Source organism: Prionailurus viverrinus, chromosome C1, assembly GCF_022837055.1.
Source record: "Prionailurus viverrinus isolate Anna chromosome C1, UM_Priviv_1.0, whole genome shotgun sequence".
Lineage (NCBI taxonomy): Eukaryota > Metazoa > Chordata > Mammalia > Carnivora > Felidae > Prionailurus > Prionailurus viverrinus.
In genome coordinates, this window is record NC_062568.1 from 105,496,303 (window position 1) to 105,624,232 (window position 127,930).

The 127,930-nt window shown below is 50.0% G+C and overlaps 1 protein-coding gene and 1 long non-coding RNA gene across 16 annotated transcripts; one reads left to right on the plus strand and one right to left on the minus strand.

Moving 5' to 3' along the window:
- Nucleotides 1-19,388: 19,388 nt before the first annotated feature.
- On the minus strand, nucleotides 19,389-75,037 carry BIN1 (bridging integrator 1). Of its 12 annotated transcripts, XM_047870203.1 has the most exons (19): nucleotides 74,817-75,037; nucleotides 48,059-48,139; nucleotides 42,046-42,100; nucleotides 41,718-41,812; nucleotides 41,244-41,339; nucleotides 40,046-40,153; nucleotides 39,092-39,184; nucleotides 34,345-34,430; nucleotides 34,071-34,146; nucleotides 32,654-32,736; nucleotides 29,411-29,555; nucleotides 27,952-28,080; nucleotides 25,006-25,113; nucleotides 24,480-24,503; nucleotides 23,409-23,516; nucleotides 22,398-22,487; nucleotides 22,034-22,144; nucleotides 21,630-21,731; nucleotides 19,389-20,075 (listed from the first exon to the last, which is right to left on the minus strand). In XM_047870203.1, exons 1-19 carry the CDS (start codon nucleotides 74,898-74,900, stop codon nucleotides 19,968-19,970), a joined length of 1,782 nt encoding a protein of 593 aa, XP_047726159.1. In that variant the 5' UTR covers nucleotides 74,901-75,037; the 3' UTR covers nucleotides 19,389-19,967. The 12 variants fall into 12 exon arrangements, with proteins under 12 accessions (XP_047726159.1, XP_047726160.1, XP_047726151.1 ...); XM_047870204.1 differs by lacking the exon at nucleotides 39,092-39,184; XM_047870195.1 differs by lacking the exons at nucleotides 24,480-24,503; nucleotides 25,006-25,113; nucleotides 39,092-39,184.
- Nucleotides 73,613-78,101, plus strand: LOC125172323 (uncharacterized). 4 transcript variants are annotated; one of them, XR_007154688.1, is made up of 5 exons: nucleotides 73,613-74,204; nucleotides 75,176-75,340; nucleotides 75,687-75,723; nucleotides 75,963-76,116; nucleotides 76,380-78,101. It is a non-coding gene; the product is annotated as an uncharacterized LOC125172323 (long non-coding RNA). The 4 variants fall into 4 exon arrangements; XR_007154687.1 differs by lacking the exon at nucleotides 73,613-74,204 and adding an exon at nucleotides 74,599-74,725; XR_007154685.1 differs by lacking the exon at nucleotides 73,613-74,204 and having other exon boundaries at nucleotides 75,152-75,340.
- The last annotated feature ends 49,829 nt before the right edge of the window (nucleotides 78,102-127,930 follow it).

Below are 127,930 nucleotides of genomic sequence, written 5' to 3' on the forward strand. Positions count from 1 at the left end.
AAATCTTCAGTCATAATGGGAATTTGTTAGGACATCAACTCATTACTCTGAGAATTGATAAATTGATAAAGGGACAAAATCAAGCATTCATTCCACCTTTCCCTTATAAACTATATTTCAGAGGAACCAAAGAATCTATTAGGTGAAATTTTGCTGGAGAGCTTTATAACAGAGGAAACAGGTTGACCCAACTTGAACCTATGATCAATCTTATCGTCATTAAAAGTCCAAAAGATATGATGAGTCTCCCCCCCAACACCACCACAGTGGGCTGCAATAGGAAGCCACTGCACCATCTATGAAGGGTTTTTGCCTTAAAAAGGAAACCTGAATTTAATCAAATCGCTGGGATCCAACCACCACTTTATAAGAAATATAGGAGACAGAGGAAGAAGTTAAAGAGGCCCTCTGTGCAACAATCAGCCAAATTTAGGGTACAGGACATTCTAGAAATCCGATGAGCTAGCTTCTGTGAGCAACCAATGGCATTTTCCATAGTAATAGTAATAATGATAAAATAATAATAATAATAATAAGTGAAAAGAACAAAGGATATTTAAGATATATCCCAAAAGGATGTGCCAGTCTTCTTTGCATCCTGATCCAGACAAATAAACTTTAAGAGACAATTTTGGGGAATTTGACCATGAACTATGTACTGCATGATATTAAGGAACTATGGTTTATTTAATTTGGTGGGTGAGATAATACGCGGTGTTTGTGTTTTTTAAATGTTCCTGTTAGTCCCAGATGCATAGTGTAGTATTTATAGGTAAAATTACATGCTGTCTGGGATTTGCTTTAAAGGACTCCAGCTTTGAAAAATAATGTGAGAGAAGTTGTAGCTCAAATAGAGATGGTAAAATACTGACAATTATTGAAATTGAGGAATGGATACATAAGAACACTTCATTACATCCTCTTTAACTTTTGTATATGTTTAAAATTTCCAAGTAAGTATCTATGGTTTGTGTAAGTTAAAGACGGTCAATAAATTCAAAAGGCGGATAAGAAACCAGGGCAAATATTTGCAATTTATATGATAGTCAAAAGCTTAATATACATTCTAGGTAAACAGTTCTTATAACATGTTAAAATAAAAGTGAGCACTCTAACAAAAGGATAGGTTGAGGACAATGAAAAGGTAACTTACCTAATTACAAATGGCTAGTAAACTTACAAAAATTAAAGAAAGTCACTAATTACCAAAGGAATCAAATTAAAAGTGATTAAAATTATTTTTAAATATTTTTTAAAAATTTTAATGTTTATTTATTTTTGAGAGAGAGAGAGAAAGACAGAATGTGAGCTGCGGGGGTGGGGGGCAGAGAGAGAGAGGGAGACACAAAATCTGAAGCAGAGTCTAGGCTCTGAGCCGTCAGCACAGAGACCAATGCAGGGATCGAACTCATGAGCTGTGAGATCACGACCTGAACCAAAGTCAGCCACCCAACCGACTGAGTCACCTAGACACCCCTGTTTTTAAGTATTTTTTTTAAATCATTGCAGTGTGATGAGAAATAGACACACATATACTGATGGCTAGATTATAAATTGTGTAAACTTTCTGGCAGGTAATTTAGCAACTTGTATTAAAGACCCTTAAAAACGAGTACCCTGGGCATCTTGGAGAAATGGCTGCTTCTTGCACTGGGAAGGGAAAAATTCAAGATGAGCCTGGAGCATCTTGTTGTGCCAGAAAGTAATGAAGGAAAAAACAAAAGAACACACAATAATGGGGTTATGTCAAAGGGACCCAGGAGTCAATTGAAAGAGCTCCAAATGACCAAAACTGGAACCATTTGAGCAGACAAAATAAAGTAGCATTGGATAATAACCCAAGGTATAAAATCAATAGCCATGAGTCCATTCTGATATAAATGAACAATTGAATGAATAAGTAATTCAATAAATGAGGAGAATAGGCAAATCACCCATGCATTCCAAATAATTTGTGTAACACTCCTCCCTCAAGGAAGTAGAGCATAATTTCTCATCTCTTAAGTGTAGATTGTGCATAATGACTTCCTTCCAGGGACATGAAAAGAAGGGGGAAAAGAGAGCAACTTTACAGTGGAGAAACCTAACAAACACCACCTTACCTCGGCCAAGTGATCAAGGTCAATCCCTACAGTGAAGGTATATCAATAATATGTGCCCCTGATACAGCATAATTAAAATGGCACCTTACCTCTGTGGTCTTCAACCCCAAAACACATAACCCCAATCTAATCATGAGGAAAGCATCAGACATACCCCAACTGAGGGACATTCTACAAAACACTTCAACACTTCAACACTGTCATGGTCCTCAAAACCAAGGAAAACCTGACTACCTGTCACAGCCAAGAGGAGGCTAAGGAGACATGACAAATATAACGTGGGATCCTACATAGGATTCTGGAACAGAAAAGGGACATTAGGGAAAAATTGAGGAAATGTGAATAAAGTATGAATATCAGTTAATAATAATGGGCTCATGCATCATAACAAATGCATCACACTCAAGTAAGATGTTAATAAGGGGAAACTGGGTGCAGGTTAGATAGGAAATCTATACTATCTTTACAACTTCTCTGTAAATCTATAACTGCTAAAATAAAGAGTGTTTTTTTTTTAATGCATGACCTTTGACCCAGAAATTCCATTTAGGGAAATGTATCCTGAGGAAATAAATAAGGATGTAAACAGAGAACAAGTTATGGATGTGAAGTCTGTAATACTAACATTAGAAATAGCATAAGAATTCAGCAGAAGACATTGGTCAACAGTATATCCACATGGCCTACAGACAGTTATCAGACTTACAAAGGGTGTTTCAGATATAGCCAATTTTCTCCATATTTCATTTTAATTGCAAAATAGCAGATAGTGTTAATCCATATTTGAAAGTAGAGATGTAGTGAAACACAGATAAATAGAAAACCTCAAAATATAAGCACAAAATATTAATTGAGGCTGTATTCCTTTAGAGCATTTTCCAATTTTTCTGGGATGAGCAAGCTGAAATTTCCAGGAAGGAACAGATGACCAAAATGAACTAGTGTGTCTGCAGCCCACATCCATTCTCATTGGTCAGTGTGGGGACTTAATTGTCACTGTCTGTACCATTTTGGTTGTTAAAAACTTTTTAAGTCACTTCTGTAATAAGAAAAATGTTGTATTTATTTTTTAACTATTATACTGTTCACTTCTGTGTAAATTCCAGTGCATTCAAAATAAATGTTTGTTTGTGAAGAATGTGCAACTTTCCAGAGAAACTGGGGGAATAGGGAAACAACTCTATGTTCCCACAGGAAGCCAGCAAACCCACGTCCTTAGCAGGTATCTCCCTATTTGACCCTACCCTCAGGAGTTCTCTTTCTCTCCCCTATTTGACCCTACCCTCAGGAGTTCTTCTCTTTCCCAGGAAAACAGAAGTCAACTCAGAGAAGTCAGGGCATGAGCCAGGTCTGGACAATGCCCTGGAGCTATGGTTCCTTCCTGCCTGAAAAAATTGTTGACCACCTGATGTCTGCTAGTCACTGGACTTGACCAAGCGGTTGCCATTTGCCTGGGCTATCCTCTGTGATAGGTGAACTTGGGTAAAAAGATTACAGGGTATCCTTTCAGCAGAATTCTGGCCAGCAGACCTTCCAAGAACTATCTGATTTTATGAGGACGTGGGTCTTTGGTTGTTTTTAGTTGGGTTATTTGGCAAGCCTGGAGAGAGAGAAGTTTTCAGAAGGCTGGTGGTGATAAAGATTTTTTTTTTGTCCTTAGCAATGCAAATGGATTGTATCCAGTGGAGAATACAATCTCAGTAAGCCCAATTGTCATCTGAACTGGCCCCCTTGTTCACTAGTAGTTAAATACACTCTTCAAAGTATTTACATTTGTATGAGAGTCATAATTAAAATTAAACCTCTTTGAAAATGATTCTTTAGTAGTTTCCAAGGTCCCATGAGATACCCAGTAGACTCACTGGCCAGACCCGGGTAAATGAGCTGCCGGAGAGGGCACTTCCTGGGTTGCTGAGCTCAGACCTAGCCCTTCTAGGCCCCCAGAGTGAGTCCTAACCAGCAACAGAACTTTGCTTTTGCTCACCCTCTGTTTCTCTGGTTCTGTTTTTCTAATCTTTACTGAATTTGTGTTTGTGTTTTTCTTCTGGTTCTTGCATGACAGCTAATGTAGTCTCCATTCTTGCCAATAGTGGTTGGAAATTTGGTTTTCAGTCTGACCATTTGATGATCACTGTAGACAGATGATAGTGATCTAGCCACTTTTGGGTGAGAAACAACAGAAAATCCAGCTTGTTAGTCTTTGTTTGTCTGTTTGGGGCTCAAGTCCATTAAGAATTTCATGCCCCCTGAGAAGAATATCTCTTTGAGATCTAGGATTGGTCAAATTTTGTGTTCATTTTTGGCCTGTGGCTGAAACTATGGAACAAAAGCCAAAATCTCTTGATGAGTCTGTCCATCCACGTGTCTAGGAGCCTACTGTGAAAAAGGCCTTGACCTCGTGGTGTACGAGTGTAAAATACATTAGGTTCTTATGTTTCTTAAGTCAAAGGAGCCCTATTCTGATTCATTTATAGGAAAAAAGTAAGCACTTATTAAATCTTAATATTCCTGACTTAACAATACTTTTGAGTGTTAATCTTTGAAAAATATCCTTCATAAAGAAATTGCTAACTTAGAAATGTTTTGTAAATCCATATTCACATAAAGTAAATCACATTAGCTTAACAACTTTGGTTTTAAAGGAAAAGGCATGTCTTTTCTTCGATTTATTATTGTTAAGTATAATGCAAGTACCTGTTTGCTTTCCATTGCTTTATCATGAAGAGAATAGTTCATCTGAACTTCCTAAATATTTACTGGTGAATGATCAAAAAGTTGGCCTTCTTTTACACGATACAATGATGAAAACCGTAAATTGATGATCCTCTAAATGGAATCATTCTTTACACAAATTTATCATATATTTTCTGGTATATCCGATTAAGTAAATTTCCAATATCTTCAGATAACTTAAAACCCTAAACTGATATTCAGTGGAGCTAATTAATGGATGATCATTAGCTACCTAGGTAATTTCTAAGATACGATACTAAAACATAATTATTAAACATAATTTTGTTTATATTACTTTGCTTCTTATTTTAATATGCTACACAAAGACTATATATTTAGTTACATTGATAAATGTATTCATGTTTCCCACTTTAAGAAGTAAGATGGGGGCACCTGAGTGGCTCGGTCAGTTAAGCATCTGACTTCGGCTCAGGTCATGATCTCGCAATTTGTGAGTTCGAGCCCCACATCGGGCTCTGAGCTGACAGCTCAGAGCCTGGAGCCTCCTTCGAATTCTCTGTCTCCCTTTCTCTGCCCCTCCCCGGCTCAAACTGTCTCTCTGTCTCTCAAAAAGAATAGACGTTAAAAAATTTAAAAAAAAAAAAAAGAAGTAAAATGGATGCACGCGGCTGCAGAAATATGTGCATGTGTGTTCACGCACACTGCACATCTGCTCACAGACTGGCCAGAGGTAGTTCTCAATTTTCCCCCACCTGCAGGGTTTTTTCCGTAAAACTGAAGTTGGTTACTTTGGATAAAAGTCATCATTAGTGTGGATGGTTGATGCTATACACAAGCAATACCAACAAAGAAGTACAATTGTGTATGAGCTTTTGTTTTGTGAGGTCATAGAGAGCGATTTCATTCAGGAATAGGGAAGAGAGCAGTGAAGGACAAAAGTGAAAAAGTACATTGTGTTTGCCTTTGTTTATAGCACATGAGTCTGAAATAAAACAATGAAGTACGTTTAAAAATTTGGCAAAACTCAGCCACTGTTGATGGGTTTGCTGCCTTGGTTTATTGGTAAGTGCCTTTGTCTACAATGCAGAAGGTGATTTTTTACCTGTGTGTAATCTGCCCAAATAGCAGAGAGCTTGAGTGCTACCATAAAAACAGATGTGCTTTATGTTGACTTTATTATGTCCCTGGTTATTAAAAAACGAAATACATACAAAACCTCACTTGTGAAATAGATGTAGGTCTTCAAAATGACATCACCTAGTTGTATGTTCACTTTACAATACATTCCTTTCTTTCTTTCTTTCTTTCTTTCTTTCTTTCTTTCTGTTTTTATTTAAATTTCAGTTAGTTGACATACAGTGTAATATTAGTTGCAGGTGTATAGTATAGTGATTCAACACTACCATACATCACTCTGTGCTCATCACAGCAAGTGCACTCCTAAATCCCCATCACCTATTTCACCCATCCCCCCCCACTCACCTCCCCTCTGATAACCATCAGTTTGTTCACTGTAGTTAAGAGTCTGTTTCTGGGGTGCCTGGGTGGCTCAGTCAGTTAAGTGCTTGACTTCATCTCAGGTTATGATCTCACAGCTTGTGGGTTCAAGCCCCACATCCTGCTCTGTGCTGACAGCTCAGAGCCGAGAGCCTACTTCAGATTCTGTGTCTCCCTCTCTCTCTACCTGTGCCCCCACTCACACTCTCTCTCTCTCTCTCTCTCAAAAATAAAAGTAAACATTAAAAAGAGTCTGTTTCTTGGTTTCCCTCTCTCTTTTTTTCCCCTTTGTTCATTTGTTTTCTTAAACTCTGCATATAAGTGAAATCATATGGTATTTGTCTTTTCCTGACTGACTTATTTCACTTAGTATTATTCTCTCTAGCTCCATCCATCCATTTTGTTGCAAATGACAAGACTTCATTCTTTTTTATGCCTGAATAATATTCCATTGTGTGTGTGTGTGTGTGTGTGTGTGTGTGTGTGTGTGTATATATATGTATATACCATATATACATGTATACCACATCTTCTTTATCCATTCATCAGTCAGTGTACACTTGGGCTGTTTCCATAATTTTGCTATTGTCAGTAATGCTGGTATAACTTTGGGGCATGTGTATCCCTTTGAATTAGTGCTCTTGTATTCTTTGGGTAAATATTCAGTAGTACAATTGCTAGATTGTAGAGTAGTTCTATTTTTAACTTTTTGAGGAGCCTTTATACTTACTTCCAGAGCGGCTGCACCAGTTTGCTTTCCCATCAACAATGCACAAGGGTTCCTTTTTCTCCACATCCTTGCCAACACTCATTTCTTGTGTTGTTGATTTTGGCCACTCTGACAGGTGTGAGGTGGTATCTCATTGTTTTGATTTGCATTTCCCTGATGATGAGTGATGTTGAGCATCTTCTCATGTGTCTGTTGGCCATCTGCATACCTTTTTTGGATAAATGTCTGTTCATGTCTTCTGCCCATTTTTAACTGGATTATTTGGGTTTTGGGTGTTGAGTTTTATAAGTTCTTTATATATTTTGAATACTAACCCTTTATCAGATATGTCATTTGTAAATATCTACTCCCATTCCATAGGTTGCCTTTTAGTTTTGTTGATTGTTTCCTTCACTGTGCAGAAGCTTTCTATTTTGATGCAATCCCAATAGTTAATTTTTGGCTTTATTTCTCTTGTCTCAGGAACATACCTAGAAAAGAAGTTGTTGTGGCTGATGTTAAAGAGGTTACTGCCTATGTCCTCCTCTAGAACTTTTATGGTTTCAGGTCTGACATTTAGGTCTTTCATCCATTTTGAGTTTACTTTTGTGGCTGGTGTAAGAAAATGGTCCAGTTTTATTCTTTTGCATGTTGCTGTCCAGTTTTCCCAACACGCTTTTTGAAAAGACTGTCTTTTTCCCATTGGATATTCTTTACTGCTTTGTCAAAGATTAATTGGCCATATAAATGTGGGTTTGTTTCTGGGTGTTCTATTCTGTTTTATGGATCTATGTGTCTATTCTTGTGCCAGTACCATACTGTTTTGATGACTACAGCTTTGTAACATAACTTGAAGTCCAGAATTTTGATGCCTCTGGCTTTGCTTTGCTTTTTCTTTTTGCCTACCGCTTTGCCTTGGCAGGGCACCTGGGTGGCTCAGTCAGTTAAGCATCTAACTCTTGATCTCAGCTCAGATATTGATCTCAGGTTGTGACTTCAAGTCCCTCATTGGATTCTGTGCTGAGTGTGGAGACTTCCTAAAAAAAAAAAAAAAATATATATATATATATATATATACACACATATATATATATTGCTTTGTCTTTGGTGGTTGCATACAAATTTTAGGATTGTTTTATCTAGCTCTGTGAAAAATGCTGTTTGTGTTTTGATAGGGATTGCATTGAATGTGTAGATTGCTTTGGGTAGTGTTGACATTTTAACAATCTTTGTTCTTCTAGTCCATTAGAATGGAATGTCTTTCCATTTGTTTGTGTCATCTTCAGTTTCTTTCATCAGTGTTTTATAGTTTTCAGAGTATAAGTCTTTTACTCTTTGATTAGGTTTATTCCTAGGTATCTTATTATTTTTGGTGAATTTGTAAATGGGATTGTTTTCTTAGTTTCTCTTTCTGTTACTTTATTATTACTGTATAGAAATGCAACAGATTTCTCTACATTGATTTTGTATCCTGCAACTTTACTGAATTTATCAGTTCAGGCAGTTTTTCGGTGGATTCTTTCAGGTTTCCTACAGACAGTAACATGTAATCTGCAAATAGTGAAAGTTTCACTTCTACCTTACCAGTTTGGATGCCTTTTTTTTCTTTTTGTTGTCTGATTACTGTGGCTAAGCCTTCCAATACTATGTTAAATATAAGTGGTAAGAATGAACATCCTCGTCTTGTTCCTGACCTTCAGGGAAAAGCTCTCAGTTTTTCCCCATTGAGAATGATGTTTTCTGTGTGTTTGTCATATATGGGTTTCATTATGTGGAGGTATGTTCCCTCTTGACCTACCCTGTTGAGGGCTTTTATCATGAATGGATGTTGTACTTGGTCAAATGATTTTTCTGCATCTACTGAGAGAATCATACGGTTCTTATCCTTTCTTTTATTAATGTAATGTATCACATTGATTGATTTGTAAATATTGAACGACCCTGGCACCCCACAGTTTTCTATTAATACTAAATAGATGAGCAAGGATTCTTTCTGGGTGCCCATGGTACTCTTTTAATCAAGCACCCAAATATTCCCTGACAACTCTTTTGGTTCCTCCTTCTTAAGACCAAATCCTAAATACAGAAACAGTAAAACAAAACTTTCAGATATCTTCAGTGAAAACATTCTTTGAAACGTCCCAGAAATCCCCTGGAAACTCACAAAGATTTGTTCCTTCATCTTATGAGATGAGGACAAGAGATGCTAAGTAATTATGTTTGTTTAATGGGTTCCATATTCCCGTATCAGAGCTGCATTGGAAGGGTTATCACATCAGAAGAGACCCTCAGCCTTCTCTAGGTTAAGTTTGTCTCCGTAAATGTCATCAGTATGAATATTCCAGATGTCGCCTGCTTTACAGGCAGGCCCTGAAGCCTTGCCAGTGCCCTTGCTGTCCATCATTCTTTTATTCTCAGGGAAACACTCATCAGAACTCTTGTGAGATAGTTACTTCCAATATAGTATTTTACTCTCTTCTGTCTTTGTGTTACTAGCTACTGTACAAAATTAACCACAGTTTTCCCGCCAGTCGCTCTTAGTTTACTCTGCTGTTTGTCTGGGAGCTCTGCTATCCTCCGCTGGCTATGTCCAGCACAGAAGGCAGCCTGAGGTCTTCATGAAGGGACTGTACCAGTGGCTCCGACTGCCGACACCTGATGAGTCACCTCTGGGGACAGGCTGCTCAGCTGACCTTGCCTGCACAAACTTCAGCCCACACCAACAGATGGATCAGGAGTTCTAGGACTCGGTTCAGAGCAGAAGCTTTCAGCGGGGCGCCTGGGTGGCTCAGCTGGTTAAGCGTCCAACTTCAGCTCAGGTCATGATCTTGCCTCAAGTCGTGATCTCACAGTTGGTGAGTTCGAGCCCCCACACTGGGCTCTCTGCTGTCGGCTTAGAGCCCCAGCTTTGGGTCCTCTATCCCCACTCTCTCTCAGCCCCTCCCACTCTCTCTCTCTCTCAAAAGTAAAAAATAAACATTTGAAAAAAAAAGAAGCTTTCTGAAAGCCAATAGCAAACAAGAATTATTTTTTATTGAATGAGGCTATTTTACTGTGATTATTTTTTGGAGCATTGTTGATGTTGCTTTAGTTATCTTCATTTACAGATCTGTCAGGAAGCCCTTTCTCTTCCTTCTTAACCTACAATTTAATAGACTTTGCTTTTGTAAATTGAAAAGAAACATTTTTTTCCCCTAGAAATGGCCAAAGTCCCTGGGTGCCTTTTCTCCCATGTACCTCCCTCCTCAGAAGCTGCTATTCATCTGAATTGAATATATATTCTCCCCATGTATTTTTAAACACTTTGTTATGTATAGATATCCATCAGTGATATATAGCACAGTTTTCAAGCTTTTAATCTTCATAAAATCGGGAGCAGATTGTACCTCTCCATCTGCAGCTTTCTCTTTTGGGGAAAAGGTGATGAACACTGACTTTTGAGATGTGTCCATGTTGATATATACACTTCCTGCTCATTCATTTCCCCCTCGCATGACCATACTTTATCCATTTCCTGTTGGTGGACATTTAGGCCCCTGCCATTGTTGGTCAGTGCCAGTGGTGCTCACTAGACATTTTGTACAGGTCTCATGACCTGCTTACTGAGTAGAAGCACCTCCCATGGAAAACGGACACTGTGTTTAGCTGTTAAAACAGCTCACAGCTGAGCATGAAAAGAAACATTTTCCTCTGATTCTCACTGACACCCCCCTTCCCCCCAGAATTCAGAAGCTCTTACTTCATTCTTTCAACTTTTCATGGAAGTGTAGTTAATGTCATACGTTCAATGAGAAACTGTCCTCCTTTTTACCAAAGTATAATTGGATTGTGCATTTGGGATGCCATACCTGGGGATAACTCTCATTTATCCAGGTACAATGAGCCATTTTACGTACAGAATCAATGCCACAAGGCCCTCCCGGGAGAGCGTGGCAGGGCCAGCCTCACAGGTGGGAAATAAGGTGGTTTCCTGCAGGCCAGGAGCATTCCCCAGTCTCAGGAACTTTGAACAGAGAGGAAATCATCCAATTATGTGATGTCGACGGTTCCTTGGGCTCCATTTCCTGGGAAATAATAGAAGCTTCTAGATATCAAGGCTGAGAATGAAAACTTCTAGACACACAGGAATTCCAGGGCCTTTGCCGTCGCACGATGTACAGCTCCCTGGATTTGAAAGCCCAGTCAAGGAGGCCTGTAACTTAATGAACATTTTTACTGCACCTGTGTAAATAATCAGGCCAAGCCTGATGAGACCCATTGTTTTAGGATCAAGAATAATTTTCTGAGATTATTATGACCCTGGGGAAGAAGGAGGAAGACTTTTTTAAAAATATGAAACACTTTAAATAGGCAAAAGAATTACTGTGTGTCTCTTCCCTGGAAATCTGGGCATGACCTAGTAGGCCTTGGGGTTGTGTGACTCTATGGGGCGCACAGCGTTGAGTGTCTGGGGCTGGGCTGTTTTGCAGCTCTGTAGAGATAGAGTTTGTTAATGCAGGCTGACTGAGATGCACATAAGTGCATTTATGCGGGAGAAACTATAAATCTCTGTAAATCCAGTTCTCATGTAAACTGCCTATAGCAGGTCACTGGCTCCTCATTAGTTAAATAAAATGTGTTGCATTTCTATTTGCTTAAGACATGTACATATAAATGCATGGTTTTACTTTTTAAAATTATTCTGTAATGCTTCTTTATTCTAAGTTTATTTATTTATTTTGAGAAAGAGAGAGAGAACATGAGCAGGGGAGGGGCAGAGAGAGAGAAAGAATTCCAAGCAGGCTCCATGCCACCAGCAGAGTCCAATGCAGGGCTAGAACTCATGAACTGCGAGATCATGTCCTGAGTCGAAATCAAGAGTCAGACACTCAACTGACTGAGCCACCCAGGCACCCCTGCAAAGCTTCTTAATTCCCACTACCTCTATGTGAATTAAGTGTTGACACCACTATTTGATAGGAAACAGAGACCCAAGGTGGGGTCACACCATCAAGCCTACATGCCTCCAGTGCCAGAACCCAGTTCTCAAGCACCCTTACACCTGCTTGCAGGGGCCTGGATATAACCCACACATCAGCCTTTTTAGTGCCTTGAGCCCTGTTCCCTCTGGAATCACCCTTCCCTGTGTTCCTGAGTCAAACAGCTCACTGTCCTTTCCCTTTGTATTTTGAAAATTTCAGTTCCTGCCCCACCATCTCCTAGGGCTTCCTCCTCAAGGCAGAGGGCTGGGGGGATGTGGCTTTTTTCCCAAGCACTGCTCTGTCCCCCCTCTGCTCCCAGCACGACCTCCGTCCCCGGCAGCTCCCCTCTCTGCCATGGGTCAGCTTCTGCACGCAACTGGGTCCTGCTCCTTGGTTTCCTCAAAGCAACATTGACACACTAAAGGTGTAGGATCAAAAGGTGGGGTTTTCAACCCAGCACAGAATTAGAAGCAAGTTAAATTGAATGTTAGTCTCCACTGTCTCACGAACACCAGGTGTTTGCCACCGAAGATATTTCTTGCCCTTGGTCCTTCCTCAGGCCTGGCTCACTGCCACTTCCTCAGGCTCCTGTCTTCTTCCAGACTCTTCCTTTCCCTCCACCCTTCCCCTTGTGGGGTCCTCACCTCCCTCATCCCCCACGGGCACAAGTAATATCACTTTATCATGAAGAACAACTCACCTTTTGGCTTCTGCTACTCAGGCCATGTGGGAGAGTGTAGAGGAATCATGTTTCAGAACTAAATAGGATCTTAAGCTTCCCCCCCCCCCCCCCCCCGCCCAACAAATGACCTTTTGACTCTGTTAGAGGAATTTTTTTATTTCTTGCTAGCCCAATCCATTTCAACTTCAAACTCTAGGCAACTTTTCTAATAGAAATTGTTTTCTTCCTATGACACACAAAAAACGAATTCCCCGGCAGAAGGTGATAATCTGTCAGCATGGAATGCATCCAAACAGCGTTGCCGCTAGCCTGAAGACGCTTCCCAGAGAGGAAATTCTAGAATGTGCTGAGCAACTGCAGTCTTTTGTTCAAAAAAGGACACATACACACAGCATACTATTTTGGAAGATCATGTTCATTTGCATGAATTGATGGCTCAAGAAATTACCGACACTCATCTTGCCTGTGGTCTCTCGGAAAATTTTTTGAGCAAAAAAGAGAAAGATTCACGGCTCACAGGACAGTGGGGCAGGAGGGCGGGTGTCAAACTGGGGAAACCAACATTTCAAAAGAGAATCTGAGCAAGTGTGAGTCTGTAGTGGTGTGCCTCAGGGCTCTGCAGGGGGTGACTCTGTGGAGTTCAGCGATTTTGTTACACCTGATCTTGTCATCAACCTCCTTACATACGGAGAAGCTGGGTTCAAGGCCTCTAACCAGACTGCTGCAGGTCCCGCAGAGGGCTCTGAGCAGAGCCAGGACTGGTTTTCTTGTCCATCCTGGGTGCCGGGCTTCACCCACATTAGGACACAGGCTGAGCCAGAAGTCGGCTGTGGCAGACTCAGAGCCCACAGAGGGCTGATAAGACTATCATTGGGTCAAATGAACCAGGTGAAAGGCAGCCAGGAGAAGCACCAGTCTGCCCTCGAGTATTTAAAAACCCCACTCCAGGGCACCAGGGTGGCTCAGGCAGTTAAACGTCAGACTTCAGCCCAAGTCATGATCTCATGGTTCCATGGTTCATGAGTTTGAGTCCCACGTCAGGCTATCAGCACAGAGTCTGCTTCAGATCCTCTGTCCCCCTCTCTCTGGGCCCCTTCTTTGCTTGTTCTCTCTCTAAATAAATAAATAAATAAACTTTAAAAAAAAACTAACGATTAAAAATTTTTTAAAGAAAAACTACACTCCAAAACAGGCAAAAATGAAATAGGTCACTGGATTGCGGTGATGGGATTGGCACTCACCTCTTCTCGTTTTTAGTAGATGATGCCCTGTGGCTTCTGCAATACTCTGGTGGCCATGGGGCAGGGTCTGAGCAGAGAGCATGGTGGAGCACCACACTCTGAGCACCTGGAGCCAAGGGCCACAGAGGGCTCCTGCAGGTAGGGGGAGGGAGTAGCAGCTAAGCTCAGCCCACTACATGCAGCATGACAAATGCCGGGACAGACAGACAGACTCATGAGGGTGACCCCGGAGGAAATGGCTGACCCCGGGGCTGGACACCCAGGTCTAAAGGGGAGTGGGTTTCAGAAGGAGAGGAGAAGGCCTGTCTCTGAGGGCACTGGGCCACAGCATGGCAGCCAAAAGTGGGACGGTGGGAAGAGGCCATGTGGTTCAGCCATGTCAAGGCAGGGAATAGAGGAAGACAGAGTCGAGAGATGGTCAGGGGCCAGATCCTGAAGGGTCTTGGTGAGGGACCTGGACTTGTGTGGGAAAACACAGAGCCATGTGGTCAGGAATGAGTCTCTGAAAAATTGTCCCGGCAGCCATGGTGTGCTCCTGGGATGGGCCAGAGGGAGAGGCTGAGGTGGCAGTGAGACCACCAGAACAGTGTCACATTAGTGCAGGAGGAGGTGACAAGCCTCAACCAGGAGGAAAGGGAGATGGACAGAGAGAAACTGGTTTCAAAACTCTTTAAGAGACCAGTCAGAGGACCCGGTGACAGACACAGGAGCATGGCACTGTCAGGAACACTTCAAGTAACAAAAACCCCCACAAATGTGAGGGGCTTGTTTGTTTCACACTCAAAGTCAGAAGATGGAAGGCGGGTTGGAATGAGCACAGCCCTGGGATGCCATCCCTCCACCTGGAAATCCTCACTGAGTGGGTCTTTGTCCTCAGGCGTGTGGCCTCTGGGTCACAAGATGGCTGCTGTACCTCCAGCCTTCATTCTAGGCAGGGAAGGAAGCAAGGACCTTTGTCTTGAGGAAGCTTTGGCTTTTTATTTGGGAAGGGATGTCCTCCTTTATCTTATTGGCCAGGACTGTATCATAAGGCCCCCACATAGCTGCAAGGAAGGCCCAGTGACCTTAGTGGAGTTCTTCAGTAACCTGAAAACAAATCTGTTTGGTTAGAGAAGAGAAACAGTTGAGTATTGGCTGAGTACCCAGCAGTGTCTTCCCCTGGGGGATGTGGGACACAGGAGATGTCTAGGGGATACCCCAGATTTGACAAGCCCGGCTTAGAGGCACATACACAGGTGCCCATGCACATCCAGAGAACATGGGCAATAGATGCACCCACCCAAAGCTTGAGTGAGCACACTCATCTGAAGCCATAGATTTGGAGTCGCTGGCTCCTAATGAGGATAACCATACAGAAGTTCCAGGCCATTCGTGATTCCACCCTACAGAAGCTACCCACCCTCCAGAACTGCCAAAGTAAGAATGGCAGTGTTGCATGAGGCTTCCAGAGGAAAGAATCCCTTTTTCCTAAGTTCTGGGTGGTTCTGTGTATGAGCCCTGGCCTACCCTCAGCTTCTCATCTCCCTGGGAAGGGAGCTGTGCCTCCTTCCTGGTGGCCACCTGCAGTTCACACAGAGCAAGCTAGCTCGGAGACGTGAGATGAACACTGGGGGTTGACAGGCTGCGGGGCTAGGGATGGGCTGCCCTGGGACTCCAACAAAGCCTTTCCTTTAGCAAGACTCGATGTCCCTCTTTGCCACTGTGCGTTAACCTTGGCTGACTGGGAGAGAGGATCGTCTCCCCATCTCCCGCCTCAGCCAGGGTCCTCATCTGTAATCAGGGGCTGTCAGGAAGGCATTCCTTGCTTGTTAATTATCCTTTTTAATTACGCTGAGAAACACTTTTCCTCAGCGATTTGCTCTTCCGCAGCCAGAGCGGGGCCTGGGATGCCACTGGTGGTAGTTTGCCGTGTCCACCAGGCCCACAGCAACCCCTCCTGGGAGCCCCAGCCAGGCAGGTTGTCTTGACTGCCTTCCCCTGCCCAGCCTCACAGACCGTAAGTGACTGCTGAAAAAGGAGCTTCTCTTTAAAATTTTTTTAAATGTTTTTATTTATTTTTGAGACAGAGAGAGACAGAGCGCAAGCAAGGGAGGGGCAGAGAGAGAGGGAGACACAGAATCCGAAGCAGCCTCCAGGCTCTGAGCTGTCAGCACAGAGCCCAAAGAGGGGCTCAAACCCACGAACTGTGAGATCATGACCTGAGCTGAAGTCAGAAGCCCAACCGACTGAGTCACCCAGGCACCCCAGGAGCTTTTCTTACAGGAGAGCATTTCTCAGCTCCTCAGCAGTCCCGCCTGGAAACCTCTTCCTCCCTCCTGACATTGGTGATCAGCCCCCCACCCCAGCCCCACCCCTGCCGGGGCCCTCTACCTGCCTCCTCTACACACATACTCCCCCTTCCCCTGCCTACACCCTAGTGCTCTCATCTCTTCCCTGGCCCCAGTCTCCACCTCAGTGCCCCTCAGTCTTGACCTCTCTCCTGAGCTCCTGGCCCTCCAGTGAGAGCCTGGACCCCCACATGCCTCTGCAACCACCCCCCTCCTCTTGCCCAGACTTGCCTCCTCTTCTACTTGTTTCTCCCTGCCTGAGAAGAGCCTCCCTCGCCTCAGCTCCTGGGGACACCCATCACCTTGACAGGCTCAGGGGAGACTCCTCCTCCCATGTGCCTCCAGGGCACTAGCTCCTTTTTGTCTCCAGAGCCTTGACAGCCCCTGCTGTGGTCCTACCTGTCCTTGCCTGCTTCCCCCCCCTACCCCGCCCCCACTCCCCAACTGCTGCGAACTGTGAGGGCATCAGGGTGGGAATAACACTTGAATCTTCTCTGTAATCTCAGTGACTGTGTGGGAACTGGCTGAGTGAATGAATGAATGAATGAATGAGCAAGTGAATGAATGTTCAGGAGACTGGATCTGTACACCTCTCTCCCGTATAGATACAACCACATATGCTGAAGAATGTTGCACACTGTCTACACCATCTCCCATGGCAAGACAAGTTCTGGGCTGGGGGTGAGATGACTTCCTCCTGGAACATGGAAGAACATCCCCACATGGGTTATGTTCCCTGGTCACACCTGACCCTTTTGAGGTCAGCCCTAGTTAGGCTGCATGGAGTGAGTAAAGTAAGGGTCTCCCAAGTCTCACACACACACACACACACACACACTCACACTCACAAACACACACATGTAGCCTCTATCTAGTCACATTCCCTGATCTCGTGGTCTTTTCTGGAAGACACCATGCAGTGCACATTCACTGGTTTGGGCTCTTACAACTCATCCCCCTTCTCCTTGGAAGCCACGCCCCAAATTTGCATTCAGGTGTCCACCCTCCTCCACTCAGCCCAGTCCCACCTCCCACCTGTAATTTTGAGGCCAATTAGAGGCCTGCCCCCAGCCACAGAAACTGGCTCAGCACTGGGGACCCAGGCCAATGAGACAAAGGAGATTGGCTGAGGGGCTCCTGGGAAGGAAGACTCGTGCCTCTCTATGGAAGTCTCTTCTGCACACTGCAGTGCACAGACATCACACCTGGAACTGTTGGGGAACCTGTCCAAAGATAAGCCAGCACCCAGGGAACAGGGGACCCCAAAGCTTCGTGGAGGGCTGAGCTGTAGCCTAGGTACCCACCTACTTTGGATGCTAAGAACGCCCGGCCGAGGCTTTCTGAGCAAATGAACCCAATGTTCTGTCACAGTGTCCCAGTTCAGACCTGGTGTTTGGGACTGAGTGACACTAGGGGAGCGAATACTTAAATTCCCAGAGGCAGAACCAAGGGTGTCAGGGCGAGTGGACCAAGAAAAGCAATGCCAGTGTGGTTACCAAACCCAACCAAGAATGAAAAGCAAGAGACCAGCCAGAGCTGGCCAGTGTCTGAGTCACTAGGAAGGGCTTGGGAGCTGGCAGAAGGGAGGGGAATCCAGGAGGGTTTCCCTGAGATGGGCCAGGGCCTTCCGAGACAGCCTGGTGACTATGTGCGCACAGTCTGTGGCCTTGGGCATAGAAAGGGAGGGACCATTAGCACTGACAAAGTGTGCGCTGCTCGGCTCTGAATTTCCAATTTCTCTCAGGTGGACATAAACCTGGTAGTGTCCCAGCTCCCACTTAGCCCCGCTCAGTCTTCAGGCCAACTGCCCACCCACTTGGACAGGGGCACTGCACCCAGGCTCCCGGACTCTGGGAGCTCTCTCTGCAGGTTCAGCTTCCTCCCACTGCCCGCAGGGAGCTCCCTGCAGACCCCACCCCTGTGATACAGAGGAGGGCTTTTCCTGACAAATTTAGCCCAGGTACAGGGGGCAGGACCCCCTTGAGGGTCAGGGGGTGTTGCTTAAAGCCACCATTTGAGACATCCATGAATCTCATGTTGTGATAAACCTAAGACAAACGCTTTCTCCTGCATAATGTTTCAGTGTTTCATCATGAAATAAAAATGAAGACTCTCGTGGCACACCCCCAGGCCCCAGGGCGCATACCCCAGGTTCTCAAGCACAGTGGAGCTGACCAAGTCTGGGCTTCAGGCCTGGCTCCACCAGCAATTGCTGTCAATGTGGAAGGGACGAACAAATGAAAAGCTAAAGCTTTTGAAGCGGGGGTAACTGACAGGAAATGAGCCTCCCTGTGCTCATAGAAACTATGGTTGGCAGGGCCCACACTGCGAACCACAGACGGGGCAGGGCCACAGCAGCGACGATGCCACCACCTGAAGCAGAGCTCAAGGGTGTTACCCAAAAATAAATCTAAGACTCTGACGTTCGTCTCCTTCACTGGCTTTTTACCACCATACAGATTTCTGCAGAGACAAGTCCCTTGCAGCTGGTCCCTAGGCCCATGAGCACAGCTCCGGTGGCTGCTGGGAGGGACCCAGGCCACCACAGGCATGTGTCACAGGCTTCTCAGGGCAGCCCAAGTCTACCGAGGAGCTGAAGAACAGGGCTGCATGCAATGGGGACCTTCCTGTTGGAAAGGGAGGCAGGTGGCACGAAGGAGCAGTTGGGTGGGCTGACTTGTCTTTAACGCCACCAGGCTCAGACCTTCCCACGCACCCGGGGCCAAATGTTCGGGGTCAGAACCTAGTCCCACTGCTGATCAGCAAGCAACTGAACCTCCCTGGGCCTCAGTTTCCTCATCTGGGAAATGGAGTCTCTGGCACCTGACCTCCGAGTTCTCACATGTATTAAATTAATAAATAAGGCGGCAGGCAACTGAGTCTTCAAGCCCCCGATCTCCTGTATCCCAACCAACCACCACTAAAAACGCTAGGGGGCAGGGGCTGAAGCGCTCCGCAGGGTCCAGACCCAGAAGAGCTCTAAAGGAAGTGTTGTCAGGCACACCGTAGCTGCTGGGCCCACAGCCAGAATGCAGCCTCCGGCCCAGCAGCACCTGCCCTGGCAGCAGGTTAAGGGGGGTGGACTGTCCCAGTAGAAAAAGCCACCGATAATCACGGTTCCATTGCACTGCAGACAGAAACAGAGGGAGAACAAATACAACGAACACACATTTTCTGAGGGTTTTTGTTCAGTTTGTTTCATTTCGTTTTGAACACTAAGGTTTATTTTCAAACAGCACACAGACGGTCTGCGGGGCAGGGCCAGGCCAGCCTGATGTCTGGGCCCCCAGGTCTCTGGAGAGACCCGACCCCACCCACAGCAGCTGCCAGGAGAAAGAGGACACTTGCCCAGACTGCTTGGCCCGAAGCTTCAGGCAAGCGAGGCGGCTCAGCGGCCCCCAGGCCCTGGCCCTGTGGCCAGGCACACATGCGGGCGCGGTGGGAGGTGGGGGCGGCCAGGAACTCAACTAGGGGACACGGCAGCTTCAAGAACACTGGTGATGCCACTGGACTCGCCGAAACCAGACTCTTTGGAACACAACCTAATCCCTGGGAGAACACCTCTTGGCTTAGGTCTCTCTCTCGATTTCCCTTCGCTTTTCAAAAGTTCAAAAACAAAATCAGGAAAAAAAAAAGAGAGAGAAGAAAGAAAGAAAGAAAGAAAGAAAGAAAGAAAGAAAAGAAAGAAAGACACACACATTTTTTGGGAAAAGGTGTTCTCCACACGCCCAGACAGCTGCAGCAGCTGCTGCCCTCACTGAACCCGCTCGGTGAAGTTCTCGGGGAAGACGCCCCGACATTTCTCCAGCTCTAGGTGCTGGTTCCAGTCACTCTCCTTCACGCCCATGAGCCAGCCTTCATCCTGAGAGCAAAACAGGGCACCCAGGTCACACAGGGATGGGGACGGAGGGCACTCAAACCCTACAGGACATGGGGCTCACTTAGGATCTGCTGGGAGGATGTCCCCTCCTCTGCCTGATCGTTTCCTCTAGCCTGTCACACCCAACCTGAAAGAATGCCTCCTCCAGGCAGCATTCCTTGCCATCCCAGACCCAAACCTGCCCAAGCCAGGAGACATCCGCCCTTCAGCATGTGGATTTAACTGTCATTGGGGTGAGTTCTCCTCTCTCTACAAAGGCAACCTAACTGCTGTGCTGGTCTGAATGTGTCTAAAATCCCTCAATCCCAGGCCAAGGAGTTTCTCACTGTCTGGTGCTCACAGAGCACATTGGCTGTCCTTCCAGACTTCTACAAACAATACCAGAAGTTTCTGGTGAGCACTGACCAGTTAAACGCACCTCAAGTGACCCAAGGCCACCCCATCAAGCCCTCAAACTCAAACCTGGCCTTTGCTTTCATACTGACCCCTCACAGGGACCATCTACCCAAGTCCTGGCAGTGTTCCCAGCCCCAGACCCCGATCCCTAGGTCCACAGGGGCCATACACCTCTGGCCGTGGCAGATGCCATCACTGACCTTGCTCTGCCTGGGACCTCCCTAGGCCTTTGTTACGTCATTACCTGCCTGTCACAGAGCATATGTATGTCCTTTTTGAGCCTCATCCACCCACCCACATGACCCCCACTGTGGGCTGGGGGCCAGGACTCCACTTAAAATCCCGCCTAGCCCAGGGATGGCCCCCAGAAGACCAGTGGAGACCCAAGGGTTGAAGGAAGCTGTTAGATTTAGCACTGGGCCCAGGAAACCCTCGGCACTCAAACCTCCTGGCCCGAACCCGAGCAGCCTGTCAGAATGTACAGGGCAGTCCCCGCTCTGCACCAGCCCCAGTCTCGGCTGGAGCTCACTGTGACATTAACTAACCAGGAGAAGCCACAGCAGAGGGAGGATCTGGGAGGTATCTGGCCTGGGAAACAGCTGGGGACACAGTTGAGGGTGTTCAGGGGGGCCTGCTGGAACCCACACACTGTGCCTGTGGGCAGAGGGCAAGGCCAGCCTGGAGGAGGCGGCCCAATGTGACGCTGCAGAGTGGGCACCTCGCCAGCTCACTGCCGAGCAGGAGAGCTCACAGAGGGGTGGCCAGGGATCCTGTCCCAGGAGAGAGGAGGCCGTGGAGGACAGGGGCAGGGGAGGGAGGAGGGGAGAAAGAAAGCCACTTGGATGCAAAAAACTGAGAGAAAGGCAGAGCCCAGTTAGAAGGAGAGCTGACCGAGGAAACAGAGAGAGAAGACCGGGGTAGGGGATGTGATGGCCCAGGAAAGGGGCCAAAGGGAAGGGAGAGAGAGTGGGGGAGGTGAAGGGAGGGGAAAACGAGTCAGGGGAGAAGGGCACAGAGACAGAGAGAAGGAGCTAGCAGGAGGAGGGAAGAGCAGCCGGCGCTGTGCCTGCAGGTCTGTAGCTGGCAGGTCTCTGCTGCCCCCTGCTGGCCACTCCCGCTTCAGCCAGCCAGGGCCCTCACCTGCTCCTCAGGGTTCTGGAAGGGGATCACCAGTACCACATCACCAGCCTTGAGCTGCAGCTCATCCGTGTCGGTGGCCACGTAGTCGTGCTGGGCCTGTACCTGCAGAGGTTGGGGAACAGCTCAACACCCCTTCCCGCAGACACCTTTGGTCCCCCCCTGCAACCTAGCACAGTGCACCAGGCCTTGTGGGGGCTTCAGCGTGCTGACAGGAGATCCTGAAAGCTCAAGACGCCACCCCGCCCACTGGGTAGCAGGGGGAGTGGGGGCAGGGGAACTCTGGGCAAACCCACATAGCCTCCCAGCTCAGGGTCTTCATCTGTAAAAGGGGGTGACCACACCGCCAGGGCACCGTCGGCTCAGATGGCAGCAGAGGCTGTGGGGTCAAGCTGGCCCGGGCGTACCTTGAACATGAACCCCGGGGGCAGATCCAAGCGTCCTGCCCCACCGCTGCCCTCCACGGTGCCATTCACAGTCGCTGAGAAGGTCTCTACCACCACAGCAGGGAGAGAGCTCTGAGGGGAGGAAGCACAGTCAGCGTGGTAGGGGAGTGGGTCCCAGAAGGCAGGGGCCACAGGGGCAAGGGAAGGGGAGGGTCTCTGTGACTGATGCCAGATTGGTCTGCCTCCGGGTTCCTCGACGGGAACTATGACCTGGACCAGCACAGAGCAAGGAGCACAGGGAACACACAGGGCTAGGGAGCCACAAGCGGGAGGGCGGGCAGACAGCAGGAAAGAAAAGACAGGGTCTTGGTCCCTGTCGTCTTACGGAGGCTGCTTCACTTGCTGCTGTCTCCCCGGGCTCCTGGGCTCCAGCCGCAGGTCGGGTCCCACCCGCCACCTCGGAGGCCTCTGCTGGCTGCAACACAAATGCCGGCATGGGGTCAGACACGGGACGGATGCTGTGACCAGGACAAGGAAAGGGCCATGGACAGCAGCAGTGTCTAGAGCTGGGCAGTACAGGGAGCTCCTGGAGGAGAGGCTGGGTGCCTGTCATGGGAAGCTGCTGGAGAAGGTGCTGGCAGCACAGAGATGCCAAGTGACGTGCCACACGGGCCCCTGGATGCCGCCCCGACCTTCCCTCACAGGCCCTGTCCTCTAAGGCCAAGGCCTGGCCAGGCCTCAGCTTCTTCCCACCTGCCTGGCCTGCTGGCTGAGCCATGAGACCCCCACGATCGGGGACAGCAACAAGTGCCTGTCCCTGGCCAAACAACTCAGGGCAGGCTGGAGCAGCCTTTGCCCAGCCCTGGACACCTGCTCCCCAAGGAGGGGGCAGCACAGTGTTGGGCACCATGGGGGGAGGGGCCTGGCCAAGGCAGAGTGGACACTGTCCAGCCTCAGTCAGGCTGACCTGGGCCAACACTCACACTCGGCCACTTCCGAGCTCTGGGCACAATCAATCACTCAAGCTTTCTAGCCCCCACTTCCCCATCTGTAAAAGGAGGAAATGTCTAGGTTAGGGTGAAAGTTAAATGAGAAAATTCTGGAAAGTACCTGCCACAAACAGAGAGATGCTCTGAATGCTCCTCCCTCCCACTGCAGGAGGCCTAAGCTGGGAGGCTGGGGTGGGGCTGGCAAGGGGGAGAGGGGCCAATCTGGCCTAAATCACAGCGAGCAGGAGTGGTAAGCCCCATCCTAGGGGCCTCCTGGTTCACCGCCCTGACCTCACCCTCAGGCCCACAGTGGCCTTGTCCATCCTGTGCCTCCTCCTCCAGGCTCTTCCTCACTGCTACACCCCCAGGGACTGGGGACAACTGGGAGCTGGCAGATGGGCACTTACTTGGGCAGGCCCCGGCTCGGCCGTCTGGCTGGGCCAGGCCACAGCAAAGGTGCCCTCGGCAGCACTGGGCTCCCCGGAAGGCAGGCTGCCAGCTGGACTCTCTGTGGGCTAGTGATGGGCCACCAGGGAGAGCAGGGCGGGAGGGGTGGGAGACCAGGGAGGAGGGGGTGTTGGGCAAGGGCACAAGACAAGAGAAGAGAGTCATGAGCGGCCCAGCGTTGGCAGAGGGGAGACTGGGTGCCTGTGGCGGGCAGCCTGGCCCATCAAGGGACACACGTGGACCCTCTGAAGGGAAAACCACTCCCACCTCCTTGCTCCTACTCCTGACAAAGGGATGAGCAGGCGCAAACGAGCCACACGCAGCTCAGCACCCACCAAAGACCCCTCGCTAAAACGGCTGCCCGTGCCAGGCTTTCCTCTGGCCTCCTCCACAGCAAGGCTATTCGGAGCCTTCAAGCTCCTGGGAGAAGTGCTTCCAGCACTCGCACACAGCGGCTCCTGCTCCTTCAAAAGCTGCATAGTGGTAGTGCGGCCCCATGCCCTCCCTGAGCCTCGTGCCTGAACCCCCAGGTGATGAGGACACCTGCCCAGCAGGCCTGCTCGCATAAGAGCACCTGGCCTCACCCTGCTTCTCCTGTCCCTCGAGCCACCCTCCTCCTGTCCTCTATCCCAACGTCTCCCCGACGCCACTGCCCTGTAGGATCCCCACAAACACAAACCTTCTCAAGGACGAAGACCCTCCACCCCAAGGCTGCCCTGCCTCGCAGGCCGCAGCCCAGCAGGAGGACACCATATCCATCCTACGGGGCCACTCACAGACCCCACGACTGAGCCAAACCACAGAGGACCTTCTCTGGCTAAACCGAAGAGCCCCTTCCCCGCAGGGCCTGGCAGAGGGGAAGCAGTGGGACACCTGGAGACAGGCAGTGACGGCTAGCTCTTGCGCACATGAGCACCAGCCCGGGCGTGCGTGTGTGTGCACCTGTGAGCAGGCCAGGTGCAGGACTTGGCAAGGTGGGCCAGGGAGGAGCAGCTCCCCCTGGGGGTGGGCACAGAGCAAACACAGCTTACCTCCCAGAGGTCCCATGGAATTGACTAGGCGCAGCAGAAGGGGAGAAGGACAGAGTTAGTGCAAAGGTTAGTGACAGGGGGCAGACGAGCAGTCCCCAGGGACCCCCACCCCAAGGCCCTGGAGCCCAACAGGCTCAGGGCAGCACGGAGCCAGGCTCCAGGGTCTCCAGGGGGCCAAGTCCTGGACACCTGCCAGGGAGTGCCCAGACACAGAGCCGCTGCCAGGAGAGGGGCAGGAGGCTGACCGAGGCCGCAAGTTACCAAGTGAGTGTTCAGCTGACCTTCCTCCCGAGGGCCCTCTCCCTGACACGTGTCTGCTCTTCCCCTCCTCTTGCGCAGGGCCAGGGGGCGATAGGGGGCCAGGGCACCAGGGGAAGGGCAGTGAGTGGGAGGAAAGTCTGTTGACCCCAGGACCCTAAAGGCCTGGTGGCTTCGATGGGCACCCATGGCCAGACATGAGCCCACGGCCCGGCGCCCCAGAGACCCGCAGGTCCGCAGGTGGTGGTGGTGGCGGGCTCAGACCAACCTGACCAGAGGGTGTGGGCGCCTTCACGGGGCTCGCCACAGGCGGGAGGGGGTCAAAGTCCAGGTCCAGCAGACTGGCCTGCTCCGAGAAAGGCCCCGGGGCCTCAAACTTGGCAGCAGTGGCAGAGGAGGAAGGCAGTTAGTGACAGGCTGGGAGCACTCCACGAGGAGCTCACGGCAGGCACACACGCTCACGTCCGCCTCACACGTGGGAGCACTGCCCCCACCCACGACTCTGGCACGAGCTCCACGCACACAGGACCGCACCCGCCACCCCCCTCAGACATCAGCAGCAGGCCCACTGGGGTAGCCACCCACCAGCCCAGCCCAGCCAGAGGTCTGTCTTGTCCTGCAGACCGCGGTGGGCTCCCGGTGCATGCTCCTCTCTGCTCCCCGCACCCACAGGCTCTCCCAGCCTCACCCTGGCCCCCCCAGAAGCAGCACAGTCCACCGCCCTCCCTAGGACAGGCCCCCCTCGCTGCCCCACACAGCTCACCTGTGGTGACACCCACCCACCCGCCAGCTCCACAGAGTGAGGGCAGGGCTGAGCCAACACACACCGCCTGGGAGCCAAATCTTAGGTGTGGGTTCCCCAACACTGGGGGCATCTGTACTCAAACCGCAGGTCTCACCCCCAGAGACTCCCATTCAGCAGACCTGAGTGCAGCCCAGGTATGTGCTGGTAACAGGCATGGCCCCAGGAGACTGCCCACGTCCACCTAAAGCCTTGTGTCTAGAAGGACCCAAGACCTGGGTCCTGGGGAAACGGGTTCCCCAGACGGGACTTCACAGCGGAGCTGCGGCCTGTCAGCAGAGACCTGAGACTCTCAGTTCTGAGAACACTAGGTGCCAGCTGTCCCACAGCTCAGGGGACAAGGCACAGACCTCGGAGAGCCCGGGCTGAGTGGTCTCACTTCCTGGACACGGGGCCCCAAGTCCCAAGCCCCTGCCCCAAGCCCACCCCCAGCTAGTGACTTTCCCTAGGTTGATCCCTGTCTAATGAGGCTGGGGTTGGGGCCACTGCTCTGTCCCCATGACCCTGCCCTCTCTAAGTGAGTGAGTGCTCAAGACACCGTGGGTGCATGGCCTGTAGGTGCCCCACCACCCCTGCCAGCTGGTAGCAGTGTTTCTCTCCCCCAAGTAGCCCTGCCACCAGCTCCTTCTCAGAGGTCACTCAAGCCCAGACAGCTGCCCTCTTGTGCTCCAAGGGGACAGAGGCACCAAAGGGCAGACCACATCCTCCCTCCCTGCCTCCCAGCGAGCCAGCTACCCACCATGCAGGACCACAACTGTTCTCCGGTGCAGGGATGCAGGTTATTCACCTCAGCCCTGTCCAGCAGCCCTGTGAGCACAGCATCACAGACAGCCTGCCCCAGCCCCCAGCAACAGCACCCATGGTGTAGGCTTCCCACCTCCAGGCAGAGACCTGGCTCCCTGGAGTGGGCAGAGGGGGTAGCAAGGAGGCATGCGGTAAGCACAGAGAGGCCAACACGCTCAATGAGGGCGGTGTGGCTGCTGGGCAGGCCTACAGGGTCCTCGCCTGCTGAACGGGAGCAACAACCCCCTCCTAAGAGCTCAGGTGAAAACCCAACAAGGTCGTGTCAATAAGGGGCTGGCACCATCCCCTACTGAGCGTTTCTTAGCGCTCTGCGTGACCCCATGTCCCTCATGTGCACCTATAGGGTGGAGGCCTACTCAGGCTGGTGAGCGCTCCAGCAGCGAGCTGTCCCGGAGGTCATGCCACCCGGTGTCCTCTCCTCTCAGGAGCCCCTGAACCGGCCTTGGTCACCTTCTAGACAGGGGCTTCCAGGCCTGCCGAGCCCGAGCCAGCAAATCACCCACCTGCCCACCCAGCCACCCCATACCGGAAGTTCCTATTTCTAACTCAGAGAACTCTGTCCCGGCTTGAAGCCCACTCAGCCTTAGGCCACTCTTAGCAGAGATCACCATCCTCGGTTCCCAACCGCCTCTCCTTCCACACTCACCCTCTTCCCTGCACCGCCTCCCCCGCCCCCCAACCCCAGGCCTCTGAGCTTGTGCAAAGGAGCGGGCAGGAGGCAGCAACCAGAGGCCCTGGGCAGAGTAGTTCTAGGGCAGCCCTCCAGCACGGGCCAGCCACAGCCTGGGATCAGCAAGCCTGCACCACAGGCGAGGCCGTAGTGGGAAGGGCCATGGCTTCAAGGCCTGGAGGGCAGGCTTGGAGGGCTGAGCACACGGTGGCCTCTGTGAGCCCATCTGACCTTGTACAGCCCACGTCCGTGCCCCCACAGTAACCTTCCTGTTCAGCCCTCCTTCTGTCCACCTATGGATGAGCATTACATGCCTTCTCAGGACACTTCCGAGCAGCAGCCCTGCTCCGTGGCCCAAGCACTGTCCCACTCCTAAGGCCAGTCGGCATGTCTGGGAGCTACAGTCTATGTGCCTTGGCTAGACTTTCCAGGGCCTTCCCAACTGTGTTCCCCCCTGCCTCCTCTCACTGCCCCACTGCTGCACTCTGCACGCACTGAACTCTGACCTCCTGAGCCCATGTCCTACCCCTCCTGACGTACACACACACTGTTGACTCTGGCTAAAGCAATGTGTCTACTTGCAGCCACCTGGCAAATGTCACCTGCTCCAGGAGGCCTTTCCTGGACTGGCCGGGATCCTCCCTGCTGATGCCTCTTCAGCCATCGCACCAGTGGAAGCATGAGGCCACTACCAAGCTGACCGGCTGCCCGAGGACCACCCGCCAGTGTCCCTGCATCTAGCCACAGTCCATGCTCAGAAATGGATGGGAGAGGATGAACGGAGGGGTGAATGAATGAGCAAGGGGGAGGCTCTGGGCCAACCTCTCAGGCCAGATTCTGGCTCTTGAGGCAGAGGCGCAGGGCATGGGATGAAGGAAGAAGGCCATGCATGTCCCGAGAGAGTAAGAGAGAGCTGGGCCGCGGTGGCCGCGGCTGACCTGGGAGGGGGTGGTCACGCTGATCTCAGGGACAAACGTGTCATCAAACAGGCTGAGGATCTGCTCCTGCTTGACCTCCTTGGATGGGGTGTGTTTGGGAGGTGGAGGGACTGGTGGCCCTTTCCGGAGCTGTGGGTCGGCAGCAGGTGAGGGGCCGCACAGCGAGGCACAGCAGAGCATGGGGGTGGGGGAGGGGGGACAGACAGAGACAAAGCCACGGTTAGTCACACCCCAGGCCCTGGCCCCACCCAGGCAACTGAGGAAGACAAGAAGAGTCACGGCTGCCTGAGGCGCAGGACCACAGGGCCACCCCTAGAGGGAGACTGAGGCAGGAGGTCCAGAAATGCTGTGCAGAGACAGAGTGGATGACAGAGAAGGGGACAGGAGGGGGAAGAAGTGAAAGGAGAGAGACAGGGAGGGAACAGAAAAGAAGAGGAGAAAGAAGGGAGAGCCCGGGCAGGGCGGGGAGGGGGCTGCAGGTCTGGGCTGTCACCCACCTGGGTGAGACACTGAGGAGAGAAGCTGTCGCTGAGAAATAGCTATGACCTGGGCTCTCTGTCCTTTCAGGACCCTCTCTGCATCTCCTGCGGGAGGGGCCCATGCTCTCTTGTCTGTCACCCGTGGAGGTCAGCACGGAGCAGGAGCCAGGGCCCAGCAGAGGGCCAGGCAGGATGGCCACACACCTGCCCATGGAGGGCCTCCAGCAAGTCAGGAACCATGCCCCGCCCCCCAGCCTTGGTTTCCTCACTTGTTGAGGTGGGGTGGGCATCTGCCTCACAGGGTGGCTGTGACGGTTTAATGAATGAAAATGTGGGAAGTGGTGGCATAGTGCTGGGCCCAGAGCAAGTGCTATTCAAGTGTGGGCTCTTGTCACACTCTTCACGTCTAATCAGCTGTGGGGCAGGTCATGGCCAACCACCAAGAGGGCTGCTGCCAGGAGCTGACAGCTGGGAAAGCCTATCAGTTCAGACGGGGCCACAGGCCAGTTCCTGGGGACATGGCAGAAAGCTGGAGGAACCTGGTGAGGGTAGGAGTGGGGGCCAAGCTTCTTGGGGGAGGCTTCTGGAAGCCCAGGGCCTGTGCCCCTTGTCTACCTCATGCTCCCCTCCCCGAGCCCTTTCCCTCGCTGACCCTGTGAAGGTCCTGCATGGCCTCATGCCAAGAGAGAAGGTGAGGAGGACAGAAAGCAATGGCCTCTGCAGATCTGGATGCCCTGGGGCTGAGGGCCCCAAACCCCTTGTAGGGGGGGGAAGGAAGATGAGGAGGTCAGCAGCCCCAAGGGTCAGGGAAAGAGGGAAGGAGAGGGTGCTGTGGGGGAGCAGAGGGAGACACATGGTCACAGGCATTCCCAGGAAAAGGCAGGGCCGCTGAGGGGAGCCCAGGCCGGTGTTGGGGAGAGGACTGGGAAGGAGAGAGAAGCAGGAAGAAGGGGGAGCAGGGGAGGGGGCACGGCGCCTACCTGAGACGGGGACTTGGGGAGGGCGGCCCCTGCTGCTGCTGAGCTAGGCGGCTCAGGCTCATGGTTGACTCTGATCTCCGGGGCGGCCGGGGAGCCATCTGGAGGAGGCGAAGGGCTCTTGTCCCCTTTTGCAGGGGCGTTGTCACTGTGGAGGCGAGACGGGGAGAAAGCTCAATGGAGGGAAGTCACTGCGTACAAAATGGAATGTGCAAATGCACAGGTGTGCCTGTGATGGGATGTGTGCACGGATCCGTGTGGAAATGCATGTGCATGCGCGCATGAGCATGTGTCTGTTAACATGTGAATTGGAGAGCGTGTATGTGTGTGTGTTCACATAGATTCACCATGAAAATGCGATGTCCACGTGTGTACAAGTGTGTGTCCCCGTGCTTACAAGTGAGAAGTTCATGTACGTGTGATTCAGAATGGGTGGAAACGAAGGGGTGTGGGCACAGGGCCTGCCTTGGAGACAGTGATGGCCCGGGAGGAACTCCAAGCTGGAGGTCTTCAGTCCTCGGGGAAGCCACCCACAGGCCACCGCTGGGCTCCACCAGGGAGCCGAGCTCCACAGCACGAGAAAGCCAAACATCCTAGAGGTGAATGAGTCTCATCCCACATGTCCTGCAGCAGCCCCTGTGCCCAGCTGGGCCCCCCTCCTCAGCCAGCCCCCAAAGGCCCCGGCCAGCCTCCCCGCCAGTCCACCCACTCACACTGGGACACCGACCACTGCCCAACTCACAAGGCCCATGCTCCCACCCACACCGCGGTCACCATCCACACCTTTGCGCCTACAGGCCCTTTAGGGCAGAGGGCCACAGAGTGGCATCCGGGGGTGAGAGGCTGCGGTCTCTCACATGAGCACCACTTGGGGGCAAGGGGGCAGAAAATGAAAATGTACGTTTGTTCTTGCATAAGGAAACCATGGGACGGTACCGATAAAGACCAGCCACCGGCCGCAGATGGCTGTTGAAGGTTATATTTACATTAAGGGAAACTAAAAGTTCAACTGCTAAGTCACACTGGCCACATTTCAAGTGCTCACCAGCCTCCCAGGGCAAGTGTTGGACAAGGCAGTTCTAGAAGGATCCAAAGAAGCTACTGACCACATCGCCTGGGGGGTGGGGTGGGGCTGGAGGATGGTGTTGAGATGATGGGACAGACATCGTGGTCCCTTCTCATCTCTACTGAATTTGTGTTTCGTGGGAATGTATTTGCCTCCTTAAAGCATACATATAAACATAGTATACACACACACACACACACACACACACACAGATTTTAAAACCCACCACTGTGCTACAAGACCCCTTTCCCCTTCCCCTCTCGCCGAGGCTCCTTTCTGGCTACATTCCTCCCGTTAACCTCCTGGTCTGGGCCACAGCCAGGTGGACGTGCTGTGGCACACAGAGGAACCCACTCAACTGAGTTCAGGCTGTCTGCCCTCCTCATTCCCACCGGAGAGCCCCTGAGCCCTCCGACCCCACGACACACACACACAGGCCACAGCACAGCCCTGCTGCCCCGCCGGCTCCCTCCCACAGCAGCCCTGCCCGCAGCACCAAACAGGGGACACAGGTTAGGGGTTAGTGGCACCCTCGGAGCAGGATGCTAGGCGCATGCACAGGGGTCGGCCGGCCAGGTGCCGGCCCCAGACACCCCCACAATGCAGCACTCGGTGCCGGTACCTGTTCTTCTTTCTGAGCAGCCGGGAGAGCAGTTTAGTTTTCTTTCTGTGGGAACGGACGGGACGCAGAGGCCTTCATTTTGGGGAAACGCCCAATTTGAGGCTGGCCTGCTCCCTTTCCTCATCAGCAACCCCTCTGCTCAGAGGGGTGCCAAGGGGCAAAGCCTCCCCTAAAGCTCAAAGGCCATGAAGAGGGCCTGACCCTGCCCTAACCCTAACCCCCATCGCCCAGTCCCGGGAACCCCACTGACCCTGGCATGCGGCCAGGCACCTTGGAACAGAGCTGACAAAGTGAGAGGGTGCAGCCCCGAACCAGGGCTGACCAGCTGAGGGAGACTGCTGGCCACCCACCCTGCCTGTGGTTCAGCACACAGGGGCTCCTGGGGCCCACAGTGCCTGGAGGGGGGTGCAGCTGGCCGCTGGGAGGCCTCTGAGAGGAGGCAACCAGGCTGCAAAATGGGCCACCTTGCAGTAAAGGAGGTTCACAGAGCTCCACTCCCCCCATCCCCTCCATTCCCCTCCCCATCCGCTCACAACAGCCTTCTCCCACAGGAAGACTGGGTCCAGCCGCTGCACTGCCCAGGTGGCCTCCATTCACCACCCTCCCATCTTACCTGTAGGCCCAGCACAGGGAGAGACCCTTCCTCCCTGCAGGGACCTGGCCTTGATTCCCCACCCCTACCCTGCCCCCTGCTCACCCCTTGGCCTCAGGGCCTCCTGTGGGCTCCTTTCTCTCAGTCACACACATTCTGGTTCATTTTCAGAGAGAAGAGGAAGAGCAACATTCCCTGAATAACTCCTTAGTCCTCCATGGCCCCCCAGTTGCCCCAAGACACAGATAAATGTTCCCCGTTTCACAGAGAGGAAGCTGAGGTCCATCCATACCCTGTGGGCTGTGCTGTCACAGGTGCAAGCCAAAACGGAAGGGAAATCCCAGACGGGCTATCATTTCCCTTGACCCGCAGCCAGAGGGCAAGGCACTTCCCTCCTCCCTCACGGTTTCCCCTCAGGAGGCAGGAATCTCCTCGCAGCTGGAGGGGACCCTGAGAGGCCAGACCAGGCCAAGGACAGGAACAAGGATGATTTTGTGTGTGCCCAGGATGCCACCATCTAGGGACTTGGGCTTTCCCAGGAGCAAGGAAAGGAAAAGGTGGCACTACGCCCCTGCTGGGGGAGGAAGGCTCCCCTTCCAGGTGGCTCCGCACCAGCACGGAAGCTTGGAGTCCCCGGGCCCCACCTCCAAGGCTTCGCAGGCACCCTGGCTGCTGGGCTCCACAGGAAGGGAAGCCAGGCCCAGGCCCAGGCCCGGGCTCAGGTGTCAGGTGACGCTCAGACTGTCCAGGAGTGCTCCTTCTCTGATGCCACACACCAGAGGAATGTGGGGTGCCCTAACCTGTCCCCCTGAGCACAGAGAGGCCAAACCCCCAGGGCGGGGCAGACACAGCCCTGCCCTGGTCTTCCAGGAATGAGCAAGCTCTGCCCCAGGACCCTGCCCCAGACCACACCTCCCTCCACCCCACCCTCAGCCAGACGGCCAGACAGTGCTGGGCTACACGCACCTGGGCTGGGCCTTGACTGTGAACGTGTTGCTCCCATGCTGCTTCTCCAGGCTAACCAGCACATCGTTGAGGTTCTGGTTGAGCTGCAGGGGGACAGCAAGCAGGTGGGGAGAGCCTCTGGGGCCACCAAACACCTCTGTCTCTCCAGTAACATCCCTGCTCCTCCCCATACCTAACCCCTTCTTGCACCCCGTCCCTTACCAGGAGTAGGGAGCTGGGAATTGCACACCAAACCCAGAAAAACGAAGGGGAAGAATGGAGAGAGTGGGCTACATTACTAATCGTTACTGCTTCTGAGGACCATCCTCTCTCTTCTTCCTACTTGTAGCAATTTCCTAAAATGCCTCATGCAGCTTGTACAGTTTTTAAATGTTTTTAAATTGTTTTTGCAAACTAACTGTTGATTCTAATTGTTAAGGTCATTGTGCCAAGATGTTTTCAGGCCACCCTACAACTGCCAAAGATTTCACTAAAAGCACAGACAGGATAGAAGAGGTTTATCCCGTGTACACAGTGATTCTCACTCCTGAAAAAAATTTCCCTCTTTCGCTTTGACCACTAGGAAGCTCAGAACTGAATTTTCCTCCTACTTTACATAAATGTTTTCTTCCTCCAAACACCTCTTCCCTTTTTAAACTTTTCATAAGTTGTCTCAAATGTTTAAAGGCAGGAAGGAAAAGAATGGGAAGACCTAAAAGGCAGGAAATCATAGTAAGGGTGGTGGCTCAGGAAGAGGCCCCAAGCTGCTGCTTCTCCTCCTGCCCTGGGCCTGGACTCCACCGCCATCACTTGGTTCTTTTGGGCCCAAGAGACAGAGTCAGTGACCCCTCGAGTGCACGGAGGGAGGGGCTGCCAACACTGGGTCTCTCCAACTCTGCTTTGTAGTTTAACTGCCAGTTAAAATGAAAATAATACAACATAGGAATTCAAGCTAATCAGACCCCTCCTTACCCCGGATTCTGGCAGATAAAACAGACGCATTTCAATGTCTTAAGAAACATGAGAAAAAAATTGAGAAATTCTAGGAACTTATTGACTATTTGCCTACGAACGGGGAAAGGGCCAGCATTCTCAGAGCTCCCTGAGCCAGTGTTGCCTGAGAACACACTGAAACCTCAGGAGGGGCTGGTTCCATCCAGGCAGGGAGGATAGGACGGGGCGAGGAGGGGGCAAGGGCCAGGCATGTGGGCCCTTCTCACAGCCTCCCCAGCACTCCCACTGGGCCTGGACGCTCTAGAGTGGCGAGCTCCTGGAGGCCAGGACCAGGCGGCTCTCCCCAAGGCCCAGAGGCAGCACTGTGGTTAGTAGTGTGCACCAAGCCCCAGCAGGAAAAGAGGGAGCTTGGCCGGCCCCGTCCTTGCCTCTGACCCTGGCCCTTGGCAGCAGAGCGTGGCCCAAAGGGGTCACCGGGACCTACCTTACTCATCTCCTTATGGAAGTTCTCCTCCAGGCCCGCAATGCTCTGGAACGTGTTGACATAGAAGCCTACACGGCTGCGGGAGAGAGGGAGGGAGGGGCAAAGAGAACACACAGGTCAGCGGGCGGCCCAGGAGACACACACACCGACACACCTCCAACTTCACCAGAGACACCAACTGTGGGAGGGCACAGGGCACAGCGGACAGACATCCTCAGGAGGGAGGCCAAGGCTCAGCGCCACCACCTCTGGGGACTCACCCCTGGGGACTCACCTATTCCACAGGGACGGCAGCTCTTCCTGTAGGTCCACGTTCATCTCCTCAAACACCTTCTGGGCTTTGATGAGCTCCTCCTCTGCCTGAGGGGCAGGACCCGTCACTCCCCGCCCCTCCGCCAGGCCTCTGTCCCAGCCAGCTGGGACCGGGCCAGGCCCACCCGCCCCCCAAGACCTGCTTCTCCCAACCTCCCACCCCCGAGATCTGCTCCCCCTAACCTCCCACCCCAATGGTAAAAGGGACACCCCTGCCCCACCCACCCCCACCCCCACCCCCGTCAGGCCAAGGTGGGCCAGGAGGGAGAGGAGGAATGAGCAGGGCACAACAAGAAGGCTCCAGACAAGGGGCCCAGAGGCTGGGGCACAGGAAGGTCACAGACCCAGCCCAGCAGGGACCCTGACCACTTACACGTGAACCCTTCTCAGACTAAGTGTCAGCCTGCTGCCCAGCTCCCTTGGCCTTGTCCTTGATGTCCCTGCCTGAGTACCCCTTTCTCAGGGTAGGCTCCTACTCAGCCCCAGCCCCCAGCCTGCATTTCACCTCCCTGTAGGAGGTGGTAGCAGCATTTCCTCTGTGACCTGTCCCACCACACAGAGTCCAGAGGCAGCTGCTCAGGCATCCAAGAAGGACAGGGGAAAGATGGGGGTGAGGGCAGGGCCAGGGGAGGAGGGAGCTAGGTTGCCGGGCAGGATGCCAGGGCTCACCCCCAAAGCCCTCACCCTGGCAGGGCCAGCCCAGCGCCCTCCAGACCCGCTCACACCCACCAGGTGGCGCTAAGGCCCCATCCCAGAGCCGAAGGCGGAGACTGGTGAGAGTGGCAGTGAGTCACAGACCCCAGGCAGAGAAGGGGCTCTGCTAGCTCATTGGGAGGACACTGCTGGAAACAGTGACTCAGGGGGGTGACTTGGATTCAGAGTCTGAGTCACATCCCAGGAACGCAGCAGGCCCCTCCCCGGGGAACACTCCCCACCAGCAGCCTTACATTCTCAGGCCTCTGGCAAAGGCAGCCACCTGACCAGAGCGACAGACCAGAGCCACAAAGCACACGATTTCCGCAGCCCATCCAGCTGTCCCATCCAGCTCCAGGCCCACTATCCCTGCTGTTCCCTGCCAGCCCAGCCTTGGGGATGGGCGTGAGGCTGGAGGAGTGAGGGACCACCCTGCTCCTGATGACAATTATCTTCAGGTTGCTGGAGCTTGCTAGAATAAGCTCCTTGCCTAACTGTTTAAAATCTAACTTAAAAATTAAAGGTGGAATAGGGAAAGAGAGAAAGAAAGAAAGAAAGAAAGAAAGAAAGAAAGAAAGAAAGACAAAAGAAAGACAAAAAGAGACAGAAAGATGAAAGAAAGAAAGAAAGAAAGAAAGAAAGAAAGGCAAAAGAAAGACAGACAGAAAGACAGAAACACGAAAGAAAGAAAGAAAGAAAGAAAGAGAAAGAAAGATGAAAGAAAGACAGAAAGACAAAAGAAAGACAGACCGAAAGAGACAGAAAGACAGAAAAACAAAAGACAGAAAAGAAAGAAAGAAAGAAAGAAAGAAAGAAAGATGAAAGAAAGACAGAAAGAAAGACAAAACAAAGACAGAAAGACAAAAGAAAGAAAGACAAAAGAAAGAAAGAAAAACAGAAAGAAAGAAAGAAAGAAAGAAAGAGGGAGGGAGGGAGAGAGAGAGAGAGAGAGAGAGAGAGAGAGAAAGAAAGAAAGAAAGAAAAGAAAAGAAACAGAAAGAAAGAAAGACAAAAGACAGAAAGATGAAAGAAAGACAGAAAGAAAGAGACAGAAAGAAAGACAGAAAGACAAAAGACAGAAAGAAAGATGAAAGAAAAGACAGAAAGAGACAGAAAAACAAAAGACAGAGAAAGAAAGAAAGAAAGAAAGAAAGAGAAAGAAAGAAAGATGAAAGGAAGACAGAAAGACAAAAGAAAGACAGACTGAAAGAGACAGAAAGACAGAAAAACAAAAGACAGAAAAGAAAGAAAGAAAGAAAGAAAGAAAGAAAGAAAGATGAAAGAAAGACAGGAAGACAAAACAAAGACAGAAAGACAAAAGACAGAAAGACAAAAGAAAGAAAGAAAAACAGAAAGAAAGAAAGAAAGAAAGAAAGAAAGAGAGAGAGAGAGGGAGGGAGGGAGAGAGAGAGAGAGAGAGAAAGAAAGAAAGAAAGAAAAGAAAAGAAAAGAAACAGAAAGAAAGAAAGACAAAAGACAGAAAGATGAAAGAAAGACAGAAAGAAAGAGACAGAAAGAAAGACAGAAAGACAAAAGACAGAAAGATGAAAGAAAAGACAGAAAGAGACAGAAAAACAAAAGACAGAGAAAGAAAGAAAGAAAGAAAGAAAGAAAGAAAGAGAAAGAGAAAGACAGAAAGAAAGGAAGTAAAGAAATGTCTGAGCATGCACGCCTCCGGCAGCTCTTGGAGAGGACCAGACCCAGCAGGCCCACCCTGCCATACTCCACTGTCGGCCACTCAGGTAGGTACTGTGGGTCTGTAGAACCCAAAGAATGAGTTCTGGCACTGTCACACACCCCTGCCACCCAACTGCCACGGGTCTGGCTGAAGACCCATGTTCCCCAGGAGCTCTGGCACAGCTCCCGTACCCCCAGAGACCACCTCTCCATGGCGATTCGGCCACTACCCCACGACACTGGTCCTGACTCCCCAGACGAACAGTGGTGACAATGACACTGAGGATGGCCTAGCAGCTCATTGCTGTAGGCCAAACTCTGTTTGCACGCCCAGCAATCCTGTGAAGAACAGGGTGGCTCCGTTTTAGCGTTCCTGGAAGTCAGGGCCTGTGTCTGTCATTCCCTTTGGGTCACATTCTTCATATTCTGGCTGTTTCTGAGGCACTGGAGGGGGCAGGGGGCCGGGGGAGAGCTTTCCGTTGCTGGAGAGATCTTGAAGCCCCGGTGGCTTGGCTACACACCAACGGACATGTGGAACAGATGGAAACAGGCCCGCTCACCATGCCACAGGGCACTGGGGTCCCGCAGGCAGGTTTTAGGGGACTGTGGCCAGTGCAGAGAGCAGCTCAGAACTGGCCCAGGGAATATGTGGCACTGGTCAGCTTGAGAGAACACAGCCTCACCAGGTCACACTATCTCCCCAAAGTCAAGTCAGCCAGCAGGGCAGCCCCGGGACCACAGTACCCCAGCTCACAGCCAGACAGCTGCCCGTGGGAACTCAGAAGACTCCCCAGCTTCCAGCCAGGCGTGAGGCAGGGTGGGGACAGAAAGAGGATCTGCTCAAATAAAAATTGGGTCCAAATGGGAAAGCCAATTGGGCTGAAAGGCCAAACATCTTCAGTCCAACATCCAAAGATGAGATCATATGCCTTAGCCTCCCTAGTGGCTCCCCTGAGGCGGGGGGATGGGGCCCTCCCAGCAGGATCCCCTACCCACACCCCACCTGGGAGCTCAAAAGCAGCCACAGGCACCACCCCAAGCTCCACAGTCTCCCAGAGGCAACAAAAATCTTCACCTGGTCTCCTGCCAAACCCATCTCAGGGAAAATTATGCAGAAAGCCTGGGTCTGGGTCAGTGGCCCCAACCCCTCCAGCCAGAAGTCCTGAACTCTACAGGCAGGGATGGTACCCCAGACTCTAGCTCCTCCTTCACCTCCTGAGGGCCATCTCCCCCAGACTTTGGAGATCCAGGGTCAAGCTACCCTCAGGGTAGGGCTGTCAACAACTCAGTGCCTCCAAAGTCACCCCATAACTCTAGTCTAAAAGAAATCAGGCAGCAGGTCAGATAAGAAATTGGGCCGCGAGCCCATGCTGAGCCCAGAGCCCTCCACATCACAAGCGTTCAACATGTGCAGGTTGAAGATGATGAAATCAGGAGGTGGCCCAGAAAAAATGGGGCCACTGCCCAAAGAGAAACCCAACCTGCTGGGTCAGGGCTCTGTTGCCCACCCCCACCTCAGGACCACGAAGGGGTGCTGGAGTCCTGCCAGTTTCCCTGGAGAGAAACCATGAGGCCACCTCTCCCAGGGTGTATCTAGCCGTCCCTGGCCACACTGCGCTCACCAGGCACCCAGTCCATCCCAAGGGCAGAGGTCTGCAAAGAGCGAAGTGTTACCAGGGTATTAAGATCAGTCAGGAGTTCTGTACAAAGGCCTCCTCCGAGAAGCCCTCCAGAACCACTGTGGTGCACAGTTTGCCCTTCGAGAAACTCCCAAAGAGCCAACCCTCCAGGCCCCCAGTCTCAGATCCCAAACACACTTGCAGAGCCTTCCCAAGGTTTCCCCTCTAGGGGCACCATGAGGGCCCACAGTTCCCAAGGGTCCCTTCGAGCTGGAGATTTCGCCTCTCTGGGCAGGTGTGTCTCCTCAGTAAATTCTGGACAACCTCACAACTTTTACTAGGCTTGAAGGACAACACATGTCCGGACAGGAGCCCTCAGAGAGGGCAAATGGCTCGGAGGCTTTCCTGCATTCCCAGAGGCTAGGATTTCATAGATTCTCAGGACTACCAGAGACCCAGGCATGAAGCAACAGACTGGGGTCCACCCCAGGTTAACCGGAGCCCCAGGCCCCTCTGAGTCGCCCACATTTGACCTCAGGTCTCCTCTGAAGCAGGAGCTCTCCCAGCAGAGGCATTTGAAAACAGCCCTGCCCCTCACCAACCCAGGAAAGAGACTGAGCCCTCCCCCGCGCCGGGCAGTGCAAGACGGGCGCCCAGCGCCAAGGACAGGACAACAGACCAGAAGGCGCCAGCACGTGCAAGGTTAGAAGCCAGTGTCACCTGATTTCGGAGCAGGTTAGTTTGAGCTACGAGATGAGCCTGCAGTTTGCCTTGGCACCACTGGGGGGCGGCTTTCTCAAGCAGCGAGACAGGCTGGGGGTGGGGAAGGGAGGTCAAGGCGAAGGAGAGTGGAGAAACAGGAGGGAGATGGGGAAGAGAGAAACAGAGACACAGATATTAAACACCAGTCCAAACGTCCCAAACACAGTGACAGACAAGCTGGCCGCCCCTCCAGGGGACCAGCCCCCCAGCAGGTAAAGGCCCCTCGAGGTCAAGAGAATTAAGGGGAGCCCCAGGCAAGGGGCAGACAAGGGGGTACAAAGCAAACTGTGCAAGCAAACTTGCACTCCAACTGCAAAGCAAAATGTGAGAATCGTTAGCAGGGGCAGAGGGGCTCAGCAAGGTTGGTCCTGCTCCAGGGTCGGGGTGGGCTGGGGAGGGGAGGGGGACCCACCCTCGGCCCCTCACTTGTGGACAGTGTGGCCAGCCCAAGCCCTGTGCCCCCAGGCTTGTTCCAGCTGAGATAGGGTCACATCAGATCCCATGACAGAATTCCACTCAGAGCACGCCAGGTCGGGCAGGGCCATTCCAGTGAAACCCAAGCCAGGCCTGTTCTCATCCTGGAAAGTGGCCTCGGAGTAGGGTGGAGGAACCAAGGGCCAGAGCAAGCACCAGAGGATGGGCAGGAAGTGGGCCCTCACCCAAGTGCCCACAAGGGCCTTTCACTTGCCGCCGTGGGTCCAGCACCATCCTCCACCCGCCTCCGCTACCTGGGACTAGTCACCTGCTATAAAGCCATCTGCAAGCGGGGTTGATGGTTCCTGCCCCTGGGGAGCAGAGACAGTCAACAGTGCAAAGGGGTGCAGGGAGGGCAGCACAAAGGAAGGCCCCTCCAAGGGACGTGGGTACCCAGCCTAAAAACTCTCCCCCGCAGCCCTGCCCTCCAGCCCTTACCTTGGCAATTTTGGTTTCATCCTTCTTTTTGGCGGTTTGGAGGGACTCGTAATGGTGCCGGGCGCTGTCATAGTCCACCAATTTCCGCCCTCGCTTGGCAATGCGTGACTGGAGGACAGACGGGGTGGGGGAGCGGTGCTGAACAGGGCCTCACCCATGCTGAGATGCTGACCAGGCTGGGCCCAAAGAAACTGGGGGAAGACGAAGGGCCCAGGGCAGTCGACCCCGGGCTCAAGAAGGGCATCTCATACATGCTTGAAACACGTACTCCAACATTTCTGGTGGCAAAGAGCTCACACCTTCGAGACAGTCCCTGCCCTCTGGGGTCCTTTCTCATACAGAGGCCAAACCATGTCCTTCAATATCCACCCGTTGTTGTCAGTACCCTCCAGCCAGTACTGTGGGAGAAGCCTCCACCCTGGCCTGGCCCTCAGCTCCTTAAAGACGCCTCCTGGACCCCAGGCTTCTCTTCTCCCAGGCCACCACCATTAGCCTCCTTTCCATACTCTTCATAAGGCCTCTTCAGGAGCCTGAGCCATCTGCATTGGGCGGCCATGGGGGCCAGCATGGAGCCTGACCCCCCGGGTATCAGGTCTAGCACAGCAGTCAGCATCTGGGCTCAACATCTCTGCTTCCACGTCTGAAGCATCTGGGGCCCAGTGGCCTCAGTGGGGACCCTGGCACACTGACAGTTCCCAGTACCTGGGGGCTGGCTCTCGGAACACACCCAATAACACATATACACCCAGATAAGAGGGAATACACACAACAATACATACATTCCCTTCTAAGCACACATAGGCTAATGCAGGACACCTATAGGCACACAGGCCCAGGCCTTACATGCCCTCAATACACCTTATACAACCCTATAGTCGTTCCACAGTGACATGGCCACACACACATACATGCACCACGGGGTCTCTTCCCCTAGTCCGGAGACCCAAAGGTTCAGGGCCCAAAAGCTGTCAGCTCTGAAAGGCCCAGGGCTGGGGGCTGGTGGGCTGGCCTCAGAGGGAGCAGCCCTGGAGGGATGAATTGCTGGGTGAGGGAGGTGCCTGCCTTCGGGGCATAGCCACCTCAGTGCCTGAGCGGGGCTGGAGGCTGACCCTTCCCCCCACCCCTCTGTCTCCTCTCCCGCTCCCCTGCACAGGCCACCAGGCCAGAGCAGGACCGATCTATAGAGAGTGCCTCTCACCTTGATGTCAGGGAACTGGCCCAGGTATGTGTCCATGGTCAGCAGTGCCTGGTCCACCAGCTTCTGGTGATAATCCAGCCAGAGGAGGTCATTGTTCTGAAGGACGTAAGAGTCCCTGAGTATACGGCTGGGCGAGCTGGGCCGCACCCAGTCCCCTACCCTCTCCTCCCAGCGACCTGGGGTCAGCTTCAGCCCCATCACTTCACAGCTCAGAGGCTTCTCAGAAGCTTGGGTTCCTTGGGTGTGGAATGGGTGTACTATAAAATCACTCCTGCCCTGTGGCCTCTCATGGGGCAACTCTAAGGGAACGGATAAGCCCAGGGTCAGGGAGTCGAGGTGATTTGCCCAAGGGCACACGGCATGTGGATGCCTGAAAACCAGAAGGGCTTGTCCCCATGGGTGAGGAACGGGCCGGGACCTGAGACGAGGAGGGCCTTCCGGGAAGGACTGAGGCCACCTGCCTCACGCGCTCACCTCAGCTATCTTGTTTGCTTCATCCCTGCCAGGCCAGTCGGGCTCGTACACCTCCTGCAGACATTCGTTCAGTTTCTTGGAGGCCTCGTGCATGGCTGTGGGGCAGAAGGGCCATGCTGCAGCCAGGGCCACGGTCACCCTTGCCCCCACCTCCAAAGGCCCTGGAGGTGTGTGGGTCCCCTCTACCAGCCCTTACCACTCCACCACAAACCCTGCTCCCCTTCCCAGCTCTGCACCCATCAGCAGCACGTGGCAAAGGTCCTTCAGTGTCCCATGAAGCCCCCCTCCCCAGGCCGGGTGTGCCCCAGGAGACCCACCTGCCCCTTACCTTTGACGGAGGCCAGGTAGGTCCGGAGATCCTTCTGCAGTCGAGTGCCCTCAGTCTGCAAAGAGAATGACAAGGACAGCATAAGGGCCCGGGGCACACCCCATACCTGTCCCCATCCTTCCTGCACCCTAGCGTGGACAAATGCAGGCTGCTCCTGACAGCTGCCACAGATCAGCTGTCCTCATCAGGACACCAGCGGGATGAGAGGAGACGAAACATGCGGAACAGCCCCCGAGCACAACCCAGCCTGGAGCACCACTCGGAGCACAGCAGCTATTGCCTCTCTGGCGACAGAATGTACTGGGCCTCCAGCGTTCCTCAGCACCACCCCTGCCTCAGGGGCCCTGACCCCAAAGGATATCTGTCCTGAGCCCGTCAGCACCTGCCTCTTGCAGGGACTCTTCAGATTCCTGTAAGGAAGGCAGGAAAATGGAGACCCCTCCACCCTGAATAAGACACGGGGGCACAGGCTGAATGGCACACACATACAATGGGGTCGGCGGCCCCCAGGCATGCTCTCACACGACCGGGGACCAGGTGACCAATGAGCACAGAACACAGGAGTGGAACACCCAGCACCTTGTCCTGAAAGCTCAGGCCAGCAGGCTCCCACTGCATCGTGCCAGAGACAGAGGATGGCACTGGAAGGGGTGGGCAGGTGGGCTGCGGAGGTGAAAGGGAATGGCTTAGCGAGGCTTCAGAGAAGTGCGGGGTCGTGCCCGGGACTCTCAGGACACTGGCCCAGCCAAGAGGGAGGAGGCAGGAGGTAGGAAAAGGCTGGCCAGGGGACTGGGCCAGGCAGGAAAGACCCTGAGCTGGGGAGGCAGCCCCAGCAGCTTCCTGAGGCAGCAGGACCGGCACAGAGGATGGCCCCCTGGGCAAAGCCTCCAGTCCCTCTGGATTATCAATACCACACAAGGCAGGAGCAGGAAAGCGGAGTCCCAGGGGAGAGAAGGGGCCAACAGGCTGAGGCAACAGGTGACGTATGAGACCACCAACAGTGAGATGCTGAAGTGTCCAGAGGCCATGTGTAAAGTGGGAGAGCGCACACACAGGCTTTAGAGTTATGAAGGCCCAAGTCAGGCCCTCACTAGACATGTAGCCTCAAGCAAGTTACCGAACCTCTCTGAGCCTCGGTCTCCTCATCTGCCAGCTGGGGTGACCGAGCCCCGCCTGGCAGACCACAAGCTCACATGTGCTCAGGGAACAGCGTAAGTGAGCCAGGCCAGGCCCCTAGCTTCAGGAGATGGGCTTTATGCGGACGATGGTGATGCGGGGCAGGGGGGAAGCTTGAGGAGGGCAGGGCCTCTGGAGAGCCAAAGGTGGCAGTGCCAGAAGCTGACTTCTGCAGGGGAGGAGCACCGTCCTGGCGCCTCCCTGCCCTCCCTGCTCACGTGTCAGCAACACCCCTGGATCCCCCTGCCCTGGTGGAGAGCAAGATAGACATGGACCCGGCAAGCAGCCACAGCCCTACTCCTGGCCTGCCTGGTGCTTCTGCAGATGACAGGTGGTCTCTACTCCAGCTCAGGGCAAGCAGGGACACAACCAACCTCCTAGGCTCACCCAGGCACCCTCAAACCTCATCTGTCCCCACCCCCCAAACAGGCCCTCCCTCCTCACAGCCAGGGCCTCCTCTTCCTCCCGCAGTGTCCCCAGAGCATCATGCACCAGCTGGTTCTTTCCCTGCACCGTCTTCATGGTATCATTTGCCCCCACCTGACCGATGAGGAAGCTGAGTGGTTCAGTGGCTTGCCCGGTGTTCACGGACTGGAAGACCCGGTGAGGACCCCCACAGCCTGGACACTCGGGCCCCACCCGCAGCTGCCTACTTATTACAATTAATGCTTCCAGAAAACAGCAGAGGCGTCATGCAGGAAGGGTTTCAGGGCAGTGCATAAGATGCACAGTTAGGGAAGAAAAAAAAACCCTCTCCAAAATTCCTTCCGTCCCCCCAGAGTAGCCTATAGAACCGTGGCCACACCTAATTCTGAGAACTTTAGAGTTTGAGGCTTGTTAATTAGAGATCAAAGGAAGAAATTAGAGATCAAAGGAAGCCAGGCCACAGCATCCAAAGCTCTCTGGAATTCTATCTCGGGCCAGATGTGAACCGCGCGGGACCGGGAATGAAGAAGGGCCATTCCCACTCTTGACGCTTTGGTGGCTGAGGTGAGGATTCAAGTGTGTTCATGATGTGATGCCATTGCATTCATCTGAGCTGGCAGAATCTTCCAGACTCAGCTTTTCTTCCTGCCAAGCTCCGTCATCCCACTCCCCTCCCCAGCATCATACACATCACCCCGAGGAAGGGGTCTCCGTGGGGTGGCTTTCCGTGCTTGCCCAGGCCTCAGGCCGTACCAGGGCTCCTTGTGTTTCCCAAACAAGGCCTCGCTGTGAGCAGGCACACTGGGCACAGATGTGCGAGGGGCCGCCCAGAGCTCTGCCTCACATGTGCCAGCCGCAGCTGGGCCCCTAAGCCACACTCCCCAGTCAGTCCCCGGGACCAGACACAGCCCTCCCCCATGCAGGCCAGCGCTCAGGCCAACACAGAACCTGTGTGTTTGCTCCCAAACTGGTTCCCTCACCCCCCCACCCCCCAATAGAGCATCCAAGAAACAACTCTCTGGAGGTTCCCAGGGCTCTAACACCCCTTGCAGAGCAGCTGGGGGAAGAATAAAGCTCAAAAGCACAGTCCCTCCAGCCTGGCTCTGTGGGCTCCGGACTCAGAGGATTCTGGAAGGACACAACTACCCAGTACCAAAACCCAGGGCAGTTGCATGGGGGGTGGCTTGGCCAGCATCCCATATCCCTGCTAGATCTCCCTTCAAAGGGTGCTCCCTGCCTTCCCTGACATCAGCCCCGACCGGTGGTCTGAAGACCTAAGCTCCTATCTTCCCAGGGAGTGCGGGGGGCTCCCACATAGACCCTCTCTGGCTCTGGCTGACTCTTGCTGCTTGCAGTCAGTTTCAGAGGATCATAACTCAATAGCCAGAGATGCCCTCTCTGAGCCGAGCAGGCCCTAAGAACGAGAAGGAGTCAGGCCTGTGCCCCCTCGGGGAGAAAAGCAAACAGCAGCAATGAGCCCTGCGGTGCAAGCTACAGGTGGCCCCAGGACAAAGAGCATGGCCCACCCGGAGGACCCAGGATGGCTTCCAGAAAGGCCTGAGCTGGACCTGAGCTGCGGGGAGGTAGTGGAGGAGGTGAATGGGCCCTTTGGGGTTCCCCAGTGCAGGGACAGAGGGCAGAAGGGCTAGACTGGCACTAAGTGGGGCCAGGAAGGGCTCTGATATGCCCCTGTGAGAGCCAGCGACAGCCAGGTGACCTACACCCTCACCTAGGGCACCCAGAGGGAGGGGTAGGAGATTTGCTGCCTTGAAACCCATATTGCCAGCCATCCTAGTCCCCAACTAGCACTGGGCCCATTCTGCTTGGTATTCCCAGATAAAGAGCAGGAGAACACTCAGCTTCCAGACTTTCCATACTCAGACTCCACCCCACCTTTCCTGGGGTCACCCAAGCCCAGGGCCCCAGTTACCCACACACACCAATCAAATCCAGAACTGCATGGCTGCCTTAAACCCCAAGAGAGGGTCACCCCAAGCTTCAAATGAGACCTCAAATCCACCCCCTCCTGCTCGGCCCCTGAAAAGCCAGTCACCCTCCCCAATCTGAGGACAGACAGAGCCCCAGCTCAAGTGACCACTCCATGCCTGCCACCCTCACTGGCTATCTTTAACTCTGGCCTCACTGCCTGGTCCCTGAGCCCAAGGATCACTGAGTGACTCCCTGTCCAGAGCTGGGGCCCAGAGAGGGTGACTGTGAGGGACGAAAGTGGAAAGCAACGCTGTGGTCATAACACTGGGGCCAGACCACAGGGAACCTCAGATCCCAAACCTGTGCTTTTTCTCCTTCCACCAGACAGCCCAGCCTGCTCTGAGGCAGCCCCATCACCCCCTGCCCAGCTCAGGAGCCCTAACCCTTCTCTCCAACCCAGCCAGCTGTCCTCAGGCCTGGGACTCAGCTCCAGAAGGGGTGCCTGAGAGTGGACAGATCTGGACACCACACCACTGTGTGCCCTTGGAAGAGTCGCTTAACCCCTCTGAGCTTCAAGTACCCATCTGTAAAATGGAGGATATCAGCATCCGCCTCAAGAATGCAAGGTTAGTGTCTGTAAAATACAAGCAGTACCTAGTCTATAGTCAAGAATGCAAGGTTAATGTCTAGTGCCTAGTCTATAGTAGGTACTCTAGCAACACTGATTCCCCCAAGGGCTTTCAGAGCATCCCACAACCTGAGGAAGCCAGCTGAGTAGGGGACAGACCCCTGGAGCTTTCAGGTGACAGAATCAGAAGCAAAGACTTCAGGGTTCTTAGCCAAGCCTCCATTTTGCAGGTGAGAGAGCTGAGGCCCAAGGAGCAGGGGCTCACCCAGGGTCACACGGCTCTGTCATGGCACCTACTGGGGCCTTGAAACACTTCCCATTAGCGGCCTGGGGGACAATCAGCCATGAGGGCTTCTATCCCTGCCCTAAGGAACCTTTCAACAGAGCTCCTCTGGCAGGCAAGGATAAACTTGGTCCTGGGGACTTTTCAAGCTGCTCTCTGCATCCCCCTCTCCCACCATGCCCCCAGCCCTCTCCCAGCATCCTCCCTGGGACTCTCCCAGCATGTCCCCAGCCCTCTCCCAGCATGCCCCCGGCCCTCTCCCAGCATGCTCCCTGGGACTCTCTTAGCATGCCCCCAACTCTGACCCAGCATGCCTCCAGACCCTCTCCCAACATGTTCCCCAACCTCTCCCAGCTGCTTTCTGACCTTCTCCTTAGCTGCTCTTTAACTCTCCCAATATGCTCCCTGACCCTCCCCTGTCACCCCAGCCATCTCCCAGCATGGTCCTCAGCCCCTAGCCAGTGAATTGTCAAAGTTCTCCAAAGAGGACTCCCTCCCCCATGTTGCATTCCAGCTGCAGAGGCATTGGTGGGCACCTTCAGTGCTTTCAGTGGCCTCAGACATGAACAAGGAGGAGGAAGAAGACTGGTTTGGGCCTATTTGGCCCCTTTCCCAGGACAGCTTAGGCCCTAACCCCACCCCCATGCCGATTCTCACTCCTTGTGGCCTCTCCTGGCCTCCACCCCCATCTGTCACTCACTGAGCCTGGCCTGCAGAAGCCATGGGGCCACGGCCCAGTTCTCCCTCACTTCCTACTACCTCAGCCCTTCCTCAGGAGGGGAGAGTCACCAAGGTCATCTCATTCCCCACTTCTGTGTCCTCAGACACAGCCACAGAAGTGGCTTATTCTAGACTCAGCAGATTCATGTGAGGAAAAAGTTTCAGGGACGTCCCAGTTGAGGCATTCAGGGTCCTTCAGTCAAGAAGATACAAGAAGTCCTCTCTTGTATCGAACCACTGCCCCCAGGCTGCCAATGTGATTAAGCCCCTTCTGTCACTGGTCTCTGACCTATGCAAAGGGACCTGATAACAGTGCCACTGTAGTCTTTGGGACCAAACAAGTATGGATCTAAATCCACTCCCAAAACAAGATGGCCTTGGACAAATTACCCAGCTTCTCTGAGCCTTTCTGCTTCATCTATAAAAAGGTGACACCGGATACCTTACAGGGATGTTGGGAGGCACACCGGGCCATGCTTAGCAGCTGCTCACACCAGATCCTGTCTGCCCTGCTCCCACAGTACACTCTGCAAATGCCACTCTCCTCCCAAGAAGCTTCTTCAGCTCCCACTTGCCTCGACGTTCAAGGTTTTCTAGAGTGTGGCCAAAACCCCTTGCCTGCTCCCACCTGAATGCCACCCCCCTCCCCCAGGCCTCCTTCTTCTTTCCCATGGACTACGTCCAGAACCACTGCTCCCTCCTCGAGGAAGTCCTCTGTAACCTCATCAGCCTGCACGGGCCCCTGCTCCATGCTCTCTTACTCCATAAATTCAGCTCTTGACATTTTCTACCTGGAAGCCACAATTCCATTTTGCACAAGCTCCCTAAGGCCAAAGGCCACCCACACTTACCAGCTGTTTGTTGAAATTCTGGACACACTGTTCAAACTGCTCATCCTTTGTCTCGTCTGCCTTCCCTAGTTTCTGGAGGACCTGCCAAGGCAGACAGAGAAGGGAGTGTTACCATGAGAAAGTGAGTGCGAAACCAAGAGTGCCCGATCGCCAATACCACAGACAGCCCCCCCACCCTGACCAGGGTCTTGGAGGCCCACCGCCAGTATCACCCAGCCCAGGGCACTAGGACCATCAGAAGGTCTCGTGGCTGCTGGGATCCCCAAAGGCAACCCTGAGTCCATCAAGTCTTGAGACCTCCCCATCCTCTATCCAGGGCTCTCCCATTGGCCAAGAGGATGAACTTAGGTCAGGTTTGCTGTAGTGACTGAAACCAGGCGGAGGGGAGCTCCAAAGGCAGCTTATGGGGTCAGGGCCCCCTCTTTGCTGATCTCACACTGCGACCCTGGGGGCTCCGCCCCAACCCTGGCAGCTAAAATGTGAGCTGAGCACAAAGAGGGGCCAGGTAAGGGCAGCCCCACTTCCCCCACAGGACTCCATTTCCTGGGCTGAGAGTTTGTGAATACCAGAGGGAGGAGCAGAACAGCCCCAGGACAAGGAAGGCAGCAAAGGGTGGCTAGGGGTCAGGCTCTTTGTGTCCCAATCTGACTAGACTTTCAGATGTGACCTGCCCCAGCCACCCTGCTCCCTTCTTTAGAGCCCAGCAGGCCGTGCCAGGCCCACTGCTGGCACCCACACTCACACTCACACACATGCATTCACACACACACACACACACACACACACACACACACAGGCTTGCAGCCACCCGCTCTACTCCCAGCTAGACATCTCAGAGGTGGACTCTCCCCGTGGTGAGTCACACTGTGCTTTCTCAGCTGTGTGGGGGGAGCCGAGATGGATGGGTTAGGGCAGAGAGACCCAAGGCCAAAAGGGGGGGAAAGACCTAAAGAGGGAGGAGCAGGAGCCAGAGAGGAAGTATGATGAGAGAGATAGGGAGGTGGAAGCTAGGAGGGGTGAAGGCAACAGGGGAGGAGAGGGCCGGGAAAGAGACGGATGAAAGATGGGTGCCGAAAGGGGAAGCTATGGCAGAGACAAGGTGGGTTTATGGGAAGACAGGGAAGGCAGAGAACCCCCCCCCCCGCCACTTACAGCACCCCCACAGGAAACAGGAGGACCCCGCTGAGACATTCAGCAGAGGCAGTGGCCACAACCCCACAAGAATGAGAAAGAAAGGTAGCAGTGGGTGGGGGTGGCAGGTAGAGGGAGAAAAGGTGGCCTGAACCAAGGGAGGCCCTGTCCCAGAACAGAGTCCGGACCTTCCCAGCCCTGACTGGACCTGGGATGGCCCGTGCTGTCCTGCTGTACCCTGTCCAGCTGGCTCGGGGACCACGGCAAGGTCTGTCAGCTCTCAGACCCACTCTCCGCGTGGAGAATGTTTAGCCATCTCGTTAAGTGCCTGCTATGTACAACAGCCATGGGCATCTCTGCTGGGGCAGCACACATCAATCAGACATGGATCCAGCCAGACAGAGGGAAGCACATGGGACTATGGGAGCCCGGGGTAGGGATCCCACGCAGCCTCAGCAATCAGGGAAGACTTCCTGGGGGAAGTGGCAGCTCAGGCGGCCGGGGAGAGCGTGCAGCAAAGCGAGGAGACCAGAGAGATGAGGAACATTACCAGGAAATTCAGAATAGCTCAAGGTGACCAGAAGTCACAGAGGATGCTGGGGGAGGACGTGGGCAGTGGGAGGAGCAGGGTGGGCATGGGAGGGCGGCCCACAAACAACTTTGTGCTATAATGGTCACAACACGGTTTATCAGGCCAGGGCAGCTGCAGGCTGATATTGAGGTGAGAGGAAAAGAGCAAAACTAAACCCCCATGAGCAAGAAACTCAGCACTTCCCGCCATCCACGGGCTCCCCCACTCCTCCCTTGGCAGCAATACCCAGCTGGTCCTGGGGAAACAGGGCGGAGCTGTGGAGGCACCTGGCCTGCTCTGCACTGAGCCTGAGTAGGTGACTCACCCCCTATCAGACACCGGCCCCTTGGCCCCACCACCTCCAAAGACAGAAATGGAACACCAGGTGGGAAAGAACTTCCAGAAGTCAAGAGAGGCCACAAGAGACAGTAAGAGGCTCCCAGGGAACAGGGTCCAGGCCTGGTTGGCCCTCGAGACAGGAAGACTGGGAAGGTGGCCCTGTCCACCCCCCTGTCTCCCTTCTCCCCAAGGAGATGTACTCTGTCAGCAAAAGGTCCCCAGTGCCCATCCTGCCACCAGAGCTCCTGAGGGCTCCAAGCCCCCAGATCTGCACAGACACGCACACGCGGCCCCACTTCCCCAACTGGCAATGCACTCCACCCAGACGGCTCCCCACCAAGGACACCTGCAGGCCTGAGGACAGCCAGCCACAGTGAGCAATGCCAGGCAGTGAGAAGACCGTTTAGAAAAGGCACTTCCTCTCTGAACTTCAAGTGCGTTGTCTGATGAATAAACAGAACACCAGCACCCACCTTAAGGCTCATATCTATAAAACATGTGTCTGTACCTGGCATACTCGAGTAACAACAATCTCCTAAAAGGCCTTCAGAGCAACCTTCACACAATTGGGGGCCAAGCCTAACACCTAACAACCCCCACACTGGGCCCAGACTGATAGCATCCCAAGACACGAGACATAATTCAGGCGCACACACACTGAACATACATGCATGCGCACACAGTAAACTCCTATCCACCCTTCAAAACTTTGCTCGTATGATACCTCTGCAAAGCTGCCGCTGCCCTCAATCTCCCCAACAACACTCTGTACCACTGAAGGCCTGGGACCCACCCTCCTCACTGCTGTGGGATGTGCCCAAGTGTCTGCCTCTGGCTCTCTGCCCCAGCCATGCAAACAGTCTGAGGTCAGAGACAGTGTCCAGCCTTTTACATGTTCCCAGTTCCTGCAAAGGGCTGGGCACAGGGCAGACGCACAACTTGTTCTTGGTGCCTGCTGGCTAATCTAAGCCATGACCTTCAACAGAACATCCCATCTCCCAGGCTAAGTATCCTCTTATGCAAAATGGGAGGGTTGCATACAGAAAGTACTCAGCCAGACACACAGACAGAAAGCTGACCGTGAAAGGTCAACATTAGGATGAGGGTTAGGATTGGCACTCACATGACCTGAGAACCGGTCTTGGATAACCCAGGTCCACTCCAGCAGGTCCCAAGCCTGAAGGGGCCGTGTGCAGGGGAGTGACCAGCTCGGGAAGGTGGGGTAGGCTCCTGGCTCCACGTGACCTCAGGCTAACTGCTTAACCTGTCCACACCACGAACGGTAATCACAACCTGTCCACACTGTGAACGGTAACCACGGCATGGCTGCAGGGCTGTTTCAGGAAAACGCCCAGTGAGTGAATGCTGGCCTTGGCCTCGTTAATCCTCCCCTGCACCTACCCCATTTTATAGGTGACAGAAGGTCACACAGCGTGGGTTCCCGCTCTCAAGGTGCTGCTGGTGTGGCTACTAGAGGGAAAAGCAAGCCGAGCACTGCCTGCCTCGGAGCAAGGACAAAGACAAAATTCGGTCCGGTAAAAATCCCACAGCTTCCCGCTACCAGCTTCCTTTTTTCCAACCTCTGTAACTGGAACTCCTGCCATGGCCCAGCCACTGGCTAACAGACCTTTATGACCGGCTGCTGGGGAGCCCAGACCACGACCCACCCCCTCCCTGCCACCTGAAGCTGTTCTGCCATGCTGAGATCTGTCCCCGTCCCCAGGGGAGGCCTCAGGGCTGCTCTCTCCAGCCCCCTTCATTAGGGCCTTCATTAGGACACACATGCACACACTCAGCCCCCTTCATCCAGTGCCTTCATTAGGACACACCTGCACACACTCAGCCCTCTGCTCACCAGGAGGCAAGCGTGGCCAAGGCCACAGGCCTTAGGGACACAGGTGCTCCACCCATTCAATACGCGGTTAGTGGGGCCTCCCTGTGCCCAGCTCACACACAGACTACTGAGAGTGGCTGGGGGACTCTGGGCATCCAGAGGGGCCTGGCCCCCAGGGGTCCAGAGAATGCAGGACAATGAAGATGGCCTTATAGGATGAGCAGGAGGTGGGGACAGAGGCAGGATTCCCATGGTCTGTCCAGGGTTATGTAGGGGGAGAGCCCCAGACACACCAGTGTCACACTTACGCTCTTGTCACGTGTGTCTCCCTTTGTAATAAACACAGAGAGCCTTTCTCATGATGGGGCAGAGGAGAGGTGCCACACCTTGGTATTAGCCCGGGGGAGGGAGGGAGGGCAGTTCAGCAGCCCGGAAAGCCTCATCAGTGCCCCTGTTTCTTCTCAACACATCCTCAGCCCAGCCCGAGAGCAGTGGAGCTGACGTCCTCAGAAGGGACAGTCCAGGGCAGGGTGGAGAGGAGCAGCTGGTGGCAGAAACAAACCTCCTTGCGACAACATCCACACACAGTTCGGCCTCACTGATCCTGCGCTGTGAACCGGGGCCAGCAGCCCCTCCCTGTGCAGGGCAGGAGGCTCACCAGGGCTCAGGGGGAGCTTCGAAGGAGGGAGGGGCCCCTTCCCAGCCTCTCTGCTGTGGCCTTTCTCACAGCCCAGAGCACCCCGCTCCCACTGCCCGGTATGGGGAGTCCTGCCAAACCTTCACCTCTCCTCCTGGGGCCTCCTGGGGACAGGCACATGTGCCTCTACACAGCCATACTTGCGTGACCACCAAACCCAGAGGAACAGGAAGGTCCCCCCAGGGCCAGTCTTGTTTGAACTAGGAGCAGTTCATCACTGACTGTTCACCAGGCACTGAGCAAAGCACTTTACAGACACCAAATGCTCCCTCCTGTAGGTAAGAGTCTTCACTGCCATGTGACAAAGTGGCAGGTGAGCGTGGATAAATCAGGCCCTGTAGCCTAAGGTCTGACAGCCAGGAGCAAGCTCTGAGCTGCTCTGCCATTCCTAACCTCCGAAACTGGAGGAGGGGAACCCAGTAGACCCCACCCAGCACATGACACTCCAGCCCCGCAGATACAGTGTGGATAAGAGGTCTGCAGGCACTCACCCACTGGGCTACAGCGGGTGGCCCTGCTTGGAGCCCTGAATCCGGGACAACACCCTATGGGGAGGAGGGGGGGACTCTAATGTCTCCTTCCTCCAGAGAGGGGCTCGCTTCCCCTGCACTGTGGGGACACATGCTCACATCTGAATGGCATGGCAGATGGCAGGAGTAAGTGCTTTCTAGAACCCAAGGCTGGGGAGAAGAGCCAAGTCCAGGGTCCCAAGAGGGAAGCCCAAAGGGAGGCAAGGTCCATGTTCCCAATCAGCCCTGGTCCCCAGGCTCTGGGCCAAGCAGGAAAGCCGGGGGCTCCTCCAGCAGCTACGGCACCCCTTGTCATGGCTACTGCAAAGGCGTCTCACACAGCCAGCTGAGATGGGGACCCACCCACACTTCACCCAGAGCGTCCCCCAAACCCCAACCCCCCCACACACACTCACAACACGAGAGGTAGTGGAGAGACTCATCCTGCAAGAACCCACCCTGCAAGAACCCACCACCCAGCTGAGACCCTGCTCCCCTGCAAGAACCCACCACCCAGCTGAGACCCTGTCAGGCCTTCACCTTCCTCATCATCTCCTCCCGGCACCTGCCCGGTCGCTGCCTCTGTCAGGGTCGGCGGAGAAGTGAGCTGCACCAGGGGGGCTGAGCACTGCCACCTCACAGCTTCCTCCCAGGAGAGCTTGCGGTCAGGGGACCACAGCGACAGGATGCACGTCTTTGCACCTCACACACAGGTTCCCAAACAGGCAGGACAGGCAGACAGACAGACAGATGGGCAGGCAGAAAGAAGGCGAGGTTTTCCCACAGGTCGCTCAGCACACACAACTGGGCTCTGTTCTGAGGGAGACACCTCAAGGGGGGAAAGGCCAGAGCTGCTCCCTCCCTCAGGGTAGACATGCCAATCTGGCATATTCTGCCCACTCTGCCCATGGGCCTCCGGGTTTCTGGCTCACCGCCCCCCCACCCCCAACACCTTGGGGCTTTCTTTCTGTGATGGGGCCTGGATGCCTCCTTCTCCACCCTCTCTCCCACACACAGCTGGGGTGGGCCAGGCTAGGGAGCTGCACAGCTGGCCTTCCGGTCCCCCGTGCTGATGCTGCGAGCCCTTAGACCCGTGTGATGGGCTCTGACACTAGTGGCCTGAACCTGTCCCCATGCTTGTCTCAGACCCTCCAGCAACCCAGGAGCTGGGTGGGACCCCAGCAGCACCCACAAGAGAGCAAGGAAGGAGAGGACAGAGGTAGACCCCCAAGCCCAGCACTCACTGCCACCTGCACATGCCCCTAAAGCCCACCATTTCTCCAAGGAGCCTAGCTGTCTTCAGGGGGAGGTGTGTTCATTGCTATTGAGTATCCTTCCTCCCGAGTATCTCACTTAATCTTTAGGCCATGTCCTGAGCTGCACACTCGTACCCCCAATTTAGAGATAAGAAAAGTAAGGCTGAGACATTAAGTAATTTGGCTGGCCACCCAGGACTCTGTGGCTTTGCTGTGGCTGTAAACAAGCATGGCTCAGATCTCATCTGCTGTGGCAAATGAACTAGACCTCTGGGCCCATCACTGCGCTCCAGCCAAGGCCACACCACCCATGGGCCTACTCTAGCCAGTGACTGAGTATGCTGGGGTTGCAGAGACAGTGGGCCCCTCAAACAGGTGAGTCTGGCCCAGGGATGCCCCACCAGCCTTGCTGAACCCTTCCCAGCGCTGTGCTGCAGGCTGAGCTCCTTCTTTGGCCTCTTCTTCTAACGTGGCCATAAGGCACTCCCACTTAACGAGAAAGAAGACAGAAGGACAAGTGCTGAGGTGGCCTGTGGCCTGGCCAAGGCTAGACCCAAGGGCTCCTGACTCCTGGGTCCTTTCCATGGGGTGCCACCCCTGAAGTGTGGCTCTTGACCCTGGGCACAAGGAAATAGCTCCATCTTCTCATGTAGCATCCAGCCCCAGCAAAGTCTGCCCCTCCCTCCAGGGAGCCTCACGAGCTCCCTGACGAGCAGTCAGGTGGCTCTGCCTTCAGAGCAAGCAGCAACACTTCCCCCAGAGGATGGTGGTCTCCCAGTGACTAGTCTGACATGGTTAGCAGCCTCAGAGCTCCTGCTGTGCCTTAGGGTTGGGCAGGGACCAAGAGGAAAGGGATAGAAGGAGGGGCCTGACCTCTCTTGGAAGGAGTTGGGCCCCACTCCAGCCCAGCTGTGGCCAGAAGGAGGGAGAAGCCACTCAGGCCCCTGCCTGGGAGCAGAGCCCAAGGTCCCACAAAGCAAGTCCGGAACACACGGCAGAGTTGCCCTGGCCAGTGAAACTCCTAGGCCCTCCTGCAGAGCCAGGCTGGCCGCACATCAGGCTTTCCCTTACAACTTCCTGGAGGCTCCAAGACTTTTTAAGAAAGATAAATGTGGAAACACTGGCCTTGGGCAAGAGCCAAGAACAGCATTCCATCCCCAGGAGGCAAGAATGCTCCCTGGCACTCAGGCCCCCCACGCAGCACCCGTGTGCACACTCACAGGCTCCCATGCACAGGCGGCAGGCACACCCAGCACCCACACGTTCACCTGCTGATGCTCACCCCCATGTCTGTGCATACACACTCGCACACACTTCCTGATGGGGCTCCCTCCCACGGCCCTTTGGTCGCCCCCCAGCATGGTGGGAAGGCAGCGGGAACCACAAGGAGGCCACAGAGCCAGATAAGAAGCAGAGCTGAGGCCAGGAGACACTGTGCAAGGAGAACCCAGAATGAGGAAGGGGAAATGGAGAGAAAACCAGAGAAAGGGAAACCGACAGTAGCTGAGGGTGGCAAGATGGGCTCCAGGCCAGGAACGGGCCCAGCAGCCCCAGGCAGGTGGGTCTCAGGGACCAGAAGGAGCCTCTAGACTCCAGCTCCCTCTCTCTACCCCTAAACACACACACACACACACACATACACACACACACACACACACACACGCATGCACGCACACACGCGCACACACATATATACACGTTGCAGCCCCCAAAAGACAAGCCCAGCCAGGGGCCTGCGTCCCTTCTCTTGGTCTCTCTACACCGCTGTCCTAGGACCTCCATTTCCCCAGGCTGGCTGCAAGGTGGTAGCAGGAGAGACTGGCTCTGAGGACAGGCGTCTCACATCCTGCCTTCCTCCTAGGGGGAAAAATGCTGTCGGCTCACCTCACATTCTGAAGGGCTCCCCTCCCCAGCCGGGCTCCTGGCAGGCTCCAGCCGAGGGCACCACAACCACCCCTCCTTCTAAGCTCCACAAAGATCACATTGCAAAGCATGACCCCAGGGTGCAGGGTCCAAGGACCCCCCCTTGAGAGAAGCCCACCACCCTAACCCCCACTTTCAGCTGGGCTCAGATCAGCAGGACATCCTGAGGTGGGGGCTATTGTCCCATTTTATAGATGAAGAAACTGAGGTTCAGAGAGATTCCCCCCAAACCTGATGGTTTTCCAAAGCCCAGACTGCACTTGTCATTCTCAAGTGGGAGGCACCCAGATGCCCAGCAGTAACAGGCAGCACGTGCAGGGTTTACTGCAAAAGATTCATCCTGCTGCTGCATCCTTGCCGCCTTCCGGAGATGTAACTGGTAACGGAAGCACTTTTGTGACATAACCAACATAGACAGATTGCGTAGCAGAATGCAAAGCTGTTGAGACTTTTGCAAGGAAATACAACACTAGAAAAACGTTTCCAGGTTCCTCCTGGCCAACCTGACCGAGGCTGGACTGCACCCGCCCACCCCTCCCCCATCCCAGAAAGCTCCTTGCCTCACGCCCACAGGTCCTGGTGTTTTGGAAGTCACTGGCCCCTGACACCAGGCCACAAAGACTCATCATCCTTTTCTGTGGGCCCCTGGCTGAGGAAGTCAACTGGCCTTGCTTGGGAGACGGTCAGTCTAAAATCATCTCCTTCCTCTTTCAGCAATTTTCCCTTTCCCTTACGAAACACTGGTGAGAGTAAAGAGTGATGTTTGGTTTTCTTTTTTACGTCCTTAACTGGATACATAAAAAACTCGGCCCGCTAACTCCATCGGCCCCACCACACTGCCTTGAGATCTGATTGGTTGGTCAAAAGCCAGAATGCACAGAGTCCTGAGGATGTGGTCCATCCTGGGGCTGGAGGCCTAACCCCTGAGATGGCAGGGAGCCTGGAGGGGGTGTCTCCTACTCCTCCACACCCATCTGTCCAGGTGGACCGGAAGGCCCTCACCCCAGGCAACTGTGGGCCAGAATGCCCCTCCCCCTCTCCCTTCTCCCCTCCCCTCCCAGGGGACCTGAAATTCCAGCCTGTTCAGCAGATAAGCCTGTGGCCAGCAGCCAGGGCAGGGCCACCCAGAGCCCAGAGGAAGCTAGGGTGGGCTGGGGTAGGGAGATGGGAACAGCCCAGAACAGAGCACAGGGGAGCAGAGGCAGCAGGAGCCCACGTCCGGAGGGGGAAGAAGTCGGCTAGAGCCCGGAAGGGCCCAGCTAAGCTTGCCAGAGTGGAGGTGGAAACCACAAATCAGCAGCAGTCACTCAGCCAAAGGCATCCAAGAGGCTTACAAGTGTTCTCTGAATCCTGTGAGAAGAGGGAGGTGTTCCACAGGGGAGGAAACTGAGGCTCAAAGCCCGTGATCTCAGGGCTAAGATAGAAAAGTCAGCCAAGAGGAGGTCTAGGCCAAAAGAAGCACTACAGCCCCAAGGGGGCCAGAGGGGCCCAGGCTTGGGACGACTCCCCTCCCCTCAGGGGTCACCCACCAGGCGGAGCCCATCCCTAGTCAACAGCAGAAGGAGGCTTCCACAGTGGGTCGGAGGGCTTCTGGAAGGGCTAGAACCACCCAGACCAAGGCTGGCCACCCCCTTCCACAATCAGAAGCCACCCAACTATCCAGACCTCCCCACACAGTACTCCACCTCACCCAGGCCACATTCCCATGGGAGAAAGGAACTTTTCACCAACTTTTCCAGGACAGCCCAAGCTGCTCCCTCCTCAAGGGCTCTCACTTGATTTTGACCCTCCCAGACTTTCCACAGTGAGGAGTCCCTACCCCATGGACTCTGGGACTTGGCCCCCTGGGTTGGGGCTCATCTTGGACACCCTCCCCCAGCCTGCCTGGCTCTGTTCTGCAGGGGGCAAAGCAAAGTCCCTGAGCCAACACTCCAAAGAGGAGGCATGTCTGGTGGTAATACAAGAGTCTCTGAGCAAAAACACAGCAATGCACAGAAAGAGTGAGGCCAGAGAAGTGCTGTTCTTAGGAAGCAGCTCAGGGAAGTGACACCTGAGACCTGATGAAGGGGAGAGAACTTGCCAAGCAGAGGGCAAGCAAGTGCAAAGGCCCTGAGGTGGGAAGAGCAAGGCCAGAGCAAGAAACCAAGGCACTGCTTTAAAATCTCTCCAGGGTCACACAGCCAGCCAGCAGAGTGGCTGGGATCCAAACCCCAAGCCTGCCTCCAGAGGCCATTGCTCTAACCACTGCACACACGACCTTAGCAGCCAGGGCCAGACCACAGGGCCTTAGCTGCAGGCTCCTGGAAGATTCTGGCTTTGATGCTCTCCATGGAATAGGAAGCCCGGGGAGCTGTGATCTGACTCACAGAGCAGGGAGCCCATTTCAAAGGTGTCTGCAGTGACCCAGGTAGAGCCAAAGCTGGTTTGGCAAGAGCAGGAAATGGTGAGAAGTGGCCGAATGTGGGGTGACTAAGAGAAGTGAAGAAGACTCCAGGGCTTGAGTGACAAGAGGGAAGGAGCTATCATCACTGGAGATGGTGAGTCTGAGATGCCCAGAGATGTCAAGGAGGGAGGTGGGGACACAACAGCCAGGAAGCCCAGGGCAGCCAGGGCAGACCCCGCATCAGGCTTCTGCACTCATTCCCTGCCCACCTCCCCGCTCCGTCACTCCTACTCCGGAGGGCCAGCTCAGAGTGTCTTTCTGGTCTGGAGAGCTGCCAAGGGGAGGGAGAGAGGGAGGAGCATCTCCGGCTAAGGACCTCTTCCATGGGGAGAGGACTCAGGGCAGAAGGTTCAGGGAGCAGGCCCAGGCTGTGAAACCCTACGTAGGGAGTACACCTTTCTAAGCCCTGAGCCCCATCAGTAAAATGGAGCCAAGACCTCTCCCTCATGGGAAGATTAAGGATGCGGTGTGGTTGAGTAGGTGACTTCCTTTCTGTCCCCTTCCCCTCATCTTAACCTGGGACTCCTCACACCCAGGCCAGAAAGTTCAGGCGGCCTCTCCCACCTCGGCCCCGCCCCACCCTCCCACCCTCAGCCCACACATGACTTTCCCGGTGCCTGCCGCCCAGCGCACCTGTTCCCCATGACTCACGCAGGCTTACGCATGACGCTCCTGGTGGACAGCAAATACCAATCCACCCCACCTCCCCCCAGCAGCACCCTCCGCCCCCCAGCTCTGCTAGGATCCTGCAAGCCACCCCCTTACCCTGGCCCCCTCTGGTGGTAAGAGGGTAAAATGGTAAAGGCCCCAAGGAAACCGAACAGCAGCTAAGAGTAGTGGCCTCTTGTGACCAGCGGCAGCCCCCATGAGCAGCCCTGATGCACCTTGACTCTGCTGGCCCCGAGCCTGGGATGCAGCCCACCCCAGGAAGAGGTCCAGAGAAGGCTCACAGCCAGGGCATGTGAGTGACACAGGGCCACCTGCTGGCCTCCTGTCATTCTGGGTGGGGCCTACAGAGGACAGGAACGACCCCACCCTTGGCCCAGCACCACACACCACCTGTTCAGAGATGTCAGCACAACCACCCCCAGAGCCACCACCCGGCCCCACCTGTCCCCTCCATGCAAGTGTGGGTGCTATTCTCAGCCCCAGGCTCTAGGACACTGGCCACCAACAGAGGGGGTGGAATCTGTCCCTCCAGTGCACGGCCTCCCACAAACCCCTCATCAGCTGCTTGTTTAGCTCGGTGGGGGAACAGCCTGTGCAAAAAAAGCTCACAGCTCAGCACAGCATGAAGCCAGGGCCGGGGGAAGGGAGGATGAAGTCCCTGCCAGCACCCACCTGCATCAGGGCCAAGCAAAGGCCAGCCCTGGGGCCCCCAAATCTCCATCAGGAAACCCTACTTCCTTACTGATACCAGCCCATGCTGCTATTTCACATCACGTCCTCCAGGCAGCCTTCCCTGACTCCACCTCCGCCACAGAGGCTCACTTGCCCCACTGGATGTCCTTAGCCCTTTACTTACATCTATTCCTATCAGAGAAGTTCAACCTAAGTACGCAAACAGGTCATTCATTTATTTCACCAGTTGGAATGCTCTGTGTCCACATCTGTGAAACTGTAACTATTAAATAGTACCTACCAGTGCCTGGGGGGCTCAGTTGGTTGAGTGTCCGACTTCAGCTCAGGTCATGATCTCATGGTTCATGAGTTCAAGCCCCCTATCAGTCTCTCTGCTGTGAGCACAGAGCCTGCTTTGGATCCTCTGCCCCTTCTCTCCCTGCACCTACCCCACTCATCCCCTCTCTCTCTCTCTCTCACTCAAAAATAAATACTTAAAAAATAAATAAATAGCACCTAAAGGAGACAAGATAGTGGTATTTTTTTTCAAACATATTATTGCTACTATTTTGGCTACTGTTGTTATTTTTGTTATTCAAGGGAGTGGATGCCTGGAATCACCTTTAAATAGCTCCCACCCAGTCCAGCCACCAAAGTGCTGACAAGCACCCCTGGCCCAGTAGTCAGGGGAAGGGGGGCCCTCACCCCAGCCCCTGTGCTTACTCCCAGGCCCTCATCTGCCTGGAAGCTCCCCTGCCACAGCCCTGAACCGTCCACAAGTCCCCGGTACCCATGAGGGCACCACACGGACCCCCAACTTCACAGTTGGGAATCAAGGGGTGGGGACTGGCTGGTTCATGGTTCCCCAGAGGAGCAAGTCTAGTTCGGCTGCATTCCACCAGTGGAGGCAGGAGAAGTGGGAACGGACTAGAGGGGAGGGAGGGGCTGACCACCAGGTAATCCGGTCAAGGGTGAAGCCTGGGGTGGGGGAAGAAAGTGGGACCACCGACAGACCAGGGGGTGCCACATGGCCGCCCCTGCCCCTGGCAGGCAGAATGAATGTTCAGGGGCCAGGGCAGGCTTTTCTAGGCTTCCTTCTCTGTTTTTTTTTTTTAAGTTTATTTACTTATTTTGAGAGTGAGAGTGTGTGTGTGCACATAGGGGAGGGGCAGAGAGAGGGGGAGAGAGAGAATCCCAAGCCAGCTCCATGCAAGAACAGCAGAATCATGACCTGGGCCAAAATCAAGAGTCAGACACTCACCCGACTGAGCCATCCAGACGCCCCTTCAGACTTCCTTCTGACAACCTTGCACCTGCTTTTCTGTGCTTCTGTGGGGGAGGGGAGGCTAGAGAGATAGGGTGGGCAAGGGGCATACCGAAGGGGAAGGTGCTATCTTCCCCAGCCCCAGCCCCAGCAGACGCAGTGGGCAGGAACAGGGGCCTAGAGGCCTCACTGGCTCAGTGGGCAGCTTAGGGGGATCATTCAGGGGCCGCCAGAGGCCTGGACAGGTCGTCACGCTCCAGGTCTCGGTGTCCCACCTCTATAGTCAAAGGAGGGAGGTGAGGACCAGGTGACCGTGAGAGGCCCATCCATTTCGGCTTCCCAGGGCTTATTCAGACCATCAGCACAGGAGTCCCTGTCTCACCGAGTACGGAGGGACCCTAGGGATCTGACCCACATCCCTTCACTCAACACATCCGGGCTCCCAGTCAAGTCTCCAAGAAGGCTGATGCAGTGAGGACAGGGAGGGGTGGCAGAGACCCCCAGAAATCATAGAAAACACCAGCACACCCTCTATGCCTGCTGGGTTCATGCCTACCGCCCCTTCCTCCCCTGGGGCCCTCTTTGCCAGGAGAAACACAATTCAACACCAAGGGGAAGTTGAACAGTGAGGCAGAGTTACCAATTCTCAAAAAAAAAAAAAAAAAATCACAGGAATGTGCCAAAGGAGGCAACTTTGTGTACTGAAGGGGAAGGTTGTCCAGAGAGGGGCAAGTTGGACGGACACCCAACCCCAGATTCTGAAGGTCGGTCCCTGACCATCCCTTGCTACAGCTCTGGACACTTGTAGATCTTCTAAAAGCTGGAAGGGATTCTGTTGCCTACAAGGAGAAGGAGTCAGGGTGGGAGGGATGAAAGTCACCTGGCCCCCATGAGGTCCTCTCCAAGCACTGCCTCCTTCCATCCTCCCCAGAGCCCTCAGGCCCACCATCTGGATTCCAAGCTGGGCTTGGACTCCTGCACTACTGGTGGGCCAAGCATGCCCTGGACTCAGCCAGGATAGCCCAACAGGACACACACAGAGTGCCAAGACACAGTCGAACACCCCACACCCACCTAAGGTGCCTCAGCCACCCCCGCCCCAGTGTAGAGCTGAGCCCGTAAGCTGGCACGCCAACTTCCAGTACCCTTGGTGTGAAATGGAGACACTATTCTCCATTTAATCCTCACAAATAGGAAAACTGAGGCTCTCAGGGCTAAGTAACTTGCCCAAAGTCTAGGGCTTGAGAGGAGGACAGCTAGAATTTGAACCCAAGCCTGCCACCTTGCCACACTAGAGAAGGTGCTTTGCAAAACCTTTCCCGTTGCTTCTGCACTGGAGCCTTACACTCCAACTCACTTAGCATTAAGTGTCTACTAGGTGCAGATGCCAGGATCACACACTCACCACGGGACCAGCCTTCACCCCCCAAGACTCTGGGTGAAACAGGGAAGATGGTTACCACATTCTATGAAGGAGCAAACCATAGCGGAAGGGGTTAAGTGCCTGGCCCAAGGCCCAGGTAAGGGGAAGGAGAGGCACCTGGGTGGCTCAGTGGGTTGAGCTTTCGGCTCAGGTCATGATCTCACAGTTCGTGAGTTCAAGCCCCATGTCAGGCTCTGTGCAGTGAGGAGCCTGCTTGGGATTCTCTCTCTTTCTCTCTGCCCCTCCCCGGCTTGTGCTACATAAGTAGATAAATTCTTTTTCTTAAAAAAGCGGGGGAGAGAGAGCACAAGCTAGAATCCCAGGTCTCAGGGTGTGCTGAGAGCATGTGGCTGTGCAGAGGCCTCTCTCCCCACCGCGTGGCTCGGGGGTAGCACTGCACCAGCTGGAGAACATGGTGGCAGCCTCCCCAGGTGTCCTGGGGTGCATACCGGACAGGGTGACCTGTAAGTGCAGTGGCACCGGTGGGGGTGCAGCCTCCGGGTCCCGTCCTGCTGCTGCCCGTGGGTTTCCCACAGTGCTGACTCAGCCCTCCCGCCCCGCCCTCCAGGTAGTTTCTGCAGTGTGCTAGGCCAGCAGTGCCAGGACCAGACACGAGGAGGAAGCCCCCACTGGTCCACCAGATCCAGAGCAGGCCCCCCTCAAATCCACAGCCTGGGCCCCGGGCCCCCCCCTTGGTTGTGGCCTCCTCCAGACCCACAGTCCACCCAGCCAGGACGGGGAGGCAGTCAACTTGGGGAGGGCAGTGACATTCTAGCTGAGCCAAGCCCACTGCCAGGACAGACTGTTAGACTGAATCCTTGAGGGGTGGAGAGAGGATACAAATAAATAAACCCCTGGCTTGGTTTACTATTTCAGAAAAACAACAGTATTTGGGTCCTGTCCCAGGTTCAGCAAATGCATCCAATGAATTATGGCTTTTGTCTCTCATTTTAGATCAGGACTCACTCAGCTCACACTTGCAGCAATTAGCTCATCCTCAAGTCTCCCCTGCCCCAGGGCCCCCCAGCTCTTTCTTCATGGGAGGTGGGAGCGATGGTGCCTGTGCTCAGCTCCCCCTCTACCTTTGGGCTCCCCAGGGAGTGCAGATCAGACCCGCTCTCTCCAAACCTGACCCTCTGAGGTCCCTTGGTTCCTGGGGACAGCCACACTCCCACCTCTTGTAAAGTTGGTTGGCGAATGCCAGGCAATGAGGAAACCCCCCAACTCAGGGAAGGGCCAGTTCTGCAGCTTTACCTTCTCCTCTGGTGTGCCAGCCTCCTGGGGCGACCAGGGGCCGCCTTCCCCACCACACACACACACACACACACACACACACACACACGCATGCGCGTGCACCCCATGCCTAGACATGCACCTGTGCACTTCAGCAGTCTCTCCCTGGCCCTGGATTTAGGGAGGGGGGTGGCAGCACCTGGGAAAGACCAACCTGGGGCCAAGTCTGATGAACGGAAGGGAGGAAATCCCAGGGTTTCCCTAAGCATCAGTGTTCTCACCTGCCAAATGGAACCATAATCCAGTCCTGCCTACCTCACGGGTCAGCAAGACAATGCATAAAATGAAAAATGGCGGGTATAAGTGTTCTTCATAAATCACAAAATTCCACAGAGACAGGAAGACTGTGCTCCCTCCTAAACTCTCCAGAGCCAGCTGGAGCCAGCAGGGACACAGCTCTGCCACTAGCACTTACAGGAGTCCCCGGGTTCACCTTGTCTCATGGAGAGGAGAGTCTCATGCTTCCCAAATCCCAGATGGGCACACTGAGGCTTGGAGGCCGAGCTAGGGTTCAGCCCAAGTCTCTCAAGCCTGGAGTCTTCTGTTGCACATCAGGCTCCTCGAATGAACGAATGATGGGCGACCCCTCACCTCTGACCCCAGCTTTGTGCCCCTCACCCAGTCCCTGAAAGCACAGCCCACCTGAACCAGTTGCCTCCCCCCACTACCACCTCCTTCAATCGGGCTCTGGCTCGGGGGCTCTGACTTCCCTCCTCCAGGAGGTGATACCACCACCTCCCAAATTAGCTTTTTCAGCCAATACAGGAAAAAAAAGAAGGGGAAAAAAGTACACCACAGTTCAATGTCAAGAATCCTGTCATAAGCAAAACAGCTCAAAACACCAAAGCCAGAATGGTCCATACGTGTGGGTTCTCAGGTGCTTCCCCAAGATGCTCCCTGGGAAAAAACCCATGTGTCAGCTCCCACCAGGGACCAGGCATTGATTGCATTCACTTCCTCCTAGACCCTCTACACAAGCTTGTGGGGCAGGAACTGTTGTTCCCATTTACAGAGGAGGAAACGGGGCTGCAGAGAGGCTCAGGCCCGCAGAGTAGGCGAGCGGTCACTGGGGCCACACTCCATCCTCTCTTTTAGGGTCTGTCTTCCTCCCCACACACACCTCTTAACCCCAGTTCAATCTCTGCCCTTGCTCCACTGCCAGTGCCCGGGGCCCCAGGTTAGCACCTGCATCACCCCCACCTGTATCTGACCCCCAAGATAGTTATCATGTCCTGGCAGAGTGATGATGCCCCCTCAGAGCAGAGAAATAGGGGCTCTATAGTGGATGGGGGTAGGGAGCGGGGGGCCCCTTGCAGGGTTTCTTCCAGCCCAGATTGCCTGCGCCAGGTCTGTCCCTGGTGCCCAATGGTGGGCCCAGGCTCGTCCAGGGCTCAGGCATGTTGGCCACAGTCCTGGGGAGAGGCTGAGCTGAGCAGAGGGTCCAAAGAAAGTAGCAGCAGCTGTTGGAAAAGCAGCCAGTCTGACAAAGGCTCTCCCGTTACCCAATCCGCCTTCCGGCCTCACAGCCTCTGAGAGCCCCTCAAGCCACAGGCGGGAGCAGAAGGCCAACCGCCTCGCCAGCCAGAGCCGCCCCTGGGCCTCCATCCGTACAACAGTACTGTTCCTTTGTCCACTCCTCTCCCTGCAGTCTGCGCTGACAGCCAGAGATCCCACCCGCTGGCACGACCCCTCCTCCCTTGAGGACCCCCCCCCGCTCCAACCCAGGAACTAGGGGACCCCCACGTGGCCATCTGACCAGTGGCCTGGCCACGAAGGGCGGAGCCCACAGGGCTGCCTGGAGAGGGTGAATTGATGCCATGATGGCCCCTCTGGGCTGTTAAGCTCTCCAAACCTAGAGGTGTCACTCACCCTCAGTGTCACCTTGGGGACCCAAAACCCAGAAGCAGGGACACATGTGAGGCAGGGAGTATAAGACGTTGTGCGGTTTCCAGCAAGCTTGGGGAGCAGACATCACCTGACAGGGTGGACTCCAGGATGGCAGCCCTACCCCAGGCCCCCTTCCCAGGCACACCTGGATCCCAGCCTGGCCAAGCCAGAGGCCATTCCCTCAGGGGATGCAGGACTTACCCTGGGGCTCCTTTTCCTCAAAGCCAGGGGCTCCCTGGGCCCTGGCCAGTGAGACACTGGGTCCTCAGCTAAGCCCAGACTGGACGACAGACCCATGGCTCAGGCAACACGTGAGGAAGAAAGATAAGCAGGTTGAGGTGCATAGGGGTCTGGGCCTCCCAGCCCTCCAGGGCCTGCTCCCCCCCCCCCCCCACTATCCTTTCAGTCTCGGGCCCCACCCCCCACCACCACCCTTACTCACACACATTCCAGCCACCCTCAACAGGCTGCCAGAAACATCCTTGCGCACCCCACAACCCACCTTCTCTGCCTTTCAAACCCAGCTCAAGTGCCACCTCCTCTGAGGAGACTTCCTTGATTGCCCCAGGTGGATGAGAGGCTCTCATGTCCAGGGCACCAGTGCCCTTGCCCTCAGTCTCCCCCGAGTGCCATGATGGGCACTGGGAGCCCCTTGAGGGCAGGGCAGGTTCTCTCTCAGCACCCGCCGCACCTCAGCATCCTGGCCCGCAGTGGGCAAGCCACAGACAGGGGAAGGACAGCCGGAAAAATAAGCTGAGGGAGCTAGTTCAGTGTGGGTAGAGGCATCTAAAACACGGAGCCAGCAGGGACGTCCCTACGAAGGTGCCCTGGGAGCCAGGAACAGGGAGCCTTCAGGGGCCCAGAAGGCCTCGGAGCGCTGGCCCAGCACCAGCCGCAAGGAGTCCCTCCCTACGGCCCTGTGGCGCTGTGGCTGGCAGCCGCCCACTCACTCCCAGCCTGTGGGGCGCAACCCAGAGACACTGCGGCCCTGGTGCTGCAGAGGTGGAGGCGGCCGTGGCTCACTGCCCTTGGGGGGGACGGGGTGGGGGGCAGCGCATCGCCTCAGGCTTGGACACAGCATGGGGGGGCACAAATGCCCACCCGCAGGGCACCAAGAGGCTCTCAGTGCCCTGAGGCCATCCCTGCAGCCAGGCTCCAACCCACCCCCCTCCACCCATGCTGGGCCCCCAATCCCACCCCATCCGCACTGCAGTGTGGTTGAAGGTGAGTCCAGGAAGCAGAGGGAGGAGGTCCAGCAAAGAGTACAGCGGGGCTGGGGCTGAGGACAGCAGTTCGCCGGCCCTAACAGCGAGGTCGCGGGTTCAGCAAACCACACAGACCCCCAGGTTAGCGATCCCCAGCGCCTGTGTCACCTAAAAGCTTTCTCAGGTTGGAAGAAGACTCTGGCAGGAGGCCCAGGCCACGTCCTCTCTGGCATCTGGCCTAAAGCCAGGCAGGGCTCCCGAGCAGGGCGCCAGCCCACTCCCGGTTTCTGGGCCCAAGCTCTGCAGCCTCTGGCTCAGGTTCGCTCCGCCATGGTCCTGGGCCATTTTACTGGGGGAGACGGTACTGTGATGCCTGGGTCCCTCGGAATGGCCTGCACGGCACGGGAGGTGCCCCTCCATCTGACTCCAAGCCCTGAGCTCTAACTCTGGCCTTCTCTGCTCTCTGAAGGCCTGAAATCCTGCAGTCCTGGCTTTCCTACCCCACCCACCCTGCACCCTGAACACTGAGGGCATCTCCGAGGCCTTGGCCAGCCCTGCCTGAGGAATCCACGCACCCGTACGGAAGTTATGCACTGAGCACGTGCCATGTGCTGAGCTGGAGGTGCCACAGCTACCATAGGAGGCGGGACCCACCCTTGTGGAGCAGATATTCTAGGGAGCTTGCCCCAGGCTGCCCTGGGCCAGCCTCAAGCCTGCACCCAGGAGACCTGCCTCCCCACCAGAGCAATTGCGTGGGGCTGGGCAGCAAGGTCCCCCTCCCCCCTCCCACCCCCAGGGGTGGGTAGTAGGTCCCAGACTTTCAGATTCCACTCCAGGAAAAGACTTCAGCATGTGTGTGTGGTCAATTGCATGACTATATCCTCCTCTATAACATTATAAAACAACTCTATTAACATCATTTCATAAAAGAAACACTGTTACAATAATACAAACAAAAGTAGACAGAATCTCAGAATAGAGTGTCTCTTTATACTGAATGAACTGGATACAGCTTTTATATTTGGGAAAATACACACGCTTGCATAAATACACACCACATTGCCTCGTTAGTCCTTATTTGCATGCAGAAACCCTTGCTTTGGGCTACATCAGGAAACCTCCGGCAGTTTCCACACCCCAGAGCCCACCACACATCCCATAAGAGTGAAGGTCACACCCCAAGTGTACGGCTAGACAGAGGGGACAAGAGCCCCCAAAACTCATTTAATGGGGGAGGAAGAAGGTCTTGGGGATCCAAATCTGTCAGATGATCCACCTGATAGACAAGGCCTTCCTGGTCAGGAGGGGTCAGCAGGGGTCACTAGAGATTCACATCTCATTTCACATCTCTGCCAGAGACCTGGTAACCCAGATAGTTGACCAGGAGAGCCCGTGGGCAAGTCATACGACTGCTGGGCCTCAGTGTTTTGATCTGCTGAATGGGAATCATAATGACCTCACCTGGTTGCAGTGGAGATGAGAGTTTTCACCAAGCACCTGGCACTCAGCAGGTACACAGTAAACCATGGCTGTTATTATCAAGTTAATATTTGACCAACTCTTCCCTCGGAACAAGAAGAGGCCTGCCTTTCCCTTTTCAACTGCCCAGCCCTGACCCCTGTCAGCCCTTAGCATGGAGTCTGTTCTGCCTGAAGTGAGTGACCTCTTTGGGAGGTGACAGCCCCTTTGGGGAGGCACCACCACCCCCAGATGCCAGCCAGTTCCCACGAGGGTGTCCCATCCACAGCACAAGACCAGCTCCTTTGGGAAATGGCGAGCCCCGTGCATTTAATCTGCACAGCACCCTGCAAGGCACACACCCTGATACCAAGGGAGGGAACAGACTCCGAGAGGTCAATGAGTCTTGCCCACGGGCAGTAACACTAGGGAGAGATTCAGACTCAGCTTCCTAAAAAGTCTTACAAGCATCCACCCCCAAGTCTGGGTCATCTTTGGTGCCTCCCTCCTCCTCTTTCAGTGGCCCCTCTGACCCCCTCATTCTACATTCCAAACCCAGAGCCCCTGCCCCGCTTCCAAGCTGCCCAGGCCTGTCCTCCGTCAGTGCCCTGCTGAGCAGTTTTAGCATGGACATCCTTTCCTTTGTACTTTTAGTCCCAAAAAGAAACTCTTCCCAAAAAGTCTTTAGAGAAACACAACATCCAAGGGTGACATCTAACAGAAAGCCTTCCTCCTCCAGGTGCCCTCTTACCTGGAGCCCAGAAGCTTCCAGTCAGCCTCTCCCTGGCCAATCCCTTGCACTGTGTGAGAGCCCATGTTCACATCCACACCTGAGTCCTCAGCAGTGGTAACTAAGGGATGCTCGGGAAACGCTGAGCCCAGTTCTCAGAACCCACTCCACCTGCCAGCACATGTTTGTTTCTTTACCGTCTCCCCAAGCTAGAATGTCAGCTCCCTGAGGGTGGGGCTTGGTTTTGCTCAGCCCTCTACCCCGTGTCCCTAGAACAGTGCCCAACACATAGTGGGTGCTCAATGTTCCTTCCATGAATTAAAGAATGGATGAGCAACCCCCCTCACTTTACTGATGGCCAAAGTGAAGAAGCCCAGAGAGGGGGAATAACTTACCCAGGGCCACAGAGTTTATCTGTAGGAAAGTTGATATTCACTCCAGAGCTGTCTGATTCCCTCCCCTGCCTCCGGCTGCCCCTCTAAACACACACACACACACACACACACACACACACACACACAGGCATGCACACACACGCACACCATCATAAGCCCTGATCAGCTAAGGGCTCAGCAGGGATTAGCTGTCTGTAGAGGCCTGTAATGGACACTCACAGGGAGAAGGTTGGGAAGCAGGCCTAGGCAGGGACGGCAGGCTCCAGGGTGGCCTCACTGTACTGCCCTGCCCCACAGAGCTGGCATTTAGTGAGCACTTGCTATGTGCCGGGCACCGTCCAAGGCTTTACTCTCCAACACAAATAAGCACAGAGGAACCATTATTACCACACTTTATAGATGAAGGTCCTGCCGCTTGCCCAAGGTCCTATAGGGAAACCAAGGACTGCCTGCCTGCCAAGCCCATGCAGGCTGCCTTTTTGACGTGCTCCTGTAGTCTCTTCTCCTGTAGTAAGAAAGAGGCCTAACACTGAGGGGAGGACCCAGGGATTCTAGAAACTCATGGAAAAAGAACAATGCGAGGCCTGGCCTTAGGTTCCAGCAGGAAGGAGGGACAGAAACATTCTCTTCACATCGTGAAAGTCACACAGCTTGTAAGGGAGAAGCTGAATCCAAACTGCCTGGTCCAGGGAGAGGGACGTGGTCAGCGAGCTGCTGGCCTCCTGTGCTCACTCTCGCCCCATACCTCAGCCCACAAGGACCCTCCCAGAACACCCTCCGTGCCCCACGTAGCCCAGTGAGCACATCCTGGTCTGCAGGCCCCTGGGCAAAACGGCCTTTGCCTCATTCTGAGTCCTGCCATGAGCCAGCAGGGCTCTGCTGAGTGGGGACCCAGCTCACCCCCAGGCCCCAGCCCAGCCAGGACCCCCAGAGCTCAGGGAAGTCTGGAGGCCATGCTTCCAATCGTTCTGTGCCCATGTTCCCTAGCCAAATGTCCTGAGCCCCTATAGACATGCTCCCAGAGATGATGCCTGGTTCAGGAGCCTTCCGTCCAGTGGGTGAACCATCTCCATTAATAATTCAGGTTCAGGGACAAGCTGCTCCAAGGGTAGGCAGGTACAAAAGCCTTGTGCAAACTCAGAGGAAAGAGACACAGAGCAGGAAGATAGGGAGAGGCCAAGGAACAGGCGACATGGGGCAGGGTGTGGGCACAGACAAAAGAGAGGGGAGGAAGAGTCCTCAGACACCCAGGGACAGAGAGATGGACACCAAGATGAGGAAACAGAAATGCAGAATGTGGGGGGAGGGGAGCAATGGGTGGCTGGGGCCTGGGGAAGGGGGGAGGTGAGAGGAAGCTGGGAGGCACCCGGGTGGGCCCCACTCCCAGGGCACCTGCTCCTCCCTATGGCATGGCTCTTCTTACGGCTGCCGTGAGGATAAAGACTGGTCATACAGGCCTGGCTCCAGCTGAGGCTAACACAGCCACTTTGTTGGGAGACCTTGACCACCAGGCAAATGTGGTGCCATCGGGGCCATGTGTCAGGGTCCTATAAATAACTGCCGTACCTTCCACTCTGACTTGCCAGCCCTGGGCCCTGCCCTCTCCCAGCTGGGCCTCCCCATTCCCAGCAGGCTCTAGGCGGCCTAGGGGGACAGAGTGCATACTCCCACCCCCTGCCGGAGCCTCCTTCCTTGTGCTCATCAGCAGCCCCAGCTCTGCCAGCACACAGCCTCCCTCAAGCACACTGCTCTGCTCTGTGAGGACGCCTGAGCAGTGGGCCTCAGGGGCAAGCAGGCCAGGTTCCACCCCCACCCCAGCTGTCCCTTCTCCCCCACCATCCCCTCCCCCAAGGGGCCCAGCCCGCCAACCTCTAATCCTCTGTCATCTGACCCGGGCTCCACCCTACCTTTGGCTCTGTCCAGCCACCCTACTGAGGCCCAAAAATGGACGCAATGGGAAGGTGACCTCATGACGCCCCCGGGGCCGAGCTCCAGGCACACGCTCTGCACCCCAGCACTCTGGGGGCAGCCGGCGGCTGGGAGGTGAGCAGTGTCACTGCCAAGCTCAGACCCTGCTGGCCCCTCCGATATACGCTTACGCCGTCCTCATGACCAGAGGCCACAGGACCTTACAACAGTAAGCTCCACGGCAGTCAAAGCCAGCACAGCCCGATCCCCACGGCACCCTCGGCGGGGCCCAGGGCCAGGCACACAGCACATGCCCAAGGCAGAATTTGCTGAACGAGGAGCACACAGCACAAGTCAGCCCACCCACAAGCCTGCATCAGGACTCCCAGGCCAAGCCCTCAAATGCCCTTGTTTGTTCATACATAGTCACTGTACCTCCGCCAGGGCCAGGTGAACATTTGGGTGCACACGCAGGTCTGCTCTCCCCTCAGGGACAGCACCCAGACCAGCGATACAGGGATGGGGGAGGGTGAGATGGGTAACGCCAAGCCAAGACCCATGCAGAGACCCACTAGGCTGGGGGCACAGGAGAGCTGGCTCCGTAGGCACCAGAGGGCAAGCAAGGAAAATTGAGCACACTGTCACCCTCGGAGTCCTGCTGGATGTTTGGGCTGGGAGTGGATGTGGGGAAATCGGGAAAGAAGAAAAGGAGAGATGGGGCCCTTGAACCTATGAGGATACTATCTAGGCCCTCCACTCCAGCTACTGCTTGTCCCTGACCAGGAGATGCCCTCCTAGGGCAACCGGACCGCTGGAACTGTCCCCATCATTCACTGATCTGGCAGAGGCCAGGTGGGGGAAGGGCAGGGGGGGGGGGTGGTGCCTGTGAGACCACTGACACTGTGAATTAGACATGGTCCTGAAGACCACCAGCAGATGACACACTCTGAACCACAGGAGGGCAAAGGGGAGATGCATCAGGCTTCTGGGAAGGGGGTACCGCGGCAGGGCCCACAACTGAGGAGACTGAAGGAAGGCTACTCTCTGGCTTCCGATGGGGGGAGGGTCTCCTCACCAGTGCCTGAAGGCCAGAACACAGGCAGCACTCAACAACTCCGGTCTCTTAGAGCCCAGGCTTGGGCAGTGCCAGCCCTTGGCCAAGGCCAGCACCCATGGCTGACCAGCTGTCAGCCAACTGCCCATGCCACAGAACAGGAGCTGAAGAGGGAGGGGTGGCAGCTCAGTGGGGTCAGTAATGACATACTGCCACTTACAAGGAGGGGACACAGGTCATGCCTGCTGTCCCTGAAGTTACTGAAAGAGTTGCTGCAGAGACAAGGCAAACCAGGACAATGGGGACACCAAAAGAGCCAAGGGGAGCTAGGGAGGAATAGGACGTCAGTGGAGTGGGGGCGGGGACCTGGTCTCAGCTACCTTCTGCTTCCCATTCATCTTTCCCAGCCCCTCAGCAGCAGGAAGTAGGCTTAGCCCAGAGCTGCCGGCTCCAGGCACCTAGATGGATTACCCAGTCCAGGGCGAGGGAGGGGGGAGGGGGAGGAAGCAAGGGCAGAAGCATCTGCCCCTCCACCCCCACCGACGCTCATAGAAGCCTTCCCAGCCTCCCCCCCACCCGCCCCCCACACACACCAGCTATCTGCGGTGCTCTAATCCCTCCCCCCGCCCGGGGCCCGGAGGGGGGGTGGTACAGTTGCTGGGGCCAGGCCAGATCTGGAGACTGGCTGAGGGCCCTAACCTCCACACACACCCACCTATCTCCTTAGCCTGGGACCTTAAGGATGAGCGACGGGACTTAGGGAGGCGCCCGGGAAGCTCTAGCCGCCGTCCCCCCCCCCCCCCCCCGCCCCAATCACGTGACCGCATCCTTAGGGAGCCCCGCAGGTCTTAGCTGCAAAAGTCATTGTTTATAAACAGCCACAGCCAGGCAGGGGAAGGCCGACCGGTCCCCAGATTCCTCCTCTCGGCTGAGCGTCGGGCGGGAGAGAGGGCTGACTCCGCTGGGGGGCCCTGGGGGACCACCCCGGCTGGAGCACGGATTCTACAATCCTAGATTTCAGAGTCCGAGGCGGCAGGGGAAGTGGCGTCAGCAGCTGGCGTGATCCAATTCAATGAACCAGAGGTGGCTTGGGAGGGAAAAGTGAGCGCGCGCGGACCCCCGCCCCCGGGTCCCGCACGTCCGGCACCGTCAGGGAGCCGCTGGAAGCCCCAGCTGCGTCCCCCCTCGCCTGCTGCCAGCTGCCCTGGGCGCCGAGGGGTCGGGTTTCCTGAGGCGCCCCTCCACGCCACCCGGCTTAGCCCCAGCTCCTTCGAGCCAGCTCCCCACCCAGGTGGTGGGCTCCCAAAACCGGAGCCACCACCCCCTCCCCAGCCGCCGGAAACGCCAAGCCGGGGCTGGAGCGGGAGCACCTCCCCGAGGGGCGCTCAGCGCCGTGCTCCCTGAGGGCCGGGCGGGAGCGGCCAGGCCGCGGACACCTCTCGGCAAAGGAAACTCGATCCCTCCTGCGGCCGGCGGGGACAGAAGGTGGAGAGGCGGGCGGGGAGGAGGGAACGGAGGGCGTAGGAAGCGCCCAGAGGCCTGGAGAGCGAGTGCTCCAGCACCCGCGGGCCTCGGGGCAGCCTCGGGATTCCCGGAGCACGGCGGCCCTGGGGGACGGGTAACAGGCTCCCTCCTTCCCCCTGGAGCCGGCACCGCCCGCGTGGCTCGCGTGGGGCTGAGGGGCTAGGGGCGCCACCCAGCCTCCCAGCCTCCCGGCCCTCGGTCTCCAACGTTGGGTTTACTGGACCTCGCGCCCCGAGAAGAGCGTGGGCCGCCTCTTCTCTGCAGACAGGCGGAGGAGATACAAAGCGGGTTGGGGGGGAGGGGGAGGGAAACGAGGGCGGGGGGGGTGTTGAGGGGACAGCTGCGCCCTCTCCTGCCCCTGCCGGGGGTGGGGAGACAAGACGCGGACCGGAGGGGGCGCCCAGAACGCTGGGGGCTGCAGCCCGTGGACCCCCGAAGGCTCCCAGCAGCGGTCTTCCGGAGGTGACAGGGCCTGATCCCGGGTGAGGACCAGCCCCTGGGGGTGAGGGGTTAGGGGGAGGGAGGGGACAGGTGGCCCGGACCGCGCAGAGGCCGAGGATCTGGCTCCCTCACCTTCTCCTGCGCGCGCGTGAGCTTCTTCTGCACATTGCTGGCGATCTTCCCTGCGGTCACCCCCTTGCTGCCCATCTCGGCCATCGTGGCTCAGGCCTCGCCAGGCGGCGGGCGCCGATCTCCCAGCCCCCAGCCCCCGGCCGCGCGTCCGGCCCCGGCTCCGGCTCCACGCCGCTCTCTCGACAGCCGAGCCGACTGACGGAGGCGGAGCGTTCGCCCGGCGAGCAAGCGAGCGAGCGAGCGACGCGGGGACCCGGGGAGGGACGGACCAAGGGAGGGGCGGGGAGGAGGGGCCGGGCCTCGGGCGGCGGTCAGCGCCCCCCGCCCGCCCCCTGCGGACCAGACTCTGCCTTTTAAAGGGCCTCCGCGGGCGCCGGAACCCTCCTCGGACCCGGAGCGAGGGGAGGTGCGCGAGGGCGCCCGGCGCTGCGGCAAGCGGGTCTCCCGGAGCGCTCCGAAGACACCGCCCCGGGGCGGAGACGAAGACGCGGTCCTCCCGGGACAAGAGACCAGCCTGAGAAAGGGTGCGTTCCAAAACCAGAGGTTAAGGGCGGCGATCGGGGTTAGGGTTAGGGTTAGGGCCTGGAGCGCGCGGCGGGAACCCGCTCTCCAGCCCTGGGTTTGGCTCTGGCCTCACGCGGGACGCTCGGCCTCGTCCTGGCCTGTAGACTCACCAGTTTTCACCTGGGTTCGGGGCGGGGGGGGGGGGGGGGGGCCTCTAGGACATCTTCACATCTCTGTCCTTGGCACCTAGTCCCATGCCTACAAAGCGCTCTGTCTTCCCATTTGCCGATAATTATTACGGTAATAACAACTGACCATTAACTGAGCACTTACTGTGTGCCTGGCACTCTGCTGTCTCCTGAACAGGCGGTATAGCTTCCAGTCTCCACAACAGCCCTATGAGGTAGGTGCTGTTATCATTCCCATTTGACAAATGGGCGCAGAGAGGCCTGGAACCAAATCTCTGATTCTGCCTTCCAGGCTCTCTACCACTATATACTGGGCTGCCTTCTCTTCTGAGAGGCGGGGAGGGGGATGATTAATGATCGTTATTCAAAGAGAAGATAAGGTTATTGCTAACTAGCTTTGCCAACAAATCAATGACACTTGTTCGAGATTTATAAATATGTGTTGAATCTACAGATCCCACTCACACCGCTTCCCCAAATTATGTCAGAGGCTATAAAAGATGCCACAGCCCTATGCTGCCCTGGAGGCCAGGGCACCGCCCTGCAAGGTTTCTCAGGCACCGAAGGCTGAGCTGAGTGGAGAGAGGAGTCCTGGACGCCCTGTTGAGGTGGGTGGACAGGTGCCAAGGCAGGGGTCCCTGGGAGGCTCCCAGAAGCAGGAAAGGCTTTGGAGACCATACACCAAGCCCCGCCCCCATATAAATGGAGAAACTGAGGCCCAGGAATAAAAGGTTTTCACTTCCCTCTGCGTGGAAGGCCTCCTGTACTCTGGCCACTCCTCCTCCTTCTTCTTCCCATTACTGCTCAGTGCCCATAAGGGATGATCTTAACCAGTCCTCCCTCCTGGCTTATTACCACTCCTATTTTGCAGAAAGACAGACTGGGGGTTGCAGCAGCTGAAGATCACAAGAGAGAAGCAGATATCCGAACCCTGGTCTTCCTGCACTAAAGCCCTCAGCTGATACACCGAAGTGCGTCCCAGAAAAAGCACCAAGCACTGCACAAATGGAAAGCATTTTGTCAAAATTATGATTATAAACTCATGCCCGATTCGTGAGTTACAAAAACAAAACGTAAACAGCACAGCCTGAGTTGTTAAAGCGACTTTTTTCTAAAAGCTCAACGTGCTTTCACTTCATGGTCTCTCTTCTCCTAATTTTATGATTGTCGTTTTTCTAACTGTTCTCTAAGAGCGCTGTCTCCCAACACTCCTCGGAGGAAAGGAGGAAATAAGCAGAAGTCAAACCGTATTACAGTCAGTTCCCAGGGAACAGTGGGAGATTGTGCTTCGCTGGGCTTTGGTGTTGCAAAATATCACTTGACAAAAAAATTGGAAGCAACTTAGATGGTTATCAGCAGGATGGAGTCAGCTAGGGGATCATTCTAAACAACCATCCAGAGATGTAGCAACATGAAAATAATGCTTACAGTATAGTTGTGAGCAAAAAGGAGAAGACAAAAAACACTGTGCATGCACTCTGTCCTTGCAACCACTAAAAATAAATATAAGTGCTCGTGATCCAAGACTCAAAAGGACCATGCACAAAGGAAACAGGCTTTGTTTAAGGTCGAGAGATTATGGCTGATTTTTTCCTCTTAATTTCCTAAATATTCTACAATATACTATATGGCCTTAATAACTAAACACACGCATAGCTCTATCTTTAAACGTGGTAATTCTTTTTTTTTTTTTTGATGTCTATTTATTTTTGAGAGACAGAGACAGAGTGTGAGTGGGAGAGGGGCAGAGACAAAGGAAGACACAGAATCGGAAGCAGGCTCCAGGCTCTGAGCTGTCAGCCCAGAGCCCCACGTGGGGCTAGAACTCACCAACTGTGAGATTGTGACCTGAGCCGAAGTTGGAAGCTTAGCGGACAGTGCCACGGAGGCACTGAGACACCCCTAAACATGGCAACTCTTAATGTGATATCTACGTTGGAAAAACTTTTTTAAACACAAAAGCATTGGAAGATCTATTGAAATAAACAATGCTAGTTTGAGAGTACATAGAAATTTAAATGTTTTAAATTTCAAAAACTACTATTAACACATAAGGTTAAAAGTTTGGAAGGACATACTCCAAAAATGTTAGTCACAAGTCCAAGGGGTAGGAATGTAGGAGATTTTTACTTTCTTCTTTATGATTTGCTATAATGTCTGATTTTCTTTACCACGGTAGCCCATTGTTTTCACGATCACACACAAAACACTAAGATCCAGTATAACTGGGCAAATGGCACAGATGGACAATTCACAAAATCGGAGTTTCAAATGATCAATTAACAGGTTTCTTAAAAAAAAAAGCGTTTATTAAATCAACGAATTATATCATTCCTGCCTCTACTTTCATCAAATCGGCGAATGATTTTTTAAACTACATTACCTACAGCCAGAGAGACAGGCACTCACACTTACTGCTTCTGAGATTATGACAGATATTGGAATTTCCAGAAAGCAGTCTTGTAATATGTATTAAGAACCATCAAAATGTCTATATTCTTTAGGGCGTCTGGGTGGCTCAGTCGGTTCAGCATCAGACTTTTTTTTTTTTAACTTTTTTTAATGTTTATTTATTTTTGAGACAGAGAGAAACAGAACATGAACAGGGGAGGGGGAGAGAGAGAGGGAGACACAGAGTCCAAAGCAGACTCCAGGCTCTGAGCTTCAGCACAGAGCCCGATGTGGGGCTCGAACTCACGGAGTGTGAGATCATGACCTGAGCTTAAGTCAGACGCTTAACTGACTGAGCCACCCAGGCACCCCAAGCATCAGACTCTTGATCTCTGCTCAGGTCACGATCTCATGGTTAGGTGCCTGAGATCAAGACTCACAGTTTGTGAGGTCGAGGCCCACAAGTCGGGCTCTGCGTTGGCTCCTGGCGCCCCAGAGACTGCTTGGGATTCTCTCTGCCTGTATGTCTGCCCCTCCCCCACTTGCTCTCACTGTCGCTCTCAAAATAAATAAATAAACTTTAAAAAATGCCTGCATCCTTCAATTTCGAATTTCAAGTCTAGGAAATAACTTGAAATTTTAGCAAAGCTTTAATCATGCAGATGTTCATCACCTTAATTGTAATAATGCAAAATTACTATTTTGGCATGTTCACTGTTTATTGTTTGCTCCCTCTCTCACTCTCCAAACGTTGTCAGCACCTACTAAATGCCAGTGCTGGGCTGGGCTCTGCAGAAACAGTGGTGGGTGCAATGGAGCCCCTCTTCCAGGAGTGCGCCACACCAGGGACCGGAGGGGTTCTGGGAACGGCCTGGGAGGCTCTTTGAGGGAGGGATGTTACAGACCTGAAGTGGGCATTGGCCGAGAACGAGGAGGGCACCTGATGCCTAGCGGAGCCCTCAAACATCCAGGCAGGAACAAATCAACAGACAAGCAAATATGCAACATATTATGGGCTGCCTTTCCCTCTGCCCCTTCAGAGCCCAGGTCTCCGGCCCCCTGTGTCTCCCCAGCTCTGTGCAGAAGACCCTGGGGGCCCAGCTGTCCAGCTCATTCCCAGACCTCTGTGCAAAGGCCTATTACCAGCTGCAATGAACTAAACTCTGGTGTAGCCATGCATGCAATGTCTGCGGAAACAGTGATTCCCAAGTTTTTTTGTGATGGGGAAATGCTGCTAATGTGTTGTTAACAGAGTAACGAGGGATATTACATTGTATAACAGCAACGGCTAACTGCTGGGTGTTGATATCTCTGGTTGGAGCGATTTCGGGGTGAGGATTTTTTCCTCCTTTTTTTATTTTCCCAATTTTGTGCACGTACTATTTTTGTCATCAGAAAGAAAAGCTATGGAAAATACAAATTGAAACGAGGAAGCTGTCCCTGGGGCGCTGGTTGGGAAACCACAATATGGCAGAGTAGAAAGACTAAACACAAACGCAGACCGTGTGTCCTGTGCCTGCACCTCTGAACCCTAAGGTCTGGGGAAGTGATTTTGCGAATTAGGAAGGACGCAGGCAAGCAAAGTGCCTTCTCTCCCTTCCCTTGGAGAGAAAATAACACCGCCCTCATGTTTTCCTTCTGTTCTTCAAGAATTGAATAGGGGGCCCTGCTCTAGCACCATGACAACTATCATCATCCATCATCATTATCATCCTATCTTACGAAGCAAGATTTTTTGCTTATATTCTTATGACTGTCAGAAGAATCCTGTGTTCTACAGCAGTAGGACATTTTTGCCCTTGTTATATAACAATCAGGACTCAGAGAAGACAGGATGCATTTACCCAAAGGCCCGGGGCACAGTGTAGGTCCTATGCTGAGATCAGTCAGCACCTGGCCATCCAGGTGGCCAGGATGGAATGGACCAGCTTCCTACCTCTCTCCTGGGACAGCAGGCTTCATCTCCTAGAGAGACAGGGAGAATCCAGAAGAATCTACAGGCAGAACCAGAAGAGGATTTGTCTGTCCAGAAACATTATTTCAGGCAGCACATGTGTGATGCACATCCAAGAAAGGCTCCTTGACAGATTATCCTCACTCCCTCTCACATGTAAAACGCCACCAGGACATTGTGGGAGGGGCAGATAGTTCTGGAGTCAGAGGTCAGGTTCTCCATTGACCACTTTTCCATCCTTGGCTATAGTATTTAAACTATTCAAGCCGCCTGTGTAATACAGGGATAAATTATACTCTTTAAGTAATTGTGAAAATGATGAACATTATCCATAAAGCCCCTGGGACATCAGAAGTGACAACATAGACAGTGGCTGTATACAGTGGATGGCAGATGCAGTCAGTGTGGTCTGCTCAGATAATTGACCTACTTCTTTAGGGATTCCATCCTTGTTTGGTGTGAACTGATGCAACCTTGCCCCTTGCACCATGATGTGTACATAGCCCAGGTGAGTTACCTATTCACCCCAAACCATAGCAATTGGCTCAAGGATGTGCACATGACCCAAACAGAGCCACTCAGACTTCCCTGGACATGAAGGGATATATGCCCATAGGAAAGGAAAGTTCCTCTTTCCGGGAGAGTTGTTAAGATGGGGGAGTGTGAGTCTAGAGTCTCCAGGGGCCAGCTTGCCCATCAGATGGACGATCCTGCCTACAAGGTGAAATCAACAGGAGTTGAGGTTGGAGAGATGGGGACAGAGGAACAGAGACAGAGGGACAGAAGTAACAAAATTGTTTGAGAACTTGGTTCCAGTCAGGCTTGAGCCCTCCAACTGTCTAGCTATGCCAACCAATACATCTTTTTCTTATTAAAGTCAATTTGAGGTCATTTACAATCAAGAGTCATGGCTAGTGTATGTTATCATAATAATGCCCTTCTGAGAGGCGACTCTAATGACTCCCTGATGTGTATTCAAGTAAGAGTTTCTCTGAAGTGCCTCTAACTGGTCTGTCTGAATTAATATAGACCAAAGGGGGTTGGAGAGGCAGATTACATTGACAGTAGACATAAACCAGGGCTGTCCTGGGCAAATCGGGACATATGAGTACTAGTGATGGGATAGGAATCAAGAATAAAGGTGGAAAAGGAGATTAAACACATATAGTTCACAATCTGTGCTCAAGCTGGTGCTGAACACTGATATCTATCCACTGTCCAGGCCTATGAGCCATAATTGAAAAGATTCTTGCAGAAATGGGAGAGTGATATTCCAGAGGACCTTCTGAGAGAAGACCTGTCCCAGGCTTTGCCTCCTGGCCCCCAAACCTACCACCCTAGATGTTGAGCTCCATTCTTGATCGTATTTAATCAGGCCCTGCAGGAAGGAGTCCGGAGAGTAGGCCTGTCACTGGGCCACCAACTGGCTGCAGGATATTGCCAAGGCTTCTGGAAACAAGAAAGAACGAGCAAGAACCAGCTACTCCCTTTTGCCACCAACAAATGAAGTCTCCAAAAGCAAAACAAAACTTTTAAGATAATCAACTTGCTTGGGGCACCTGGGTAGTTCAGTCAGTTAAGCTTCCAACTGTTGATTTCAGCTCAGGTCATGATCTCTAGGTTCATGGGTTCAAGCCCTGGGTAGGGCTCTACACTGACAGTGGGGAGCCTGCCTGGGATCTATGCCCCTCCCGCACATGTGTGCATGCACTCTCTCTCTCTTTCTCAAAAATAAATAAACACAGGGGTGCCTGGGTGGCGCAGTCGGTTAAGCGTCCGACTTCAGCCAGGTCACGATCTCGCAGTCCATGAGTTCGAGCCCTGCGTCAGGCTCTGGGCTGATGGCTCGGAGCCTGGAGCCTGTTTCCGATTCTGTGTCTCCCTCTCTCTCTGCCCCTCCCCCGTTCATGCTCTGTCTCTCTCTGTCCCAAAAATAAGTAAAAAACGTTGAAAAAAAAATTAAAAAAATAAATAAATAAATATTTAAACAACACATATAAATAATAACACAATAAATAAATAAACACATATTTAAACAACAAAAAGATAATCGCCTGTGTTTCACCTCCGTATCTTTAAACCTTTTTTTGTCCTGTGTGCTGTCTATGGTGTGGCCCAAATGCAGTAGAGCAAGAAAATGACACCATCGTAGGCTCAGAGCCAGAAGGCCAGGCTCTGCCACCATTAGTCATGTGACCTTGAGCCAGTCACTGCCTGCAGCTTCTAAGTGGGGTGATAATACACGCCAAGCAAGGCTGTTGTTGAGAATTAGAGGTAACAGGCCCCCTGGCCCAGGGCTCAGTGTCCTCGATAAATGGCAGTTACTATTATGACATGTCGGCTCACAGGCTAGGGACAGTGCCTCTCAGTTCATCTGGTCTGTGGCCCTCCCCGTGGTGAGAAGCAGCAGGCTGACCTTTGCCAGCTTTACAGCCGGGCAAATAGAGGCACCAAAAAGCAAACAGCCCTTTGCCCAGCCTTCCTTCAATAAATCACTGCTGACTTCCTTTAGGAATAAGATTCCAGCCTTTGGAAATGCTCACTGGAAATTTACTAGCATTGCCTTTGTATTATCTGTGGAAAAAATGGTTTCCCCCACAAAGTGCAGGGACGAAATAGCATATGTATGTTTCCAGGCGTATCTATGATATAGCAAACTAACAAGCTAGGGGACTCTTAGGAGGACTGGACGGTCCCTTGAAACCAGGCTTCCCATACACATCACCAGGTGATCTTTGAGACAAGCCTTTTCACAGCATGTACAAAAGCCTTGCAAGTGTTGGCATCCTGAAATGCTTGTGAAACTATCCTCAGAACACGGTTTTCAGTACAGTGATGTTCCTCAAGATAGGGGAAACAGTGAAAAGTGGGAAGCCGCCTGAATGTCCAAGCATGGCTTGGTTAAATAAGTACCTATCTAAATTTTGGCACCTCAATATTTTGAATATTAAACTCCCATTAAAAATTGATAAATGGGACTTCCTCACAATTAAAAAAATCCGCTTTTCCAAAGATACTATTATGAAAGTGAAGACGTCACCCACTCGGATAAAAACTCCTCGTGACACATACGAGCAAAGGACTCGTACTGCAAATATATAAGCAACTGCTGTAGCTCAGTGACAAGAGGGTGAACAGCCCATCTTAACAAATAACAAGAAAGAGCCAGGCAAATGATTTGAAAAGACTTTTCACCAAAGATGGCAAAACACACATGAGAAAATGCTACACTTCATTGGTTTTTAGGGAAATGCAAATTAGAAAAACACATACACGCACACACTCACATACACACACACACACAAATGGCTAAAATGGAAATGACTGACAATGCCAAATGTTGGTGAAGAAGCAGAGCAACTAGAACGCCATTGGCCACTTCGCCCCATATGCCAGATTCCTCCTTTCTTGATGACGAATTTTCCCCTATCATCTTTTGCTCCTGCCCACTCTACTCAAGTTCATCATGTGTACCTGAAACCTAACTGTGCTCTGCTGAGTGTTTTGCCCCCTGAGCATCCCTGTGGCTGTGAGCAGACACCTGGGTGGGGCAGAGCTTCCCGACTGGTGTCACCCTTGTCCAGACAGGCCGTCATGTGTGCCAGGGCCTTGAATGTACTCTTCCCGAAGACACACATGCACATGCCACCAGACCAGCTCTTCTCCCCTGTGTCTTCACCTGACCACCTGGCTGCCCCTCATCACTCTTCAGACCCAGCTCACAGGTCATCTCCTCCAGAGAGGCATCCTTGACTCATCTGACTCAGGCAGGGATCAGTGACACTCCTCTGTGCCCCCTGCACCTGCCTTTCTCCACACCCAGCACCTCCCAAACATCATTCTGTTATTGTGGGGGAAAGCCACATTAGGACCCAATTCTTGACTCTGACAGTGAGTAGGGATGCACCCACTGTGTCCCTCCTGGCCTGGTGGTGGAGGAGGTTATGCTTGTTTGTGAGGAAGAATCATTTTTTTCTCAGACTGTAAGTCAAGAAATGACAACCTCCTGCACAGAACTGGGGTTGCCTTTGAGTGGAGGCTATGCTCTGTTTGAGAACCACAACCCTCAACAGGTGCCCTGGGGGGGCAAGGACCAGGTCTAGGTAACTCTGACCTCTGCTACTCTCCGTGAAGCACAGACAAGATGCTCAGCACATAGCTGCTAGAATGTTGCCACTGCTCCTGGCTCTGGACATGGTCCACCCAAGGCATGATCAGCAAAGGCATTTGGAACCAATGGGTGGAGACCTACCTGCAGCTAGTGTCTTGTAAGTGAGCAAGCGGCATTCAGTCAAAGTCACCGCCTTTCTGCCTTCACATATGTCCCACCCATGTCACTTCCTTTCTCTCTTTTACTGACATTTGCTGCATTAAGTATGCTGCATTTGCCTATGGTTTTATAAGTCACTGGTCATGCTTAATTCACTTATTTCCTGCTGACCTGCATTGCTTCTAAAGCCAGCTTCTACCAGCCCAGCCTAGTTCCTGGCCCCAGGAGCTGGTAGCAGAACCAAGGGCATGGCCGAGCCCTGATTGGTGGCCCTGCGGGTGACGGGTGCCACAGGGCAGACAGTGATGCACATTCACAGAGTGCAGGTGGCCAACATCACTCCTGCCATGAAATCATGTTTCTTGCATTTTATATTTTACGGAGTGGAACACAGAACATAATAATAGTTTTTTGTTCATTCTAAGTAAACATCTGACAATGTCCAATTCAATGGCTCCTGCTCCCAAAACACAATGCTTTCTTAAATCAAAAATGACTGAGGGGAGTCTGGGTGGCTCAGTTGTTAAGCATCTCATTTGATTTCGACTAATCATGATCTCCCAGTTTGTGAGATCGAGCCCCACATGGGGCTCCGTGCTCAGCATGGATTCTCTCTCTCTCTCTCTCTCTCTCTCTCTCTCTCTCTCTCTCTCTCCTCTCTCTCTCTCTCTCTCTCCCTGTCCCCTGCTCATGCTCTCTCATGCTCTCTCACTCTCTGTCTCAATAAATAAACTTTTAAAAAATGGCTAAATGTATGGGCATTCATAGCCAGTAGGGACAGAGCTCAATCCACAGTCCTGACTGTACATGAACTAATTGACTTCCTTTACGCTTCTCTCTCAAAGCCTTATTTCACCAGAAGGTCATTCCTACCCCTTTCCCATTTCTCCAGACTTAGAATGCTCCGGTCCTCACACCTACCTTCTGACCACTTCTACACCATAGTGTGCCTTTCCCTTTTTTCTCCAGCCTGGGGTCTGCCATATCAGCCACACAGCTGCATCCCAGGTCTGGGCCGGGTCTTGGGAGGAACATCCCACATCCCTCACAACTGCAGGTTTAGGATACCTAACATCGTGGGGACCTCTCAGACAGGGGGACAAATGTAAGAAATCTCTTTTGCTTCTCCCTGCATGTTGAGGCCGTGGGTAACCTTCTGAGGCTTCCTTAGTCCACCGCCCAGATACGACAGCAGAGTTTCTCCTACCTTGTGCATGGCTGCTCAGGGAACTCTGGGAAAAATATACTCTGCTCTCAGATTCTTCCAGACCGGGCTAGGGTTTCTGTCTCCACCCCCACCCCCTGACCTTGTCCCCAAGGATTGGTCTGGAGAGCAAAGCCAGGGCCTCTATGAGAACCTAGCACATCCAAGCTGTGTTCACTTCCTCTCTGACTCTCCACAATCCCACCCTAAGGGTAGCTTTCTGATCTGAAAGAAGGAAGACTTGATCTAGGCTAACTTGCAAGGCACTTCCCCTAGTCTGCTGGCTTATGAATAGGTCTCTGCTTTCCAAAGTCAGAAGCCAAGAATTTGACCCATTCCCTGAAGCAATGAAAGCAGAGAGCTCATCTGTCTGAACAAGGGAAGTTTGTGGGCGACAGAAATGCCGAGGGACAAAGCAGTCCCTCGCAAAGCAGTGGTTAGCGTTCCCAATACTATCCTGTGTATGTCATATATAGTTCATGTACTATAAACTCAAATAGAGTTTATGCAAACTATGTATATAGTATATATAGTTTATGTAAACCCCACCATCCACATGAAGCAAGGAGGTGTTTTTTACAGTCTAATTAGACCCACATCACATTTGCCTGTAAATACAGAAACAAGACTGGCCCCCGAGGAGGCAGTGAAATCTCCAGATCAGTGATCAGTGAGTGCTGAGCTGGCTGGCCCAGACACTGCAGACACACACAGAGGAGAATAAAGCAGGTCCCTGCCCACAAGGAGTCCTCAGTCTGGAAGCATACGGACAATACTCTATAAACCACCCTTGGTAGATAATAACCGGTAACATACTAAATTGTTGCCTGTTGCCTGTTGCCTGCTGCCCAAAATTCCACGAGTGGGGAAAAAACCTGAACAAGGTAGATATTTTGAAGTGATTCACTTTTACAGACACCCAAACATATACACCATTGGAGGAAACCTTCGGCCTCGTGTAGGACCCATGCCTAAAGTCTTCACCAACCACAGCTGCAGCTCCCTGGCAAGCGGGAGGCCCCTGCAATGAACACCTTGACATAGTCATTCTAAAATTCTGACACTGGTGCAAGCCATCTACAGAAACGAAGACATTCCCAAGCCATGACCAGGCTCCTGGCTCAGCATCTCAGAGAATGCTATGAGGTAGCCTGGAGCTGGACCCACCCTACCCCTGGGTCCAGGCGGGGACAGTTTGGCCACCAGAAGGAAGCTGTGTTCCAGGGATTCTTGGAGGGGGCCTGGCCTGGGCTCTGAAACCCTTATAGCCTCATTATGTCCACACAGCCCTGGTTAACTGCCCCCACCCCCAGACTGCTTCCTCTGTGCCCGTAGCCTCCCACCTCTCATCTGCCTTGCCCTCCCACTTGCCCTCTCCACGGCCCAGGGAGACCTTTCTAAAATGTTATTATGGGGGCCCCTGGGGGATTCAGTCAGTTAAGTATCCGTTGATCTTGACTCAGGTCTTGATCTTGAGGTTCATGAGTTCGAGCCCTGTGACAGGCTCTGGGCTGACAGTACGGAGCCTGCTTAGGATTCTGTCTCTCTCTCTCTCTGCCTCACCCCCTGCATAAAAAATAAATAAGTAAACATTTAAAATAAAATAAAACTGGGACACCTGGGGGACTCAGCTGCTTAAGCATCTGGCTCTTGATTTCAGCTCAAGTCATGATCTCATGGTTTGTGAGTTGGAGCCCTGCACTGGGCTCTGTGCTGACAGTGTGGAGCCTGCTTGGGATTATGTCTCGCTCTCTCTCTCTCTGCCCCTCCCCTGCTTGCTCTCTATCTCTCTCTCAAAATAAATTTAAAAATAAACGTATAAAAAATAAAATAAAATATTATTCTGACCATGCCACTCTCCTGCCCTTCACTGCCTCCTGAGATTCTAGAGTAAATTCCAAATGCAATAAAACCTTGGTTAGCAAGCATAATTTGCTCCAGAAACATGCTTGTAATCCGAAGCACTTGTATATCAAAGCAAATTTCCCTTAATAATGGAAACTCAGATGATTCGTTACACAACTTAAAAATATTCATATAAAAATGATAACAATACTGGAATATAATACAAAATAATAAAGAAAATACAAAATATAAGAAAAATAAGCAAATTAACCTGCACTTACCTTTGTGGCTGGTGTGAGGGAGACAAGAGAGGAGGGTGATTGTGTAGGACGACTTTCACTATCATTAACATAATCACTGCTACCTATTGGCTCAGTGGAATCTTTATTTTCGTGCAACTTTAACAAGGAACCTGTCCAATGACACCTGCTTTTGCCTCCTTTTGAGGATTGTGGAAATGTGACATTGCATTGTCGTTAAACAGATTCACACTCACACTGCTACAGCCTTATTCAGTAGTGCTTCTCTACAAAATTCTGCTCTGTTTCCCACATTTTACACATCTCCCCTATCTCATATGAAGTGAGGGATTCCACCGCCTTTTTCTCCTCCTCCTCTGCAGACGAGATGAGGACATAGACTTCTCACAGAATCTCGGAATTCTAACCACTCCCATACCTTGTTTGTACTTCTCGATGATTTCCTTCCTAACTTCCGCTGTAATCATCTCCTTCTTTTCAGCCTTTTTCTGCATGGGGGCCATTGTATACACTCGCACGGATGTTGACTATAGTACAGTATTAATAAACTCTTGTCATATATGTATTTAATGTAACTGGCAATACGGCAACAGAGGAAAGGGTCTATATCTGCAGGCTGCCAGACCTAGAATGAAGCAAAGCGTTCCTAAGCTTAGTCTTGGATGGAAGAGCAAAGGACTGTCCGTAGGTGCTTTGAAGTGACAAAAAATACAGTAGTGCCAGTTGTGGGCATCTTCCAATGTTCTGAAAAATCACTGATTTCTGCCAAACACCACAGCCTGAGACCAAGCATCCAAGTATGGGAGATGATCACTCACAATCCTGCAGTGAGAGAGAGAGAGAGAGAGAGAGAGAGAGGAGAGAGAGAAAAGAACCATGGGCTCAGTTGGGATCACGGGACATTTGACATCATGTACTACTCGTATTGCAAGACATCACTCATTTATCAAGTTAAAATTTACTAGAAATGTTTGCCCATCTTGCAGAACACTTGCAGAACAGGTTACTTGCAATCCAAGGTTTTACTGTACTTTATATTAATGTGGCTCTAGGCACTGGTGGCTCTAGGCACTCCCATCTGCCTCCGTACCTTCCTCTCCCCGAATTCCTAGGCTCAAGCCCAGCCCAGGCCCTCCTGCCAGCTTCCCTCCAAGCTTGGCAGAAGCTGTTCTACATCTCACCAGCCTCTTCCACTTTGCCTCACTGTTTCCAGCTCACCTCTAGACCCAATTCAAGAATCCCTCCCCCATCTGGAAAGCTTCCCCAGGTCTGCCAGGCAACCCCAGTGCCTTTGCTTTGAGATCTCACAGCATTAGGGAAACATTTGGTCTTTCACCATTAAGTATGATGTTGGTTTTAGGGTTTTTTTTAAGATGTTCTTTATCAAATTGAGAAAGCTCTCTCTATTCCTAGTTATCTGAGTTTATCATAATGGGTATTGAATTTTGTCAAATGATTTTTCTTCATCATATAATTTTTATTCTTTAGATTCTGATAGATTACATTGATTTTTTTGTTTATTTATTTATTTTTGAGAGAGAGAGAAAGAGAGAGTAGGGGAGGGGCAGAGAGAGAAGGAGAGAGAGAATCCCAAGGAGACTCTGTGCTGATAGCACAGGGCTCAACCAGGGGCTCAACGTGGGACTCAATCTCATGAGCCATCATATCATGACCTGAGCCAAATCAAGAGTCAAATGTTTAACCTACTAAGCCACTCAGGTGCCCCTACATTGATTGATTTCTGAATATAGAGCCAGCGTTGCATCCCTGGAATAAATCCCACTTGGTCATGGTGTTTAATTCTTTTTATATATTGCTAAATTCTATTTGCCAATATTTTGTTAAGAATTTTTGCATCTAGGGGCACCTGGGTGGCTCAGGCAGTTAAGCGTTCAACTTCAGCTCAGGTCACGATCCCGCAGTTTGTGGGTTCAGGCCCTGCATCAGGCTCTGTGCTGACAGCTCAGAGCCTGGAGTGTGCTTCAGATTCTGTGACTCCCTCTCCTCTATTACTCTCTGTCTCTCTGTCTCTCTGTGTCTCTCTCTCTCTCTCTCTCTCTCAGGCGCGTGCACACTCTGCCCCTCCCCCACTCGCTCATGCTCTCTCTCTCTCTTAAAATAAATAAACATTTTTTAAAAACTACAGTGTTTGACAATAAATTTCATATTAAAAAAAACTTGAATTCAAATAAATAAATTTTTAAGAGTTAAAAAAAAAACCCACTGTGAGATATCACCTCACACCTGTCAGAATGGCTAGTATCAAAAAGACAAGAAATAACAAGTGTTGGTGAGGATGTGCAGAAACGGAACCCTCATGTAGTGTTGATGGGAATGTAACTTGGTGCAACCTCTATGGAAAACAGGATGGAGATTCCTCAAAAAATTACAACTAGTAATTCCACTGCTGGGTACTTACCCAAAGAAAAGGAAAACACTAATTTGAAAAGATGTATGCACTCCTATGTTTACAGCAGTGTTTATAAAAGCCAAGATATGAAAGGAACCTAAATGTCCATTGATGATGATGAATGGATAAAGATGTCACATACATACACAATGGGATATTACTCAGGCATAAAAAATAATGGACTCTTGTCATTCAAAACAACATGGACAGACCTTGAGGGTATTATGCTAAGTGAAATAAATCAGCCAGGGAAAGACAGATACCATATGATTCCACTTACAGGTGGAATCTAAAAAATACATCAAACACACACACACACACACACACACACACACACACACACACAGAAACAGCCCCGTAAATACAGAGAACAAACTGGTGATTGCCAGAGGGAGGGAGTAGGGGGAAGGGCAAAATAGATACAGGGGACTAAGAGGTACAAACTTCCAGTTTTAAAATAAATAAGTCACAGGGGAAAAAATACAGCATAGAGAATATTGTAATAACTTTTACAGTGCCAGATGGTGATTACACTTATCATGGTGAGTACTGCATAATGTATACAGTTGTCAATCACTATGTTGTACACCTGAAACTAATACAACTTATCTCAATTATACTTCAATCTTAAATGTGTTTCATTAGCATTAATCTCACATTTTTTAAATATTTTTAATATTTATTTATTTTTGAGAGAGAGACAGAGTGTGAGCAGGGGAGGGGCAGGGAGAGAGGGAGACACAGAATCTGAAGCAGGCTCCAGGCTCCCAGCTGTCAGCACAGAGCCCGACTCGGGGCTCTAACACAAAAGCTGTGAGATCATGACCTGAGCCGAAGTCTGACACTTAACCAGCTGAGCCACCCAGGCAACCCTGCATTAATCTTACGTTTATCAATAAATACTAGAATTTCTTTTGGAAAAAATAACACAACAGTCATATAGCCATCACTTCAATGCAACAGTTGTGAAACTTGGCCATATATTATACATGTGGTAAAACATTACATATACAAGATATACATATAATATATTATATATAAAATTTATATGCAATATATGTAACATACACATAATTTGTATATTATATATAATGTATATACAATTTATATATTATGTATTTTTAAATATGTATGTATAATATATATGACCCATTTGAAATTTAGCTGCAGGTACCATGACACTTCTTTATTCATGGAGACATCAGTGCGCATCTCATAAATTACACTGTCATTATCACACCTAAGAAATTTAACAATAATGTATCTATACCATCTAATATCCATTCCATATGAAATTAAATTTTACCAGTTTTACCAGTTTAATTTTACTCTTATAGGGTTTTCTTTTCTTTTCTTTCCTTTCCTTTTTTGAAACAGGTTAAGGTTCACATGTTTCATTTGTTGCTGGGACATTTTAGTCCACCTTGAACAGCCCTCCACCTTTTGGTTGGGGAGGCAGGGGTATGACATCCATTTGAAGAATCCAGGTCAGTTGTCCTATAGAATGTCCCATATTCTGAATTGTGTTTCCTCGAAGTTTGGTTTGACTTGTTCCCCTGGACTTACTACCATCTGGAAGCTGAGTCTAACCACCAGTCAGCCGGCTTACTTGACCCCTAAGGCCCTGTACCTCACACTGCATCACAACAGAGAGATGACCTGAGATGAAATCATGATCTGAGCTGAAGTCAGACGCTTAACTGACTGAGCCACCAGGGCACTGCTTGTTTAAGACTTTTTTCAATTTTTTGAATTGAAGTATAGATGTACTGAATGAAGAAAAAAACAAAAAAACAAAAAAGAAGTAAAGCATTATGCCTTCCAGACATACGTTAAGTCATTCATTTTCAGTAAAACATGAACATCCCTCATGTTAAATTAATATTATTTGGAAGCTTAGTGGTCTTGTCATGTTGGTTATATATGGTTTCTAAATTTGCTTTGGTTTAACAGTAATGTAAGAGCCATCAGCATAAGAAGTTTATGCTTAATTTTCTATTTGTATATGTATGAGAAATGTCATAGTTTCAAGTAAAGATCTCACAAGGAAGCCAGCATACGCCCTTCTTTCTTGAGCAGCAAAAAATATGTACAAAGTTAGTAAACAAGAAAAAAACAACAAAAATACACAAATTGAGTTTTTGTTTTTTTCTGTGGTGAGTGACTTCTTTATAATAAGCCTAGATCATTCTCACAAACTAAAAAATAATGATTAAAAAAACAAAACTACTTTTAAAATGGAATTTAAACCCACAGACGCAGACACTAGCTTTTAGAAAAAGTGGGGGGTGGTGCGGGCAGGGCGCCTAGTGGCTCAGTCCATTAAGCGTCTGACTCTTGGTTTCAGCTCAGGTCATGGTCTTGCAGTTTGTGAGTTGGAGTCCCACTGGGGATTCCGTGCTGGTAGTGTGGAGCCTGCTTGGGATGCTCTCTCTCCCTCTCTCTCTGCCCCTTCCTTGCTCACGCACTCTAAGTAAATAAATAAACTTTAGAAAAAGTGGAAAACACAGACAAGCTCAAGGAAGAGTAGACACCCTGACTGCTGTTGGAGCTGGTGGCAATAAATAGGCACCTGCTAGGAAGAGGAGGCAGGAGAAAGGAGTCCAAGATTTGACTCATTCTTTTATGACAAGGGCCCATGCTGCCCTCTGTTCCTCACCAGCCTGGGTCTGGGTGGCTGGAACTGTCTCGGAGGCCTGGAGCTGCACACGGGGTTGACCCTGTCACACGCAACAGCTTTCTCACTCTTGCCTCAGTTGACAGGGTGTGGGGGATGCTTTAATCTAGCATTTTTGCTACTATTGCCTACAAATGTATCTATAGCCATGTGCACATAATCATATATGTTGCTTTTAACTCTTTGCCTTCTGTCCTACCCTTTCCTCTTTTCTGGCCTTCACATAGTGGTTCCATGAAGCTAGCACGACAGCGGTTTTGTCCAGTTAGGCTCATTCAGGAGCCTAGAAGCCAAAGTACAGAGGCAGGGATGGACTAGCTGATGGACACACATCTAGTGATACAAACCTCTGCCCCTCTCCCAGTCCCGAATCCTACACTTGACTTTCTCTCTCGTGTACTCTAAGCACAATCCTGATAAGCTCACAAAAGCCATATCCCACAATTCCCTCAGAAAGGGGTGGGTACAGGCACCTCGATCTGGGGCAGACTGCAGTTGGCTAAACGGATGGGATTTCTCCCTTGTCCCTTGCCACTTCCCTTAAAGAGCTTGGGGAAGTTAAATACTTTGCCAGCCTCCCCTGAAACTGGGTGGACATTTGACATAGCTCTGGGAAATGAAACTTGAGTGAACATTTTCTAGGATTGGAGGAGGTTTCTGGTTTTCTTGATTAAAAGGAAATTGCAGTCCTCCCTCCTTCATGGTGCCTTGAACACAAATAAACTGTCTGGAGCCTTAGCAGCTATTTTGTGATCACAAGGCAACAAACAAAAAATTCGCACATAAGCTTGCACTGATGCCATGAGTTTCTGAACCAATGCGAGCAACATGACTTGGAGAATCTTGTTGTATGACTAGGCCTCTGTAAAGAAGAGTTTCTGTTTCTTGTAGCAAAAACATTCTTGTGTGTGTGTGTGTGTGTGTGTGTGTGTGTGTGTTTGAATATTTTATGCAGAAATCCCAAGTTACAGTGATACTTATGTGAATCAAAATTGGTAAATACATTTAAATATTATTATTTCAATCAATACCTTTTTAAGTTTTATTTTTATTTACTTTTTAAATTTTATTGAAGTGTATTGACATACAATCTTATATTAGTTTCAGGTGTGCAACATAATGATTCAACATTTATATACATTGTGAAGTGATTACCATGATAAATCTAGCCACCATCTGTCACCATACAAAGTCTTTACATGTTATTAATTATATTCCCTATGCTATACTTTGAATCCCCAAGTCTTATTTCTATTATAACCAAGGGGCACCTGGGTGGCTCAGTCAGTTAAGCGTCTGACTTCAGCTCAGGTCATGATCTCACAGTTCATGAGTTTGAGCCCCACATCAGGCTCTGTGCTGACAGCTTGGAGCCTGGAGCCTGCTTCGGATTTTCTGTCTCCCTCTCGCTCTGCCCCTCCCCCACTCACGCTCTGTCTCTCTCTGTCTCTCAAAAATAAATAAATGTTAAAAAAAAACAACTTTATTTCTATTATAACTGAAAGTTTGTATCTTTTAATCCCCTTCTCCTATTTTGCCCATTCCCCAACCCACCAAGTATTCTTAACTGATACATACATACACCATTTAGAAACAAGTTGACTCAATAGACATGTATTCAACACTTACCATGAACCTGAATCTAAGGATCCATACATAAATAATACATTGTCCCTGACCTCAAGGAATTCCTGGCACTTGGATTATATTTGTGTTCTTCACACAATTCTGTAAGATGAATATTATTGCCCATTTGTAGATGGGGTAAATGGAAGCTCAGAGAAGTGAAGGAATTTGCTTAATGTCACACAGTACTTAGAATTGACACTTGACTTATGTAGCGAAATCAGTCCGTGAGCAGGCCAGCAACAAAAGACAGGAACCTACTCAACCAGAAACTTCCTCAGACCCCACCCTCCCATGGTGTCTTTTTCTTTAAATTGGGAACATAGGGAAGATCATGTTGGGCTGGTCAGTGAGGGGTGCCAAAGAGAGAGAGAGAGAGGGAAGAGAAGAGGAAGGATGAAGGAAGGTGGGGAGAGGAGGGAGGTGGGGAGAGGGAAAGAAAGGAGAGGGCAGGGGAGAGAGGGAGGGGGAGAGGGGAGCATACTAATAGGAGCAAGATCAGTGCCAAGGACCCAGGCATGCCCAGGTTCCACCCCTGCCCACTGGCCCCAGCGAGAGGGAGTTGGAACTCCACCTACAGCTGTCTCAGGAGAGGCAGAAGCTGAAGCAACACCACAGGAAGCAAGAAGAGCCCCTGGGGTGCCCAGCCCCACCCCCAGGAGAGCTGCTGGGGACCTACAGTGAGCCCCTCCTCAGTCCATAAGAATGGTGACCAGCCACTGCTCCCTGGAACCAAAACCTCTCGTCTGGGATTCAAATAGCAGAAACTGAGCTCAACTCAAGTAACCAGGAAGATGGTTGACGTGGACACGGATGGAAATCAAGGACCTTCTGCCTCTGTGCTCACTATGCATCGGGGGACAGCCCTTGCCTCCTCACCGCAGCCCCTCTTCCCCACAACACTCGCTGAGCAGATGCCTGGAGGAGGAAAAGCTTTCTGGCACCCCCGGCTCTGACTTCCATGAAGATTACCTCTTTCTATTCCCTGCACTTACCCCGTGAGCTATGCTGACTTTTCTGGGAGCTGGGATTTCAAATAAGCTTAAAAAGCAAGCAAACAAACAACAACAACAACAACAAAAACCTCTTCTGCTTTTCAAAAATGCCTTTTTCCCCTTTTCATTTTCAGCAGAAGTAACCAAAGAAACCTGGGGGCAGATGCCAAGGGAAGGTGGAAGGAGAGAAGGGGAAGTCTAGGTACTGACTGGGAGGCCCCCCCCCCATCCTTGTCCTCATCCTTGGGGCTTGCTGGGGGCCAGCCCCACTGAAGTCAGCACCTCCAGGCCTGCGAGGGTCCTCACTGCCCACGCCTGCCACCGTGCCAGGCCCAGAGCAGACAATGCTATTGATAACAACAGCTCCCATGTGAGCATGTGTTCTAAGTAGGCACTGTGTGCAGAGCGTTTCATGCGTTATCCACTTTAGCCCTCACATCAACCCTGTGAGGTGGGTAGATGTTACCCCATCTTACAGAAGAGGAAACTGAGGTCCACAGTGGTTGAATTACTTGCCCCACATCTCTCAGCTGCTCTAGATCTAACTGCAAAGGCTGTGTTTTGGATCCCATGCCAGAGGGGGTCCCAGCGCTGACTCCAGCCCATACACATATTTTGCTTGACTTGCACAACTGGAGCCTGCCCGGTGTTTTAGATTTGATTAGTTGTTGACATTTAACAATTGAGAGAGTTTACATAAAAGCTCACATTTCAGGATATCAGGCCCCATTAGGCCCACATTTCCTCTTGGCAATAATTGGCTGAGCTGACCCTTTGTATGAGACCCTTCTCCCTACTTTCTTCCCAGACCTCACTGTTCCCTGTTGCACTTCCAGCATCAAAAGCCAGTGTAAAATGCTCTGATCATCTTCCTCCTTGTCTGCTCCACTCAGTCATGGTACCCACATGGCCCTGTACACAACAGAGTTTGAAAACCTGCACTAAGTTACAACACTTTATGGATGGATGGATGGACGGACGGATGGACAGACAGATGGATGGATGGATGGATGGATGGATGAATGGATGGGTGGATGGATGGATGGATGGATGGACAGACGGGTGGATGAATGGAAGGATAGGAAGGGCTCAGAAGATATCAACTGCCTGTCCAGGAACTATCTGTGGAAAATGGCCCAGCATCCTGTCAGCCAACTTACAAACTCCAGGGTATCTATCCTAACATGTCAGCCTGGCTATGCATCCCCTTTGGCCCTGAGGCCCAAGCCCTGAGTCCCTAGTACTAGGAGATGACTCAGCCCTACTGTCAGAGCATCACTCTGTGAAAGCCTGGGGCAGGCAGGCCCTGGAGAAGCCCTCACCTATAAGAAGAACAGACATTCACGTGCTCACCCCCACTGTGCAGGCCCACAGTGGTGCTTCATCATGGGTCAGCTGTGAGAAGGCAGTAAGGTGAGGGGGGCAAGGCCTGGCCCCTACCAGTGTCCACTACTAATCAGCCATAATAAGAGGTGGGAAGTCAGGGAATGGTGGGGCTGTTTAGAGGGGCCATGGGAGCATGTGCCCCATCCGCCCCAATGCTGGCAGGAGCTGAAATGGGAGGGACAGGGCATCAGTGAAAGGATGGGAGTTTACACAAAGTTTATGGTGTAGGTACATCTTAGGACAGGAACCCCAGGTGGCGGGAGGGAGAAGGAACGGGATGGGCAGACTGGTCCCTCACAGGGCTGCACATTGCTCAGGCAGTACGGATGGGGGGGTGGGGGGGTGGGAGGCAGAGGGTTGAGAGATCTCTCCAGCAGGTACTGGCCATAACTAACTTAGAGGATGAGCCTGGAAGGGTCCTGGTCCGACAGCCATGACAGTGTTTGTGGTGTCTGAAAGCCTCAGTCCTGTGTCTTCCAAATGCCACATCTCCCACAGGTCTAATTTGGAGTGGAAGTCGGTCATGAGAGTCGTGGCAATTTTCCCTTCAGTCTTTGAAGTCACTGACACGCTAATAATCTCTTCCTGGGGAATCCAACTGAAGCTGCTCTCCATCTAGAAAGACAGGAGGCAGTTTAGGGAGGGACGTGCCTCTCCATTCAATGGCCAAAGCATCCTATTTTCTCAGAGCCCCTGCAGAACTAAGGCCTGAGCCTGCAGTGATGGTGCCCAGTAGAGCTGGAAGAGACCGAGTGGCCTCTGGGAACTGGTGGACACTGTGCTGAGGCGGTCCCAGCCAGGCAGGCTCAGAGGCCATGTGATATCGCCCAGTCCCAGGGACTAGAGGAGGAAGATCTTCTAAAACAGTTAATATTGACCCCTGACCCAAATAGCCTTAAACCATAAGGGTATTTATCATCACCTGTAACAAGATGCCTGGAAGTACAACAGACCCCAGGACACATGGATTCAGCAGCCCAGCCCTGTCGTCTGTGACCAGATTTGCCCTGTTTTTCTGCTCCACGTTTCTTGCGATTGGCTTCTTCCTCTGGCTGCTCTTCTCACCCTGACACAAAGGAGACATGTATTTAGTAACATACACATAATGGAATTTACCATTAATGGCATGTAGTACATTCACAATGTTGGGCAACCATCACCACTGTCTAGTTCCAGAATATTTTCATCACCCCAGAAGGAGCCCTCACAGCCAGTAAGCAGTAACTCCCCATCTCATGCATTCATGTTGTAGTATGTATCAGTATTTCATTCCTTTTCATGACTGAATAATCTTCCAGAACTGCTAGATTTTCAAAAGCCTCCCCCACAAGACGTCTCTTCAAGTCTCATAGGGCAGAATCAGGCCACATGCCCATTTCTGAACCCCTCCCTCTCAACGCCAATGGGATCACCCATAAGTAATGGCTGTCTCGGCTGCATATTAGATCACTCAGGGGCCTTCAAAAAACCATGACCTTGGGGGCCTAACCCAAGAGATTTTTATTTAATTGGTCTGGGGCACTGGCGTGGATATTGGGATTTTTTTTAATTGGTTATTCCCATCATTAATGGTGGAGATGAAGAGAAGGTCATGAAAAAATGAACTAAGTCAGGAGACAGGTGGAGAGAGCAGGTGATGGGGCCCCAGGACTGAGATGTCAAGGAAAGGACAAACCACACGCTTCCTAGTCTCCAACTCAAGCAGCTGGACCTGCCTGTGGGTGGATGTAGCAGGAGAGGTCCCAAACCCTGCTGGTGCCTGAGTTTGGCAACTGGGCCTCTCCACTTTGCTGCGTACTGAGCCCCTTCAGGACTCCCAGATGTCGGCTTCTGAGAGTGGGATACCATGGCACCTGCCTTCTGCTGTGCCTCCCTGCCCAGTGGTTTGGGGGGTACCAAAGGTTGAGAAGCACTGGCTTAAGCATTAACCCTTCTGTTGGAACACATCTTCCATTTCTTGGACTTTGCCTCATTCTCCGAGGCCCCTGATGAGCTCCTGCCAGGGAAGAGAGGGGGGCCCTTTCCCACTGGAGATCTGGTCCAGTGAGGCCTGTGACCACAGCTGCAGTCCCATCGGTCATTATTTAACCTCTTCCCTCTCCCTCCTCTGCCACCTTCCAGCGCTCTCACCGCTGGCCAAGTGCTCCTCTGTGCTGCCAGCTTCGTCCTGCCTGAACCAGCAACCCTTCCAGGGTGAGGAGGATTCAAGGGAGCTGCCTGTATCCTTTGTCCCCACCTGTCCTCCCTGCTTCCACCCTGGGTGGACCTCTCCTCAGCTGCTCCCTCTACTCCGGAGAAGACCCATCTCATCTGGGATGTTAGGGGATTAAAGATGGCTTTTCTGGAAATTTAACTTTAAAAGGGCAGTCTGGAAGAAAACAAACCACTGATGGTGGACTGTTGCTGTTGTGGCATTTTTCAACCTGATTGTCGCTGGGGCCTAAGAAAGGGCTGCGTGCACCTGATGATACTATAACCTGACCAGCATGCTAAATTGTCATTCACTTTAACCATTGCCAAATAACGCTATTCATTAGCCATGCAGAATGTTGTACCAACCGCCAACAAGAACACTTTTGTTCTTCCTTTCCAGGACTTTCACGTTGCATTTCCTTTTTGGGTCACAGGAATGTGTATCACAAGAGACACCTAAGTGGAAGAAGGACATTCTCTCTCCTTCCCATTCCTAATCACCCAGGTCTCCTCCCTGGGAAGTAGCCAGTGTGGCCAATTTTGTGGGAGCCCTTCTAGACATAGTTCATGGGTGTGCAAACAATGCCATGCATTCCTGCCTTCCTCCCTACAAAAGCAGTCTTCCAGGTATTTTATTTCTGGGTAATGAAACACTCCAAACTTAGCAGCACAAAATAACGACCATTGTGTTAAGCCACAGATTCTGGGTGAGGAGTTTTTCAGGGTTCTAGGGGAATGGTTTTCCTCTGCTCTGACCACGTCTAGGATCTCAACTGGAAAGACCCAAAAGGTTGGGAGTTGGAATTGCTTGGAGGTTTCTTCCCTCGCTAGCCCCTGTGCTCACTCGGGACTCTTGACCAGGTGTTCCATGTGTGGTCTCTCCTCACAGCATGGAGGCCTCAGGTCTCCAAAAGCAGATTGAGGAAAGCAGAAGAAATTGCATGACTCTTTATGACAGAAATCACCTAAAATCACTATGGTCAAGATGGTCAAAAACTGCTGCCCTGTTTCACAAAGTGGGGCATAGATTTCACCTTCTAATGGGAGGAATGTACAAAAATCTGTAACTATGGGTTTAAACCACCAAAGGTATAATGCTATCTCATTATTATTCACTTCATTTTTTAAATGTTTTAAATGTTTATTTATTTTTGAGAGACAGAGCATGAGTGGGGGAGGGACAGAGAGAGAGGGAGACACAGAATCTGAAGCTCCAGGCTCTGAGCTGTCAACACAGAGCCCAACCTGGGGCTCAAATCCATGAACTGTGAGATCATGACCTGAGCCGAAGTCAGACATTTAACTGACTGAGCCACTCAGACACCCCTGGGTTCTTGTTCTTACCAATATGGTAGATGAAAAAGTTCTTCATTCTCATTTATTTTTTTTATTTTCACTTGTAAGAAAATGCACATGACATACCATTTACCATCTTAACCATTTTTAATTGCACAGTTCAGTAAGTGGTAAGTACATTCATGCTGTTGTATAACAGATCTCCAGAACTCTTTTTGTTTTGCAAAATTGAAACTCTGTACCCATTAAAGAATTATTCCCCATTCACTCCTCCTCCAGCCCCTGGCAACCACCCTTCTACTTTCTGTCCCTATGAATTTGTCTACTCTAGGTACCTCATATGAGTGAAATCATACACTATTTGTCTTTTTGTAACTGGCTTATTTCACACAGAATAATGTACTCAATGTACAACATCCATGTTGTAGATTTTATCAGAATTTCCATTCTTTTTAATGTTGAATAATATTCCACTGTGTGTAGATGCCACATTTTGTTTATACATTCATCCATGAACAACTGAGTTGCTTCCAACTTTTGGCTATTGTGAATAATGCTACTCTAAACATGAGTGTACAAATAACTCTTTGAGACTCTCCATTCAGTTCTTTTGGGTATATATCCAGATGTGGAATTGCTGGATGAAATGGTAAGTCTACTTTTCAAAGTTTTGGAGAAACCACTGTAGCATGGTTTCAGCTGCTGCATCGTTTCACATTCTCACCAACACTTGTTATTTTCTGTTTGCTTTTTTATATAGTAGCCATCTAATAGGTATGAGAAGGTACCTCATTGTGGTTTTGACTTGCCTTTCTCTCACCATTTAGTGACGTGGAGCATCTTTACATGCGCTTATTGGCCATTTGTATATCTTCTTTGGAGAAATGTCTATGCAAGCCTTTGCCCATTTTTTTAAAATATTTATTTGTTGCAGGGAGAGCGCAAGCAGGGCAGGGGCAAAGAGGGGGTGGGCAGAAGATTCAAGCAGACTCTGCACTGGCAGTCTAACAGCAGCAAGCCTGATGTGGGGCTGGAAATCACAAACCACGAGATCATGACCTGAGCCAAAGTCAGATGCTCAACTGACTGAGCCACCCAGGTGCCCTGCCCATTTTTAAAATCAGGTTGTTTGTTTTGTTTTTGTTGAGTTGTATGAGGTCTATATATATATTCTGGATGTTAACCTCTTATCAGATATATAATTTGCAAATATTTTCTCCTGTTCTGTAGGTCACCTTTCCACTCTGTTGATTGTGAACTTTGATTCACAAAAGTTTTATTTTTAAGGTTCATGTAATCCAACTTAATCTGTTTTTGCATTTTTTGCCTGTGCTCTTGGTGTCATATTAAGAAATCATTGCCAAATCTGATGTCAAGAGGCTTTTTTCCCTAAGCTTTCTTCTAAAATATGTTATAGTTTTAGCACTTACATTTAGGTTTTTACTCATTTTGAGTTAATTTTGGTGTGTAGTATAAGTAAGGTAAGGGTCCACCATCAATTGTTTGCATGTGGATATCCAGTTTTTGCAGCACTTTTGTTAAAAAGACTGTCTTTTGCCCTATACAATAGTCTTGGCACCTTTGTCCAAATCAATTGGCCATAATGCAAGGGTTTATTTCTAGGCTTTCTATTCTATTCTATTGAGCTATATGTCTGTCTTTGTACCAGTACCACACTGTTTTGATTACTGTAGTTTTGTAGTAAGTTTTGAAATCCAAATGTATGAGTCATCCAACTTTGTTCATTTTCAACATTGTTTTGGCTACTCAGGGTCCCTTGAGATTCCATATGAATTTTAGCATAGAATTTTCTGTTTTTGCAGAAGCCATTGTTAGGATTTTGATAGGGACTGCATTAAATCTGTAGATTCCTTTGGGTAACAGTCATTATCTTAATATTAAGTCTTCCAATCCATGACCCAGGGGTAATTTATGTGTTTGCTTGTTTGTTTGCTTATCTGTGTCTTCTTTAATTCTTTCAGCAATGTTTTGTAACTTTCAGGGTACAAGTGTTTTGTTTTATTTTTTTGGTTCTATTTTAAATGGAATTGTTTTCTTAATTTCCTCTTTGGATTACTCATTAGTGTATAGAAACACAACTGGGTTTTGTGTGTTTACTTTGTATCCTGCAACTTTGTTGAATTTATTAGTTCCAACCAGAGTTTTAATGGAATATTTTGTTTTCCACCCTAAAAACAAAACAAAACAAAAACTTGCTTCTCTTGTATGTCTCCTCTACCCTTAATCTGCTACGGCTACACTACCTCACTTCAGACACAAGATGTGTGAGTTTTCCACACACCAAGCAATCCTGTAACACCAGCTGTGTGTCCAAATTTAACTCAATTCTGACACTATCTACCTTAGCATTTCATCTCTTTTATTGCTCTTGTATGTAAAATAGTTTCTTCCATTATAACTTTTAATTGTTATAATGTTTGTTATAATGTTATAATTGTTTGTATATTTGTAGTTTATTGGGCTCCACATATTAATTTTGCACAGACCCAAACTTACTGAATTCTCTATCATGTGTTATAACTTTCCAATAAATTATCTTGAGTTTCCCCAGTAATCAACCATAATATTTACAAGAATAATATTACTTTTTTCCCATTTTTAGAGCTCTTGTTTTATTCTCCAGTTCAATTATGTTGACTGATATATCTAGAACAATGTTAAACAATACTGGTGATAAGGACCAGCCTCTCTTCTTCTTGATCTTAGCAGGAACATATCTAGTGCTTTCTCTTCTTGGTGGTGATATTATATATTTATATAATATATATTTATATAATATAAAATAATATATATTTTATATTAAGTAGGAATCCATCAACTCTTATTTCATTACATTATTCTATTAATAACACTGAATTTTGTCAAATACTTTTCCAAGAATCTACAAGAAATGTCTTATAATCTTCTGAACTTTTGATCTATTAACATATATTTATTAAATAAACCCTATTTGGATATGGCTTCTGTTTTTTTTTTTAATGTGTACTTTCTATATTTTAATGTTAGGTTGTTAGGTGAATAAAAGTTCACAATTGTTGTATCATTATGAATTTTTTTCCTTATTCCTTATAACATTTGTTTTGCCCCATCTTCTACTTTTTTTCTGATGTCAAATTCATTAGCCATTCTTTCTTTTTTTATTAAATATTTTAATGTTTATTTATTTTAGAGAGAGAGAGACAGAGCACAAGTGGGGGAGGGGTAAGAGAGAGGGAGACACAGAATCTGAAGCGGGCTCCAGGTCTGAGCTGTCAGCACAGGGCCAGATGCAGGGCTCAAATCCATGAACCGTGAGATCATGACTTGAGCCAATGTCGGACACTCAACTGACTGACCCACCCAGGCACCCCAACATTCTTTTTTTATCAGCATATATTCACCATAATTTTTTCTGCTCCTTCATTTTCAATGTTTCTGTCATTGTTTTAGCTATGTCTCTTAGAAATAGCTTGTAGCTACATGTTCGAGATTTCTTTTCCTCCTGATTTGTTGTTTTTTTCACAAATCAATTTAAGCTACTCACATTTATTGTGATTACTGATATGTGAAGGTTTGTTACTGCCATCTTATCTTGTGTTTGTATTTACTACGCTTTCTTTTTTTTCCCCACTTTTTTTCCTTTTTGTGGATAGATTGGATCTTCTTGATTTAATTTCCTTTTTTTTTTAATTTTTTAAATATTTATTTATTTTTGAGAGAGAGAGAGACAGATTGTGAGCAGGGGTGGGGAGGGGGGTGGAGGTGGTAGCAGAGAGAGAGGGGGGACACAGAATCTGAAGCAGGCTCCAGACTCTGAGCTGTCAGCACAGAGCCCAATGTGGGGCTCGAACCCACTGACTGTGAGATCATGACCTGAGCCAAAGTCAGACATTTAACCAACTGAGCCACCCAGGCGCCCCTTCTTGATTTAATTTATGATGTTCAAGTGCTTACTTTTAAATTTTAACTCCAATATATGATCATTATTGTTTTTCCTTTCATGGTCCATATAAGTGTAGTGCCTGTCATGATCAGCCACTGCACACCACATAGACCTTGTCCCACTCATGCTTCCTTCCTCTCCCTCTCTCCTCACCTACAATGGTTCTTTTTAGGCTTTCAGTTTCGGATGGCAAGGTTGTTGTTCTGTTCTGTTCTGTTTTGTTTTGTTTTTTCAGTTAACCCTTATTTAGACATCAACAATTTCTACTGATTTCTTTACTCATCCCTGCTTCTCTTGGATTCTTTTCATCGTATTGGAGTACCTCTTACAGGTAAAACTGAAGGTGATTTATATTATCATCCTTGGAAGTCTGAAATTGTCTTTATATATTTTAGCCCTTATACTTGAATGATAGCTAGGCTGGTTCAAATCCTTTTTTCCTGGATCTCTGATGATATTCCAGCATGCAGTGTTGTAACTGAATCTGACATTTATCTGCTTTCCTTTATGAGTAATCTGTTTTTCTTTTCTCTATCCTTCATGTTCCAAATTTCACCATCGCATGTCTATTTGTCATGTTGATTTCTGTTCTGCTTGTCATGTGGTGGACCCCTTCAGTATGAGAACTTTGCCTTTCATCAACTTGAGAAATTTCCTTTCGTGCTTAATTTAGTCTTCCTCACTTCCCTTCTCCATTTCTCTTTCTGGAACCTCTATTTGATGGTTATTGAAACTTCTGAATCTACTCTTCACATATTCTAACTTTTATTTTATGCTTTTTTTTGCAATGTATTGTAAAAGAATTCCTCAATTTGATCTCCCAGCTCACTTATATGCTATTGTTCATCTCTGTCCAACCTGTTTGTAGCCCATTTACTGAGGATGCCTTAGAGAATCTTATTTTTTATTTCTGAGATCTCAGACTATTTTCTCTAATAACTTTCTGAGGATGTTTGTGCTCATTCTAAATGTTTAATATGTCTTCTCTGCTGGTTCTATTTCTTTGGGTGTCAGGGTTTCTGTTTATTGTACTCTGTGCCTATTTCATCATAGTGGTCTTTCTCAGTGTCCAATGGCTCTTGGTTGTGTGCTTATCTTGAATTTGAGAGTCTTTGTTACCCAATCTATGGATGATGTCTCCAGTCATTGTATGGGAGGGATGATAGAGGGTAAGAAACAAACTGATGGAAAAGGTGTGCCAGTCTCTAAAGCCCTTTCTTCCTGGGTATTGCCTTGCCTCTCCAGCCTGAGTGTCCACATGTGCATGACGAAGGCAGATATCTCTGCTGCTGCTGCTGCTGCTGCTGCTGCTGTTTGGCTAAGCAGGGAAGGTGGAGTGGGAGGAGTAAGTAGCTGGTTGTCTTGAATTGTTCCTACTGCAACATCCCAGCCCATTACCCCATCAGTTACTACCACCCCCACATCCACTGTCTTCAAGCTCGAAGCACCTCCAAAGCCACTCCCACTTTTCATAGAGTTATCTCCTGCACATGTTTTAGACAGTTCTTTCATTCTTCCAACTCCACCATCTTTTTTGCTTTCATCAATTCCTCACAATTTCAAGTCCACTGAGGTTGCCTCCTCTTGTTTGCCAGGACATTTATGGATTATATATATTTATCTTTTCTGATGTTTCCAAGGATTGGGGATAGGAAAAATGGCTGAGATTCAGTCTACCATTTTGAACTAATTTCTAAACACACTGTTTAAATGCTCAGACCAACCCTATGAGCTAAGTGTTAATTATCACTCTCATTTTACAGATGAGAAAACAAGCCCAGGAAAAGATATATAATTTCCTCAAGATTTCACAGCTGGCAAAGAGCAATATTGACACTGGAACCCAAGTTCGTTCATCACTAAGCCGAGAGCTCTGAACCAACTTCCCACGCTGTTGAATTGAATGTAACAGGGACCAGTCTCACTATTATTCATGGTGTGCACAAAAAGTCCCACAACCTCCAGGACTTCTGCCTCTGGACTGCATTTGAGGACTCTATGTCATGTCTCTGAAACTCTTCCAGCCACCACAGCCCCTTAGTCTTGAATCTCATATCATTCATTCATTTATTCATTAATTCCCTATTTACTGAATACAGCCTCTGTTACAAACACTTCTGGGACAAAATAGACATGGTTCCTACTCTTTCTGTCTACTAAGCAATCACTCATGTTACAGGTGAAGCTGCCAAAACCCAGAAGGAAAAGGACTTCCTTAAAATAAGTCAGAGGCAAAAAAAAAAATAATAATAATAAGTCAGAAGCAGAGCTGGCATCAGAACACAGAATTTCCTTATTTCCAGACCAGTATTCCCTTTTCTTCTGTCTTTTTCAAATAAGTAATACATGTGTATTTTGGAAAATTAGAAAATAGATGTGAACAATGAAGAAGAAAGTAAAGATCACCCATAATCTCACCTTGCAAAGGTCTAAGACTAACATTTTGGCATTTATACTTCTAGATATCTTTCTTCACATACATGATTTTTTTTACCTAACAATATTTGTAAGGTCTTAGAACATTTGTTTTAGCTTTCAAAAATGGAATCCCACCATATATTCCTCTTTAAAAATATACCGTGCAAACATCCCCACATCAATAAATACCACACCGTCATTCTTAATTACTATGCAATACTTCATTGTATGGGTGTATTACATGTTATGTAGTCAATACCTTATTGTTAGAAATTAAGGCTGATTTCTAATTTTTCATGGTTATACAACAACCTTTCAAATAATATTTTCACATCTCATAATACTCATCTCCAAGTCAGACAAATGGTGGCCAATATTAGCTTTGCCTCCTGTGTGAACTTGAACAAATTTCATCCTCTTTGGGTCTAGTTTCCTCATCTGCAAAATGAGATAAATGACATCCATTGCACATGATATTTCTCACTATTAAATGAGATAAGGTACATAAAAGACCTGGTATGGCTCTTAATTCGTTGTAGGTGCTAAATTAACAGCTGGTGTGATGGTGATGATTAGATTTGCCACTTTATCTCCTCAGAGCCCTGCCTAGTGTAAATGGGAACCCCAGGTCTATTTCAAGTCATCCTAAAGGAATTAGCTTATTTGAGCCTCGTGCCCAGGGATGATACAAGTTGAGCCAGCTCTAGGCTAAGGAGAATCCACTGTCACTAGCCTTCCCCTGCCACCGTCCCCTGTTCCCTCCCACAGCCAAGGAGCAACCTGGCAGATTTCCAGGAGTGGGCAGTCTGGGCATGGCAGGGAGGTGGGCAGTCAGACCCCTCCACTCCAGAATGAGTAAGGCATGTCAGGACCAGAATCTTACAAGAGCTAGTTCAAGCCTTAAGCATACTCTGCAGGTAATTCTACACAGAACACAGGAAGGCCTGTTGGCTGTCCTCAAAGAGCCCAAATCCGAGATCAGGATGGATGGGAGCCCATTGAATCAGGAGACATCTTTACCCACACACAAAAAAGTGCTTTTCTTATTTGTCTTTTATTGCTTATGCTTCCTGTTCCTCTTTGGAGTGAAAAACAGAATGGTGGCAGATGATGTAGAGAGGGAGACGCGGAGGAGAAGAGGAGGAGCAGAGGGAACAGAAGGAGTTGGCCCACCGCTGGGCAAGGCAGGGGCGGGAGGAGAGATACGTGCTCCTAGGCACCCCAGCTCACAACGTGCCCACCGGCGCCTTCTCCCATTCTTACTCTGAACTACATGTTCAAAACGTGGTTCTAAGAGATTAGCCACTAATATTAATAACTAATATTTATCGAATGCTAATCAAATGTCAGGATGCTGTCAAACTCATTTAATTCTCACTATGAGAATAGATATCATCATTATTCCTGTTGGCTATTGATTTAGCTGAACCAGTGAGGGAGAATCTGACTGAAATCGTGTAGACTTCTGAGTTGTTAGGCCACAAATCCTTAAGTTGCTTGGGCCTAAGTACTTAATAAGTGGGCCTATGATGCATTTCTTTTGCCCTAGGAGGAGCTGTGAAAACATTGCTGAGACACTGAAGGCACCAAGAACCAAGACAGCTTGGGAAGCTCTGCATAAATTCCTATAATTCATGTGCTGTGTCAAGGACTGTTTTTTTAAATATATAAGCCCAATTGCCTTCAGAAGGTTCTCATTTATAATTAACCAACAGACTATGAAAGTGAAAGTTTAAATGTAACATTGATGTAGGGTCTCTACATATCTGATTTCTTCCCTCTAGGAGACTGTCTTGAACAAAGAATCCAAGGATTTTGTTGGGCTTACTATTTATGCAAATTATGTATTTTTATTTTTTTTAATTTGTGGAATTTAAGGATTTGTTAAAAAGCATTATGCCAGCAATCATTTATCTCCGGATGCTGAATTTGCAATAACTATTGCTTTCTTCTTTAGAACTTTCTGTGATATCTGAATTTTTTACAATGTTTATATCCAACTCTTTTAATAAAAAAAAAAAACTCTGAATATTTTGGCTTAAATTTGTACCTTAATTCCATTGACAAGAATGAAGGACGCAATACTAAAATATCTGCTGCCCGTCATCCTCCTTTTGAGAAATGAAACCCCTGGCCATAAAAATAGCCTTTGCTTGCAATTGGAAGGGAAAGAATTTTAAAAGAAAAAGAAAAGAAAAAGCAGAAGGAAAACTGTCTGTTAGCAAGTCTAAATTCAGACAAATGTCTGAGGGGCTGAAAGATAGAGATGGTCCCGTCTCAGCCCCACCCCCAGGTTCCCAAATCCTGCATGGGGCAAGGAGGGAGCTGGTGACTTTATACAAGGTGCTGATTTTAGATGTGGCTGCAGATTAATTTTAGAAGGTCTTGACATTCAAACTGAGTCATCCTGAAGTGGCCTGATTGGAACTAAACCAGCAAGCCCATTTCAAGCTGGCTGTCTTCTCAAGTGTCCCAGACCTCGGGGGCTCTGCCAGCTCCTGGAATTGGGAGGCCTTGTTCCCATCAGCAAGTGGCATGTCACAAACAAGGAGGGCCTAGATCACCAACCAAAAGTAGCAGGACCACCTCAAAATACACACGGAGAGTCCTGGAAGCTCTATTTCCATGGGAAACTCAAAGATAGCTAGTATGATCACACCTGGGAAGCTGACTCCACCCTTGCCATTACACCAACAGCTATAAAGCACCTACTGTATACAAACATGGAGGGGCAATGATATCCAAACCCAATCATCCATAATCACTAGAGAACTTATTAAAAATATAGATGCCCAGGGGCGCCTGGATGGCTCACTTGGTTGAGCGTCCGACTTCAGCTCGTGTGGTGATCTTATGGTTTGTCGGTTTGAGCCCCTCGTCGGGCTCTGTGCTGACAGCTCAGAGCCTGGAGGCTGCTTCAGATACTATGCCTCCCTCTCCCTCTGCCCCTCCTCCTCTCTTTCTTTCTCTCAAAAATAAATAAACATTTAAAAAGTTACAGTAAAACCTTGCATTGTGAGTAACCTGTTTCTGAGTGTTCTGCAAGATGAGCAAACATTTCTAATAAATTTTAACTTGATAAAAGAGCAATGTCTTGCAATATGAGTAGTAGGTGACACCGAATGTCACGTGATCGCGACTGAGTCAATGGTTCTTGAAATTTGCCTTGATATACAAGTCCTTTGGATTACCAGGATGTTTCCAGAACAAATTATGCTCACAACCCAAGGTTTTATTGCACCTCCTTCCTTGGAGGATTCGCCCCTCCCTTTATCTGTGTAGTCTGACCCATCTCCCAGCCACAGTATTTGGTTCACTGGTGAGCACCTGACTCAGCTTGGGCCAATCAGAGCCCTTCTTAGTGATTTTCTGAACTGGGAGCCAGAAAGAAAGAGCACTCCTGCCAGCTGGCAGATACGTGAGGCAGCAATGGAGGTTTCTAGGGCCATGCTTTGAAAGAGCAGCAGTGTGCCATGGAAGAGAATGAAGGCAACCCTAAAAGAGAAGCAGAAGTCACAAAGGAGAGTAGCACGGCACTGTAGCTACTTCTCTAGTTTGGGTTGGGTTTTTGTCACTTGCAACCAAAGAGTGATAACTAATATTCATGTCATATATCAGTTTATCGAAAAAGAGGATAAATAGGCTAAAAAAGAAATGTTGGGGCCAGAGTCCTCCCTCATAGCCCAGCAGACCTACTTTTCAAGCAGCACTGATCTATTCATCAGCCAGATTCAGGTTTCATCATTCCAGAAATTCAATTAGAGAGGTTTGGTGAAATCAAGATATGTTTCCTGGAGGAGGGGGATTTAAGGCTGGATTTTGAAGAGAAACATCACAGGGCACTCTCAAAGCAGTACTGCAGGCTGAGGATCTCTTTATTCCAGGAAAGGCTGAAACACTCATGACTCCCTGGGAAGATCTTCACAGGCACATATACTGTACTCTCACTATTCTTAGCAGCATGCCATGGTCCAGGAAGGGATCAGGATCCCTGTGGCTGCACGGCCTGAGGGAAAGATGAGCTGGCCCCTCAGCTGTGCTGCCCTGCTTAAGCTCATGAGCTTAGCAGAATGAACTTGACTCACATTGCAACTGAGGATTAAAGCCGAGGGGCTACAGGAGACATTTCTTGAGCATGCCTGAGCTGGAAATATGTCCAATGGACAGAACTCTTAAAGCCCAAAGGATGGAGCTGATCAAAGGATGGAGCATCCTGACAACTTGGAAGAAATCCTGCCCCAACGGACTACACAACGCTAGCAAGTTAATCTTTATCACAGTAACTTTGCCTGGGACCCCAGACTTACCTAACTTCCAACATGGGTTACAGGATTCTTTGCCCATTGTTAATTGGGTTATTTGTCTTTTTACTACTGAGTCATAAGAGTTATTTTTATATTCTAATTACAAGTCTCTTGTTACATATCTGACTTACAAATATTCTCATTCTGTGGGTTGGCCTTTCTTTTCTTTCTTTCTTTCTTTCTTTCTTCTCTCCTTCCTTCCTTTCTTTCCTTCTTTCCTTCTTTCTTCTTTTTTTTTAAGTAATCTCTACAACTGACATGGAGCTTGAGCTCACAACCCCAAGATCAAGAGTTACAAACTATACCAACTGAGCCAGCCAGGCGCCCTGGCTTTTACTTTCTTTGATGGTGCTCTTTGAAGCACAGAAGTATTTAATTTTGGTGAAGTTAAATTTATTTGCTTTTTATTTTGTTTCATGTGCTTTCAACATCATAGTAAAACACCATTACCAAATCCAAAGCTATAAATATTACCCTTATGCTTTCTCCTAAAATTTTTGTAGCCTTTGTTTTTACATTAGGTCTTCAATCCATTTTGACTTAATTTTGTATGTGATGTGAGGTAGCGGTCCAATTTCTTTCTTTTGCATGTGGATATCCAGTTGTCTTAGCACCATTTGTGGAAAGGATTGTTTTTTGCCCATTGAATTAGTTTGATACTTTTGTCAATAATTAGCTAATTGTAAATGTGAGAGTTTATTTCCAGATTCTCATTTATTCTGATTATATGTCTATTCTTGTACCCATACTACATTGTCTTGATTACTGCAGCTTTGTAGTAAGTTTTGAAATTGGGAAATGTCAGTAGTCTGATCTTTTTTTCTTTAAAGATTATTTTGGAGGGGCACCTGGGTGGCTCAGTCAGTTAAGCATCTGACTCTTGATCTCAGCTCAGGTCTTGATCTCAGGGTCACGAGCTCAAGCCCTGCATTGGATCTTACTTAAAATACATACATACATATATACATACACTTTAAAAAAATTTTTTTAAGATTATTTTGGCTATTCTGGGTCCCTTGGGCTTCCACATGAGTTTTAGGATCAGCTTGTTAATTTCTACAAAAAATCCAGTTCAGATTCTGATAAGGATTGTGTTGAATCTGTGAATCTATTTGGGGAACATTGTCATCTTAACAGTATTAAGTCTTCTGATCCAGGAACATGGAATGTCTTTCCATTTAAATTTTATGTAATTTCTTTAAATGATATTTTGTAGTTTTCCATGTGCAAGGCTTTACTTCTTTTGTTAAATTTATTCTGGGGTATTTTATTCCCCTTAATGCTATAGTAAGTGGATTGTTTTCTTAATTTTGTTTTTGTATTTTTCACTCCTAAGGTATGGAAATACACCTGTTTGGTTTTTGTTTGTATATTGTGCTGGTATCCTGCAACCTTGATGAGCTCATGTATTAGCTTTAACAATTTTTTTTGGTGGATTACTTAGGATTTGCTACTTATAATGTTATGTCATCTGTGAACTGAGAAACTTTTACTTCTTCCTTTCTAATCTGGATTCCACTTATTTCCCTTTCTTGCCTAATTTCCCTGGCTAGAATCTCCATTACAATATTCAGTAGAAATAGTGGGGTTCCTGGGTGTCTCAATGAATTCAGCATCTGACTCTTGATTTCAGCTCAGGTCATGATCCCAGGTTGGTGGGATTGGGCCCCACAGCAGCATGAAGCCTGCTTGGGAGTCTCTCTCTCTCTCTCTCTCTCTCTCTCTCCATATATATATATATATATATACACACTATAAATGTTACATATATATATAAATATGTATAAATATATGTGTGTATATGTGTGTATATATATATATCCAAATACGTATGTATATATATATATGTGTGTGTGTATATATATATATATATATTTTTTTTTTAATAGAAATAGTGAAGACAGACATCCTTATCTTGTTCCTGATCCTAGGGAAAATGCATCCAATCTTTCACTATGAAGTATGATGTTAACTATAGATTTGGGTTTGTTCGTTTCGTAGATCCCTTTATTAGGTTGAGGAAGTTCCTTTCTATTCCTAGTTTGTTAAATATCTTATAATGAAAGGCTGTTGGATTTTGTTAAATGCTTTTTCTGCTGTCTGGTCTATTAACAGCAGATAAACATGTGGTTGTTGTTTTCAATCTATTGATACAATGCATTACATTAATTGGTGTTTTGCATATTAAACCAATCATGCATTCTGGGGATAAATCTCACTTGGTTAAATTGTATAAATCTTTTCATGTGTTGCTCAATTTGGTTTCTTAGTATTTTGTTGAGGAATTTTGCATTTATCATCATAAGAGATAATGTCTGTAGTTTTTTTCTTGTGATGTCCTTGTCTTGTATTAATATCATAATAATATTGAACTTACAGAATGATTTGTGAAGAGTTCCTTCCTATTCTATTTTTCGGAAGGGTTTGTGAAGAATTGATATTAATTCTTCTTTAAACGTTTGCTGGGATTTACCAATAAAGCCATCTGGGCCTGTGTTTTTCTGTGTGGACAGTTGGGTGGGTTTTGTTGTTGTTGTTGTTTATTCTTTTTTATTTTTTCTTTCTTTTTTTTTAATTATTGCAGTCTTTTCTTGTTTTAAGTTTATTTAGATTTTCTATTTCTTTTTTAGTCAGTTTTGGTGATTTGTATCTTTCCAAAAATTTACCCATTTCTTCTGTTAACTAATTGATTAACATGTAATTGTTCATAATATTTCTCTATAGTCCTTTTTATTTCTGTAGAGTCAGTAATAATATCCCCTATTTCATTTATGATTTTAGTTATTTGAGTTTTCTCTTTTTTTTCCCCTTGGCCAAAATAGGTAGATTTTTCCATTTTGATGATCTTTCTAAAGCACTAACTTTTGGTTGTATTGATTTTTCTCTATTGTTTTCCTGTACCCTGCAGTATTTATGTTCACTCTATCCTTTATCACCTTCCTGTGCTTTCTTTAGGTTTAGTTTTTTCTTTTTCTAGCATCTTAAAGTAGATGTTAGGTTATTGATTTTAGAGAGTTCTTGTTTTTCTAACATAGGTGTTTGCAGCTATAAATTTCTCCCTCAGCTCTGCTTTAGCTGTATCTCTTAAGTTTGGTATGTTGCATCTTAACTTCATTTATCTCAAAGTATTTTCTAATTTCCCTTGTGATTTCTTCTTAGATCCACTGCGTGTATAGAAGTATATTGTTAATTTCTACACATCTGTGAATTTCTCAACTTTCTTTCAGTTACTGATTTGCAATTGTATACCATTGTGGTGAGAGGATATACTTTGTGTTATTTAAATCTTTAAAAATTTAGGGGCGCCTGGGTGGCTCAGTTGGTTAAGTGGCCGACTTCAGCTCATTTCATGATCTCACGGTTCATGGGTTCGATCCCCGCTTCGGGCTGTGTGCTGACAGCTCGGATCCTGGAGCCTGCTTCGGATTTTGTGTCTCCCTCCCTCTCTGCCACTTCCCTGCTCACACTCTGTCTCTCTCTCTTTCTAAAAAAATAAAGCTTTAAAGCTTTAAAAAAAAACTTTAAAAATTTATTTAGGTTTGTTTAATGGCCTAGCATGTGGTCTATTCTTCAGAATGCCACATGTGTTCTTGAAAAGATTGTATATTCTACTGTTGTCAGATGGAAAGTTCTGTAGATGCCCGTTGTTTGGTTTATAGTGATATTTGTCTTTCATTTGTTGACTTTTTGCATAGTCTTATCTATTTTTGAGTATGGCATATGAATTGTTGAATTGTTCATTTCTCCCTTCAATTTTGTCTTGCTTCATGTATTTAGGGGCTTTACAGTTAGTTACATATATGTTTTTAAGTGTTACATCTTATGAATGAATTGACCTTACCTTCATTATAAAATGTCCCTTCTTAACTCCATTAACATTTTTTAAAATTTATTTTGTCCAGTGAATAGCTACTCCATCTTTCTTATCTTTGCTGTTTTCATCACATATCTTTTTTTCCATTTCTTTACTTTTAATCAATCTGTATTGTTGAATCTAAAGTATGTCTCCTGTAGACAGCATATGTTGAATCTTGTTTTTTGGTTTTTTGGGGTTTTTTTCAATCCAGTCTGACAATCTCTGCCTTTTGATTGGATTGCTTGATCCATTTACATTCAATGTTATCATTGATATGTTTGGAATTATGTCTGCCTTTTTTTGTTTCCTCTATTTCTTATATATTTTTTGTTCCTTCATTTCTCTGCTACTGCCTCCTTTTGTATTAAATAGATACTACCAAGTGTACCATTTCTACTTTCTTGGTGTTTCTTTTACTATATATTTTCCAAGTTTTTTCTCAGTGGTTACTCAGGGGATTACAATTAACATCTTAATTTATATCTATCTAGGTCAAATTAATACCAAGTTAGTTTCAATAGTATATAAAATTTTGCTCCTAGAAAGCTCCATTCCCTTCCTTCTGCTTTGTGATTTTATTTTCATACTAATTACATCTTTATACATTTTTGTGATCATTGACACAGATTTCTAATTAGTGCTTTATGCAGTTGTCTTTTAGGTCGGATGATAAAAAAGAGTTACTAAAAATATATATTAAAATGTCTTTCTTATGTGACTATGTAGTTACTTTACCAGTGCTTTTTATTTCTTCATACAGATTCAAGTTACTGCTGATGTTTTATTTTAGCCTAAAGCAACCCCATTAATATTTCTTGTAAGGCATACTTCCTAGTGATGAATTCTCCCTGTGTTTGTTTATATGGGAATATCTTAATTTCTTCTTCATCTTTGAAAGAAAATTTTGCTGGATATAGAATCTTTGACTTTTTTTTTCTTTCTTAGTTTTGAATATATCATCCCACTGTTTCCTGGTCTCCATTGTTTCTAATGAGAAATAGACTTTGAATCTTATTAAGCATCACTTGTACATAATGAGTTGCTTCTCTCTTATTGCTCTCAAGATTTCCTTTTTTGTCTTTTTCTTTTGACAGTTTGATGATCATGTGTATAGGTGTGGATCTCTTTGAATTCACCATACTTGAAGTTTGTTGACCCCTTGGAAGTTTGTTGAGCACTCATAAATCTAAGTGTGTGTGTGTGTGTGTATTATAATTTATTATTTATATATTTTAAGCATTTATTTTGGGAGAGAGAGAGAGCGCAGAGAAGGGGCAGAGAGAGAGGGAGAGAGAGAATCCTAAACAGGCTCTGTGATGTTAGCACTGATTCTGACATGGGGCTTGATCCCACAAACTATGTGATCATGACCTGGGCCAAAACCAAGAGTCAGATAATTAACCAATTGAGCCACCCAGGAGCCCCTATACATATTTGATGTAAAATATGAAATTATATTTTTCACCAAATTTTGGGGTTTTCATCCAATAGATCTTCAACTATTTTGTCTGCCCCTTTTTCTCTCTTCTTTCCTTCTGAGACTCCCATTATGCATATGTTGGTATGTTTGATGGTACCCAAAGGTTCTTTCTGTTTCTCAGACTGGATAATCTCAGTTAAGTTGTCCTCAAATTTATTGACTTTTTTCTTCTCTGCTCAAGTATGGTGTTGAGCACTTCTGGTGAAGATTTCATTTTAGTTATTGTACTTTTCTTTTTTTATGTTTATTTTATTTTTGAGAGAGAGAGAGACAGAGTGTGAGTGGGGGAGAGGTAGAGAGAGAAGGAGACAAAGAATCTGAAGCAGGGTCTAGGCTGAGCCATCCGCACAGAGCCCAATGTGGGGCTCAAAGTCAGGAACTGCGAGATCATGACCTGAGCTGAAATCACACACTTAACCGACTGAGCCACTCAGACACTCCTTTTATTGCACCTTTCTTCCTTTTTAAAAAATGTTTATATATTTTGGGGAGACAAAGAGAGACAGAGCATGAGCAGGGGAGGGGCAGAGAGAGGGGGACACAGAATCTGAAGCAGGCTCCAGGCTCTGAGCCATCAGCACAGAGCCCGACGTGGGGCTCAAACTCACGGACCGCGAGATCTTGACCTGGCTGAAGTCGGACGCTTAACCGACTGCGCCACCCAGGCGCCCCACTATGAAAGTGCACTTTTCAACTGCAGAATTTATATATATATGTGTGTGTGTGTGTGTGTGTGTGTGTGTATGGGTGGCCATGTCATATTAAAATGAAATATGAGGATGATGATGGCACTACAAATATAGGACACCAATAAAGAGATGGAAATTATATATTAGTAATATATATGTTTTCTTTCAGTATGATATGGTGTTTTTAGTTCTTTGAACGTATTTAAAATAGCTAATTTAAAGTTTTGACTAGTAAGTCCAATATCTGGGCGTCCTCAGGGACAGTTTTTATAATTTGTTTTTTTGTTTTTGTTTTTATTTTTTCCTGTGACTGGGTCATGCTTTCTTATTTCTTTCCATGTCTCACAAATTTTTTGTTGAAAACTGAACACTTCAGGGGCGCCTGGGTGGCTCAGTCGGTTAAGTGTCCAACTTTCGCTTGGGTCATGATCTCACAGCTTGTGAGTTCGAGTCCCACATCAGGCTCTGTGTTGATAGCTCAGAGCCTGGAGCCTTCTTCAGATTCTGTGTCTCCCTCTCTCTGCCCCTACCCTGCTTGTGCTCTCTGTCTCTCATAAATGAATAAATGTTAAAAAAAAAAAAAAGAAAACTGAACACTTCAAATAATATTCTATGGCAACTCTGAAAATCAGATTCTCCCTCTCTCCAGAGTTTATTTTTCCTGTTTGTTATGCTTGGTTTTTGTTTTGTTTTAGTGCCTTTTTTGAACCAATTCTGGAGAGTAGGTATTCTTTGTCTTATATGGCCAATGAAGTTTCTGTCTAGTTAGTCTAGTGGTCAGTTAATGGTTGCAGAGAACTCTCCCTAAAGACCTGGAACCAATGAGTCTCACAGCCTTTGCTGAGGAGCTTTGTGTGTGCTGGGCATGCCTTCAAAACTCAGTTTACAACTCTTCTTTTACTTCCTGATTGCACAGAGCCTCAAGATCAGCCAGAAGTGAGGGCTTAGAGCCTTTTCAGGTCTTTCTGGAGGGTGCATACAGCCCTCAGCATGCTTACAGCCCTACTCATGAGCATGGCCTTCTAGATTCCCAGGAACATTTTAGAGCTTTTCAATATCCTATGGAGATTGCATTCCCCAGCTTTTCCTCTTAAGCTTATTGATTAGTCTGTTATTTGACCCAGCTGTTATCAATTGCCTGTAATTATTTTTAACAAATGCTCCCTGGGAAAAGGCTTTTCACACTGTGTGTGCTCAGAGTGGTCACAGTCAAGTCAAATACAGACAGCCTAGTAAATAGGGTCTTCCAAGAAACCACCAGCAGGGCAAATCATGACAGTTTTCTGGTAACGGTGCTTTGGAAGTGCTCCAAGCCAGTTCTGCTCCATTCGGTGGCCTCCAGGCTGCTGATTTTCACACCAAATGCAGGTGTTATTTTTCAAGGCCCTCATGTGGGGGGTGGGGAGGGAATAGGACATAGGACAGAATAAAATGCCACTAAACTTACCATTCTTGCCAAGACTCAGGCATTTGTTTTAATAAATGCTCCCCAAATTTCTGCAAGCTTGTAGTTAACTTCCAGGGTTCTAAAAAAAAAACTGATTCTGACCATTTTTGCCAATTTTCTCATTGCTTTTATAGAGAGAAATGTCAGAGGTCTTTACTCCATTTTTACCAACATTCACTTCATATTTTGCATTCAACTCTACAATATAGCCAAGTGTTTTTTCCAAGTGTTTTAATAAAACAGAATTTGATTTTAAATTATTTAACATGAAATGAAACCAACTCTCTAAAAAGATACACTGAGTAGTCTATTCTGGGACTTCACACCCACCAGCATACTGCTAACAAGTATCGCTCATTATAACATTCTAATTATGTGTGGTCTGCTGTACCAGACTGTAACCTCCCTGCTGCAGAACCAAGTAGCCTTCATTTCTGTCAACCATTCCTACCAGAAAACTTGAAATAAGGCGATTATAAATGTGGATCCAAAATTAATAGTCCGTGTTGTTATTTATCTGAATGTCCCAACATTGGACAGGATCACCCAATAACCCCTGGGGAGAATGCCCAGATGACCCGAACAGACTTAGTTCAGTACTTACCTCAAGCTCTGACATAAACCTTGGTCATTCCCAAACTGTATGTTCTCTGCCATGGGCTCTAAAAGGTTTCCTGGTGGGAATCACTGTCTTGAAATTCTAGGTTAGAAGCCTCTGATGCCACCAAAAGAGAGACATTTCTTTCAAAGTGAATAAAATCAAGTAGTATATATAGTGTTATATATTGTTATCTATAATTACAGCATATATAGTATATATAAATTACATATATACATATAATACTCAACAGCATATATACATACAGAATTCGTTTACCAGTCATTTCAAATGCATGACTAAAGTACCACAATTTCTTGGCCACTGTAGTGGACATCTGATATTTGGGGATACCCAGCCAGGGGAGTAGTCTTCTTATCTGTCTGGTGGAAGCCAGGCTTTGCCTCCCACTGTGTGGCTGAAGGAGGCCAGGCCTTCTCCCTCCTCCCTCCCTGGTAGCCAGGGAAGGTTACTCGACGCAGGCTCAGCTGACTGGGTGTGTCTGCCAGGGTCACTGAGCCAGCGACACCATCCATTCCAGTAGAGGAGCTGAGGACCCAGGGAGGGTGGCACCATCCCCAGATGGCTTCTGGGTCAAAGCCTGGGTGGTGACCAGGCCACCCTAACAGTCTTGTACATTTTCTTAACAATTAAGAACCAAGAACCCACTGGTCCTGAATCTAAGCAGTAGCATTTCGATCTCTGGAGAAGATGGGCTCATGACTCATTTCAGTTTATAAACTCCTATGTACACAGGTATCCTCTGGATCCCAGAAGCTTTTCCAGGACCCCAAATGCTGGTGTCATCAGTCTCTGCAGGTCATTATTCCTTCTGACCCTCTCCCACAGCTTCCCCACTGACTTGTAAGTCAACCTCGTCGAGGCCTCAAAGACACAACTACACTTGTGCACATGTGATAGTCGTGCTGCTAAGGTGGCAGTATGCGGGGGGCAGGGAGCTCGGGGGAACCATGCTGTTTTCCTGCATGCATTAAGAAGCATCTCCCTAAGGGCTGGGCATGGCACTCCCCAAAGTGGAAAGGAGCCGATGATGGGAAAATGAGCTCATTCATGGTCCCGCCCCCACTGCCCACTGGGGTCTAGGTCAGGGGCAGGTCAGCCCAGCCAGCAATGGGGAGGGAGGCCAGGAGCTGTGAGTCCCTCAAGGCCTTGCTGGGAACTTGGAGCAGCTCCCAAGGGCTTCTCCTGTGGGTGGAGGTCAGAAGGCCTTGGTCTCTGGAGAGGGAGGTGAGGCACGGAGGCTGGGAGAGCTCCGGTCACCAAGATTTCAGGTAAAGGGCACTGCCTCTGTGTAGTTAGCATCTGTGTTTCCTGACAGCGGCTTTCCTGTTTCATGCGCATCTTTGGCCTTACCACAAAGTACCGTCCCCCCACTCACATAATCATGCCTGATTATGCAGATCGCCAATGAAGACACACGTTGCCAATATATTATGTAACTGCTTCTCCAGCTACTACTGTGACTGATTCCAAACACACAACAAACTCTGCCAGGAAGGCCAGGAGCTGCCACACCAGCCTCCAATGCCCATGAGAGCTGTATTAGCACAAGCACGTCTAGGCAGTAGGGCCCAAGCTAGGAGGCCTTGGGAAGGGAGGGGTAGCACAGTCACAATGACACATTCTAGAAATCTTATACGAAACCCCAAAATAGAAGAACAGGAAAAAACAGCAAGGCCCTCAAACATAGTTCATGATTTAATATAATGTTCTTTACAAGTTCAATATTGACATATCTACCTACTGTGCTGCTAAGGGGGTTGGGCCTAGAATGGAGCTGCCAGGGGACTTGGTTCAGCCAGGCCTAGATCCTGACCACAGGCCCTGTGGGATGATTAAGGTGGGTTGCTTTAAGTTGCCAGGGCGTTATTTTTTTTTTTAAACAACGCAATTGTTTTTTAACATTTATTTATATTTGAGAGAAAGAGACAGAGTGTGAGCAGGGAAGGGGCAGAGGGAGAGAGGGAGACAGAGAATCCGAAGCAGGCTCCAGGCTCCACACTGTCTGCACAGAGCCCAATGTGGGGCTCGAACTCACAAACTGAGAGATCATGACCTGAGCAGAAGTCGGACACTTAACCAACTGAGCCACCCAGGCACCCCCAAGCTGCTAAGTTTTGACTTAATTTGTAATGCACCAGTAGATGGCTAATACAGAGGTACTCTCTATTATGACCATCTTGCAAAAGAAAATTTTTTTAAATTCTTTCCGCTGTCAAATTAATATATACTCTGTAAGACAATTTTAGGAGGAAAGACAAATTAAAATCACCACATTTGTCACCATGCAACTGCCATCATATTAATCATTTGATTCTATTTCTTTCTTTTTTCTACTTAGAAGGTATTTTGCCTAGTTGCCAACATTCAGTATATTTCACTTAACACTTTGGGGTTTTAACATTCATCTCTATTAATTTTATTCTAAACGCATGTATGAGGTGTCCTGGATCTGAGACAGATTTCTTATGATCTTACAGTAAATAAGAAGCCTGGGGCCCCGCCTGGCTCTAGCCAGGCGACATGAAGAGAGCCAGATGGAAGAACCCCGAAGAGCAGACAATATTCTTTGGCCGAGGGATGGAGAATGATGTATTCGAGGCCCTCTTCTCCTAGAAGAAGCAGAACACCCTTGCTCCTTAGACTGTATGTCAGGGATACTGGATCCTTACTCTTACTTTCTGGAGTGTAAATACAGCTGAACTTTACACAAAGCCGGAGTTAAGGATGCTCACCCCCACACCGTTAACAATTACCATATAACTTTTGACTTCCCCAAAATTTAACTACTAACAGCCTATGGTCGACTGGAAGCCTTATGAATAACATAAACAGTTGATTACTACCTACGTTGCATGTCAGAGGTGTTACACACTGTATACAACATATACTAAATATACAGTAAATACAGTATATGCATTATATAGTAGATACACAGTAATTACACTATATGCAGTATATAGTAAACAAAATAAGCTACAGAATAGATGTTATTAAGAAAATCATATGGGGGGGGGCACCTGGGCAGCTCAGTCGGTTAAGCGTCCGACTTCAGCTCAGGCCATGATCTCACAGTCTGTGAGTTCGAGCCCTGCATCGGGCTCTGTGCTGACAGCTCAGAGCCTGGAGCCTACTTTGGATTCTGTGTCTCCCTCTCTCTCTGCCCCTCCTCCACTAGCACTCTGTGCCTCTCTCTCAAAAGTAAATAAACATTTTAAAAAATTAAAAAAGAAAAGAAAATCATATGGAAGAGAAAATATGTTTATAGAACTGTACTGTAGTTCTGGGGGGGAAAATCCACATATTAGTGGATCTACACAGTTCCCACCAGTATTGTTCAAGGGCCAACTGCTTACCCCTCTAGGATAGGTAACTGAGAGTTATGTCCAAGCCCCAGGCCTCACTCCAGGCTGAAGTGTAAACACATACCCCCAGCTTAGGTAAACCTCTCTAGAGTTCTCTCACTACCTTCACACTAAATTAACTCCTAAAACTTGCTTTTAGCCCAGTATTATGGACTGACTGCTTGCCTACCCCCAAAATTCCTGTGTTAACCTCCTAACTCACAATGTGATGATATTTAGAGATGGGACCTTGGGAAGGTTGTTAGAGCTGGATGAGCTCATTCAGGTGGGGCCCCATGATGGCATTAGTGCCTGTGGAAGAAGAGACACCAGCAAGTTCGCTTCTGTGCTGTGAGGACACAGCAAGATGGCGGCCGTCTGCAAGAAGGGAGGGAGCCCTCACCAGAGACCGGATCAGCCAGCAGCTGGATCTCAGACTCCCAGCCTCCAGAACTGTGAGAAGTACATTTCTGTTGTTTAAATCACCCAGCCTGTGGTATTCCGTTACGGCAGCCTGAGCCAACTAAGACAACCAAATTCCAAGTTTCAGCAAAATTTGTCTAGAAAGCCTGCAGAAACACAAAAATGTTTCCTCTACATTCCACAATGTTATAAAATAATACTACTTCTCTTATAAGCCTACAGTGCTGTTGAGAAACTTGGTCCTCAAGATTTCATACACTTATCTGGTATTGATCACAGAGAGACAAACATAATCAATGAAAGGGTTAACCAAATTTCAACTACAGTTCTGGCTTAATAATCTATATATGTAAACTCCACAGAAACATACTGGTTTCTTTTTTTTTTTTTCCAACTGCATAACCACCCTTGGGGTACATATCTCTGGTTTCCACCTGGATCTCAAAATATCTTCCCTGGTTTCCTTACTGAATAATCAATATTAAAGAATAAACAAACAAATTAACAAAACCAGGCTCTCCCCCTGGCTGTACATTAGAACCACCTGGGAAGGTTTTTAGACATGCAACCCTGAATTGCTTTCTGGAGGGCATAAGATACTTGCAAAACAAGAGGAGCACCTGGGTGGCTCAGTCTTTTGAGCATCCAACTTTGGCTCAGACCTCGAACTCATAGTTCACAAGTTCAAGCCCCACATCAGGCTCACTGCCGTCAGCACAGAGTCCGCTTTGGATCCTCTGTCCCCCTCTCTCTGCCCCTGCCCCATTTGCACTCTCTCTCTCAAAAATAAATAAACATTTAAAATATTTTTTTAAAAAGACACTTGCAAAAAAAGAAATTATAAGCACCACCAGGAACCAGAATAGCCTTGCTCTCACTGACCCCTCCTGCCTCCTCACAGCCACAGAAATGTGCACAGGAGGGATGTTCACACAGAGAAGTGGTCGAGCCTACGGGGATCCAGGCCTTAAGCCCTGTGGCTGGACAAAGGGTGCCCAGGGCTGGAGAGTAAGGAGGCTGCCCCAAGGTGGGACGTGGGCACAAAATTAGTATCACTCCCAATTGGGAACAGTAGTGACTTGCTAAGAGTCCCTTGGGAAGGAGCAGGGCCAAAGAGAGGTCTCCTGGACATTCAGGAGATGCTCTCAGAGTGAGAAGAGCAGACAGACCCCCCAGTGGAAGGCAGGAGGGCAGAGCTGCACAAACAGTGCCTTGCCCAGTGTGGCTCCAAAACTCTGTAGCAGAACCAAGGCATCGGCCCAGGGGCCCCATCCCTTCCTGGTTCAAGAACCCATTCCCCTGTGATTCTGATAGCACCCCAGCCCCTCCAGTGCCTCTGAGAGCCCACCTCTCCCCTTACCACTTTCAACCCATTCTGCAGGAAGGCCCTGGAAACCACCTGACAATGTCCAAGCCTGCATGGTCCAAGGTCAAGGTGTTCTGTCTTGATTGCTTTCAGCAGAAGCCAAGGAAAGGAAGACATGCCTGTGGGTTTCTGCCCCTTATAGTTGGGTTGCCTTTCTGCTGTTGGTCTGATGGTCCTGTGGCTAGTTCTCTTGTTGCAGGATTTCCAAATACTTTAAATATTTTAAAAATACCAATTCCCCAGGCACTGCCCCAAACCAACCAGTCTCCAGGGGGTATCTCTCAGGCTTTGGGCATTAATGACACATACCCTATGACAAGTACTTTCACAGACTCTATTTCCTGAATTTGCATCCCAGAGACGCCAAGCATTCAGCCAGCAAACATTTATGAACTTCTGCTGGGTGCCCAGCCCCCACGGGAACCTGGAGCCATGCTAAGAGAAATTGAGGGAACATACCCATCACTGGCTTGAAGATGCTTCCATTTACAGGTGTTCAGAGTATAGTTCAGGCAGGCTGGAAATCCTATGAGACCTTTATAGGTGTGCATGAGGTCAGAATTATTTTCATAATAATAATATTGGAGTGTAACCTGCCTCTTTCATGTTATCGGCACTTGCACTGGCGGTCACACACATTGGTGGGTAAAGATGCTGAGGCTTTGCACAACTCGGGCAACAGCTCCAAATCATAGTCTTTTGCTTCTCCACCACGCACACTCACAAATTTTTATGAGTGCCCATTCTCCTTGAGATTTCCCTTGAGGAAGCAGTAAAATATATTCATTGCATTAAATTCTAGTTGGCATAGAACATTTATTGCATGCCCAAGTGTGGCAGTTGTCGCAAAGAAATCACCTGCACTGCAAGTCGATCTGGCCACTTTTGTTTTTGTTTTCGGTTTGTTTGGTTTTTTGGGGTTGTTTTTTTTTTTTTTTTTTTGCGTAGAATACCATTTTTACTTGAGAGAATGAAATCTCACAATGATTATTTGGACTTGGGTATTTGACAGACATTTCTTGGAAAATGAACAAAGTGAGCCTGTCATTTCGACGGAAACCATGACAGTGTTTGTTGGCAACAATAAAATTTGAGCATTCAGGCAAAAATTAGAATCTTGTGAAAACTGTACCTGCCATCTTAGGCTTGACAAGCCTCCAGATATTTGGAGTCTTTTCTGACATTGGTGGCCTTGTTAGCAAATTTGATTTGTGATACTCTGTGATGAAGAGGAGAGTCAGAAGCGGGAAAACACTGGGTAACTCTGTGAATCTTCCTAAGGACCCGTGCACGACAGCACACGTCAGGGGAAAAGACATTGTTCAAAAGGCAAGTTAGACCAGTGGCTTCAGGACAAACAGGATGAATGGTTTCAGATTCCATGTGGAAGTTAACTTTAAGAAGCCACCACATGTCACATTTCAGTGCAGTAACAAAGAAGCCAATCTCCAAGTACCTGAAAGGCTATGAAAGAAAATCCACCCCCTACTCCAGCGGCATATTTTCCCCAACACTTCAACCAGCATAACCTCCAACAATGTATTGCCGGCAGAGGCAGGAAGGTCCAACTGTTTTCCATTAAGCCAGATAGTTTATGTGTGTTTATGTTTATTTATTTATTTTGAGAGAGAGAGAGCACAAGCAGGGGAGGGGCAGAGAGGAGAGACAGAATCCCAAGCAGGCTCCACACCAGCAGCGCAGAGCCCCATGTGGGGCTCGAACTCAAGAACCACGACATCATCACCTGAGCAGAGATCACGAGCCGGGGGCTTAACCGACTGAGCCACCCAGGTACCCCAGATATTAAACCAGATATTAACTGTAAAAAATGGCACTAAATTTATTTTGGAGACATGTGGTTATTTTTCATAAAAAAAATATGCTTTTTATGTTTGTATGCAATGGCTTTATTTTTTTTAATGAATTAATAAATATTTAAAACGTTCTCAGGTTTGAAGAGGTAAAATATCGATAGATATAGTCCACACAAACAAAAGCTCCTTGGGGTCCTGAGTCATTTTGAACATTGAAAAGGAAGCCGAGGGGCGCCTGGGTGGCTCAGGTCATGATCTCGCGGTCCATGAGTTCTAGCCCCACGTTGGGCTCTGTGCTGACAGCTCAGAGCCTGGAACCTGCTTCAGATTCTGTGTCTCCCTCTCTCTGACCCTCCCCTGTTCATGCTCTGTCTCTCCCTGTCTCAAAAATAAGTAAACATTATAAAAAAAAATTTTTTTTAAAGAAAAGAAAAGGAAGCCGAGACCAAAAAGTTTGAGACCTGCAGCTTTAATGCAAACCAAACTCCATTAGGCTAGATGTGAAGCCTAGCTGTGCCCTCATGGAAGTCCTGACGTGTGACAGGCACTTTGCTCATTCGCTCAAGGGCTCAGGTGTTGGGTGCCAACCTTGTGCCAAGCATGGTGCCGATGGCTGCACATGCATTCACGAGCAGACACCGTGCAGGGCTCCAAGGCAGGGAAATCGTTTGGAAGGGCTTAAAGTGGAAAAGCAGGGGCAGCTCTGCAGAGCAGACAGGGCCTAGGAAATTGGAGGCTAAAGACTCCCACATAGATGGGTAGAATGTTCATTCAATTGTCATGTTGCTGGAAAAGCCAAAGAGGGAGGGAATTATTTGTATTAATCTGACTCCTCTTCTGATGAGGTTTTTCCTAGACGAGATGAGGCTAGCAGTCATGTACACTTTAGTAAGACATACTGAGATCACCTATTACTTTTCCTCCCTGAGACCAGCTGCACTGGCTGAGTGAGACTTCTGCTGCCGGGGCACCTGCAAAGAAGGGGTAGATCAAACGAAAGCCTGCAGCCTCTGAGCAAGGAGCAGAGGTGACAGATGGCAGAGGGCACATTTTGAAGCAGCTGAGGATACTAAGGGCCAGAGAATAAAAGTACTCAATGAAAAGATTACGTTTTCTAGTTATTTTTTATTTTAATTTCTAATATCCTAAATATCTATAAATATGATCAACATGAGCTAAAGCTCTTTAGGACTTTTAGCACTTTCAAGAGTTTAACGAGCTCCGAAGACCAAACAGTGGGAGAAACCACTCCCCCGTGGCGGTGGCCGGGCATCCCTAGGTCTCACTTTGGCGCCATGATTACCCACCAGCTTCACATCCAGCATCTGAAGCAGGAGGTCGGCTGTTCCCACAGTAGGAGTGGTCGGTCCTCCATTGGCCTTGAAGTTCCATCACTGTTGGGTCCGCCAACACACGGACATAGGAAAGTTTGTGCGCAAGCTCCCTGCTGGTGTGTCCATCCCACGAGGAGGGCAAAAGGGAACAGCAGCGTGTTTCCAAAGAAGCTAGGGATGGGCTGCAAAGAGAAGGGGAGACACCAGCTGCTCTGCGTCCCCAGGGAGATTTCTTAGATAAAAGACCCCAGACACAGCCCTGCCCTCAGAACACGGGTGCCTCTGCTGAAATAGCACACACCAAGAGACGTGGCCTCTGTCCAGACATGGCATCTGCCAGGAGAACAGCGGGTAGAGAGCAGACCACCAAAGGCAGGACGGGACATCAAAGCACATGGACCATGTACCCCAGGGCACTGAGAGCCCAGCGAGCCCAGGCCCCTGCTGCCTGTGCGTGCTGGGGAACAGACATCACCTAGGCCCCTTCCCACCTCTGTGGTGTGGGACCTTTGCCAAATATCAATGCCCAATTAGTCTGGATTGATTCCTGGCTGAGTATACCTATGTACATATTTATTTTAAGAACAATTTGAATGTGTGTCCTCCTTCCCTGATCTGCCTTCAAATGTCAAGAGGCCTGAAAACCAAGCTTGATCTCATGGCGTGCAATCAAGACAGACTGCCCAGGACAGGTTGAAGGGTGTGGACAGAAACTCAGAGATCCTTCCAGAGGTCGCGGAACATACAAGCAGCAACCTAGAGAGGGTCCCTGACCTCCCAAAGGTCCACCTGTCTTCCAACAGGGCCCAGCAATAGCACAGAGCCTTCTTGGCCAGGGCAGTGATTAGGGTAGTAGTCCCTAGAAGCTTCCACTCAGG

What these genes read in the sequence shown, in the direction of transcription:
- BIN1 (XM_047870203.1), bottom strand. Translation starts at nt 74,900, where the DNA reads ATGGCCGAGATGGGCAGCAAGGGGGTGACCGCAGGGAAGATCGCCAGC. An exon ending in TCCCCAAGTCCCCGTCTCAG is followed by an intron (nt 28,081 to 29,410) that starts GTAGGCGCCGTG and finishes GCCGACCCACAG; the next exon opens with CTCCGGAAAGGGCCACCAGT. An exon ending in CAGCAAGTGAAGCAGCCTCC is followed by an intron (nt 22,145 to 22,397) that starts GTAAGACGACAG and finishes TCCTCCCCTCAG; the next exon opens with AGCTCTCTCCCTGCTGTGGT.